The following is a 112,853-nucleotide window of genomic DNA, read 5'->3' as shown; positions in this document are numbered from 1 at the left end:
GGGCCAGATGAATCAAGCTCATAGCACTGCAACACAAATATCACCAGTCATACAAGACTGCAGGTCATTTTTTTTTTTTTTAATATCTTCATCGGGAAAAAATGTCTAGGTCATTCCCAAAAATACTTTTCAGAGGCCATGTTAAGTGCAAGTTGTTTGATGTGTGTTCAAACTGCTTTGATATTAAAATGTTATTTTTATTTGAGACTTCGAAGGCATAAATAACAAAGTGTCTTTACCTCTGCGGAGGGAGCGAGTGCTCAGTCGTGTCCAACTCTTTTGCGACCCCATGAACTGTGGCCGCCAAGCTTCTCTGTCCATGGGATTTCCCAGGCAAGAATACTATAGTGTGTTGCCATTTCCTTCTCCAGGGGACTTTCCCGATCGAGGGATCAAATTTGCATTTCCTACATTAGCAGGTGGGTTTTTACCACTGAGCCAGCTAGTGAGCTTTTTAAAAGAAGTGTGGCAGACCCCACATTCTTTCTGACACCCACGTTCCAGTCCCAGCAGGAATGCCAAGCTCACTCACAGGCACTGTCCTCACACCCAGGACTATCAACTAGCCGTGTCCAAGGTTTCCAGGAGAAATGTCTTCTAAAAGTGGATCTATTTAGAACACGCAACAAAAAGCTACTTTTGTCTCTCTTGGAGCATAATGAAGCCTTGGTTCTAGGCCTGGCAGTAACTCTAAGGCCCACTGTTCACACTGACATTAACATGAGCACAAATTAAAATGGTTAAAATATGTAGGTCAGAGAAGAAAATATGTAGATCAGAAGCTCAAAGATTTTAGAAACAAGAATTGGGGACCTCCCTGGTGGTCGAGTGGTTGAGACTTCGTCTTCCAACACAGGGACTGGTGGTTTGATTCCTGATCCAGGAGCTAAGATCCCAATGCCTTGGGGCCAAAAACCAAAACATAAAATGAAAGCAATATTGCAACAAATTCAATAAAGACTTTAAAGATGGTCCACACCAAAAAAAAAAAAAGGAAGAAAGAAAAAAGAAATAAAAAATTGCGTGGAAAATATCATACCTCGCATTCAAAGGAACCCAGCTGGCCACAAATGATAAAATACTTTCTTAGCAATTGGGAAGTTTCTCCCCGATGTTGGCTAAATACATTTTGTCTAATTTCCATCCGTATTTCCATGTTTCAGATGTTGGGTGAGTAGGTGTTTGCCCTGCTGTCAGAAAAGTAAAAAATCCAACTGCAATGCAGGAGCCTCAGGTTCAATCCCTGGGTTGGGAAGGTTCCCTAGAGAAGAAAATGGTTACCCACACCAGTATTCTTCCCCAGAGAATCCCACGGACAGAGGAGCCTGGTGGGCTACAGTCCGTGGGATAGCAAAGAGTCAGATATGACAGCGACCAACAGTTTCTCTTCTCACTTCCAGTGCTGTGTAGATGGTGCCATTCAGATAAAATTTATTTTCAGTAATAACTCTTTTCTACAAAAATCCCCAATTTGAATTCTAGGTAGTTGAGGAAGGAGCAGTAGTTTCTCTTGAACCCAGAGGGTCTCTACCGCCTTTAGCTCGTCAGGCAAAAGGAGCATTTTGGCTCGTTCTGCGGCCCTGTCATCCTCAGCTTCATCCATATTATAGCACTTGTCAGAAGGTCCTTCCTTCAGGAGGGGCTTCCCTGATGGCTAAGATGGTAAAGAATCTGCCTGCAATGCAGGAGACCCATGTTTGATCCCTGGGTCAGGAAGATCCCCCGGAAAAGGGAATGGCTACCCACTCCAGTATTCCTGCCTGGAGAATTCCGTGGACAGAGGAGCCTGGTGGGTTACAGTTCATGGGGTCTCCAAGAGTTGGACATGACTGAGCGACTTTCTATTCTATAATATTCAGGAGATGGATTATTTGGTCACTGTCTCCATCAGTTATCCTGGACTGAGGTGGGAAAGGAACCCTAAGAGGCAGAACCCTAAGAGGGAAATTTTAGACCATGCCATCCTGCTTTGTCAGATGTTGAATGAACTGTATGCCTCCCATCAGCCTTTTTAAAAGCGAATGAGTTGGCTGAGCAGGTCAAGGAAGGAGTATCTGCCAATCAGAAAGCATTAAACACTCTTCCAGATGTTCACGTGTTTCAAAGAAATGTGTTAAGTTGTGCAGTCACTAAGTCGTGTCCAGCCCTTTGCAACCCCATGGACTGCAGCACACCAGGCTTCACTGTCCTTCCCTATCTCTCGGAGTTTGCTCAAACTAGTGTCCATTGAGTCGGTGATGCCATCCAACCATCATCTTCTGTCGCCCCCTTCTCCTCCTGCCCTTAATTTATTGTATATTAAGGACTCATTTTCACTGATTAATAAGCACAGGAAGGGAAAAGATAAAAAAACGAGCTTCAGAGGCCATCAAGACAGTAACATTAATTTCCCTTGCCAGCAAAAATTTAAGACTCAGCAAGTATAGAACAAGCTGAGTCCTTCAGACAAGGAGTAAGTGATAAACCATCGACCTCAACCACGAGATGGCAGAGATGCAGATTGAATTAACTGATAGACACCATTTTTGCTGATCTTTTTATTTCTTTTCATGTCATTTTATTTTCTTCATGGGCAATTTGTAGGAGTGATGCTCCTGGTTTGAGAGCGGTGAGGGAGGACGAGTTCCATGCAAGGGCAGCAGCACAGAGTGAACAAAGCAAGCCTGATGGGTGACTCCAGGCTCCAGGGCATCTCAGCGGAGAACAGAAAGTGGCCCCCGGCAGTTGGGGGGCACAGTCCAGGTGCACCCACACCCATGGCGCCCAGCTTCTGGAATGTTCTGCCTCGGAATGCATATGCCCAAAGGAGAAAACCTGGCTTCAGCTGTAGTTTTAAGAGGCATTTGTGGGTGGGGGCAGGACACATTTTGCCTCAAGTGTGAGAAACAAGCTCCTCTTCCATCTCCTGCATTGGCAAGCGGGTTGTTTACCACTAGCAACACCCGGGAAGCCTGTGTGTGTGTGTCCTAATCTCCTCTTATCCAGAGTTGTATTGGATCAAGGCCCATTTTGATGACCTCATTTTAACTTCATTATTTCTAAAAAAACCTTATCTAAACACAGTCACCTTTTGAGGTCCTGGGGGTTAAGCCTTCAACTTAGAAACTTAAGGGTGGGGGAGGGGACACGATTCAGCCCATAAATCAGGCTCCATCTCTTGTTCCCAGTCAGCTCTATTCTGTGGCCCTGCGCTCTGTGGATTCCGCACCCATCCCATTCTTTCCTCTCTGCTGTTGAGCGGCCTCTAAGCGATCATAAACAGCAGCATCTCCACTAACTGGGATCTCCCTGCGGGGCACATGTAGCTGCCACCCCTCCCCCCGCCCCCAGCACGTACATTTGCAATTGGCAGATGTGATCATGTTCACACACGCACACACACACGAACATGAATACACACCTGTACCTGGCATCTGTGTGAGACCCTGGTTTTGAGAACACAGGTGCAACTCAGACCACCCCATCCCAGAACTTCTCCTGTATGTATCTGGCCCCACGCTCTGCTCCTCCAGCCCAGCCTCACCTCCCAAACCCCAGAGTTGTCGCCCTCACCTCCCACTAGACCCCAGCTCTTGGCTTGGACAGATCTGATGTCAGGGTGCTCAGTGCTGGTTAATCTGTTCTGTTGCACAAACGTGGCTCAGAGGCCAGGGTGGTGCCAGGCGTGGAGCCAAGGGGCAGTGATGTGGACAAGAATGTCCCAAGGAATCTGCCCCTGGAAGCTCAGAGCCGGGAGCTTGATACCATTTCAGGCTCTGATCGTGTCCCAGGGCTTCTCAGACGTCTGCTCTAACCTTGATGTCTGCCCAGAGGAGTAGGCAAAAGTGCCCCCACCTGCCAATGCAGGAGACCTAAGAAATGTGGATTTGATCCCTGGGTCGGGAAGATCCCCTGGAAGAGGGCATGGCAACCCACTCCCTTATTCTTGCCCGGGGAATCCCATGGACAGAGGAGCCTGGCGGGCTATCTATAGTCCACAGGGTCACACAGAGTTGGACACGACTGAAACAACTCAGCACACATGCACATGCCCCCGCTTTACTGAAGGGAAAACTGAGGTTCACGGAGGTTAACCAGCAACGCACGAAAGAGGAACGCGGGCCTGTCTGCCCTACGGCCTGGAGAAGGAAGACTTCAGCTAGGAGACTCTGCCCGGGCTGCGTCACTTGTCCCTCTCCTCCCCCCGCCCCACCCCCGCTACAGCCACCAGCATCCCGTCCTGTCTCCCTGTAGCAGTGGGCGGCCTGGGGAAATCCTCCCCCAACTCTGACAAACGAACTGACACACGGGCCCCAGGTCACGACCTCCCCTGATTTGTGGCATTAAGGACTCAGTTTCAAGGCCAGGGGTCCTTCAGCTCCAGAAAGCCCCCAAAGACCCTCCTGGGGTCAGAGCTCAACAGCTTTTGGGGAAAAACCAGCCACCCTGTACAGGCTGCGTCCCCACGTGCTGCCTGAGAGGGGCTGACGGGCAGAGGGCTGGCCCAGCGGCTGTTTGTCTGGGTGGAGCCTGTCGTCACACGGCTTATCTGCCTCCGGCGGGCCCCTCTGTGCCTCCCTAAGCCTCTGTGTTTGCTGTCACCTCACTGCTTCCAGCCCCTCTGCTTTGCCCCAGGGCCCTGCTGCCCTGCGCCCTGCTCCCAGAGGAAGCCGGAGTCAGCCGAGGCCACCGACCCACCACTAGAGCCATGGTAGGGCCAAATGGCACCGCCGGTCTGGTCAGTTTGGCCGGTCAGCCCCACCGGCTACATCCAGACTGAGCCCGTGAACCTGGCTTGGGGCAGGGGGGCAAAATTGGGCAGGTGTGGGGCTGAGGGGTGGCCACAGGGAAGCCTTCAAATGGGACTCGAGGCTCTGAGGAGCCGCTGGGGTGCTGGGGAAGGGATAGAAGAGGAAGGCCTGGGTTGCACTCCTGTATCTTTCCTGGGTGGCTCTGTGAGCTTGGGGAAGTTACTGCACCTCTCTGGGCCTCAGTTTCTGCTCCTGAAAATGGGCGTTGATATCATCCTTCCAGTGGTATCGCTGTAAGGCCTAAAAAGGTATGACGTGTGGAGGAACCCAGGCACACAGCAGGGGTCCCTCAAATGGGAATCCATTTCCCAGGGCTCCCTGCTTGGCCTCCAGGCCAGGAAAGGCTGCCATGGAGCCTCCCAGATGTGCCCCTTCCTGCAGGAGAAGACTGGGAAAGCTGAAGGCCAGTTTCCTTCCTTCTTGGGCCACCGGGCCAGCTCATGCAGCCCCTCCCCCATTGTCCTACTCAGCCCAGTGCACTTTGTATTACTGGGTCCTTCAGAGGGGTCACCACACCGGAGCAGGAACCCAAATACTGCTTTCTCCAGCGGCACCCCTGATCTCACCTCCCTGCTTCTCCTAAGAGTGCTGAGTTTTCTGCATGATCTGCCCAGCCCCCCAGCCACCTCCCTCCGCCATGAGCTGATGGAAGAAAATGGTAGCAGGAAGCCCCCACATGGCCACTTGGCTTCAGAACTTCTGACCTGTGTTTAGGCTTCCCAGGGGCGCAGAGGGGTGACGAGGGCAAACCCGGAGGCTGGCTCAGCACCTTGGCCGCAGCCTCCCGTCTCTACAATGTCAGGGCAGTGGAAGGATGGGGGTCAGGCAGTCTGAGACCACTCACTGGAGGTGACCCAGCTTTTGTCCTATCACATAGGTCCACGGGTACAAGGGGGTCAAATTCCAAAACTGGGCGAGGACCTATGGCTGTTGCCCGGAGATGTACTTTCAGCCCACATCCGTGGAGGAGATCAGAGAGGTGAGTATCTTGTCTCAGAACAGTGCCCGATGGTCCAGCCACCAGACCTCCAGTTCCATCCGGATCAGGAATGTGGCTCAGAAATGCCCCCAGAGAGGAGGCTGAGAGGAGGACTTCCCGGCTAAGACCCCCATCCCTACCCCGGAATTGCTAGTCGGGCAACAGCACCATGAGGTTGCCTCCAGCTGAACTCTACTTTCACGTGACCACCTGGGGTGTCCACCAGTGACTGCCCAATTGTTATTTCTGGCTGAGGTCTCTTCTCTGAGCTGCAAATTGGCATATGACTTCTTTCATCAGAGACATAGCAAACTTTGATGCCCCGAAGGATGTTTTTGATGTTTGTTTGCTTTCAACCTGTTCTATTGCGGTCTTCCTAACTCTGTACCAACCACCTGGTTGCTCAAACTAGAAGCCAGGAAGTAGGTCACTGTCCCTTCTTTACCCTTATCTGACTTCAGCAAGTCCTGGCTTGGAAGTTTCTAGAACCCACCTCCTTCTCTCCAACACTGGTGTCACAAAGCCCCGGCCACCACCCCTTCCCCACCTGCCACAGCCCAAAATAGCCTCACTGATCTCTGTCCGACTCTGTGACCCCATGGACTGTAGCCCACTAGGCTTCTCTGTCCAGGGGACTTTCCAGGCAAGAATACTAGCGTGGGTTGCCATGTCCTTCCCCAGGGGATCTTCCTGACCCAGGGATGGAACCCGCATCTCCTGCTCTGGCAGGTGGATTCTTTACTTTTTTTTTTTTTTTTTTGATTCTTTACTTTTGATCACAGGACAGACCAAGCATTTTCCTACCTCTGTATCTTAGCCCTTGCTATTCCCACTACCTGGAATGCCTGACCCTTCACTTTTCACAGGACCAACACCTTTGCATCCTTTAGCACTCAGGGTAAATCACCTCCTCAGAGACTTCCAGACCACTTCATCTGAGGATGTCCCCATCTTCTGCATCTCAGCTCCTTGCTTATTTCTTTCACTGCATTCAAAACCTGCAGCTGTTTCACTGACATGAACTTTTTCATGCTTTTTTCTCTCTCCCCCATAAGGATGTAAGGCCACATTTTTCCTGTTTTCCATTGCATCCTTAGCACACCTAGCCCTTTATTGGGCACACAGGAAGCACTTAATGGATATTTGTTGAATGAATAAGTGAATGAATGAATGAGTGAATGAATGGACAAGACCCAACCTCTGCTCTTGAAAGGCTTAACCCTAAGACAGTTTGCATAGGACTAACCCAGAGGATGCAGATGTTTCACTAGTATTAGCAGAGCACAAAGAGGGGAGAGATTCACACGTCTATGAGCCTGTGCATGCGTGTGTGTGAGGGCACTCAGAGGAGAGTGGTGGGAATGACATGGTCACCACTGGTGATCAGCACCACCTGCTTCATATCTGTGGTCTCACCTGTCCCCATCCATACCTGCGAGGTAGTGATTATTAGCCCATTTAACAGAAGGGCAAACTGAGTCTCAGAGAGGCTTTGGAATTTCCCCTTGTTATTAAATAGTATCAGAGCCAGATTTTAAATCCAGATTCGAAGCCTCCAATTTCTTTCTTTCTTTTCTCTTTTTTTTTTTTTTTTTTTGAAGCCCCCAATTTCTCAAGCAGAAGAATGAAGAAAAATGATCACTAAGTCAGCCCGGAGGATGAATAGGAGCTCAAAAGGGAGCTGGGGTAGGGCAGTGGGAGATGAGGGGAGGACAGGTGAAAAATGATCAGAGTCTTCAGTGCCTGGGGGTGGGAATGTTTGAGGAGCAGAGAGGGCAAAAGAGGAAGGCTAGGAGGTGGAGTGGCTTTGAATGGATCTGAGGGCCTTGAATGCCGAGAAAACAGGCTTCATACTGAGCTGAGGGCTGATGTCCTGTGTGCAAAGGTCGTTCTGAGCCGTGCTGGCCCGCACCCCGCTCACTTCCTGGCCCTTCTCTCTGGCACTTTCCCAGAGTGGCCTGCACTGCGGCCTCCAGCCAGGCAGTGCCTGGAGGACTGGGGGTGCAACGCCTGGGTGGCCCAGCTGCCTCGCAGAGAAAGGCCTGGACTGAGGCTGATGCAGGTGCTGCCTCCACAGGTGCTGGCCCTGGCCAGGCAGCAGAACAAGCGGGTGAAGGTGGTGGGCGGTGGCCACTCACCCTCAGACATCGCCTGCACTGACGGCTTCATGATCCACATGGGCAAGATGAACCACGTGCTCAAGGTACCCGGAGCTCTGGGCTCTCTGCCTCTGCCGCACCCCATGCCACTTCCCTGACTCCAGGGTGGGGGTGGAGGCTCCTTTTCCCTCATGCCTCATCCCCTCCTGGCCTTTGAGTCCCAAAGTGACTCCCACCCCATTCCCGGTCCACTTGTGATCATCCTCACTCCCCACAGGGCCTGCCCTGGACTCCTTCAAGCCTCACATCTGGTCTGTGTGCACCCTTGTGGCCACAGAGAGGATGTCCACAAGTCAGGCCCCCAAAGGTGGATTCATGACAAGTCCAGGATTTGCACTTGTTCTGCATATAGGGAAACTGAAGATCAGAGAGGGGGGGGGTGACTTGCCTAAGGTCACACAGCTGACCAGCGGCAGAGCTGGCCGCAGACTCGGGAGTCTGACACCAGCCCTGTGCTGGGATACATTCATTCAGGCGGCTCACACCCTCCCCTCCCCCACCCACAACCGGGCGCCTGCCAGGGATGGGGGAGCAGGCCGTGCAGGGCTCTTGTTCCCACCCGACAGGGCCAGCTCCTCTGAGCTGTCATTTTCACCTGGTACCCGCCCCTCCAGCTCTGCCAGCAGAGATTCTAGATTTCTCTGTACTATTTATTTCCTGATTTGCTCAGGCCAACCATCTCCACCCCGTAGAAAATGCTCTGGTCAAAACATCAGTCATGGCAGGAATTAACTCTGATTGCTAATTAGTGAGGACTGGGCTCTAGTAATTGATTTTGCCCAGGCTCTGTGCTCAGGGTCGGTGAAATGTGTGTTCTGAAGTCCACAGATGTGAATTCTTATCTCGTTTCCACTGCCGATGTTTGTGTGACCTTGGGCAAGTGACTTAGAGTCCCTGAACTTTAGTCTCCCTGCTGTGAAATGGAAAGACTGCTCCTCCCCTCTCTTCCCCACCACCCCCGGGCAGCCATGGGGGTCTCAGGGCATAGAACCACTCTCCCACGTGGCTGAGGAGACCTGGGCGCCAGTCCCAGCCCTATGGTGACCTTGAGTAAACCTCTTCTCTTCCCTGCCCCTTATTTCTTTCCCCTGTGACTAGAAGGGTTGCACAGGACAGTCCCTGAGCCCCAGCACTCTAGGGCTCTGCCTGCACCCCCTTTTGGCTGCCTGCAGCAGGAGGCAGCTTGGGCTGACTGTGGGCTGGGACAGACAGGCTCGTACTCACAGCCTTGCATGGCTGCAGGACGAGGGCTGGGTGACTGCCTAGCTCATCCTAGCCTGTGCCGGTCTCTTGCAGGTGGACACAGAGAAGAAGCAGGTGACCGTGGAGGCCGGCATCCTCCTGGCTGACCTGCACCCACAGCTGGACAAGCATGGCCTGGCTTTGTCCAAGTAAGAGCCACCTCGTCCATTCCCAGGGCGGGTGCCAGTGATGACCATCGCTCCCCACCCTGACCTCAGCCAGACACTCAAGGATCTGGCAGGGGCCAGAGAGGAGCACGTTTTAGGATGCACCTGTTTCTCTGGATCTCTGTCCCATCCCCACAGGGCACCCATCTCCCCATCCCCGGGTGTCCAGGGGTATGAGAATAGAAAGAAATTGTTTAGTTGCTAAGTCATGTCTGACTCTTTGCAAGCTAAACTGGGGACGAGATTCCTGGGCAGAAGATGGACCAGCTGCTCTGCTCTGAGGGGCCTCACACCACAACCCTGGGAGGTATTGTCCCAGGAAGCCTGACTGTGTCCCTCCTCCTCCCCCCAGCCTGGGAGCTGTGTCAGACGTGACCGCAGGTGGCGTCATCGGGTCTGGAACCCACAACACGGGGATCAAGCACGGCATCCTGGCCACACAAGTGAGTTCACTTGCTTCAGTGCTGACCACCAGGGAGAGGGTAGGATGGGTCAGGGCCCCTTCACCCTTGTCATCGGTGCTCCTGACAAGCAGGCATTCCAGGATGGTGTCGGCAGAGCTCTGTGGGGGCCTTGAACACACCTGGGTCTCTCTTCTGATGGAGACTCTGCGGGACCCTCCAGAAACATTGTCTCTCTGAACTTCATGAGTCCCCGGCAGACACAAGTGATGAAGCCACCCCCGTGTGTGTTGACACAGTTCCCCATCTCTGGGGAGCTTCCTGACCACCCTGGGGAAAAGGGCAAGCAGAGCAAAGGGTTCCATCTCCAGGGAAAGCTCTGAACTGGAAGCCAGGCAGGGTGAAGGGTCTTTCCAAATCAGCAAGTTGGGGAGGAGCCAAGAAGGAGCCGAGCACACGGGCCTGGGATCACACCTGACCTTCACCCAAAAGCTTTTAAGATTATTTTGATGTGGACCACTTTGCTTCCCTGGTGGCTCAGACGGTAAAGAGTCTACCTGCGGTGCAGAGGACCAGTGTTCAATCCCTGGGTCGGGAAGATCCCCTGGAGAAGGAAATGGCAACCCACTCAATACTCTTGCCTGGAAAATCCCATGGGTGGAGGAGCCTGGCAGGCTATAGTCCATGGGGTTGCAAAGAGTCTGACAAGACTGAATGACTTCACTTTCTTTTCTTTCACTTTTTACAATCTTTATTGAATTTGTTACAATATTGCTTCTTTTTTATGTTTTGGTTTTTGGTATGTGAGATCTTAGCTCCCCAGCCAAGGATAAAACCCCCTGCCCTCTGCAGTGGAAGGCAGAGTCTTAACCACTGGACTGCCAGGGAAGTTCCCACCCAAAGGTATTTCTTAAACTTCATGGGAATCCAGTATGGGGCACAGGTTTGGAACTCAGATGTGGGCCCAAAACCTGCCTCCCACATGCATTGGGTGTGCACATGTGTGCAGGTTGTTTAACTCATCTGGGCATCCCTGTTTTCAGCTGTTACCTCAAGAGAATCCTCCTCAACCTGCGGGGGATTGGGGGTTAATGAGACAGTGTGTATGAGCGCCTGAGGGCCCAATGACAGTTCACGACACTTGTGTCGGGAGCCACCCCTTCCACCTGCAATGCAGGAGTCCCTGGTTCGATTCCTGGGTCAGGAAGAGCCCCTTGAGAAGGGATAAGCTATCAACTCCCCACCCCTTCCACCTGCAATGCAGGAGACCTGGGTTCGATCCCTGGGTCGGGAAGATCCCCTGGAGGGGGGCATAGCACCCCACCCTAGTATTCTTACCTGGAGAATTCCATGGACAGAGGAGCCTGGTGGGCTGCAGTCCATGGGGTCACAAAGAGTCTTTCACTTTCACAAGGGACTTTCACTTTTACTTTCTTTCCCTTAGGAAGCCCAGGTGAGCAAGACAGGCCCTGGCATGTGGGGGTGAGAGCTCCTCTATTTAATTCTACACTTAACGCTGATGGCAGGGAGCAAGGGGAAGACACTGGCATCTTTAATATCTACTGTCCCCCAGGCACTTAGCTGAGTGCTTCACCTACTCTCTCTGAGATGGTTATGACCCTCATTTCACAAATGAGGGAACAGAGAGGTTAAGTCACACATCCAAGATCACACAGCTGGTGAGTCAGGGCCCGCCTTTATTATCGCTGGACCCCGCTGCTGTGTTTCACTGGCCAGCGCTCAGCTCAGCCCCAGATCTCCAACAAAGTCTATTTGTTTGTTTTTAATAAAGATCATCCTAACGCCCTCGCTCCCACAGCAGGCCACTGTGCCCCACTTCTGCCAGTTTCTCTTCTCTGGTTCTGGTCGCTGTTAATCAGAATTAGTTCAGCTTTATCTGTCCTCTCACCCTGGGCACCCTGCCGCCAACTGCACATGTCAAAGGCAATTTCTGTCCCAGTGAGCGGATAGCAGAGTGTGGACAGGGACTTCAGCAGGCAATGAAGAAGGGCTCCTCTGGAAACAGGGGCCAAGGGCAAGGAGAGTGATGTTCATCACCTGTCTCCAACTGGGCGGCCCACTCTGCAGAGCCCAGAGATTCCGCGTTTGGTAGGGTCAAGTAGGGGATTCTAGACCCTAAGGCAAGGGAGAGGTCCCCAAATGAGAAAATGGACTGGACTGGCTGAGATGGTGCTCAGGAGGGCAACGAGCAGACAGCCTGCAAGGGTCTCTGGTCCCCAGGGCTGCGTGTTGGGACAGCGGGGCCAGCTCCCCACCCACGGATGCAGGCACACCCTTTGCCTTTATGAGCCACTCACTTCCATCCAGGGCCTCGTGGCTCTTTGGAGCTGATCTCATCTTAGCTCTCTTCCAGGCAGAGGACAAGCTTGCTGAATCCTGACTTTGAAATCCACAGGATGAGCAAGGCAGCTGGGGGAGGGCAAGCCACTGGGGTGCCATGGAAATGCCTGTGATGGATGGGTCCCCTCCCTGCTGAGGGCTGATGCCACCCAGACACAGCCCCCTTACTCCATTTCTCCTCCTACCCTCCCCCAAGACTGAGGCTCCCTCAGGCTGGGATTGGAGACCTAGCTGGGAAAGCCACCAGGGCCAGATACATGGTGGGACTCATAGCCAGACACATCTGGGAATCGGAGACACTGGGCCTCACTTGCAAGGGCAAACAGGGAAGTGAGGGCTTTCCCGGAAGCCTGGGGTACTGAAGCGTGGTTCTTCTCCCACCGCCAGGTGGTGGCGCTGACCCTGCTGATGGCCGACGGGACCATTCTCGAGTGTTCCGAGTCCAGCAACGCAGAGGTGTTCCAGGCCGCGCGCGTGCACCTGGGCTGCCTCGGAGTCATCCTCACAGTCACATTGCAGTGTGTGCCCCAGTTCCACCTGCAGGAGACCACCTTCCCCTCAACCTTGAAAGAGGTACTGTCTCTCATTCGCCACTGCTCAGCCTCAAAGAAGAAATGGAGGACATTAATAAGTCATGCTCCTCTGAGCTCTGTAGGTCCCCAGAATGGGGCAGTGAGCTGACCTCACCAGCCCGTCTTTGACCCCAGAATACTGTGGCAGTATCCCTTTGTGAGCAGGTCAGGGGAGCTCAGAGGAGCTGGGTGATAAGGGGCAGAAAGGATGGCTTCTGATGGCAATGTTTTTTGAATGAATGAAAATCCGTGTTGGTTAGCTGGAAAAATGGATGATTGGATGGATGAATAAATGGATACATGGATGGATGACTAGATGGACAGATGATCAGATGGATGGATGAATGGATGATGGATGGATGCATGGACGGATGGATAGCATGCAATAGACCAGAAATGCCTGATAAGCATGGATCTATCCCTGGTAATTGCTAAGCTACAGGACTCAAATCTATGGTTCCAATTCCTCAGCATCTGAGCTCCTCCATAGTCACCTCACCATTCAATATGAGTAGACCCTCTGCACAGATGGAGTTGGCAGTGATGTGAACACTACTGGCCCCGCATAGTTATGGTGGAATTTGGGGTCAAACTGAACACTGGTAGTACCACCCCCAAGCTGTGACCTTGAGTCAGCCATTGAACCTTGCTGAGCCCCAGTTTCCTCATCCAAAAACAGTAAATCATGTTTACCTTAAAGTATTGAACCTGAGCATTAAATCAGATAACACTTGAAAAGTACCTAGTTCAGTACTCAAATATGCTCCTCAGGGTACCTAGGCAGTGAAAAATGGAAAATACTGTTATCTAGCATCTGGTCTAAAAAATCCTTACCATTGGAATTTCTAATACATTAAACCTCACGGCAAAGGTTTTAAATGCAGAAGGTCCTTTATGCAGAGGCATGGTGTTTGATGGGGCTTCCCTGGTGGCTCAGCGGTAAAGTATCTGCCTGCAACGCAGGAGACGCAGGAGTTGCAGATTCAGTCCTTGGGTTGGGGAGATCCCCTGGAGGAGGGCTTGGCAACCCACTCCAGTATTCTTGTCTGGAGGATCCCATGGACAGAGGACCCTGGTGGGCTAAAGTCGGTAAGGTTGCGAAGAATCGGAGCCAGCTGAAGCAACTGAGCACGCATGCACACATGGTGTTTGGTGGAACTTTAGCCCCAGAACTCTCCACTGGTGGCTGAAAAAGTGATTCCAGGGATGCTCTTGGGCATGGGTCCCCATTCCCTGAGATCTAATGCCTGATGATCTGAGGTGGAGTTGATGTAGTAATGACAGAAATAAAGAGCACAGTAAATGTAATGCACTTGAATCATCCTGAAACCATTACCCTGTCCTGGTCCATGGAAAATTTGTCTTCCATGAGACCAATCCCTGGTGCCAAAAATGTTGGGGACTGCTGGTCCAGGGGATGCGGCACTGATTCCTAGAGCATTGATGCTGAGCACATGTGGGCCAGTCTTGGCAAATGAGTTGCCTGATGCTTTGGCCCAAGAAAGGATTACAAGGACATTTCGTGGAATTGTTTGGCAGTGATACTGTGTGGCTAAGCCAGCGAGCTCCAAAAGGGTAGAACCAGTCCACTTGGAGTCACCCCAGACTCTGAGCCACCTCAAGAGCCTGCTTCAACTAGCCACATCCCCAGACCAGTGTTAAGGGGCTGATCTAAGCTTCTTGTTCACTCCAAGCAGGCCCTAGTTTCAAACATAGTCACATGCCAAGGATGAGGGCTTCTACACGTTGCATTTTAGGTCAGTGCATTTCCATGCAAAGCAGAGGTCAACACTCCCCTCAGCGACTGGCCGGGAGAGTAGATGTGGTCACCCACGGAGAGAGGGCTTGGGTGAGGAGAGAAGGAGCCTTAGTGCCGAGTGTCCAGGACAGAGCAGCCAGACGAGTCCAACGCTGTGAGGAGTTGGGGAGCAACACCAGGGTCTGGTCATCAGGAGATCACTGCTGACCTCAGAGAGCATGGTGTCCATGGAGCGGCGGGCAGGTTAAGGGGTCGGCATCTCAGGCAGAGAAGGGAGATGGGCAGAGATCACCTTCAACCAGAAAGGGACCACCTTCTGGCCTCTCACTTAGGTCAGAACTTGTTCATTTTTAAGCTGAATAATTTGACCCAGAGATAAAGAGATTGCTTCTTCTTTTGCCAGTAGGATTGGCCTCCGGGCTCCTACCAGGGCATTAGAAGCGAGTGGACAGACAGACAGACTCCACCCTCTTTCTGCTCCTCCTTTGACCTGGCAGAGATGGACTGACCACACCTAAGGCCTGGTTCTTGGAGTCTTATCTCAGGCTGTCCCCCAACCCCAACACACACACACACACACTCAATTACACAGCCATAAATGCACAGTATTTAGAGGGGCTCTGGGGAGGCAGGCAGCCCCAAGCCTGATTGTGCAGCTTCCTCTGTGTGACCTGGACCAAGCCCTTCAAACTTTTGGAGACTTTTTTTTTGAGCCTTTTTATTTTTTAAATTATTTATTTGTCTGCAACAGGTCTCAGTTGCAGCATGTGGGATCTAGTTCCCTGACCAGGGATCGAAACCAAGTCCCCTGGATTGGGAGCGTGGAGTCTCAGCCACTGGACCACCAGGGAAGTCCCTTCTTTGCCGTTTTAAAAGTAGGGTCAGATTAGATGAACCCTGAGGTCTTTTCCAGCACTGACGTTACTTGGATACAAAACTGTGCCCCGCCTCATCGCCCCACCCTGGAGACAGAGGGTCCTTCTCTCACCTGGAGCATCTGGGGATGTTGGGTCTTACCCCTGGGGAGGGGCGTGAATCCTGGTGTGGAGTCCCCCATCATTGCCCTGTGACCCCAGCCCCTCCCTCGAGGGCTCACAAGGCTGGATGCTGCGCCGCCTCCTCTTCTGTGAGTCAGCAGGTCCTCTGTGGATTCTCTCCCTCCCCTCTGCACAGCTCCAGCTGCTCTTCCGCCCGGAGCTGCATGGGTCTCCACCAGGCCCATCATCAGTGTCCATCACACCCGTGGACAAGCCTTCCCTGCCCAGTCTCTGGCCACAGACAGGGACTGTGCAGAGGGCGGGTGGCATTTACAACCCTATGATTTCCTCCCAGGGGCATGTGCTGTCCATGGCCCCGCATTCAATTCTCTTTTACCCTCTCCACTCAGAGCAGCCTTTAAAGGGCCCCTTCAAGGGGCTGGGAATGCTTGGGAGGAAAGATGCAGGTGGGAAGCTTAGTCCCAGGCTGCTCCCCTCGGAGGAGGGCAGTCCAGAGAGGAAGGAAAGAGGACCGATCAGAAAACTGTCCCCGGAGCAGCTTCTTCTCACTCTTGCTCCCCCTGAATGTTTTCCTTCCAAAAAGAAAAATGATGAGACCTCATTTCCAGGAGCAGGCAGGTGCCTGAGAACCAATGTATGCTTAGTCACTTAGTTGTGTCCGACTCTTTGCAGCCCCATGGACTGTAGCCCACCAGGCTCCTCTGTCCATGGGATTTCCCAGGCAAGAATACTGGAGTGGGTTGCCATTCGCTTCTCCAGGGAATCTTCCCTACCCAGGGATCGAACCCAGGTCTCCCACATTGACAGCAGATTTACTGTCTCAGCCACAAGGAAGAATTTATTAAACACCCACCCCTCTCTGAGGTTTTCCGTCTCCTGCCCACCCCCATGCTGTGTGTGGTCCATCTCAGACGCAGCTCCCTGCTTCCCAGGTCTGATTCTCTTATCTGCACCTCAACACAGCTTCTGAAGGCTGCTCAAAGCCATCTGAGGGGAAGGAAGAGTTGGAATCAGTGCTTCTGGGCAGAGGGGCCAAGAAAGGGGTGGCCTCCCTGGCTTCTTATGACAAGGTCTCAGCATTCCCAACTTTCTGCCGTCTAACTGGTATGAAATCACAGTCACCAAGAAGACTGGAGGATTTTGGAAATGGCTGTCAACCTCTGCCCTTTATGCCACGCAAACCATAATGAGATGTGAGAAGTACAGTCGCTGCCTGGATCACTGCCTCCCCCAACGCCACAGGAAGCAGGGGTGGTCCCTGGGACACACCGACCTCGCCAGCAGCATCCCAGTGCCCACCACTCTCCTGGGCGGCCAGCCACTGACGCCTGGGCAACCCCCGACCATGGGATAGGGAGCCCTCAGCTTCCGCTCACAGGCCTGGTGATCAGTCCTGTGAGTCAGTTCAGTAGCGGGGCTAATTTTGGAGGGGACGGAACCCTCTGGAACCCCTCCTGCCAATGACATGCCAAGGAAGACATTCCTCTGGGGCACACCCCCTTTGATGGTGCTCCCAGGAACCACCAGTCAGACTGAGGAAACATGATCCTGGGGACCCTCCTCCCCCAGATAGGACTGTCCGTAGGCCCTGAAGAGAGTCACAGTGGGATTGGTCCAGAGCAGGGGGCTCCATCTTTCAGTGACCATGCAATGCTCTGGTAGGGACCGCAGAGGGCACAGAACTGGAGTGTGTGTGCTGTCCGCCTCGAGGAGCTTAGAGTTTCACATGGGGGGAAAGATAGGCCTTGTCCCTCCAAGGAAGGAAGGAAAAGAAATGACAGATGCCAGGAGACAGGCACAACGTATGGTGTGAAAGTGGCTCTCATGACTCCATTCTGGGTGGGAACCTGGGCTCCCAGAAAGGGCACTGTTACTTTACTGCTAAGATTCTGGGCAACCGAGGATGGCCCTGGAGGCTGGGACAAGAGAGAAGGGGGGATCTTCCGCTCTCTCAGTCCCATCCTCCAGGCAGAGCTCCAGACCATATTCCCTATTCTCCCAGGAGAAAGGGTTCTGCCCAGAGGTGATGGGCCATGGGTCCATCACCCAGTCAGGGTGGAAGTGATAGTGACAGGGACCTGGTGTTTCTTGCTGAACTTTTCATGGGTCTACAGCCCAGCAGAAGAGGGCCTCCTCTTCAAATAAGGAATCATAGGGCCCTTTATTTTCTTGGACTCCAGAATCACTGTGGACAGTGACTGCAGCCATGAAATTAAAAGACATTTGCACCTTGGAAGAAAATCTATGACAAACCTAGACAGCATATTAAAAAACAGAGACATCACTTTGTGGACAAAGGTCCATATAGTGTTTTCCCAGTAGTCATGTATAGATGTGAGGGTTGAACCGTAAAGAAGGCTGAGTGCCAAAGAATTGATGCTGTCAAACTGTGATGCTGGAGAAGACTCTTCAGAGTCCCTTGGACTGCAAGGAGATCAAACCAGTCAATCCTACAGGAAATTAACCCTGAATATGCATTGGAAGAACTGAAGCTGAAGCTCAGATATTTTGGCAACCTGATGCGAAGCCGACTCATTAGAAAAGACTCATGCTGGTAAAGATGAAAGGCAGGAAGAAAAAGGGATGACAGAGGATGAGATGGTTGGATGGTATCACTGACTCAATGGACATGAGTTTGAGCAAACTCCAGGAGATGGTGAAGGACAGGGAACCCTGGTGTGCTGCAGTCCATGGGGTCTCAGAGTCAGATATCACTGAGCAACTGAACACCAAGAAAGAACCCTGCAGCATTTACTGTGTCCAAGTCCCTAGGCCAGCAGCTCTGGGGTGAGGATTTGGGAAACTGGCCCACAGGGAAGATCTGGTTCACTACCTGCTTTTATAAATAAAGTTTTATTGACACACCGCAGTGATCCTCATTCATGTATTGTCTGTGGCTGCTTCCATGCTACCACAGCAGAGGGGAGGAAACAGAGCGCGCAAAGCCTAATATATTTACTATCTGGCCCTTAACAGAAAACAATATGCTGATGTCTGCCCTCAAGGAGAAACCAAATGTGAATGAGATGCTTGATGAATTTCAGGACAAATGTATGCTTCAGTACCTGTAATATACTTCTGGGATGGATGTAATATAAATAAAAACCACTTAGAATGGAAGGAGACAGCCCTGGTGGGGGTAGGGGTGGGGTTAAATTGAGCATTTGAATTACAGCACATCTGAATTCAGATCTGACCCTTTCCACGTGGTCACTTGTGGGCAGTGGTAACAGTACTGGACAGTGTGTGTGGAAGAAGTCCTCTTCGTGCTAGACTGTTTGGGCTCGATTCCATTGGAAATGGAGTGCTGCTGGGGATTTTTGAGCTGTGTCTTGGGATGCTTCCCTGTAGATGTTGTCTGGAAAGATGAAAAATGGGGCAAATTATGAAGCTAGTGCAGAAGAGCCAGTGAGAGCTAAGAAGGGCCTGGGCTAAGCCACGTCAGCAGGAGCAGACTTTAGGGGAAGGCTGGAGAGTTATGAGCAGAGATGGAATAGTGTGACCCACAGCCTGGGCTGACATGTGGCAGGGGAGGTTCGGGATGGCAGCCAGGTCACTGGAAGGCAACAATGGTCCGCCCATTCCTGTATCTCCTGGGTCCCATCAAGCATCAGTTAACAAGGCAGGGGTCCTCCCCGAAGTGATGACCAGGATCCAGAATTCTAAAATTCCACTGCTCCCAGGTGCTCCAAATTGAAGTTTTAGGTGGGCTCATTCCTTAGTGTTTCACCTTGGTTTTTCCTTCCTTTTTGGTCAGATATGGAAATCACAGGCTGTTTTTGTTGTTGTCCAGTCGCTAAGCTGTGTCCAACTCTTTGTGATCCCATGGACTGCAGCGCACCAGGCTTCCCTGTCTTTCACTATCTCCCAGAGTCTGCTCAACTTCATGTTCACTGAGTCAGTGATGCCATCCAACCATTTCATCCCCCGCTGCCCCCTTCTCCTTTTGCCTTCAAAATCCCAGCAACAGAGTCTTTTCCAGTGAGTCAATTCTTGGCATCAAGTGGCCGAAGTATTGGAACTTCAATTTCCGCATCAGTCCTTCCAATGAGTATTCAGGGTTGATTCCCTTTCAGATTGACTGGTTTGATCTCCTTGCTGTGTTTACAGCTTGTAAACTACTTTCACATCCATGACCTCCCTTGGTTCTCACAACAGTCCTGGAAGGAAAGAAGGAAGGAAAGAAGAAAAGAAGGACAGAAAGCTATTTCTGTCTTGGTTCTACAGATGAAGAGATGCTGCTTCCTGAGACTCACAGCTGGGAACCTGGTGGGGAATAGGGCCGGATCCCCAGATGTGTGCCAGGATTGCTCACATTCAGAACCTAAACTCTCCACTGGGTACATGCCACAAGGCAGGCACTCTACTCAGGAGCTTCAGCATAGATTATCTCATTTCATTTGCACAACTGCCCATGTGTTGTTGGCGGCGGGGGCGGGGGCGGTGGGCAACCAAGTCTCCAGGTAGTAATATGGATCCAGCAAGGTTGTGCCGCTGGCAAGTCGCCAGGCCAGGACTTGAATCCAGAACTTACTCCAAAACCAGCACTCTCCCTCTCCCTCCCAGCTGCCTGTCAAACCCCAAATCTGCATCTCCTTTGGCTCAGAATTTGTCATGCGTCAGCCTGATGGGTGTCAGGGAGGCATGATTTGCTCTGTGACATCTCCACATGTACGGATGAGCTATTCAGAGCCAGACACTCCTGTTCATCTTATTAAAGCCCACTGCGGTGTCAGGGGTTGTGGGAACAAGTGATGATGACAGTGATGCTGACAGTGACAATGTAAGATAGTAGCAACAGCAGCTTACACCTATACGGAGCTTACTGTGCTACTCATTGTTCAGTTCAGTTCAGTCCCTCAGTCGTATCCGACTCTTTGCAACCCCATGAACCGCAGCACACCAGGCCTCCCTGTTCATCACCAACTCCCGGAGTCCACCCAAACCCATGTCCAAGTCAGGATAAACGAGAACTCATTTTTATCCTCTGCATAACTCAATGAAGTCAACCTATAACTGGATCATTTTAATGTCCATGGCATGCATGTGCTCAGTCATGTCCAACTCTTTGTGGTTCCATGGACGGTAGCCCACCAGGCTCCTCTGTCCATGGGATTCTCCAGGCAAGAATACTGGAGCGGGTTGCCATTCCCTTCGCTAGGGGATCTTCCCGACCCAGGGATCGAAACTGTTTCTCTTGCATCTCCTACATTGGCGATGGATTCATTACCACTTAATCTCCAGTATTTTATAAGACACATCCCATGCTCTTTGGCAATGTTAGGACCATTTGGGATATTTTCTTTCGATGGGGGACCCTGACTTCCAGCATCCCCACCATCATCCTGTGACCAACACAATCTCTACTCCTTCCTCAGGTTCTTGACAACCTGGACAGTCACCTGAAGAAATCTGAATACTTCCGCTTTCTCTGGTTCCCACACAGCGAGAACGTCAGTGTAATCTACCAGGACCACACCAACAAGGTAGCCGTGGGCATCTTCCCCACCACCCCTCACCCCCCACTGCCCAGCTCCCAGGGCACCTAAAGCCCATTACCATCCTGATGATCGGTGAGAGGTGAGAGGAAAAGCAAAGGGTGAGCATCCGTGAGCATGAAGAGAGGAGCACTAAATGCCAGAGGGTGGAAGGAAGAGGGAAGGTGGTCCCAGTAAGGGTCCGTGAGTCTGTAAGGAGGGATACAGGGGTAGGAGGTCAAAGGACAATGCAGATGTGGGAAGCAGAGATGGAGGTGTGGGCAGGACAGGCTAATGAGTCCTAAGCAGTCAGGACAGACCTCAGGAGCCAGCTAGTGCATCCCACCTTCCCTCCAGCACCCCATCCTTCCAACCCCCAGGGGAAGAAACCCATGGTTTTGTCTCCCCATCACCATGTCCTTGGCAAACAGGCTGCTACTCAGCAGAATAAAATAAAGCCAGCACTTAGGAAGATGTTGACCAGACAAGTCAGGTGAAGGCCAGAACACCTACTATGTGTATGCGGCTGGCATGGGGTTCATAAAGGGTGATTGCCAGACACCAGGCTCATCAGCTCTGCAGAGAAGAGACACAGGCACTTCTTGGTCTTGAGCAAAACGATCACATAAGCACGAAACAGAAGGGGACAGGTCATGGGGATCGGCAGTGCCACCAGGAATGAGGCTTTCAGTCATCCTGGCCAGCGGGTCCCCCCTCCCCCAGCACACACACACACAGCTTCTCCTGGGACACTCAGTTCCAGCTCGGAACTGACCACAGACTCTGCTTCCCAGCCGCCCTCCTCTTCAGCCAACTGGTTCTGGGACTACGCTATTGGATTCTACTTACTGGAGTTCCTACTCTGGATCAGGTAGGAATGCCACTGTATCTTTTCCCAGCACCTGCCATCTACTGCCGGGGATGTGGTCCATCAGAAGAACAACATCCCACCTTCAGACATGCAAACTGGGTCTGTCTGCACAGTCCAGAGCAGTGAATTCCGATCCTGGGGAGCTTGTTTTTAAAAATACCCATGTCCAGGTTGCACACCCTGGCTCATGGGTGATGTGAACCTTCATATTGTCCAGTTTCTTACCTCCTTCCCAGCCTGAAGTCTGTGCTCAGGCTCAAGCATCCAGACACGTAACTATGAGTGATGAGGAAGGCCTCATAGGTCCTTGAGCAGTGATACTATAAGACGTGGAATGGCATCTGATAAAAACTTCTGAAATGTTTCATACACATAAATAATATAGGCAACACATATGTAAAGTATGTTGCTGTTGTTGTCATTGTTCGGCCACTAAGTTGTGTCAGACTCTCTGAGAGCCCCTGGACTGTAGGCCAGCAGGCTCCTCTGTCCACGGGATTTCCCAGGCAAGAATACAGGAGTGGGTTGCCATTTCCTGCTCCAGGAGATCTTCTTGACCAGGGATTGAACCCACTTCCCTTGTGTCTCCTGCATTGACAGGCAGATTCTTTACCACCTGGGAAGCCCTTATGGCGTACAGACATATTTAAACGTATTGTCAAGTGTATCCATCTATTCTTTCATCTTGGAGACTTTGGTGTCTTATTAAAGACAGTGAGTCCAGCCTGGAGGCCACTGCTCCATCAGATGATGGATCAGCGGTGAGAGTGGAAAATGCCCAGCCAGACTTCTCTCCCCTTCCATCACAGCAGCCTGGCAGCTTTATGTGCCTGTGTCTGTGGAATCCAAGCCAGAAAGCATCCAAATAAATTGAGCTCTAAATCACAGTGGCCACATCCCGGGCCGGGACACATGCTCTGAGGGAGCTCCATGGCCTCTGAGCCCCGCCCATGTGGTTCTCACTTAGTGGCTTCTGGAAACCACATCCACTTGGCCTCACCCTTGCAGCTCTGGGCCGCTAGCTGGGCCATGTGCCCAAGGATGCAGCAGTGAAAGCTAAATAATGGATTGGGTCTTGGTGATGTGGCTTCCCTGGTGGCTCAGTGGTAAACAACCCGCCTGCCAATGCAGTAGATGCAGGTTCGATCCCTGGGTCAGGAAGATGCCCTGGAGGAGGAAATGGCGACCCCCTCCAGTATTCTTGCCTGAGAAATCCCATGGACAGAGAAGCCTGACGGGCTACAGTCCACAGGGTCATGGAGAGTCAGATGCCACTTAGGACGCATGCACTGTTGGTGAGAATGGAAACTGGGACAGCCACTATGGAAAACAGTATGAGGTTTCTCAAAAAGTTAAAAATATAGAATTTCACTTATGACCCAGCAATTCCATCTCTGACTATATGTCAGAAAAAACTGAAAGCACAATTTCAAAGAGATATTTGCACATTTGTGTTCACAACCTAAAAGTGAACATAACTAAAAAAAAAAAAGTGAACATAACTATCCAATTGATGACTAAACAAAATGGGACATATTAAAAAAAAATGGGACATATAGCTATGCAATGGAAAACTATACAGCCTTTAAAAAGGAAGGAAATTCTGACACAGGCTACAATGTGAATGAATCTTGAAGACATGATGATAACTGAAATAAGCCAGACACATAAAAGGACAAATATTGAGTGATTCCACTTATATGAGGCAGCCAGAGTAGTCAAATTCATAGAGATGAGAAGTATGGAAGGTTGGCAGAGAATAATGGAGGTTGCTGGAGGCTGGAGGGAGGGAGAAATGGGGAGTTAGTTTTTAGTGGAGACAGAGTTTCAGTTTTGCAAGATTCTGGAGATCCACTGCTCAGTGATGTGAATATACTTAACACTACTGAACTGCACACTTAAACACTGGTTAAGAGGGTAAATTTTATATTATGTGGTTTTTTCTTTTAAATCACAATTAAGATGAAACACTCTAACACTAAAAACAACCTAGTCATTAAAGAGGGAGAGAAGAATAAAATCTAGGCTAAAATCCATAATTGGAGCCCCGGTCAGCCACAGAGAGAGTGATGCAGGGGGACCTTCACATTCCCTGGAGGGATTTCCAGGCTGCAGATTAGCACGCGTGGCACAGGATGTGGAGAATGAAGCCCTGGTGTGTAAAGGACTCAGTGCACTGCCCGCAACACAGCCAGTACTTACCCACCCCTATGCCCTGCCCCCCAGCACCTTCTTGCCAGGCCTTGTGGGCTGGATCAATCGCTTTTTCTTCTGGCTCCTGTTTAACGGGAAGAAGGAAAACTGCAACCTCAGCCACAAGATCTTCACCTACGAGTGCCGCTTCAAGCAGCATGTCCAGGACTGGGCCATCCCCAGGTAAGGGCCAAGCGGGCCACCCTGTGGGTGGGTCAGCAACATATAGCTCCCTTTGGGTCCTGCTCACAGCCATCCTACCTGTTATTTCTGGGGGAAACGGGAGTTCTGAGTCCCGGTGCAGTGTCCCTGCACCATTGTCGCTCTCGGGAAACCAGCCATGGGGTCCACTCCACTCTCCCCACGGGCCCCTCTCCAGCTGTGAGGCTGGGAGAGCAGGTTTAGACTGAAACGTGGGGCTTTGTGGCCAGCATCTGGTTCTTCTGAAAGACTGTACTTGTGTTCAGGCCCTCCGTTAGCACAGCCCACCTGGCAGGCTGGGGGCCTCTTTATGGGGAGGGACCCCCTTGAGACGGAGGCTAGGTCTGTACCCGGCTCACTGCAGCTTCCTCTCTGAACTGCCCCTCTCTGTCTTTCTCCAGGAAAAGGGGGATCAGTGCTCAGGGCTTAGGGGATCCCTCTGTCAGTGTTCAGGGGCTGGGGCCACCAGACTCTCAGGGCTGGACTATTAGAAAAAGTAGGAATCTTGGCATCAGAGTGGCTTGATCCTGTCTGAAGAAGAGGAGGCCAGGGCCTGGGACAGCTGTGGCCAGAGAAGAGCCCGGAGGAGAGCCCCCAGTTGGGCGGGGGTCCTGGGGGCTGGGGCGGGAGCAGGAGGTAGCTCTCTGCTTCCGTGAAAAGGGCTTTAAGAGCAGAAGCCATGAGGAAGGGGCTTCCTGGGGGCCGTGCTGAGCCTCATGGGAAATCTCCGGAGGCCCCTTCCTCAGGTCTGGGTTCCATCCTCTCTCCCACCCCGGGCCGAGGGCAGAGAGAAGACCAAAGAGGCCCTGCTGGAGCTGAAGGCCATGCTGGAGGCGAACCCCAAGGTGGTGGCCCACTACCCCGTGGAAGTCCGCTTCACTCGCGGGGACGACATCCTGCTGAGCCCCTGCTTCCAGCGCGACAGCTGCTACATGAACATCATCATGTACAGGTGAATGGCTCGCTGGGGGCGGGGCGGGGCGGGGCTGCGGAAGCCGGTAGTGAAGGGGGCGGGGCTGCGGAAGCCGGTAGTGAAGGGGGCGGGGCTGTGGAAGCAGGTCCTCCGCTTCGAAGGGCCCCTCCCTCCTTCCCCAACTTTCAAGGCCAGTTCACATGCCACCTTCTCCAGGGAGACTTCCCTGGTCTTAGCAGCAGAAAATAGTCTTTCTCTCCTTCCAGTTCCAACAACTACCCTTTCTACCTTGTACTGTGTTAATACGGTCATTAATGTTAATTAATATGTAATATTATTGTTAATTATTTATGGTAACTATAATTGTTAATGTTATTATTAATATGTACTATTAATTAATATGTGATACGTAATGGGCTCCCCTGGTGGTAAAGAATCCACCTGCCAATGCAGGAATCACAGGTTCGATTCCCTGGGTCCAGAAGATTCCCCTGGGGGAGGGCATGACAACCCATTCCTGTATTCTTGCCTGGAAAATCCCATGGACGGAGGAGCCTGTTGGGCTATAGCCTGTGGGATCACAAAGAGTCAGACACAACTGAGTGACTGAGCATACAGCCAAATGTTAATGTTAATATGCAAAGCTACCCTTTGCAAAACTGATATTAAGGAATGACAAGTTTATGCTGTCTCATGTGCTGCCCTAGGCAATGACTCTGAGAGCCGGAAACATTGGGTTGAGAAGGACTGTGAGGCCAGGTTTCAGTTCAGCAGAAAAGAGTTATGCCTGGATGCGGTAACCCATCTAACCAGCTTCACCGGGCCATAGGCAGACGCCTTATGCTCATACTGTGTTATTATGTCCTGAATTGGTTGGGCAATGACCACCCATATGAGGCTTATGGACACACACAGTTTAAGAAACTCATCTTTTCTAAAACTTCCTGCTTAAGACACATCTTTCTTCCTTCCCATCCACCACTGATAATAGTCCTTCCCTGACTTTGTAAAAGACAAACAGACCACCTCTCACCCAGCCTGAATCTTACTATGCTTTATTTCTCCAGTCTGTAAAATACCCCCAAACTCAGGGGATCCCAAGGGACAATTTAAGAGGGCGCAGTCCTGGAGTGGGGTGGTCCGAAAGCCAGAAAAGAGAATTTCAGAAACCCACATCACACAGGAGGCAGCTTATTTCACACAGGGACAAACTTAGGGCCCGGCTCAGTCCTCAGGCTGTCTGTCCGTTTTGTCCCTGCCTGTGAATGCAAATTCAGAAGCAAGAAAATTCCCCTGGGGCTGCATCATAACATTTGAGTTTTTGCGAGTTCTGACTCTTCTCTGTCAGTAAGTCTGACTTTGCAGCAAGGACTGACCAACTAGGTTACATTGGCCGTGATTTCCATATATCAAATGAGGTGATTCTGATAGAAATATTTATATATCTATCTATATATTTGTTATAAAGCTTTTTGGTATATATCTTTTAAATAATCTTTACATTAAATTTTTTAAATTTACATTTTAAACTATTTAGATTTAAAATTCAAATCTTTAAATAAGTATATGTGCTATGCTTAGTCACTCAGTCATGTCCAACTCTTGCAACCCTATGGGCTGTAGCCCACCAGGCTCCTCTGTTCATGGGATTTTCCCTCTGTTCATGGGACTTCCCAGACAAAAATACTGGAGTGGGTTGCCATTTCCTCCTCCAGGGAATCTTCCCAACCTATGTCTCCTGCGTCTCCTGCATTGGCAGGTGGATTCTTTACCACTAAGCCACCAGGGAAGCCCAGATAAGTGTGTGTGTATATATATTTATACACACACACACACACACACACACACACAGAGGAAAACTGTATTAATTTAAAATTATTCACACTCATACACATGGGGTTGCAAAGTGTCGGACATGACTGAGCGACTGAACAACAAAAATATGGCAACGTTCAGTTGACAGTTAAAATATATGTAAGAGGTTGTGAGCTTTTTCAAAATCCTTCTGAGCAAAAGCTGCAGGCTGCCGAGTCACTGCCATCCCGCCCTGGGGACAAGTGCTGGGCGAGATGCCCGATAACCACGGGGGAGCCCACACAAGACGAGCGCGTGGCCTCACTTCCTCCTGCCCCCTCCGCAGGCCCTATGGTAAGGACGTGCCGCGGCTGGACTACTGGCTGGCCTACGAGACCATCATGAAGAAGGTGGGAGGCAGGCCCCACTGGGCCAAGGTAGGACGCATCTGTCCGAGCCTCCCCGTGGCTGGGAGCCGGGCAGCGACTGTGAGCCAGGACTTCCACCAGAGGGCGCCCCTCTTCACTAGGGCCCTGCCGGCCCAGGGCTCCAACCTCGCGGGAAACCCGCGAGCTCAGCAAGTCACAGGAAGGAGGACCTCCACTACCTTAGCCAGACCAGCTTCTCTGCATTCACGTTCCCTTCGAGCTTTTAGTGCTCACCTTTCATTTTATTTAATTCTCATAGAAACCTTATAAGCAGGATAAGGCAATGAGTCCATTCAGCAGACAGGAAACTAGGGGTCTCTCAGAGATGTTGGGACTTACTAATTAGCAGTAGAACTGGGCCAGAGCCCCCTCCACTGCCCGATGGCAAATGAAACGGGAACTTTAACGCTGCATTTTAACCGCTTCCTTCTCTACTTTCCAAGAACTTCCTCCCTCCTGTTTGGGTTCTGTACATTACCTGTGTATGTGCATGCATGCATGTTTGTGTGTGCACACACACCACACGTGGGTTTCTGCATGAGCCTATATGCATGTGTGCATGTGCATACATGCACACGTGGGTGTGGGTACACGCGTGTGTGCATGCATGTGTGTGTGTGCGTGCATATACCTGCACGCGTATGCTCTCTGTGTGCCTAGGGATGGGGGATCACACATGCACACACACCGACACAGGTTTGCAGCCCTGCTGAAATGCCAGCTCCAGGAAACAAAGCCTGTTGTCTCCGGTTGCTCCCTCAGGCCCACAACTGCACCCGGAAGGACTTTGAGAAAATGTACCCAGCCTTCAAGAGGTTCTGTGCCATCCGAGAAAAGCTGGACCCCACGGGGATGTTCCTGAACGCCTATCTGGAGAAGGTGTTCTACTGAAGCACAAACAGAAAACAAGCCTAGCCCACCTCATCCCACCTCCAGGCCCACCTCCCACAGGGTTGAAGGCTCGTCCCACTGTCCTGTTGGGGAACAGACATCTCCCCTGGGGCCCTCTGCCAGGACACCCACAGCTGCTCTGACCCACAGCAAGGAACCTGGGTCTGGGCATCCCCTAACTCCTTCATCCTCGCAGCACCCCGTGTAAGAAAGAGCACCAAATTCCTTTACCTCTCCAGCAGCATCCTCTTAGCCCAAGCCTGCGGTCACCACATCCCGTTCCCAGGAGACAGAGAAGCCCCCAAATGTTCTGCATGTCTAGGAGGACTCGGCCATTCTCACATTCCACCCGCCCTGCCCACCCTCCTAGGGAGGAGTCCCACCAGCATACGTTTAGACACAGAGGTCGTGTGTGCTATGCTCTGCTTCCTTTCACCCTCAAGGGTCTTTAAGATGCTCAGAGACATGTGCCCTGTCCTGGGACTGTCCTCTTCCAGGGGGTCCACTAGTCCGCCTGACCGCCCACAGCCCAACCTGCAGCATGTCTATTCCAGGGATGTTTGGAAAGGGGGACTTTCCTTGCCTTCTTTTTAATAAAGGCCAAGGGTTCATTTAGTCTCCGCTCCTTCCTCTCCATCTCCAAGGTAATCCTTTGGGAGCAGGAGGCTCCCTGATTCCCCAGCTTCCCTCCAGGGTCTTGGACTTGCCTGGAAAATGCTCTTCATATTCCTTTTGCAGTTTCAAGTGGCCTCTGACCTCCCACATGTTGTGGCTAGTCTTTCACAAAGCTTTTGTTGAATATCTACAAGGTGCCAAGTGCCTTGGGGGAATTAAAAGAACCTTAAGACAGGCTCCTGGATCAAGAAATGTATATTCTAATCATATATCTCATAAGAGGCTAATATGCAGAAGATACAAAGAATGCCTACAATTTATCAACACAAAAACAAACTAATCAAAAATGGGCAAAGGACTTGAATACACATTTCTTCAAAGAAAATATACAAATGGTCAATAAGCACATGAAAAGATGCTCCACATCACTAATCATTAGGGAAATGAAAATAAAATCACAATGAGATGTCACTTTACTTGCATTAGGATTACTCTTTTCAAAACAACAACAACAACAGAAAATAACAAGTGTTGTCAAGGTCATGGAGAAATTGGAATCTGTGTGCATTGCTGGTGAAACTGTAATAAAATGGTGCAGCTGCCAAGGAAAATAGTACAGAGGTTCCTCAAAAAACATAAAACATGATCCAGCAATTCCACTTCTGAGCATACACCCAGAACAACTGAAAGCAGGAACTCAAACTTGTTATTTTCTGTTATTTTCCTATATTCATAGCAGCATTGTTCACCATTGCCAAGAAGTAGAAGCAACCCACATGTCCACTGATGGACGGTTAGATAAATGAAATGTGGACTCATAGTCCACATACAGTGGAATAATAGACTTAAGAAGGAAGGAAATTTTGACATATCCTACAATTAATGAGCCTTGAAAGCTTTCTGCTAACTGAAATAAGCCAGTCACAAAAAGACAAATGCTGCATGATTCCACTTATGTGAGGTACCTAGAATATTCAGACTCACAGAAACAGAAGATAGAATAGTGGGTGCTGGGGGCTGGGAGGAAGGGAGGCTAGGGGATAGTTTTTAACTGGAACAGAGTTTCCAGTGGGAGAAGATGAAGAATTCTGGAGACTGGTGATGGCTTCACGATAAAGTGAGTGTCCCTGGGACTTCCCTGGCGTCCAGTGGCTAAGACTTTGCACTCAGCCCAGGGTGCCCAGGTTCAATCCACACCACACGCTGCAGTGAAGACCCGTTACAGCCATATAAATAAATAAATATTAAAAAATAAAGTGAATGTACTTAATGCCACTGAACTGCACACTGAAAAATGGTTAAAATGGTACATTCTATGTTATATATCTTTCTACATCAATAAAAGTAAAGCAATGTATATTCTAATTCAGGGAAACAAGACCAACATTGATAGGACATTAAATAGCCATGCCAGGGAGTGTGTGATGAAGTGTCAGAGAAATGGCACAACCATGGAGACCTGGTCAGTTCCCATGGACTCAACTTCCCCAGAGAGACTGGCTCACAATACGAGTCCATGGTTTCAAGAGCAAAAACTACACCTTAGGTAGGACAGGCCATGTGAATCACAGGGCCCAGCGCAAGACGGTGAAGAATTTCAAGAAGACGACTATACTTCAATTAAAAAACAGATTTCAAGAGGATGACAACAGAGCATTCAACCAGGCACAAGGGTCTTCTGGGACATTCCTGCTGGTCCAGTGGTTAAGACGCCACACGCCAATGCAGGGGCCATGGGTTGGATCCCTGGTTAGGGGACTAAGATCCCTACACGGTGCAACCAAAACTAAAATACACAATAAAAAAGCACTGGGACCCTCTAAGCACAGCACTGGCTGAGCTAACCCAGGAAACTAGCCCTGCTACCCACCACCAGGCATAGCCAGTAGGCACGTGTCACCTTACTGGACAACAGTCTGAATTGTTTCATAAAACACTAACCTAGGGGTTGTTCTGAAGGTATTTTGTGGAAGCACTGAGCATCTACAGTGAGTTAATTTAAAGGAAATTACCCTCAATAAGGTACTGATGCTGAAGCTCCAGTACTTTGGCTACCTGACGCAAAGAGCCAACTCATCGGAAAAGACCCTGATGCTAAAGATTGAAGGCAAAAGGAGAAGGGGGGCGGCAGAGGATGAGATGGTTGGATAGCATCACCAACTCAATGGACATGAATCTGAGCAAGCTCCAGTGAGATAGTGGAGTACAGGGGATCCTGGCGTGCTGCAGTCCATGGGGTCGGAAAGAGTCAGACACGACATAGCAACTGAACAATAACAATGTACATAGGCTTCATGCAACAGTAGAAAGGCCTTCAAAACAAAAGCTGACATTTCTAAGAGAAGAATAAATTCTATTTCAAGAGCTGCTGGCTGAGTTTCCAGCCTGTGGGGCTGCCTTACAACTGTCAGACTTGAGCCAGCTCCTTGACATCAGCCTAACATAAACATGTACACTGGTTCTATTTCTCTGGAGGACCTGACTGATACATAAGGAAAGAGATGGACTGGTGATGTTAATACAAAGAAAAGCGTGGTGGGCTAAACCCTGAGGCTCGGGAAAAGATGGAGGCCAAGGCCCTCCCTGTTGTACTGAGAAAACCAAGTCTCAGAGAGTTGAGGAAACTTGTTCAATGTCACACAGCAATTTAGGAAAGATAGTGCCCCTAAATATTTCAATCAAGGTACATCTCAAAACCCATATTTTCAATAGCTCGAATTCAATGTTTAAAATCTGTGAATTTTGTATTCTATTCCCTTATGTAATTGTGTTTTAAAGTTTTGAGTAATGTTTTATTTTTCAAAAATTTAGATGGCATTTCTGCCCTAGGCAGGAGTGCCATGTTTGCTGTGTGTTTTATGGCACCTTACATGAAACCCAGGACAAATGCAGGCTTTAAGGAACACCCAGTGCAATGGCTTAAGTCCAAAACCTGAGATTCAGTTAAACGTCAACTCCTGGAATGCTGAGGTCAAAGAATATTCTGGAAATAGACTTTCTAACTACCAGAGAACCCGAGGCCCCTTCCTAGATCAGGCTTTTGATGAATTATAATTTAGTCTTCCTTTGATTTGAGACCTTTTAAAGCCTGAAGGTCATCTTTTCCCCCCAAATTCTCATTGCAGAGTCCTTTTGAGACTGAGTGTATACTGAGGCCATAAATTGTGCTCCTGAAGCCACCACTGCTGCAGATCCACTTTTTCTCTCCTCCTTCGCCTCCTGCTGGCCATTGCTGGTCCAGATTCCCACTGGCTGGCTTCCCCTCTCTCCCAGTGCTGTCCTCAGGCCCAAGCCTCGGGTCATATTGTGCCTCAGTGGCAAACACTCTCCTCACCTCAGGGGACTCGGAAAATCATGGGCGCTGAGATTCAGAACCTGTGCTTCGAACAGTAAACAGTGATCGTCTGCAGCATCTTTGAAGTAGGCTGGAAGGATGAGGAAAAGGTCCTCCTGGGCCAGTGTGAAGCTCGGTCGCAGTACAGCATCAGGGCTGTTGGGTTGTGGGCGGCTCTCAAAGTCGAATTTGGGGTGAGCAGTCACCAGCCGAAGAGTAACATGCAAATTTCACCAAGTGGAGTGAGTGGACTGTGGGCAGCTTCTCCCCTCAGGTGGCCGCCTGGCCCCTGCACCCTACAGGTGCACAGCAGAGAAAAGGAGGGTTCCAGGTGAACTCTGAGGGTCCCAGAAGGATGCACCACCGATCAGAAAGCCTCCCTAAATGCAAAGATGTGGGACATTTAAAAACCAAGACGGATGCCCCCTCACTTCACTTGCAGGTGTCTCTGCACGGGGATAACCCCAAACGGGCCAAGTCAACCTGACCACCTGCAGGGGCTCGGACTGGAAGACAGACAAAGGAATGTGTGGGTCAGCTGGCGGGAGCCGGCAGTGCAGCAAAGCCCAGCATCTGCAGAGCCACAGCACAGCTCCGGTCCTTCTCAAGATCAGCAGCCACCGTCAGCCCTGGAACAGGGACTCATGGCGCCCCCTGGTGGCAGCTGTCGGGATCCTGCGCGGTGCAGGCTCAAGAGGAACAAAAGGCTTTCCTCAAGAGGAACCTAAAAGGCTTTCCAAGTTGCTCAGTGGTAAAGAGTCTGCCTGCCAATGCAGCAGGCTCAGGTTCTACCCCTGGGTTGGGGAGATCCCCTGGTGAAGGAAATGACAACGCATTCCAGATTCTTGCCTGGAGAATCCCAAGGACAGAGAAGCCTGGTGGGATACAATCCATGGGGTCGCAAAGAGTCGGACACAACTGGGCACACACGAAGGCAAGCAAGGCTGACCCTAAAGGCGTGAAACTGGCTAGTCTCAAACTCTGAAGCCACCAGAAGGGCCCCAGAAAAGGGAGGAAACCCTGGAGGATGGGGGCGGGGCAAGAGGGAACAGATTTCTCCCTGCAAAAGTAGGTTTCAAATTGAGAAGGGGTGGAGGACATCCCTGGTGATCCAGTGGTTAAGACTCCCTGCTCCTAATGCAGCGACCCCAGGCTCTATTCCTGATCAAGGAAATAGATCCTGCCTGCCGCAGTGAAATCCAGTCCAGTCAAATAAATAAAATAATAAAAAAATGAAAACAGAAGGCGGAGGGCTGGCGGGCAGCAAGGAGCGGCCTCGGATACCTCCCGCTCTGGCGGCGGATGCCACGGGCTAAGGCAAGGCCGGGCCGCGAACCATCCCCGGCCTCTCTCTACAACGCGGTCTGAGAGAGGCGGCGGGGTGGAGACCACGTATGCAGAGCGCATGCGCCTGGCCCCAGGTAGAGGAGAAATCAGTGGCAGAAGTTAATCCAAAGAAAGTTGAAAACGACTTCAAGTGCCCAACACCCTCTTGACTCAATATGGATGTGATCAGCACTGGAAAAAGATGCCAGCCTCAGATGCCACATAGAAAAGAACTGTTTACAAAAATCCCTCTGAGTACCACGACATGAAAGTCCGCCTAGAGTTTCAAGATTGTGGGATCGGACTGAATGCCGCACAATTCAACCAGCTGCTATTTCAGCCCTGAAGGTCCTCTTTGGTGAGGTTGATGCTGCGTTACCCTTGGACGTTCTGACCTATGAAGAGAAGACCCTGTCAGCCATCCTGAGGATATGCAGCAGTGGTCTTGTCAAATTGTGGAGCTCTCGGACCCTGTTAGGATCCTATAAAGGCAAGAACTGTGATTTCAGAGTGATTCAGGTTTCTCCACTTATTGCGTTATCTGGCAATAGTAGGGAACTACTACTGAATTGAGTAGTCTTCAATTTGAGAAAATATTCCTCTCTCAAAAGTACTTTCTGGTGCCAGCATAATGTGTGGAGACTGAAGCAGCCCCAAAGCTCCTGTCGATGGAATTTGAGAGTGCTGAAGATGCTCCCAGTAAAGTCCAGCCATCACCTTTGGTGGGGTTGGCTTCACAGGGGAGTCTGCCTGAGCCAAGCAGTACCGAACAGGCAGCCCTTAGAGCACGTGCACCTCAGAGTTGGAGACTGGGCTGAACTCGATAGGGCCTTCACACAGAGGGACGTGGCCACCTCAGAATTAACAGGGGATGTCAGTCCTTTGCACTTAGACGAAGATTTGCAAAACACACCAGATTTAGAAAGACAATTGTCCGTGGAGTTTTGATCAATGGACATATTTCAGCTTTCCTCGGTACTAAAATGCCAGGGCCAGGCTGTGTATTTCTTTCCCAGAAAATTAACTTTCCAGCCCCTGTCTATGTTAGGGAAGTTGTTTTAGCTTCTGCAAAAGTGAAAAAGCTGAAGCAGTTCACTGCCATTGTTGCAGTGTCATGTCCTGTACTAGAAAGTAAAAAGACTGTTATGGAAGGCTGGGTTAAAGTTATGGTTCCAGAAACACCCAAATCCTGAAATACATCTTTAAAGATGCAAGTTCAGGCATCAGTGTTTTTGGTATTGAAAGCCTCTGGGGAAAACAGGGATTGCTGTTCTTCAGCAAGGACGGGCTCATAGACCTCTACTGGGGGAGAGGAGCAGGTAAAGAGTTGTTCCAGTGTCCACTTATGCTTAACTCAGGCTTAAGTATGTTCATCATCTATCTAGGTTTTCAAAACTGAAAAAAAAAACAGGCAATTCCCTGGCAGTCAAGTGGTTAGGACTCCAGGCTTTCACTGCCAGGGCCATGGATCCAATCCCTAGTCAGGGAATTACGATCCCGCAAGCTGGGTCCCACAAGCCGTGTGGCCCAGCACACACGCGCACGCACACACACACACGAACAGAGGAAATCAGTGGTGATTTTAAGGTTGCACATTGTTAACCAGGCTCCCACAAGGAGCCTTAAAAAAAGGGAAAAAAAAAAACTCTGAAAAAAGTGTTAGGAAAGTTATCATTTAGCTTAATGTTCTACTTTTAGGATTTCAAACCTAATTAGATTTGCATTTAGATAACACAAACCTGCCTATATCTGTGTAGAATAAGAATTTGTTAAAGTCGCTGCATTTATAAGTAGCAAGCATTTAATTATTAAAGGCAATGATGGAAGATAGGTCACCTTTGAACACCTATCTTTTACCAGTAAATATTCTTAGATCCTGTTCTTCAGCAATTTCTGAGTCAGAATTTATTATAATTCATTACAGTTTATACCAAGATGGTGATTTTTTGACCCTTCAGTGTCACTTCCCCTTCAGATGGTTTTCCTGTCACTGGGGGAGGGCTTATGTACATCTTTGGACTCAGTTCTATAAGCTGAGTGTTCTATAAGCAGGAGTTCTATAAGCAGGAGTGCTGGAGATGACAGATACAAACAGGTAAGCACAAATCCCGGCCTCTACACAGTACTGCTGTTGTCCATTCTCATCTGGGAGCAAGGTTACAGGCTTCCTGATTTTGGAGCTACCTGGCCAAAAATTAAAGAAGAGAGAATTCTTTATTAAACAAAGAGTTCATTATTAACCTGGTAAATTTGTTCCATGTGGTCCAGCATTTACTTGCTTTCTTATTGACTGATTTGGCAGGTGTCAGTTCTATTAATAAATTCTGCAGACCTGAGTCCTCCAGTTGTCTTTAGATCTATATTCAACACTGATACTTCCTGGGTTTGCCAAGCCTTTCTGTCACAGTGAGAAAACACCAGGCAAATGCTCGGTCATGAGAGGACACTGGGGCAGGGGCCTCGGACCCCAGAGTCAGACTTGGGTTTGATCTCAATTCTGCATTTCTGCAAATAAATGGTTCTTATTGTGTCTATGCTTCCCAGGTGGCGATAGTGGTAAAGAACTCACCTGCTGACGCAGGAGACATAAGAGACACACGTTTAGTCCCTGAGTTGGGAAGATCCCCTGGAAGAGGAGGGCACAGCAACCCACTCCAGTACTCTTGCCTGAAGAATCCCATGGACAGGAGTCTGGCAGGCTACAGTCCATGGGACTGCAAAGGGTAGGACACGACCGAGCAACTGAGCACACACATTATGTCTACACCCACACTTGCAATGACCTCTCCCCAGTCCACTTCCTGTCTGAAGCTCTTGCTCAACTGAGGTTGCGACTCTGGGAATCTGTTTATGGTGGAGTTTCCATTCCTTCGGAGGCACACACAGGAAGCAATTTTATTCATTCTGACCTCTGTTCTCGTCGCTTGATAACAGCTAGAGCAGACTGTTTTACTGCCTGAGCATCTCACAGGTAATAAAAGGATGCGTGTACTTTGGAACGTCACTCTCCCGTGCAAAGCCAGGGGCCTTCTCTCCCCGTCAGAGGTGGAGGGGTGCGGGAGGCGGGGGGCGCACCGGCTGCCCTCCTCGCGTTCTGAGACCCGGAGCAGCGTGAGACCCGTCCTCCTCGCTCCGGGCCAAGCTCCTCTGAGGCGGGGGAGGGTCGTGCCTGGTCTGTTGACGCGGGCTGCTTCTGCCATTGATCTCTTCTCATCACGGACAAGTGAACGGTGTCCCTGGGTGGGCCTTAAACTTGGCCCCTGTGTCCTCCGTAGGCCCTGCCAGCAGCCCAAGTCTCCAGCCCCCTCAGGGGGACCAAAGGCTCTGTGACGTGTTGACCACTTTCCTCCAATCCTGTCACTGTGACTCCGTGACCGTGTAGCCCCGGGAGAGATGATGCCAGGAGCCTGGGGAGTCCTGAGCTGAGTGGCTGTCATCCCCATCCCCACCACTTGGTGGCGCTCTCTCGCCTTCTGCATCCTTTTGGGGGGCTTCTTGGCTCCCACCGCTCCCCTATTCCCTGCTACTTCACAGGGTGGTGCTGCAACCCGGTGTCTCCTTCTATAGCCTCTGTGGGCCGCAAGGAACTGCGGCGGGGTCTTCTCCCCTCTAGGCACTTCTCATATGAAAGCTGCCGCCACCACCCCCGGCAGCTTCTATGCTGTGGAGGAAAGAACCACTGCCCTGAGGGTAATTGTGGGGAACTGACGGGGATTACACAAAATAATTGGCCCAGGGATTAGAGAACTGTGGTTGGCCCAGGGTTCCTGGTAACAGTTGCCCAGGCTTGCGCATTGCACAACTCTGGTGTCATTTCACTTCATGGTCATCAGAGACAATATCTAATCATAGGTTTCTGGCAGAAGACAGTCAAGTGGCGATACAGAGGCTGACAGCAGGGTTCATGATTCCACCCCACCCCACTCCCACCCTCCGCACCAGGCAGAGGTCAAGCCCTCTCTTCTCAGAACATCAAGCCCTGCTACCTCTCTGCCACAAGGATCCTAGAAGCTAGAAACCAAGGGCCCATTATGCACAGATCCCCAGCTGGAAGATCCCCACCCTGTCTCATCCAATACCTTGGTGACTTCATCTCCTGCCTCAGGGCTCTCTGGGGCCTCGGAATGGGATTTCTAAGAGGGATGGAGGGACATCCAAGGACCCTCAAACCAGGTCACTGTGCAAAGAGGGAAACAGGAAGGGGAAAGAGGCATCCAATGAAACTCAGAGTCAGCTTCAGGCTCGCTCTCTCTCTCTTTTTTTTTTTTTTTTTTAGCTTTTATTGTTGTTCAGTTGCTCAGTCATGTCTACTTTCAAACCCCATGGACTGCAGCACGCCAGGCTTCCCCATCCTTCACTATCTCCCAGAGTTTGCCCAAACTCATGTCCATTGAATTGGTGATGCCATCCAACCATCTCATCCTCTGTCGCCCCCCTTCTCCTCATGCCCTCAATCTTTCCCAGCATCAGGGTCTTTTCCAATGAGTCGGCTCTTTGCATCAGGTGGTATTTTGGGCTACGCAGGGTCTTCATTGCTGCATGTGGGCTTTCTCTAGTTAGGGCAGGCAGTTGTGGTGCCTGGGTTTTTAATTGTGGTGGCTTCTCTTGCTGCAGAGCACAGGTTCTAGGCGCATGGGCTCAGTAGTTGTGATGCATAGGCTTAGCTGCCCCATGGCATGTGGGATCTTCCTGGACCAGGGATCAAACCCATGTTCCCCTCATTGGCAGGCAAATTCTTAACCACTGGACCACCAGGGAAGTCCTAGGCTCTGTCTTTAAGGGGCAAGTCTAGAATTTAAAGGGGGTTGCATAAAAAGAAGTAACAACTGGGTATAGTGACTTCCAACATCCAGCAGCATAGTGGAAAACAGAAAATAACTTGTGAAATGTAATAAGTGACATTAATATAATATATACTTTACAATTATGGTCATTTTAGCAAATGCCTTCTGAACCATACCCTAATTAATGTATATCTTTAAGTGAATCACACACACCTACCTTCCTCTGAATTTCCTTGATAGCAATACTAAAGTACTAGCTTCTGTGGACATAAGTTAATAGACCATTGTCATCTGTTGGCAAGGGTGCTTATAACTTAAGAGAGAAAAAGAATAGTAAACTAAGAATATTTTAAGCTTTTAATTTACATGTGGATTTTGTTACAGACCTGGGGTGCAGACAGATGGTTTTTATTTCCCTTTGATGTGTACTTGATGAACAGGATTCTTTAGAGAAGATTCATAAATGGAAAGGCTTCTTAATGTGGAGACAAGTATTGCGGTTAGCCAGTGCCACCTGCTGGCAATCTGGGGGTACTGCAGGACAGCTATATTTCAGAGTGAGGGGAGAAATTTTTTTAATTTATTTTTTAATTGAAGGATAATTGCTTTACACAATTTTGTTGTTTTTTGTCAAACCTCAACATGAATTAGCCATAGGTATACATACATCCCCTCCCTTTTGAAACTCCCTCCCATCTCCCTCCCCATCCCACCCCTCTAAGGTTGATACAGAGTCCCTGTTTGAGTTTCCTGAACCACACAGCAAATTCCCATTGGCTATGTATTTTACATATGGTAATGTAAGTCTCCATGTTACTCTTTCATACATCTCACCCTCTCCTGTTTAGGAGCTAAGTCGTGTTGGACTCTTTTGAGACCCCATGGGCTGCTGCTGCCAGGCTCCTCTGTCCCTGGCATTCTCCAGGCAAGAATACTGGAGTGGGTTACCATTTCCTCCTCTAGGGGATCTTCCCAACCCAGGGACTGAACTAACGTCTCCTGCATTGCAGGTGGATTTTCTACCACTGAGTCACCTGAGAAGCCCCGAGGGGTGAACAGTTATCAGGAAAAACCCAGGCAGAGGAGAAATTCTTAAGGTTGAGGGACAGATATAAAGGTTGTATAGAACACACAGTAAACAAGCAATGCCACAGTCAAGACGGTTTCACAGGGATTCTAAGCTCTCACACCTAAAAGAAAATTACCTCATTTTGTTTTCTGGGGAGGAGTACATTTTCCAGAAGAAAAATATTAATTATGTATCAAAATAACCAGTATGCCTTATGCACCATAATTTTCAATATATTCCTTCAGGAGATCACCCTCACCCCTATCATAGTATGTATCCACTTTAGAAGAAAATGGAAAAGGTTCATTTTTCAGAAACATGCTTTAGCTGGCTGCTGGGCATGTCTCTTCCTAAAAGCAAGAAATCCTTGAAATGGACCAACTTCATCATCCCCCTCCTTTTATTCTCAACTATATGAGACTATACCATCTTAGCCATTGGCGTTTCTTTTCTCTTTTTTTCCCACATCCAAATGAAGACATTCGGGGGTTAAAACAAACAAACAGAACAACCAACCTAAGGAGGACACACCAGGCCTTCCTGGTGGTCCAGTGGTTAAGACGCCACACTTCCAACGCCGGGAGTGTGGGTTGGATCCCTGGTCAGTGAACTAAAAGGGGTTTCCCTGGTGGCTCAGCGGTAAAGAACCCGCTTGCCAATGCAGGAGGTGTGGGTTTGATCCCTGGGTCAGGAAGATCCCCAGGAGAAGGGAATGGTTACTCACTTCAATATTCTTGCCTGGAGAATTCCGTGGACAGAGGAGCCTGGTGGGTCGTAATAGAAATCAATAGAGACTGAGCGACTAATCAACACCTACAGTGAACTAAGATCCCACATGCCTCAGGGCGAAGCCAAAAAAATTAAAAAAAAAAAAAAAAGAGGACACAGCAGAGCATTCAGCTTACAAGGCGGTTTACTGAGTTAGTGGCACGTGAGCAAGTTCTTCCGGTGATCAGCAAATGCAGGCATCAGTGCGTTTCAAGAGGAGTTCAGAGGAAAGAGAGGCTGGTGGGGTCAGAAGGGCCTAGAGCCCAGGGCCTGGTCACCTGGTGATGTGCAGAACTCTCTAGAGGGGCCTGAAGCTCATCTCAGGGGCAAGTGGGCGCAGATGCCCCCATACTTAGAAAAGCAACTTTCACGCCTCACTCCTCCCTGAAAAAGAAACAGAGGAGGGGAAGGTGAGGGCTGATAATCACTGAGAAGCAGCAACCAACACTTTGCTTCTCATCAACCCAGAAAGAACTTCCTCCAAAGAAAGAAGAAAATTCCTAGTAGCTTCCCAACTTCCTGTGTGGGCTCTGGCTATAGCTCCAGTGATGCCTCTGCCCTGTTTTTTGGACCCCCAGGGAGCTGTTCGCCCCAGAGGGACTGAGGTGGGGCAGGGGGGCATACACTCACAGGTTCTTCTGGTGGTATTGCTGCAGCGCTTTTTCCGCCACATTCTCCATAAAGTCAGGCCTGGAGACTTCCTGCGGGACCGTCACGGTGATGGGGAAGGAGTTGAAGAGCTTCACAACACTTTGGTGAGGCTGGACGGAGTGCTGGGGTCAGAGCTGTGGGAATTCACCTGGAAGGAGAAAAGGTAACAAGGGTTGAGGAAGACGGTCAACCCAGACTCAGCTGGAAACTCAAGTAAGGCTCCATTTGGATCCGTGGACCCCTTTGCTTTTCCCTAACCTGCACAACTATACAACTTGGTGAACAGAAATGCCCTAACTCAGAGACACTACTTTGTGGGGGTAAATGCCTTCCACGAAGGACCAGCCCCGGGGGAGCCCCACCAAGTAAAACTTGGTTTCCGAGATGCCATGTTTCCTTTGGGCAGCAACCAGCCAGGCAGTGAGAGAAAAGGAATCAGGGAGAGAAAAAGAAACGTTTCCCGGTACTAGAGAGATGCTGCTTATCACTGGAGAAGAACAGTGGGCCAATTCACGAGGCATCCCTACGTGGGACAGGACAGCTCTCCGGAAAGAGAGCTCTGCAGCCAGGCAGACAGGGTGATCACCCCTCAGGTAGGAGATGCTGGGTAAGCTGGTGAACCTCGCCATTTCCTCACCCGTAAAATAGGATCGTGACACTCCACCTCATCAGGCGATGAGGTCTCCGTGCACCGCTGTGCCTGAGTGTTTGCTTCCTGCAGCAGGACAAGTGCTCCATCGAAAGCAGACATGCCCCCGTGAACATCTTGATCCCGTTTCACCCCCGGGGAGGACCACGCAACCTCCAGACTGCACCGTGAGTGCAGCTGCCGGGTGTGGCCAGCACGGACTAACCGTGGAGACCTGATAGTCCTGGTCGTCGTTCTGTGTGAGGCTGGCCAGCTGGGACTCCCAGGTGGACTGCTCGTTCAGCTGCTTGAGCAGGGCCGACGTGTTAAGCATCTTCTGCTGGTAGGACTGGAGCAGCTGGTCCTATAGCCTGCGGAACTTCTCCACCAGCTGCAGGGACGCGTTCAGCTGCTGGCGCAGCAGCGTCTGAGTCGGGTTGTTGACAGAACAGTCTGCCCAGAGATGGAAAGAACACAAACAAATGGCAGAAATGTGAAGGGAGAGCTCAACAGGGATGAAGACAAATGGCAATCGGGTCACCCAGCCAGGACCTGAGGCAGAGCTACTCTGAGCGCCGTCTTTCCACCGTGCGTTCGCTGTCAGCCCAAGACAAAGCAGAGAGCTCACCCTGAGAGTGAATCAACACATAGTATCTTCATCAAAAAAGTCTTGCTCTGGGAGACAGTGTCAGCTGAACTAAATTATTTCAGTAACATCACTGATTTCTCTTTGGGTGCAAGACCCTGCCTCCCTGGAGATTGGCAAGGAGGGGCATTGTCCACACCTCAAGAAGCAAGGACTTCAGGGCTCCATGTGCAAAGACCAGGAGCTTGTCTCACTGCCCTCGTGCCCCCAGGAATCATTTCCAGAAATGGTGGACATTACCTGTAGCTGCCATTTATGTGGTACTGCTATGCCCCAGGCATCACTGAACACTCTGGATAGCGGTGATCTCTAATAGTCTGATGTACTCTGACGTCCAACAATGAAACTGAGGGGCACAGAGCTAAATCGTTTACCTAAAGTCATAGGATGAATGATTTGGGAGGTCAGAATGGTGAACTCAAGGCTTTAACTCTTAAACTTGGGCTCTTCCTATTGAGTCTGTGGCTCTGCAAAGTTCTCTAACTTTGCCTGTATCCACAGAGTTGGAAATTCTGGCCCCAAGAACCTGGCTAGCAGAAGAGCCAGCCAGGATCCTCGGACCACAAGCACACAGGAAGTGAGGGGGTCCAGGTTTGCCCATCTGCCCAGAGTGGCTGGCTGCCAAGCTCACCAGAGAGTAGGGAAGTTCATTGCTTTTGGTCCCCCCACACCCCCCCACTCCACCCACTGCAGGAGGTCAGGTAGACAAGGGTTGGAAACAACGCCCGCTCTCTTTAAAAACTACTGTTTTTTCTCCCTTAATTGTTGAAAAATATCCCCAAAAGAGCACATGAAACTCAAGCAAGTCAGGGAAAAGGAGTTATTTGCACGCTTCATCATGCTGGTTGTAATCATTTCTATTGGTTTAGGTTTAGTCACTAAGTCGTGTGAAACTCTTTTCAACCTCATGCCCACCAGGTTCCTCTGTCCATGGGATTCTCCAGGCAAGAACAGTGGAGTGAATTGCCATGCCCTTCTCCAGGGGATCTTCCTGACCCAGGAATAGAACCGGGGTCTCCTGCATTGCAGGCAGATTCTTTACCGACTGAGCTAGGAGGGAAGCCTTTTGATCATTTCTATTATATTAAAATAAAACATCAGGTAGGGCAAGACATAGGATTATGAACAATAAGCTGGGTTGAGAAATATGTACAATGACTAACCTTAGCTCTTCATGCCAGGGAGTCACTGAAAATAAGGACAGTCATTGAGAACCAGGATGGAAGCTAGAACCGCGGCTCTCTCCTGGGGCAGTGCTGTCCCCACGGGTATTTGACAAGGTCTGAAAACACTTTCGGTTGTCACAACTGGCAGGGTAGGGGGTAGGAAGTTACTGGAGGCCAGAGATGCTGTGAAATGCCTTACAGCGCCCAGGGCAGCCCCCACCACAACGAATGATCTGATCTAGGGACTTCCCTGGTGGCCCAGTGGTTGAGAATCTGCCTTGCAGTGCAGGGTCACGGGTCTGATCTCTGGTTGGGGAACTAGGATCCCACATTGCATGCTGCAACAACTGAACCCATCCACTGCAATACAAGACACAGTGAGGACCCCACATGCCACAGCGAAAACCCTAAGCAGCCAGATAAATAAATAGTTTTTAAAATAAATATTTAAAAAAAACGATGAAACCTATCATAAAAAAAAAAAAAAAAAAAGAACAATCTGGTCCAAAATGCCAGGAGAATGGAAATTGCAACAGTTCAGTCTGGAGGTCAGAGGCAGCACATGCTCCAAAGGTTGCAAGCACCTTGGATAAGATGTCATAAATAAAAAATTTTTAAAAAAGAAGTCATAAATCTTCCTTGGTGTATAAAAGAAAACCAGTGTTTCAGGAAGTTGTGATCAGTGACCGTTAAGATCAGTACCAGGGGAAAAAAATTAAAAAAAAAAAATCAGTACCAGGGGCACCAATCTGAGCTTGGGCATCAGTAGGTCTCTTCTTCTGGCCCTAAGGTGACTTTCTCACTGCGACGTACTGTGTGATTTACGGTTTTCTAGCTATGATATTTTATGGGCTATACCCAAGAGCCGCACTTGTGAACTCACCTCACTTCTTCATAGATCAGCCTCATATAGCACTTGTACTTTTGCAGTGTTTTCTAAAATTACAGCACTGAGATTAGGAATATTTAACTAGACTCTGAAGGCCCAGCCCAGGCACCCAAAAGAATCAAGTAAGAGCAAAGATCCACTCGGGGTGGGGTTCCCGGGGGGGGCGGGGATAATTAACTCTTTCCTTCCGAGCATAAACTTTTGTGAGCCAGGAAGGTGTGTCTCTGCTTTTATAGCTGCTACCTCCAAGTAGGAAGAATTCAGTTCCCCTGATAAAACAGAGAGTAACATCGGAAGAGAGCTATTTCCTTTGCCTCAGGGACCAACCAACCACAGGGAAGGTGGCCAGGAAGTGAAGGTACCACAAGGAGAGACCTGTATGTTCAGGGCAGAGAACACGGCAGCACTGCTGGGGAATGCATGCCAAACACCCCGCAGGAGGGGTGTCCTGAATCCTGAGCAGGTCACTGAACCTTCTCTAACTCAGCCTCCCCCTCTGTAAGACCAGTAGCCACCCCAGTTATCCTAGGGAGAAGAGTAAATGTGAAGTGTTTAGAAGCGTGTTCAGTAACAAACACACGGCAAGAGTTTAACAGAGTCCACACTGTCGAAGGGTTTCCTTGATGTCTCAGTGGCAAAGAATCTGCCTGCCGACGCAGGAGACTCAAATTCGATCCCTGGGTCGGGAAGATCCCTTGGAGTAGGAAATGGCAACCCACTGCAGTATTCTTGTCTTGGAAATCCCGTGGACAGAGGAGTCTGGCGGGCTATATAGTCCACAGGGTCGCAAAGAGTTGGACACAACTTAGCGACAAAACAACAGTAACAACAACATACTGTAAATTTTCATCATCTGCAGCCAAAAATGAGGATGTCTACTAGGTTTGGCCCTTGGGGACAGACTAACTGGAGGAAGTCACAGGATGACAGCTCTTTAGAAAGCCCAGCTGCCCCTCCTACAGTCAGTCTGTTAACCGTGAACTGATGCGATAAGTATTGGGTTGGCCATAAAGTTCTTCGGGTTTTTCCACAAGATGTTATGGAAAAACCTGAATAAACTTTTTGGCCAACCCAATACTTTGTATTCTGTCTCCCAACTTTGGGGACAACTCTGCATCTTAACCCTCGACCCCAGATGGGGATCCAGGCAGAACCGAGCAAAGGACCCCTCTCCCACCAACAGCCACAACTAGAAGGTAGCAGAGTTGGCATTTGAACTCCCACCCGCTTGACGCCCTAAAGGCAGCCCCAGTGAGGTGCTGGGAACCTGAGGACACAGGAGGCCAGGGGGTCTCCGATTCATTCACTCACTCACTCAGGGAGTTCCAAGATCTCCTGGCACTTCTCGCACTGGTCCTTCATCCACAGGCATCCCGTGGATTGTGGCGGATCTCCTTGCACACGGCGCAGTCACTGTTTTCTGGGGACACACAAGGGAAGTCACACAGAGCAACATGGGCCGCCCCATCTCTCTGAGCCCTTCCATACCACTGTCTGGCCCTTTGAGATGGTTCTGCAGGCAGAGCAGGTTGGCATCTGGCTGCCTGCCTGCAGAAAGACACAGGCTTGGGTCAGCAGTGGGACTCCCTGCAGTAGGACCAGGAGGTGGTTCCCGGGGCCCCCTGAGCTGGGTATGGCCTCCCTCTCACCACTCCACTCTCCCACCTCCACGTTTTCTGAGCTGTCCATACTTCTCTTTGGCATCATAACCTGTTTTGCTCTGCATTCTGTCTGGCTCACTTCTCTCCCCCTGGCCAAGCAGCAAGCCCCTTGAAGGCAGGAGTAAGATTCATATGGAACTTCCTTATAACACAGGGCGCCCCCCACCCCACCTTACGATATGCAGTAAATGCTTCTTCAAGTCAATTTGTTGTTTAGCGCTAAGTCATGTCTGACTCTTTTGTGACCCCATGGACTGTAGCCCGCCAGGCTTCCCTGTCCATGGGATTCTCCAGGCAAGAATACTGGAGTGGGTTGCCATTTCCTTATCCAGGGGATCTTCCTGACCCAGGGATTGAACCCATGTCTCCAGCATTGGGAGGTGGGCTCTTCACCACTGAGCCGCCAGGGAGGCCCATTCATGCCCACACCCTCCTGTATTTCCAATCCTTTACAAGCCAGACCCCGGTGCCAATCAAACTCTAGCATTTAGGAGATGGGGTTGGCCAACCAGTGTCTATTGATTCACTGAAAGAAGACACTGCTAAAAGTTTTGGCTTGTTCATTCAAAAGATACTCACTGTGTGCCCATTCTCTACCAGACCCTAAGGTTATAGCCACGAACAGCTTTCTTAACTGTACAGTTAAGTGATTATACAATTCACTGCCAATATAAGCATGGTGTCCATACAAAGCCACCTGAGTTCCAAGACAAAGGGTCTAGTTTTCAAGAGCAGTGGTCCGCAACCTTTTTGGTGCGAGGGATCAGTTTTGTGGAAGACAATTTTTTCCAAGGACCAAGGGGTGGGGGAGGGGGTTTCAGGATGATTCAAGAACATTACATTTATTGTGCACTTTATGTCTGTTATTATTATACCAGCTGCATCTCAGATCAACAGGCATTAGATCCTAGAGGTTGGGGATGCCTGCTCTAGAGGAAACAGTGTCATGCCCACCAGTTTTTGGAAGGAGCCTGGAAAACTCAAAAGAACACTGGTTCCAAGTCCTGTATGGCTAGATTTGACCAGCCTAAATCCTGGTTTGGATCTTCCCAAACCAGGGATCAAACCCGCATCTCCTGCATTGCAGGTGGATTCTTTACTGCTAAGGCACCAGGGAAGCCGGTGAACCTCTGGGCATGCTCCTACACTCTCCATCAAATGGGGATGGTAGCCCCCTCCCAAGGTTGCTAGGGAGGGTTCAGATGGCATAGGCCAAGTCCTGGGCACAGATATGAGTATCTAATGCTCCCTACCTCCACAATCCCTTAGCTCCTTAGCTATTTGTACTTTTCTTTAGCATCACAGCCCATCTGACTGGGTAAAGCATCCCATTGAACTGTGAGCTCTCACCCCCTCCTTCTCACCTCCTGAGAATTCCGTCATGGGGAAGTGGTAGGGAGTCCTGTGCAGGTGGGTGTCCATGGCCTGCTGGGCCTGGTGGATCATGTCGTAGAAGGGCTGAAACACATCATCAAAGTTTAGGGGTTCCAACACAGGGAAAGGCAATTTCCAGGCAAAGCGGGATTTGGGATTAAAGAAGAGTGACCCCCACTCGGGAATGAGCTGAAGGGGGAGTAGTACTGAGTGTCCTGGGGCCTCTGGGGAAAGAACCGGTCCTGGAAGAGCTCATCCATGATGTTGGAGGCCTGGTTGACGCTGTCCTCCATGACGTCCATCACATGGCTCTGCTGCCGGTCATTCTCCATCAGGGAGTCAATGCGATCACCATTTATCCAGAAGTAAAAGGGGCTCTGGTTCAGGAACTCCTCAAGCTGTGAGATGGAGGATAATCAGAGGTGCCTCCCCCTTGTCAAGACGAGCCAGGCCCGTCCCGGCTGCACCTGGGACATCTAGGAGTCACAGCAGGGGGTGGAAAGCCTGGCTGGGAATGGCTCCCCATCTCTGAAATGTCCAGGCCAGCCCCTTCCAATCTACTGACTCCGATGGGGAGGAGCAGGAAGACTTGAATGACCAAGAAAGTCACAAGATCCACCAGGTGGGACTAGTCTGCTGTCCTCTTTGACCCCCTCCCCAGTCAACCAAGTGCCAACTGACAGGACTCTGGGGAAGGGCAAAATTCATGAGTCCTAATTAAGCAAGGCCTGTAGGGGAGGGTAGATGGATATTGGAAAGTGAAGTTGCTCAGTCTTGTCCGACTCTTTGCAACCCCATGAAATGTAGCCTACCAGGTTCTTCTATCCATGGGATTTTCCAGGCAAGAATACTGGAGTGGGTTGCCATTTCCTTCTCCAGGAGATGTTCCCGACCCAGGGATTGAACCCAGGTCTCCCACACTGTAGGCAGACGCTTTACCGTCTGAGCCACCAGGGAAGTCCAGATGGATATTAACATACTAAAAATTCTTAATTCCTTTTGCTAAAGTGGACACAGGGCTCTGCCCTGCCATGGAGCCAATTGCTGCCTTATGCAGCTAAGAATTGCTGGATGAGGGTCTTCTAAGATGGCAAATACCTGACACAGGTGCTTTTCACCATCCCACATTACTGCACTCATAGCAGACATTACCAATCGATCACGACACTCTGGGCTCCAATGCAGCCAGAACTAATCTGTAGCAAATAGCATGTGAAATGAAGCTGTGAGACTGTGATTTATCATAAGAAATATATATATGGTCTGGTTCCTGACAAGGAGGTGTTAAATCTCTTGGAATTTCCCGTGATAAGAGCAATTAAGGTGTCTTTGTTTTGTTAGGGAAGTAACATTTTGAAAGTAACTAAAGATGGGGGCTGATTGCTGGGAGAGCCAACTACATGATTAAAGGGTTAGAACTTTCGGCCCCAGCCCCTGATTTCTAGGGAGGGGAGTGGGGCTGGAGAGTAAATCAATGACAAACGTCCAGTGATTTAATCAATCGTGCCTGTGTGACAAAGCCTCTATGAAATCCAAAAGGATGGGCTTGGGAAGCTTCTGGGTTGATGAAAACATGCACCAATGAGACACAAGAGACTGCTGGCTCAGGACATGAAGGCTCCCCACCCTTCCCCATCCCTATCTCTGGGCGTCTCTTCCATCTGGCTGTTCCTGACTTACATCCTTTTATTACTTTTTTTAATGGATGACCAATGGGTTACCCATTGGTGGCTTTTTTAAAAATGATTTTTACTTATTTTTGATTTTTAAAATGTATCTCTGGTTGTGTCAGGCCTCAGTTGTGTCACGCGGGATCTCTCACCATGGTACACAGGCTTAACTGCCCTGTGGCATGTGGGATCCCAGTTCCCCAACCAGGGTTCGCACTCATGTTCCCTGCACTGCAAGGCAGATACTTAACCACTGGGCCACTGGGGAAGTCACCCAAGTTATATCCTTTAATAATAAATTGATTATCTAGTATGTAAAATGTTTTTCCGGGTTCTGTGGGCTTCTTGAACAAATTAATTTAACCCAAGGGGGCAATCCACCTGCAATGTAGGAGATATGGGTTTGATGCCTGGGTCAGGAAGATCCCTGGGAGAAAGAAATGGCAACTCACTCCAGTATTCTTGCCTGGGAAATCCCATGGACGGAAGAGCCTGTCAGGCGACAGTCCATGGGGTTGGAAAGAGTTGGACACGACTTAGTGACTCAACAACAACAAAAGGAAGCGGTCATGGAGCTCTCTAACCTATAGCCAGCCGTCAGAAGCACAGGTGGCCACTCCTGATTGGCGGGTGAAGTCGGGGGTGGGCGTGGCGGGACGGATTTGTGGGACTGAGCCCTGAAGCTGTGGGTCTGATGCTGTCTCTAGGTAGATGGGGTCCGACTTGACTTGAACTGCAGGGCACCCGGCTGGTGTGGGAGAACCCCTTGGTAGGGAAATCCCCACACTTGGAACTCGGTGCAGAACCAAAGAAGCATATTCAAGTTCTCATCCCCCTGCCCGAGCCACGCTGCGCTGAAGGGGCGGGGCCGCTTGTCACCTGGTGGCCAACCAGTCTGAGCCGCTTCTGCACACACACGCAAAGAACTGCACGCAGGTCTGTTTCAGGCAGGGCTTACACTCGTCCCAGAGGGCGTCATGGTCTCATTGCACACCCCCTGGGACGCCTCCAGCTTGGTTTCGGAATCCCTGGTGTCATTCAGGGCGTCCTGGGGGATTACACAGGCTGGCTTAGCCACAGAAACCACGGGCTTCCCCTTCCCGAAGCAGGCATGGGTGCCCACCCCCAACTCTGCCCAACCTGGGCACTTGGGGTGCTTATTTCCATCCCGCTCTGGCTCACAAGTTCCCACATTTGCCACCAGGATGTCCCGTCTCGTCTGGTTTTAAGCATCCTCCCGTCTTCATCCTGCTCCTTAGTCCTTTCTGGCCACTAGAGCCCATCTAGACATTTTTCTCTGATGCTGCACCTACTGTCTTTACCCCAAGACTTCCCTCTTCTCACTAAATACCCCACTTTCCACTCTCAACTTCAGGAATTTAAATGTCATCTTTCAAAGCTTCCCTGAATCTTATTTTTCTATGGCAACCACAGTCCGTAGCATGCCAGTGGGAATAGGTAAGTTTCTGAAATCAAAATCATACCTGCTACCAAAAGTCTCTAACATGACCATGACATTTGATCCAGTAATTCTGCAAGAATCTATCCCAAGGAATTCCTGCAATCAAGGAAAAATCTGTATGCATGAAGATATTTGTTACAATATTCACTAATGGCAAAAAAAAAAAAAAAAAAAAACTGGAGTTAACTCAGATGTTCAAAACTAGGGGACAAGTTAAGGAAATAGTAGTATTACAAATGGTAGCTAGGACAGCATTACCAAGGATGTTTGTAACAAATGTTAAATATTATAATAAGCATTTCTCATGTTAAAAAATTCATGAGTTTGAGTACAGCCACTGTCCAAAAACTATAGAGGAGAAAAAGTAGTAAGAAATAGACTAAACGTAGGTATCCTTAGATACCTAAGGAATTGTCCTAAAGTAAAACGATTATGGAAAAACTTTTCTTCTGCTGCTTTTCTATATTAAAATCTTGAAAAATAGCTGTTTTACTCTTCAAAGAATTAAGTAGACCATCCATACCCCCAGATGAAGCTGCTCTAGGAATGTCTGACCAGGAGGAGCCAGGTGGAATCTTCTCCTGCTCCATGTCCCCTGTCCCCCTGGTCTGTGTCCACCGCCTCTTGCTCCCAAATGGGGAAGGCCACCACACCTCCTATGAGGTCAATTCACAGGCAATTCCTTTCTTTCCGGTTCCCATATTCCTCAACTGGAGTCTCTTTCCAAACATGATGTGCTTTATAGAACCTGGATTGCCAAATATCAAATTCCAGTGAGAAGCACAAATATTCCAGAACAGGACTTGCAACTTCTCCGTGGACTCTAGGAGGTTTCTCACAGCATGGCGGGAATTTCTACTCATGCCAAGAAAGGGCATTAAGTTTCAGAGAAAGTTAGAGCTGCACCCAGGCCAATATTGCTGCAAGTGGCTACCATGAAACTGTGCTACAAGCTATCAGGAAAAACATAAATGGATTCCCTGGTCAATTGGATTTGGAAAGCACTTGGGTTAAATGAAGTTACATGTGTTTCTTTACTGCAGAACTTCTCTAAGTCTTTACAATGATTTCACCCCACACATTAGGGACCAGAGGCCCCATCTCAGCATCTCTGTCATTAGGGGTAGGGTAGCAACAGGAGTAGAATTTGAGGATACCCTGACAAAGACTATAGATTTTTTAAATAAGCTGCGGTGCCCAGGTGGCGCTAGTGGTAAGAACATGCCTGCCAGTGCAAGAGACATTTAAGAGATATGGGTTTGATCCCTGGGTCAGAAAGATCCCCTGGAAGAGGAAATGGCCACCTGCTCCAGTGTTCTTGCCTGGAGACTCCCATGGACAGAGGAGCCTGGCGGGCTACGGTCCATGAGGTCTCAAAGAGTCAGACATGACTGAAGCTACCCAGCACAACACAAATAAGCAGTTTCCTGAATGACAGTGGTTTAGTTTTGTATGTTCACTGTTGGACTCAGGTGTCTCTTTACAAAGTAGACCAGAACTCAGACCTGAGCAATCCAGTGTGTGCCTGCTGTACCCCCAAAGGTATTACCCACACTAGATAAGCTTCCTGAAGGTAGGGTGCCATCCCCCTTCTAACCCTGACCGTGACAGACCCTACCCAAAGCCGACGTCGGAGCTTGCACACAATCGGGATTTAGAAAAATCTATTGAAATGAATCTGGCAGCAGGCTTGTAATGAAATCGGATCCAAAATCTCACCTCCTGAAGCTTTCAAAAGCAAATAAACCTTCCCTATTTGTTAACCACAGCCCCTGGCATCAGATGACACAGCCGGGAAGAAAGGTCGGCAGGTCACCATGGCAACCTGGCAGGACACCTGGAGGAGCAAGGGCCACTCCGTCCCTCCAGCAGAGAGGATCAAGGCGGGGCCACGGAGCTCTTCCTTACCTCTTCTTCGTCTTGGCTTCCTCCAGGGAGCTGTGCAGTAACTTGTGCTCTTCATTGGTTTGTTCTGTTTGGGTCTTTATCTGTTTCACCTCCGTGAGGGCATTTTTAATTTCTTTATTCACATACTTATTCCCCTCAGTGGACACTTCTGCAGGAAAAGGGCAGAGAGGTGGATAATGTGAATGGGTGGTGCTGGGAATACAATCCTGGAACCAGTTGAAAGGGTCAAAAAGACCAGTGGATCTAGGGGCTGCTGTGGCTGGGGTCCCCCTGGCAGGCAGCCTTCAGGGTCCCAGCTTCACTCTGACACAGGTTCCATTCCAGGTTCCATCTCCAGGGCGCACTGAAGGCCCAAGGCCTGAGAATCAATTACCCAGCTGCTCAGAAATGCAAACACTGGAGCAGACACACCCAGAGAAATAACCCAGTCTGGCTTACTTCACTCTGTATAATGGGCTCCAGTTTTATCCATCTCATTAGAACTGATTCAAATGCATTCTTTTTAATGGCTGAGTAATATTCCATTGTGTATATGTACCACAGCTTTCTTATCCATTTGTCTGCTGAAAGATAAACAGCAATACAGTATACTAACGCATATATATGGAATTTAGAAAGATGGTAACGATAACCCAATATGCAAGACAGAAAAAGAGACACAGATGTACAGAACAGACTTTCGGACTCTATGGGAGAAGGCGAGGGTGGGATGATCTGAGAGAACAGCATCGAAACATGTATATTACCAAGTGTGAAACAGATCGCCAGTTGGATGCATGAGACAAGTGCTCAGGGCTGGTGCACTGGGATGACCCAGGGGGATGGGATGGGGAGGGAGGTGGGAAGGGGGATCAGGATGGGGAACACTTGTAAATCCATGGCTGATTCGTGTCAATGTATGGCAAAAACCACTACAATATTGTAAAGTAATTAGCCTCCAACTAATAAAAATAAATGGAAAAAAAAAATAATAATAACCCAGTCTGCCCCTGGGGCTCTGGAGAAGCAGCCTAACCAACTGCAGAAAATGTTCAAGGAAAAAAAAAAATCCTGGAAGCACAATTTGATGTTTAAGCATCAAAATATAAAATAGTATCCTTTTGGATACAATCCTTTCTGGAATGCAGTTTAAGCAAACATCTGAACTTTGTCTTTGTTCCAATGCATGGTGTCAGGTGACGGAGACAGGAAGCTGACTTAATTACACCATCCCACAAGGAGACTGTGATCAGACACACCACATCCTTTGACAAATACGATGAGACAATGTTACCAAATTCTCTGGTGCTTATCCTGGGCCAAGCACTGGCTGCAGGCTCCATGTGCATTTTATTTAAGACTCTCAACACCGCCTTCACCTCATTGCACAAATGAGGAGGAAGAATCATAGTGAGATGAAGGTACTCACCCCCGGTTATACAGCTGGGAGGGCTAGGAGGGAGATAAGACTCCCACCCATCTCTGATCTCAGCATCTGGGTTTCTAACTACTACCCCAGAGAGTTGGTCACCTCCCAGGATAAGAGTGGAGCAGAGGGAAGACAGGTGTCAGGAAGGACCTAGCAGTAGAGGGGAACCAAAAGCTGGGCTCTAAAGGATGACAAACCCTCCTAATGAATGATATTTTCTCTTTCCTGAACCCAGAGCATTGGTTTTGTAGGTGGAAAGGTGGCAGACACAGGTAGAAAGCGTTATGGAAACTCAAGGGGGACATCCACAGAGGATCCAATGGTCCAGGTTTCATGGAGCTTCATGGGGGGTGGGGGGGCACGCTGGGCCAAGCTGACTGGGAAGAGAACAGCCAGATGAGATACAAGATCCAGAAAGGACTTGGGGTCCACTTGAAAGTGCCTGGAAGCCTACCTGACCACAAAGAGCCCGGACCAGCAACAGAGAGCTCAGACAGGGGCCCGGGCAGGGCAAACCAGACCTGATGCACAGGTCAGAGATGGGCTCTGACCCTTGGGGTCCTGACAGAAGGGCACACCTGGTCACTTACCCTGGAGCTCTTTGTCTGAGATTGCCCGGCCACTCTCCCAGCTGAGCAGCAGCCCCATCAACAGCAGTAGAGTCTTCATCTTGCCTCCTTCTCCAATTCTGGAATCCCGACACGCCTCTGTTTGGAGAGAATAGGGGACTGTCATGGTAACAGCCAGACAGCCCGCTGGTGTCCATCCCAGCCTGCTGCCTATGCCCTCAGCTCACATCACTGCCTTTTCATCCCAGGGACTTGACAAGAAAGGATCACTCTTGCCACTGGGCACCTTCAAAAGAAAGTGGAGGCAGCAGGGTACCAGGAAGAACCCCAGGAAAGCAGCCTAATACAGAAGAAATAAGGATCTGGAGTTGGAACCACTGGACTCGGGTCCAATCCACCCTCCCCCTGCTCCTCCTCCTCCCCTCCCCCTCCTCCTTCTCTTCCCATCATAGCTGACTATGCCTGAAAAAGGCACATAAGATATCTGCATACTATCTCAACAAACTCAACTCCGAAAACACCTCTCTTGGGTCACTCATCCAGCCTCTCCCATCCCCCTGAAGTGGGGACTGCAGCCCTGAGCACATCCAGTCCCCTGTTGTTGGCATCACCAATCAATCACAGCACCGTTCCCCAGCCAAGCCTCAACACCTCCCGAAAGTGCTTTTCAAGGGTCTGAAGCAGTGATAGCCTCAGACCCTCTGGGTCAATACAGGGGAATAAATCCATTTATCATCCCCAGCGTGAGACTTGAGGCAGGAGGCATGGATGGGAGAAGATTGAGGCGAGGGGGACAGTGGTCTTCAGGGAGCAGCAAGGCCTAAGGGACTGGTGGGTTAGGGGTACGGTGTGGGGGGGGGGGGGGCAAGGAGCCTCCCCAGAAGAAGTCCTGCTGGGAGGAGCGCTTCTGTGCTCCAACAAGTCCCTTTAACTAGGCTGGTCCCTCTATGCCCACAGCAGGGCATCTCCCAGGATCCTCCCACCATCTCTTGGCTGGCTGCCCTGAGCCCTGGACCAGCTGGTCTTACACAATGGATCCTTTCCCCAAAGCTGAAGTTGTTGCAAAACAAAAATCCCTCTCTTTGCCTTCCTGTCCCACCCCGCACCCTTCCTCCCCACAACTGCTCATCTGAACTCACCTGCTTCCCCTAACAAGAACGGGAAGGGGCTCTCCCCTTCCTGAAACGATGCACACCCTGAAGCCGTTCTCAGCTCCTCCACAGGTCCACTGGGACCCTTGGGAGAAAATGAATAAGGCAAGTCTCTCCTGAGACACAATTAGTAAGGCAGCTGGACTGCGGTCCCTGAGCAGCATGGGGGAGGAGAGCGGGTCACTGCCCTCCTCAGAGATGGTGGGTGGGTAGCTAAGCCAAGGTGCTATTTCAGGTCTGCCAGGTACTGCCCCTGCTGCTCACTGAGGCCTGAAACGCCTGGAACAGGGACAGAGGCTTTGTCATGGCAGAGAGAGAAAGCCAGAGAGAAACACCCCTCCGGCAGAGCACTCCTCCCCCATAAGTGAAGGCTTCGTAGAAATCCATACCCCAGCCTTTGAAATAGGCTGTGACTGGAAGACAGGGCATTGAGTCCTAAAGAAAAGAGATGCAGAGAAGCCAAAGGCAGGAGCACTGGATGAGGAGTCCGGAAACCCAGAGGTCAGTACAGGATCTCCCATCAGGAGCCTGGGGGCCATGGGAGTCATGGAGCTGAGAGCTGGGACAGAGACCTGTCTCCCACCCAATCAGCTCAGAGGTAAGGCAGAACCCAGAAACAGGCTGGGGCTCCCCAAGGCCTGCAACAAGCAGGGCAACCCCCGGATGAGAACACAGCCCCCCCCAACCCCCCAGCCCAGTGTTCTTTTCTTGACACCAAGTCACTGAAATCTGAGCCTCAGTTTCTCCATCTGTAAAATGGACATAATACAGATCTCAGAGATGTGAATGTGTTCTGTAAACACAAGGGTCTTATGTCATCATTGGAAATTCTGACTCCTTCAAAAATAGACGAAGGACCAATTGTGGGCACAGTACCTTTCGGGGAAGTGGGAGGAGGTGGCACGTAGAGAGAGGGACAGAGGAAAGGAAGCAGGCACACAGAGGCCACCTGTGGTCCCTCCCTGCTGCTAAAGTACCTGGGAATTAGCCGGGAGTCCTGTTATCACACCAGATTCTGATTCAGAGACTGCTGTGCTAACAAGCTTGCAGACGATATTGATACTGGCCCAGGGGCAGTATGAGAACAGCTGTGCCGCCAGATTGCCCTCCCTTTGCACTGACTCCCCTCCCCTCCCATCTCCAGACTAGGGCACCAGGCTGCCAACTGCTCTGATTAAACAAGCCTCTCAAAGGCCCTCCTTTCCCCAGAGGAAGCCATGGGGAAGACACTGTCATGCAGAATAAGCTGCAGGGTTTAAAGCCCAAAGCCCAAGCTCCTCTCTTACTCCCTCCCCAGATATAGCAAACTCAATCAAAAAGAAAAATGAAACAATTCACCTGTAATTCACACCCTCCAGAGGCAAACATTAGCATTGTGGTATCTTTCCTCTTTTCTGTGCATTTGCATACAACTGGATCCATTACATCCACTATCTTCAAATACACTCTAAAAGCACACTTTTGGGGCTGTGTAATAGTCCGTTAACTGGTGTACCTTATTTTGCATCCCACATGGCTGATCATTTACATTGTCTGTAATTTCTATTTTTATAATGAACTCTCAAAAGCATCCTGTTATAATATCTGTACTTACTCTCAAATTCCTAACCCCACTCTTAAATAGTAATAATCAGCTTCTTTTTTCAATAAGTCCAGAAATTCTGAAAGGTCAAGACTTGGGTTCTAATCCCAATTCTGATACCTGTTTTCTGTTTATCTTTGGAGATTTTTTTCTTTCTGTTTATCCTTCCAGATTTTCATCTATAAGATGTGACCGTTTGAATCAGATGTCTGAAATCTGAAGGAGGTTGTGTGACGCTTCTCTGATGTACTCTGGTGCGTTAGGAAGCAGCTCTGCCACTCCAGCAGCAGCATCAGTTCTCCAAATGTCAATTTCCCCGTCTTCACGAAAGGAGGTTCACTAACACTCATCGGTTTACCCCACAGAACTGTGATTGGAGTTCATGATCGAAGGGCTCCCGAGTCCCGGCCTCTGCGCCGACCCCAGCAATTTTCGGGCCCCAACTCTGTTCCCTGGCGATGGGGCTCCAGCCACCTCCCTTCCCTGGATCTTCCGACTCCACCCAAAGCGCCCCTTCTGACTACCAGCGACCACCCTCTCCTCGCCTGGCGGCCCCCCACCCCCACCCTTAAGCTCATCTTCTGGGTGGCGGGGCTCTGCGCAGGGGACTGGGAGAGAGGGGACGTCTCACCCGTCAGCGCCGCCCGCAGGCTCCTCCTGGCGACGCCGCGTGCAGTGCACGATGAGGCTCGCGTGTTTATAGCGCTCCGCTGCGCACACGCCCACTTTGGAACTGGCTCCAAACCTGCAGGACTTAGGCCCAAAGAATGCTGTAGACAGCACCGAGAGCTTTCCGGAAGCCGGCGCGGGAAGGGTGTGCGGAGATGCGGGGGGTGGGCATTTGGGGAGGTGGGTCCTGTGCAGTACCCGGCGGGGGGCATTGGGGGGCGCTTCGGCACCTCGAAAGGCTCGGGCGGAGACAGACGCTGGATGCGGGGTCGCACCCAGAGGGCTCAGAGCTGGGGCACGGCGCCTCAAGAGGGGAGAGCCTGAATTAACGTGCACCGGCGAGCGCCCAGCTCCGCAGGAGTGAAGGGATGCTCCGCGCCCGTCTGGTGCCTACACCCAAATGAAACCTCACAGTTCCGCTGTCCGATTGAACGTCAATTTTTCATATGTGCCACTCCTCTGGCTCCATTTAACAGCATCAGAAATATCGGGGGTGTGATGGAGAGGGATGTTGTGATGCAACACAGAAAGTATGAAATGATGGCTTCCCAAACCACTACAGTGACCTGGCGGTCCCTTGGCAGACCTGCTAGGCTGCAGGAAACAGAGACAGATTCTTAGGGATGAACAGAACATTCATTTGGAAAATTAGAAGCCCCCCCCGCCCCCAGCTCTTTGATTCCCAGACTTGAAGGAAGTATTGTCCCCATGCACTTGAGACCCAGCCAAACCAGGTGGGCGTCATGAACATGGGACCCTGCTGCCCCATGCGTTGTCTGATGAGCTACTGTCCAAGTCTTGAAATTCACAATAGTTTTTGAACAAGGGGCCTGCGTTTTCATCGTGCATGGACCCTCACAAACTATGCTGCTGGTCCTATTTGCAAAGGGACTCACTGATCACCAGCCTCAAGCTCCCTCTGCTGGCAGGAGGAAGCTTGCCAACAGACTCCCTGTGGCAGAGGGCTTTGATGGGGCAGAGGGGCGAGAGCAGTCATGGCACCCCCTAGCAAGGAGAGAACCAGCCCAGAAGCAGCACGGGCATAACCATGAATATGTCCTGGGGAAGAAACGATCGGCGCTCTGATCCAGGATGTTTGAACCCTAAGAGAAAGGTCTAGGGGCTCGAGAGGGTTTCTCGTGCTGGCTGGGGGGAGATGGGGGTGCAGGGCAGGTGTGGGCGGTATGGTCCACTCGCCAACTGAAAACCAGCAAGTTGAGGGGCTCAGAGGAGAGTTGAATGGCCAGGGGCTGAGTTTTCCTGCTCATAATTTTCAACATACAGCTTCAGATCCAGTCTCTGGTTGCTCAAGGTCCAGGGGCAACTAGAAACCCGCCTCCACCTTTTCAAGAAGGAGCACAGAGGGAGCTTCTAGGGATGTGAAACACAGGGGGAAAGTGGAGGTGGGGCATTGCATAGAATTCTGAAGCAGTCTCAGCTCTGTCCTGAGGCTCTGGGTGACCCTGGCCAGACCAAAGATTTAACCGTCACGTTCCACCCCGACGCCTTAGTTCTCAGTTTCTTCCTCCTGGACAGTAAGGAATCTGGAATGTATCATCTCTGAGGTCCTCTTCAACCTCACCAGGAGCAATGCCAAGTGTGAGAAGATCATTGGCCCAGAAGGAAAAGAAAAAAAAATCGAGCCAGAATTTGCAATAGTATTTCTCCCTTAGGGCTTCACTTTATCTTCCTGAAAAAGTCTAATTATCAGTAACAGCTACATTTTCTATGCAAATTGCCTCCTCTTTAGCATCCTATCAATGCCCAAGGCCAAAAGGATTCGTTCTGAGCATGCTCCTTGTAACTTTTCTGTTCTGTGACTCCCCCAGCATCCGATACAGGAGGCACAAATCTGTAATAATTATATTTTTGAAAAATCAGACTTTGGAGGACAAGACAAGGAGATCTGCCTTAGTCAACTGAAGTAGGGGAAGGGAGGAAAAGACGGGATTGGGAGAAAAGAATGTGATTCACAGCTTCAACTGTGGTCCTCTGGGAGGAATTACTTAATGACTCCAGCTATTAAGCTGACAAGGCTCAGAAGATAAAACTTGAAGGAAAAGAGTACACCATCAATGCATCACTGGATTTTAAATAGTCTAAGTAGATCATGGAGGCCAATTGGTGCAGCCCTCACCCCATAGTTGATTCTTTCTTTTTAACTTTTATTGACCTGTAGTAGATTTCCAATTTTGTGTTAGTTTCAGGTGTTCAGCAAAGTAAATCAGTTACACATATTCTTACATCCACTCTTTTACATTCTTTACCCATAGAGGTGAGAGTATTGAACGGAGTTCCCCGTGCTATGCAGTAGGTACTTGTTACCTAGTTTATATATAGTAGTGTGTATCTGTAAATCCCAATCTCCCAATTGATTCCTCCCCTCCCCTTAACCCCTGGCAACCATAAATTTGTTTTCTAGATCTATAATTCAATTTCTGTTTTGTAGATGCATTCATTTGTACCCTTTTAAAATTTGTTTTTAAGTCTTTATTGAACTTGTTACCACGTTGCTTCTGTTTTATGTTTTCGATTTTGGCCACAGGTCATATAGGATCTTAGTTCCCCGACCAGGGATCGAACTTCTACTCCCTGTTTTGGAAGGCAAAGTCTTAACCATTGGACTGCCAGGGAAATCCTCTTGTACCTTTTTCTTTTTTTTTTTTTTTAGATTCCACTACTTGATTCTCAACTCCCCACCAACCACCACCACCACTGCCACATTCCCATCAGGTAGTCATCCTGCCTTTGTTTGGATGCTCCCAATAACAGGGAGCTCACTACCCACATGCACAAAGTCATCTAGAAAACTGTCTATAGAACTTGGTGACGTCAGAGCCTGGCTCCTGCAAGGGACAGTCTCAAACCCAGGTCTGACCTCTGAAACCACACAGAGAAAACCCAATCCATCTCCCCACTGCTAGCCCTTCAGCTATTCAAAGGCATCTGGTCATTTCTCCCAGCATTTCCCCACGCTTGTCTCTGCCTGCTCTGTCATTGTTTGCAAATTCTTCCCCAACCCTTTGGCCTTCTGCAGGTTACCTCTCTTGAGCCCTGGGCCTGCCAATACTGGTGAGGACTGACCACAGGCCAGAGCAGGACCACTTGCTCCCTTGCCAGAACACTCGAGATAAGCTTTTATTTAGCTGCTGAGTGACTTCATTGATTCATAAAGAATTCATCATCTTTTTGGCAGACACTGTTGTTTAGTCATTTTTCTTCTATCACGGACTTAGGCGGTCAGGTTTGGGGTTTGGGGCTTGATGTTTTTTTCTTGGAGTGGGGGAACCATCAGGGAAGGGGCAAGGAGAAAGTAAAGAACTTTACTTTTATCTGTTCATCTCTTTCTGCTTTGCCCACTGTCTCTCCCTTGCTAGGTGGAGTCTTTTTTCTGCACCCCACCACCACCACCATGGTCCAGCTCTGTGCCAGCAGCGTGGCAGTTTAGCTACCGCTGATGGAGATGGAACAAGCTAGAAATGGATGAGAGCAGTAAATACTCCATGGCCTATAATTAAGAATCACTCTGCAGGCTCTAATTATAATTTGGGTGTATTTAGTCATAAAAAAAAATAATGGATAATAAAATCAGAAGTGATAAAATTAGCCTAGAGCTGATGCTGAGGCTTCCTGACTGCTGTTTCAGGGCTTCCCTAAGTCCAGAAACATTCACTCCATCCGCTGTGCTTCCCTCATTTTCCCAAATAGGATCTCTTTGGGAAAAGATCTGATGCTAGTCTCTCTTGAGTTGTTTTTCATGGACCTACAACTAGACAAATATTACTTAAACTGCCTTCACTGTTATTCTTTTATTGGTATAAGAGATTCTGAAATTGGGATTGTAAGGTAAAAGAATGTCATGTTAATGTAAATATAAACGGGCTGATGGTAGCAGCAACTCTCACTTTCTCCGAGAAAACCCAGTTCCCACAAGACCATCAGTCTGGATGTAGTTTTCCTTTTGCGTGTTTGCCACTCTGGTGGGTAAAACTGACATTTTACTCTCTTACTATCTTTGTTTATAGTTTTCAGATATTCATTTTAAAGTAAAACTTCCTTTTCTGTGACTTGCTTATTCATATTATTTGCTTGTTCTGTTGGGTTAGTCATCCTTTTTTTATTTTTTTTGGTCATCCTTTTTTAAATTCAAGTGTAGTTGGTTTACAGTGCACCCATTTTTCTACCAATGTAGATCCAAATCTTACTGGAGAAACAATGAAAACCCTTTTGCAAGGTGAATGGGGTTGAGGGGAAGTGGGATAAATTTGGGATTAAAGCCGAAGTCTTTCTCATTAGCACTGCTTGAGAACTGCCTGAAAGAGGAAATCCTAGAGATGGCCCTGTGGGCCCTAGACATCAGTCAGGGAGACAAGACAGGAAACAGCGAGAGGGAGATGTGGGTTCTGATGGAAACCCGGCAGGGCTGCCCCATCCTGATGAGTGGATCTTGGTATGGTGGACTCAGCAACGGTCCCCACTGGCCTCTTTCTAGCTCTTGGACACTCCAAGTCTTCACAAAACTCTTTGGGAGCAGCGGCAGTGCTAGACAAGTACAAGGTCTTAAGTTTCCAGGTATTTCTATGTAGGTATCCCCGCCCCCAACCACCTGACATGTCTCCAGAATCTACAATTTGCATTCCTCCACCAAGAGAAGGCCCAAGACAAAATGAAAAGCAGATGCCCCACATCCACACCCTCTGTTTCTGCACCCAGAACTTTCTACTGGATACACTGCTCAGACTTTAATGTCTACAGAGGGGTCCTGAAATAGCAGGGCCAAAACGTGAAGTTTCATCTGAAAATTGTGCCAAATAACTGCATGTTAGTCAGAGTAACTTATATAACATGCCAGAGTTTTGGGGGGTTTTAATGCTTTCAAAGTACTGCTCACCAGTGCTGAGACACTTACCTATTCCAGAGCACGAGACAGATGGTAGACTAGCTGCAACATGTGAGGGAGAGCACTTTTGCTTGGAGGACTTGTTGCCCTAACATTGGATCAGATCTGGAACCACTGGTATCTTCAAAAATCCCTTCTAAGCATTCATCACCCCACCAACAAATCAGATGCAAGAGCTGAGAGGTCACTCATAAATCTTGGTATATAGTTGGTATATGCAGGCCAAATGGAATAAATTCACCATAAATCTTGGAAGAAATGGTCCACTAGCAGCTTCTAGTTCTCCTATACCTATAGAGGCACGGCCAGATCCATGCAAGACCCACTTTGTCACCAAAGTTTGTGTTCACTGAATATTTAGTATCTCCCAAGCACTATGCTTACATCATTATCTCATGAAAGCCTTCCTACAACCCTGCAAGGTAAGTAACCACTGTTACCCTGTCTCACAGATGAGGAAACTCATCAAGATTAAGCCCTCACCCAGTTGGTGGAGCCAGCATTTGGACCCATGCATTCTTACTCAAGAGCTTTCATGCTTAGCCTCTAAGCTACACTGTCTCCCAGGAGATGGCACAGGGTCAGTGAAGACAGATGCCAAAATAAGCACCTCGTCCCCCACAACTGCCTCTGGAGAGAAAGAAATGGTTGCAACAGAACAGGGGAAATGGAGTTCATGTCAGAAGCAGAGGAGATGGGACCTCTGGAAGCTCTGAGCATAATAACTCTGAATGCAAGTGACTTTGATTGCTAAATTAAACTACAGGGTCTGCTGAGACTAAAGTACTTCAGCAATCATTTTTTACTTAAAGCAGTCTATAATATTTGAAGTTTCTTCCTGAAAAACAAACATTTGTTCTCAAGAAAACATGGTCCAAATGATTTCTGGGGAAATGAAACATTGGAAAAGACTTTACCAATTGATCTCAATGCAGAGATACTTTTAAAATAAAAACTCTAAGCTCAGGGTCTCAGCTCCCTGCAGACCACCAAACACACACACACACACATACACACAATATTCATCACATACACATACTACACAAACCATGCACTTACACCAAATGATACACACTCATCATCAAAAAAATACAACATAAATACACACACATGTACAATCCACATATACATAACACATATATACCCAACATGCAAACCACACACCCACCACATAAATACACATGTACTACAAGACACCCTTGCCACACAAATCACACACACACATGCATACACATCCCACATACTCCACACACTAGTTGTAAAGCAGCACCTGTGTTTGCAATTCCCTTTTTGCATCCATTTATGGTACTCTTGCCTGGAGAATCCCATGGACGGAGGAGCCTGGTAGGCTGCAGTCCACAGGGTCACAGAGGGTCGGACACGACTGAGCGACTTCACTATCAATTTTCACTTTCACACATTGGAGAAGGAAATGGCAACCCACTCCAGTGTTCTTGCCTGGAGAATCCCAGGGACGGCGGGGCCTGGTGGGCTGCCGTCTATGGGGTCGCACAGAGTCGGACACGGCTGAAGCAACGCAGCAGCAGCATGGTACCTTTCATTTCAGTTTGAAGAGTACAACTCTGTAGGGACAATTGTTTTAAATTTGAGAAGGCTTGAATTAAATAACAATTTTAATTAATTTTATAGTGAAAACTCCAGTTTACATTAGCAAAAAATAGGTACGGGGCTTCAAAAATCATGCTCTGAAGCTTATTGAGTCACTACAATTTTAAATTTTTGAATCTGCCATTAGAGGGGGAAAATACTTTGTAATCTGGCACATTCTTATAATGAGCCTCTTACTGTGACTCATGGCCATAGATGCCTTGTGAACATGCAAAAGAAAGTAACCAGACTAATATGTGAGGAGAATTTCAATGATGGGAGAGAGGCTGTTGGGGTGAAACAAGCCTTTCCCACCCTTCACTGACTTGGGGCTCCTTCAAGTGCCCACATCAGGCTAAAAAAAAAGTATTCTCACAGAGTCAAGAACTGCAGAACACACCAGTGGGAAAGATTTTTCAACTTGGCCCTGATACACTCCCTTTATCCACTGAACACTCTCTTAAACCTAACAGACTATCCTCTATTTCTTGTATTCTCCTAATTAAAAACCTAAGGCTAAACACAAGTGACCTCACTTGCCTTCAAGCTCAGCCCTGGGAGGGCAAATGATGGAGCGGGAAAAGAAAGTCACGGAAGTTAATTAACACGAGATGAGGCTGAGTGGGCTTCTCTGCAAGTGAGTTTCTCAAAAAGGAGGGGTGGAGTGAAGGGGGCGGGCAGAGCACAAGGCTGAGGAAAGTGGGTAATGCCCAAAACTGAGAAGTGTGCATCTAGTTCTCAATGTACCCTGTGCCAAATAAGCTTATACTACATCCATTTTGCGCACTGACTTAATGAGTTCAGTTTACATCGCAGTTTGGGGTTGTCTATGAGCATGTAATTATTCACTCTATTATTTATTACATTGTGTTTAAGTTTCAGGGGGCAAAGATTTTTTTTTTTACTGTTGAAGAAGATATCAGGAATGTGTTTTTATATAAATGTTGGTTACAATTCACCTTTAAGGAAGCTCTTGGAAATTTACTGTGAATCATTACAACACTGAACAATGTTTGAGCCATTCATTATCTCTCTTCATAAAAACCACTAATAAAATTTTCTGGGACTTCCTTGCCAGTCCAGTGGTTAAGACTTTGCTTTGCAATGCTGGGGGTGCGGGTTCGATCCCTGGTTGGGAAGCTAAGATCCCACAGGCCTCCCCAACATGTCTCATGGCCAAAAAACCAAAAACCACTAGTTAGAACTAATCAGACTATTCACTAAGGGGCTAGTTATGAAACAGAAGCAATACTGTAACGAATTCAACAAAGACTTTTTTTTTTTTTATAAAAAAGTCCACATCAAAAAAAATCTTTAAAAAAAGAAACATGAGTTTAAAATAATAACAATATAATTTTCTAAACAATGGTTCAAAGGTGCCAGAGATAATGATGAAACAAAGGCTTTATTGTGAGCTACAGGAAAAGAACTAACAGGATTTTTTTAGGATTAGAAAAGTTCTTATCTTCTCCTTGGGGCAGAAGCTGGAGAATACTTCAATCAAAGCAAATGCACTTGTCTTGGAGACTTTTCTTGAACCTTTAAAATCTAGCTAACAAGCACTTTACTGTTAAGCTGACTTCCGTTCTTAAAGGGAAAAATCCTATTTCTGTTCTTACAATTTTCCTTTTTCCTAAAAAAGATCTATGTGATTTTCTAACACCCCAGTAGACATAATTTGAAAATAACACATTTTCAAGGTACAGATAATTTCCATGTTCTGTAATCCATTATAGAGCATTAAACTTAGAGAACAATTTCTCTTCATTTAACAAGACTCATATATCCCTGAATAGAAAAACAGAAAATGAGAAATCAAACCTCTTACAAATATAGATATGTTTTAGGGTGAAGACAGGGATATCCAATATTACAACTATCATTTAACACTGCCTTGAATATTTTGACAAATGGGAGTGAGAAGAAGGCAATGAAAAATAAAAGTATTACTATCAGAGAGAGGAGAGAATTAACACATGACAGTCTGTCTAAAAACTTTGGAAAATCAATCAGAACTAATTAGAATTAATCAGACTTCACTAAGGAGCTAGTTATGAAACAAGTTACTAACTTTTTATTAGCAACAGATGAAAAAGATAAATCACACTCCTATTGCCAACAGAATATCTTTACATATAAAGAATAACCACTAGGAATAAAGTTAAGAAGAAATGTGGAGGATATAGATTGAAAGTTACAAAACTATATTGGAAGTCATCAAGGAAGATGTGAATCAGACTATTTCCAGGAATTGCAAGAGTTGTAAGACTGAAGTTTGCCAGGACATCTGAGACCCCATTCAAGACCAAAACCAGTGACTTAGTGATGCCCAGACCTAGAAAACTGGGCTTCCTGCAGGATTCTAGTCATCAGTCATTGGCTTGGACAGTGGGGAAGGCAGTGTGTCAAAGGTATCACCAGGGCCATCTGTCACCACATCTTAGTAGTAATCAGATTTCACACACACAAACATAATCAAGTGGAGCTGGACTATCTCCACAGAGTTCCAGATTCCCTGGGGTAGGACTATGTTCCTCTATATTAGTGGAAGTAATGCATTTATAAAGAAAGAGAAACCTATTTTCTCAATAGCTGAACAAAATGTAAACTACTTTCTTGCTTATTTAGAAGTCCAACAAGCCTGGGATAAGGAGAAAGAAGAGAAGCCAGGTTGATGGAGGCCCTTGCCATCTACATCACTTGGCTTTTCAGGTTGCCCTGAACATCAGAGTCCCACCAGCAGACAAGAGAAAATGAAGAAGGATGTTGTTTGTGAGCCAGATCGGATCGAGGTGCCCTTTACTTCTGCTCACGTCCCCTTGATACAACTCAGTCTCAAGGCCAACCTAACTGCAAGGAAGCCCAGGAAGGGGGCTCACGTTGCTTCCCCACCCCGACAAAAAGAACAGGTGATTGGGTTTATTCAATAGGCAAAGAAAGAACTTCCCTATTAACGTCTTCCTATAACGGGAGCTTGACCTTTAAACACTGAAGTTTTTAATTTTACACATATTTATGCATAATAATTTTCTTGTTTCAACAGAAAGATCAATAATGAAACATTTCCTATGGCTCAGGAGTTTGATGAATATAAGCTCTCTTCCTAGGACTGCCATCAGGAACTCTGAAAAACAACTGATACTTTCTCTCTATACTATCAATAAAACGCTCTAGATGACTCTTTTTTTTCAAACGGTTGGATCTTTTGAAATGTCTTTTTCTGAATTCTTCCTCCAAGCAGAATGGCACCTGTCATTTCTTGCTGCCCTCATCACACAGGCTTCTAGCAATTCATCTCCCCTCTAACTTCAACTAAGGGTTTATACTAAGGTAAAAAATTTGAGTGTGAAGTAAAAGCAAAAAGTTGGCTCAGACTAAGGTCCACTCCTGAGGAAAGACTGTGAATTTCTATCGCTTGGACCTGCTAGCACTGACTTTGGTCATCCAACTTTTTTTTTTTTTTCTTCCAAGTTTTTACTGCTTTCAGCAGTTGCAAAAAACCAATTACATTGCTTTAGGATACAATCCTTGAAAAGAAAACAAAATTATGCCTCAAAGAGAATCACTTTACAAATAGTTCTGTGAAGAAAATTAAATAAACATTTAAAAATTTTAAATAAAATTTAAAAATAACAAAGCTAGAATAATAGCTAACAAGAAAGAGATCTGAAATATATTGTTAGGTAGAAAAAACCAGCTGCAAAATGGGATTTATAGTGTAACCCCATATTTGTTAAAAAAAGAAAAAAAAAGAAAAAAGCATATTTTTGCATATGCCTAGAAAAAAAATCTTAAGGAATCAGGAGTCATCTTCCTAAGGTGTAGGACTGCTGAGACTTTTACTTTCAATGTTATCTACTTATGCGTTTGACTATTTTATAAGAAGCAGATTTTTCATAAGCATAAAAAACAATAACGGCGTTAAAATAAAATTCATGCTGGCTTTTCAAAGAATGAGCTCCTGGCAGACATTCATGATGGATAATCACTCCTCTATATACTGTCTGCTGCCACAATAAGGGGATTCTTAATGAACGCTAATTTTTTCTATAGACATGAAACAGAAACAAACTAGAGTTTTGAACTCAGAGTTGACCTCGTAGACAGGACAATTCCAGGAAAGTGCCGTTGACTTTCCCCTTGGAATACTTCTTCCTGGAAATCTGCTGGAAAGCATATCAAGCAGAGTTTCAAGAGCCCATCAAAGGAGCCTATACTAACCAGAGCCACAGTTCAACCCATACTAGAATCATGATGACAATGTACTCAGCAGGGAAAAACTCTGGATAACTACATGGTGTATAAAGGCTTTCCAGAATCTGCTTCACTTCTCTAACAAAGATACTGATTATTTAGTGTGTGAAACCAGCATGCACATAGTAGGTTTTTGCCCCTTGGTGTATACTAAGAGGACCCCAGAAAATACCTTCTGCTCAGCATTTTTTGCCTGTTCTGCAAAGTGAAAGTGAAAGTTGCTCAGTCATGTCCGACTCTTTGCAACCCCAAGGACTATATAGCCCATTGAATTCTCCAGGCTGGAATACTGGAGTGGGAAGTTATTCCCTTCTTCAGAGGATGTTCCCAACCCAGGGATAGAACCCAGGTCTCCCACACTGCAGGCAGATTCTTTACCGTCTGAGCCACCAGGGAAGCCCCTACCCTGCAAGAGACTCTATAAAATATGCACAAAGATTAAGGCATGAAGTCCAGTTTAAATGAAAATACATTTGCTAAAAAACTAATGTAACAGTTAACTATTGCCCCTAAAATACTGCTTAACAGATTGACCCAAAACAGAGAGGCATGCAACAAGAAGCCTTTATTCTCACATTCTTAAGTCTGCAGGTGGGATGGGACAGCTCAGCCTCATGCCGTGGGTGTGTGCTATGGGGGAGCAACTATGCCCCACCTGCCATCATTCTTCTGGGAAGAGTTTTCATATGTAGCCAGACTTAAAAAGAATACACTAAGGAAACAGGACAGAAGGAAAGGGGGGAAGTGGGGTCCAGAAATATATAGCATTCTGGACACTGTCCATGAGGGAGGAAGGGCTGGGGGAGGTGCCACAGTGGAGGTCTCCGGAAGAAAACAGAACAGAACACCCTCATGAGTGAAATTCACTAGTGAAAATTCAGGAGTGAAGAAAAACAAGACAAGACAGCAAGAAAACACAGCTCTATGAGTGTGAACAAAAGTCCCACAGAAAGACAAGTTTTAAGAAACCTGTACGTAGAAGTGAAAGTGTTCAAGCACACGGTGTTTCTCCATCTGAAACTGGCATTTTTATATGATCAACTTTGGTCTCTTACCTGTGGCTCATGATTCATAATCTGAAAGAGGTTGTAAATCACTATGAGAATCTCTCCGTAAGAATACTTTCTACACGAAAAACAAATGTCGAGGGGTGGGTGGAGGGGGAGGGGGATATACACATTTTTTGTAAACCAGGCAGGTCAGAAACTTGCTAGAATTTGAGCCTTGAACAAAGGGATAAAAAACCAAAAACGATACAAGTTCAGTCCTCCTCCTGGTTGCCCTGATGAGGCTGTCATGTAACTGCTTCCCAGGTTCTTAGAGTTGCTCCATAATCCTGACCCCACTGAAGACCCCCTCTTTCACATTCCTTCAACTCTGTGAACCATCCTTTGATCTGATCAATATATATGCTTTTTCTGCTTAAATGAATTTAAACTGATTTCAAATTTTTAATCAAATAATTGAAATCAAAGAATTGTACCAGGTATAGGTCCCTGTCCTGTGTTCCAGCCTCTGAGGAGACAAGGTAGAGAAGGAGAGAACACTAAAGATGCCTTGAAGTAAATAAAGAGGCATGCCATTATTCAAGAATCTAGGATCTAAAATCACTTCATGAACATCACCGTTACCATGGCAACTCTTCAATGTGCATTCACTGATTTTATAATATATTCACACTTTAATGTAAATCAAACTATATTGGCTCATTTGGCCTTGACTCCTTTTTAAATATAGATTGTTTTGTCTCATAAAATTCATCAGAGCCGACTCACCAAGTAAATTTGCTTTTTCCTCTAAAATACCTATTGAAATGACACTATAAAGGAAAGCCTTCCATGTTTTATCTCCCATCACCACCATCATTCTCTACATACATACATACACACACAACCATAGTATCCACTAGAGACCTAGCTCCTGTCATCAGAATCCATTCTGACAATCCAATATGGTTAATATACCTCCCTTTAAATGATAAATTAAAAACCATCAAAGACAAAAGCCTAATGATATTTTTTAAATAAAATCTGACAAGTTGGAGGGAAGGTTCATCTGGAAGAGTAACTGTATAAGAGCCAGTAACATATATACTGGCTGGCTGCAGCATTGCAGGTAGATTATTTATCATCTGAGCTGGTCTTCCCCAAATGTTCACCTTCCCATTAAGCAGATTGATTTAGCTTCTCTAACTTCTTTTTGTGACCTCTCCACTTCTCTCACTACTTGAACTCTTTGCCACAAAGGATATCTAAAACCAAAATCTTGACCATTCTCCTCCTGATATTCAGGTCTAATCTGCTCCTCCACTTCTCATGATACTTTATGTCTGAAGTCTGGTTTCCAGCCCACAAAGCACTCACACACGAGCTAATCTATAAACCTTATCACCCATTCCCACACCATCAAAAATGTCTCCTTGAGTCCAAGTCAACACTAAAAGTAGCCCTTAGGAACCAAGAGGATTCATTCCCAAAACTCAAGGATGGTTCAGTATTTGGAAACTTAATATGTTAATAATGTGCCACATCCACATAACACACGAGAGAGATCGTGGGACTTCAACGGCTGCTGAAAGACATTTGTAAATACAAAAAGGAAGTTGCTGTGTACAACAATTCTGAACAAAATGTAGTTGATATCTCTGCAAAAAGCGATTGTGGTTGTGGGCAAACAGAGAAGATCTACTCTTCTAAACCTAGTGATAGAGAAATCAGACCCAGAACATGAATTACCTTCATTTGTGTCATCCTAAGGCCCAAGTGAGCCTGTGAAATGCTTGGAATGCGGCCTTGCCGGATGTTTTTCAGTCTGTAGAGGCCTGAAGAACTGATATGACTTGTTAAAATTATTGGCCATTTTTGGCTTTACTAGCTATTAATATAAATAACTAAATATTGATTGCATTCCCTTGTGACCTATGACTTTTAATAAAAGTTGGTTTATCTCATATCCTCAAATACACATTCACAGTAGCTAATTAGATATATACACAACATAATGAAATTTAAGTTACTCACATCCTCATCATCCAGAGATTACCAATTAATATTTTAGTATATACTGTCTCAATGTGAGTTTAGGAATATAAGCATTCTTGGTGTTCAGAGAATTCCCTGGAGGTCCAGTGGTTGGGACTCTGTACTCTCACTGCTGAGGGTCCAGGTTCAATCCCTTGTTGGGGAACTAAAATCCCACAAGCTGAGTGGCCTCAAAAAGAAAACAAAAACAGCATTCTTGGTATTTATAAAGACTTAAGTTTGTCACCGCTGTTGAAACAAAACTTCTGTGTCCCAAACAACTCAATGGGATATCAGAGGCTACTAGACTAAAGAATTTTATTTTATTTTATTATTATTTTTTTTTAGTTCTACCACTTTATTGCTACCAACCCATCTCCCTCCACCCTCGTGCACACATACTCAGTCATGTAATCCCATGGACTGCAGCCCGCCAGGCTCCTCTGACCATGGACTTTTCCAGGCAAGAATACTGGAGTGGGTTGCCATTTCCTTCTCCAAGACTAAAGAATTTTAATAACTTCTTAAGTCAAGAGATTAAACATTTGTCTGCCTCCAAAATACAGGAGTATTACATGTTTTCCCATTAGTAACAGAGAGAATTTCTGTATGTGGTTTGGAAAAAGGCCCTACCAGATGGTTCAAAACAATCTAAGGGACATATACACAAACACACACACAGCAGCTGAGGGTCTAAGGGATACACACACACACACCCCCCCAGCTGAGAACCTCTACCCTAGGAAATCCAAACATTATTGATTTGTATAAAAAGTACATATGTGGAGAGGATCCAAAGCTTTCACCAAATTCTCAGAATTTGTGACTCCATCAAAGTTGCAGGAGCCTTGGTTTGTCAAGTTCTTTCCAGCTCTAATACTTTGGTATTATTTGAGGTTGGGGCACTTATTTTGCCTGCTTAAAAGACAGAAGTAATGAAAGAGCTGGAGGACAGAGAAGAAGCTAAGTTAATTTATCAGAAAGAGACTTTGAGGGAAACTAGCCTGTGAAAAATGCACACATCACTCTTCTCTGGATCATTCATCTCGCTTTGACGATGCTTCCTCTAATACTGAACCATCAGAGAATTAACGTCACTGTAAACATAATGCCACTTTATGGAGAGTCCTTAAAAAACTAGGAATAAAACTACGGTGTGTGTGAGCTCAGTCGCTCAGTTGTGTCTGATTCTTTGCAACACCATGGACTGGAGCCCGCCAGGCTCTTCTGTCCATGGGAGTCTCCAGGTTAGAACACTAGAGCGTGTTGCCATGCCCTCCTCCAGGGGATCTTTCCAAGTCAGGGATTGAACCGAGGTCTCCTGAATTGCATGTGGATTCTTTATTGTCTGAGCCACCAGGGAAGCCCAAAACTACCATATGACCCAACAATCCCACTACTGGGCATATGCCCTGAGAAAACCATAATTGAAAAAGACACCTGTACTCCAATGTCCACTGCAACACTATTTACAATAGCTAGGACATGGAAGCAATCTCGATGTCCATCAACAAACAAATGGATAAAGAAGCTGTGGTACATATACACAACAGAACATTGTTGCTGTCAGTCACTAAGTCATGTCCGACTCTTTGCAACCCCATGAACTGCAGAACACCAGGCTTCCCTGTCCTTTATTAGGTCCCTGAGTTTGTGTAAACTCATGCCCATTGAGTCAGTGATGTCATCCAACCATCTTATCCCCTGTCATCCCCTTCTCCCCTTGCCCTCAATCTTTCCCAGCATTAGGGTCTTTTCCAATGGAATATTACTCAGCCATAAAAAGGAACGCATTTGAGTCCATGCTAATGAGGTAGATGAAACTAGAACCTATTATACAGAATGAAATAAGTCACAAAGAGAAAAACAAATATATGAATGCATACATACGGAATCTAGAAAGATGGTACCAACAAACCTACCTGCAGGAGGAGGAAGATGGCAGCCACCTTAGTAGCACTCTCCGACATAAATCACAGCAGGATCCTCTATGGCCCACTTCCCAGAATACTGGAAGTAAAAGCAAAAATAAACAAATGGGACCTAATGAAATTTAAAAGCTTTTGCACAACAAAGGAAACTATAAGCAAGGTAAAAAGACAGCCTTCAGAATGGAGAAAATAATAGCAAATGAAGCAACAAAGGATTAATCTCAAAAATATACAAGCAACTCCTGTAGCTCAATTCCAGAAAAATAAATGACCCAATCAAAAAAATGGGCCCCCCCCAAAAAAAATGGGCCAAAGAACTAAACAGACATTTCTCCAAAGAAGCCATACAGATGGCTAACAAACACATGAAAAGATGCTCAACATCACTCATTATCAGAGAAATGCAAATCAAAACCACAAAGAGGTACCATTACCCACCAGTAAGGATAGCTGCTATCCAAAAGTCTACAAGCAATAAATGCTGGAGAGGGTGTGGAGAAAAGGGAACCCTCTTACACTCTTGGTGGGAATGCAAACTAGTACAGCCACTATGGAGAACAGTGTGGAGATTCCTTAAAAAACTGGAAATAGAACTGCCATATGACCCAGCAATCCCACTGCTGGGCATACACACCGAGGAAACCAGATCTGAAAGAGACACGTGCACCCCAATGTTCATCACAGCACTGTTTATAATAGCCAGGACATGGAAGCAACCTAGATGCCCATCAGCAGACGAATGGGTAAGGAAGCTGTGGTACATATACACCATGGAATATTACTCAGCCATTAAAAAGAATACATTTGAATCGGTTCTAATGAGATGGATGAAACTGGAGCCTATTATACAGAGTGAAGTAAGCCAGAAAGATAAAGACCAATACCGTACACTAACACATATATATGGAATTTAAAAAGATGGTAATGATAACCCCATATGCAAAACAGAAAAAGAGACACAGATGTACAGAACAGACTTTGGGACTCTGTGGGAGAAGGCGAGGGTGGGATGTTCTGAGAGAACAGCATTGAAACAAGTATACTATCAAGGGTGAAACAGATCTCCAGCCCAGGTTGGATGCATGAGACAAGTGCTCAGGGCTGGTGCACTGGGAAGACCCAGAGGGATGAGATGGGGAGGGAGGCGGGAGGGGGGATCGGGATGGGGAACACATGTAAATCCATGGCTGATTCATGTCAATGTATGGCAAAACCCACTACAATATTGTAAAGTAATTAGCCTCCAACTAATAAAAATAAATGAAAAAACAAACAAACAAACAAAAAAACCTACCTGCAGGGCAGCACAGGAGATGCAGACATGAAGAACAGACTTATGGACATGGGGAGGCAGGGGGGAGAGCATAGGATGAGTGGAGAGAGTAGCATGGAAACCTATACCCTACCATATGTAAAATAGATAGCCAGTAGGAATTTGCCGTATGACTTAGGAACTCAAACCAGGGCTCTGTGACAATCTAGATGGGTGGGATAGGGTAGGAGGTGGGAGGGAGGTTTAAGAGTGGGGGAATATATGTATACCTATGGCTGATTCATGTTGATGTATGGTAGAAACTTACACAATAGTGTAAAGCAATTATCCTTCAATTAGAAATAAATAAATAAATAAAAATAAAGACACTTTTCAAAGATATGCCCAGGAGAAGTGTGTGTTTCCAGTGCTGCTTCCAGGTATATATGTGATAGAAACAAGAAGTTACTAACCTTGGGATCAACTTAAGAAATGGGAGGAAATGAACTAGCATATTTTTCAGTGTATACCATGCACTTGACATGTCCAAGATCCCCATCTGATAAGTGCCAGAATCAGACCTCAACCCTGACTCTAGCCAATTTTAGTCTAGTTAACCCCAAAGCAAATGGCCTCCCCTATCAATCATGTGTGTTTTATATTCTTACCTGTACCGTGGTTTTCTGTCAAACTTCTATCTTAAATAGGAGATCAATTAAACACACATAAGCCTATTTTTAAAATCCCTCTATATTTTATTTTTTTTTATATTTTTTATATTTTATTTTAAAACACTGATTCTAAAATATAAAAGAATTACAGAAAAAAACAGAATAAAAATAAAAAAATTTTAAATAAAATAAAAACAGAAAGAAAAGCAAACATAAAGTATAGAAGAATTACATAAAACTTTGCCAAAAAGATTTGGAATATAGGACAAATTAAAAATTTACTGTTCAAAGACTGCCCTCTGGTGGCCAAAGATAATAAACCCTCTAAAAAAACAACACTTCATAGAGAAGATATGGAAGATCCCAAGAGCTTCAATTCCCTTTTGGTTAGCAAAGAATGATAATCTGTAACATTACATGAGAAAACAGTAACATGTTTATGTTCTGCTAATTATGACCCATGTGATATACTATGCTCACAGACTGGCAGCAGGATATCTATCAGAACATTTCCAAAAGCCAGATGCAGTCTCAACAGACCACACACTTGACCATTAAACCCAGCTGCAGCAGCAGTTGTTTCCTCTGTTTTTCAGAGTATGACACATGGTTTCATTCCTTCATCCCAGTTTTACTGGGATCCTATTAATTGCAGGTACACTGAATTTTATTGCGTACATAGCAGAGAACTAAAGAAATAGCATCTGTTCTAGAGAACCTCGTGTTCTGGTGAGAAACAAGGTCCCCACCCTCTTAGGCTGCACATCTGTGACCTACATGAGCCCCAGAGTCAGGGGTGGCTGTGAGTGAAAAACTTTCATTTGCAGAGGGCACCTTTTTTCATTCATGTGAGACATACACTAATAGCTTCTCAGGTGGGGTATTCAGATAGTGGTGCCTATTGGGACCTCTCTTCAAAATCTTGGGTCTCTTCTCTTATGCCTGACAAGCTGGAGGGATCACACTTTAGTATGTGACCTATTTCCTCCCCTTGTTCTGTCATGAATATTTTCCCCTTCATGGTTTCTTAAAAGCTAAAGTAAAGGTTTTTCCAGTCCCTAGTCACTAAGCAATCCTCTGAGTATTTGCTAACCTAGAGAATTTGTTAACAAGAATGGAAATGCTCTCAGTAGCAGATAAAAATCCAGCTGCTCTACTGACTTTTTAGGCCACTCCCAAAGCCCCTTCCTCTGCCCTGGCCCTGGCCTCCTACCCCAGAATACAACCAATGAAAGAGCAGCAGAAGCCAGTGGTCTACTGGGGAGCCAGCATATGGAAGTGACTTAGGACCCTGGCAACTCTAGTCAGTGTTAGGAGTACATCTTACAGCTTCTAGAAAAGTTTCTGCAAAAGGTTCTTGGCTAGTCACTATCCAACTTGAATATCATAGTTTTCCCTCCAATCAAGGCAAACAGTACAGGCCAGCAGTAGGAGCAGGGGGTTATGCTACTTTTGATCTGTGGCTGCCAGAAGCCCAGGACTGTGCCTCCTTTTCAGTCTCAGATCCCAAGACAATGGCATGGGGTGAAGGGAGCGATGAGTGTTGGGATGATGTGTGCAGCCCATGTGAGTGGTAAACATACACTGTTCTGTAAACTGCTCTTCCCTGTTCCACGTAAGTCTAGTGGGGCCATCAGTCCTACAGCCCTCCACCTCTCACGCCTCAAGATGGCCAGAGTGCATCATCCTCCTAAGAGATACAGTGATTAGTCCAGAGCCAAGTATGTGACCTAAGAAGAAGAGTCAGGGTCCTTTCTCCACTTTGGCAGAAATGTCAGGGACAAAGACTGTCCTCTCTCTCTGAGGCCCAGGGCTACTTTCGTTGCCCTCTGGAGAGAGTCAACACAGGAAAGCAGAACCAAGCAACGCAAAGTTCTAATGACGTCATTTAAACCCCTAGATTCGGCTATGCCCTGTGCTTCCCCATCAAGGGGCCAGAATCAGCATAAAGTGAGGCAGACGTGGACTTCTTTTAAAACTTCCTTTAGGGTCAAGGCAGGGATGTAAAGAATCTCTGTGCTGTAGAAAATTCATCTGCCATTTTGGTCTTGGAAAAAAAGAAGACCTTGGGGACACAGCAATAGGAGCTAAGTAGCCAGGGCCTGAAGCAAGCTGTAAGGCCCTCACACAGCACATGCTAAATTGCTTGTGATTATGGATGACTTTTTTTGCTTCCTGTATTTTTTTTTGTTTGTTTTCTTATTATGCACATGTCAGCTTCTAGAAATAAATGTTATTTTTAAAACCTTAAAAAATGAAAATTAAATTAAAAAGTTATAATACTTTAGGTATTACCCAGCCCAAGGCTCTGGTTTTAAATATGAGAAACCAAAACCAGAAGGGAAAAAGAAGTTACTCGAGAGAATATTCGTTAAGGCTTCACAGGTCAGATGCGGGTCAGAGTTTAGTAGAGAAAACTAGGATTGATGAGTGCTAGGCCATCGGAGTACCTGAGCCTTTCGCACTGATAATTGTTTAATCCTTACAGTCAACCTGGGATTACACTTTCCAGCTCAGTTTTCACAGATGATAAAATTCTGACCAGAGAAGTTAAATAACTACCCCAGCATCACACAGCTAATGTGGAACAGAGCTGAGCTTCCAATACAAGTCTAAATCCCTTTATTCCTGCTCTACCTTTGGATAAAGAAAATATTATGAGGTAAGACAAGAAGCGAGTGGGATTTAGCACTGAAGCCATTCCTTAGTCTTAAATAAGATGTCAGTAACTTGAGAGCATCTGGGAAGAGCCAGGAAGACTTCCAATACAGGCCAAGATCTGGTTTAAACTGCTAAATGAGCCCTTTAAACCTCCAGGTCCCAGCAGCCTTCTAAAAAATGACAAAGTTGAAATAGATGGTCTCAAAATAAATTTGCAAAATGGAACAGGGAAAAGGAATTGAGTAGTGAGTGGCCCAGAATCCTAGAACTCCTTTGCCATTGCCTGGAGCCCAGGTTGTTTCCTTCCCTGAGGTCTGGGTAGAAGGCAGCTGCCAACAGAGGAATTGGCAGCATTTGAGGATGTCACTGATTTGATGAGTCATTTGATAATTGCTTACACAATGCTCACTTATCAGCCCCTCCCTGAATTGAAAGCATCAGAACCCTAATCATTAGGAGACTCTAAGACCCAAAGCTCATTCCTTGGTGATAGCTTGTTTGCCTTAAAAAAAAAAAAAAAAAAACAGATTAAGATATGAATAATAGATTACTCCATTTCAGAGAGGCTAAAGGACTTTGACAGCCCTTTCCTCAGGTTGCGACTTAAATTGGTTTAAGGCCTATTCTTCACACTCTCATGTAAGACATTCACTTGCTCAGTTTCAGGTTCCAGTCCGGCTCTATCATATCTTACCTACCGTCTCATACAGCAACAGAACTCATCATAAGTGTGACTTCTTGACTGGTAAGGATCCATCCATATTCAACTGCTTTATTTTAACAAAGCTTCTGCCTTGCCTGGCTATGATAGAATCAAGATAAAAGAGAACATTCCTAAGGGAGAAAATACACGATCTGGCATCACAAATGTGACTTATATGCTTTTGGTCTATTTTTTTCATGCCAGTATGCCCTGTACCTTGAGAAGACTCCACCCAATTATAACACAATGATAAATCTGGGTTAAATAGGCAAAGAAAGGTAATTATATTTTATATAATATCAACAATATAAAAATTGAAGGAAAAAAAGACAAAATAAAAAAAGATTAAAAAAATATATATATATATCAACAATAGCCCACCTGGGGGAGGGAGTGACATGGGACTTATACACCTCAATATTTTGCATACTTTTTCTGGCCCTTACAAGTCATTATTTATATTTGTTCTTCTAAAAAAGCTATTATTCAAACTCACCGAGTAGCCTTGCTGAAAAGAGAATTCAGAGGTTGTCACCTCACTTCCAATTTTCCTTCATCATATCTCACATGTTATACTATCAGAGACGCAGTCTCTGGTGACTGCAGTTTACCAGATGTTCTCATCTTGATATCATACTGATATACTAACATTATTGATTAGGTAGAAAATCAAATTGTATGCTTCTGCAATATCTTTAAAGTTCACTGGGCACTTTGTCTGAAGCTTAGTTAGATGTTCCCTTCATTCTAAGTGCACTGGCCGGGGCCCCAGCAGAATCTCTGCCTTGGTTTTAACAGGACAAGCTGCTACAAGCTGTCCTGGGTCTTCAGTACAGTTTGTACTGTTAACAGACTGTACATAAGAAATACTGCCACTCACCGTCTTCACATACAATCAGGATGCAGCGGATCTATCTGTGCAGACGATCAGTACAGTTTTCCCTTGGACATTGATTAGGGTAAAGTACATTCAGTGCCTTTTAGACAGTTTATGATGAGCCTGGCAGCCAAGGTTTCCAAACCCCTCAGACCCACTGAGAATTTCCCTGTTTCCCAGGACTCCTGCAGCAGTGTGGTGGCTAAATTGAGCCAGCAGCTCCTGGGCCCCAATTCCATCTCTGGCCAGAGGCCCCCAGGACGTGCATGTACCAAAGGGCTGAGGGAGGAGCACTGACATCCAAGGGAGTATCCCAGAAACCTCCTAGAGATGGAGTCTGGCCCCTGGTCCTCCACAGCGATCCCAGATACCTCCTGAAATCCCAGACACACGGTGATGACCCTTTTCACCACTCCTAGGGAGTCTATGGAAGCACTTCAGGACTTATATAAACTATTAATTTATATAAAATGTGTATATATACATTATCCTGGGAGGGCCGCCACAGTGAAAGTGCAGAGTCTTAACCACTGAACCACCAGGGAACTCCCTATCATGTACATTTTTTTTAAATCTCATCTATGGAAGAGCTCTTTGGAAGTCTCCAAGTGGGTATTACTGGAACAGAAAAACACAATTAGGCCAGTTCTGTCACAAATGAGCCCTGAATCTCAGAAACCTAGCCATATCCAATGTATGTGATGGGCATCCAGACGCCGAGCTCCAAGAGATGTCCCTGAACTTGTAGAGACTCTTACTGATCATCCCAAGTATGGTCTGGTTCTCGAGGGGACTGTTTGACCCTGGATATCAAAGAGACAAACTCAGAAGAGGAAAAACATAAATGCTCTGAGTCTCCAGCTAGCTACATTCATCAAGGTTCCAAGCCAAGCCTCCAGGACTGGGCAGAAAGAGGGGAGTGAGAGCAAGTGAAGAGGAGCAGTCATCATCTCACCCTGGCCCCTAAGACCCGGGGCCACAGGGGCTCCCTCCAACCCCTCCAGAAAGGGAGGGCTGGTCGCTACCGCCAGTCACTCTCCCTCATGTAATGCCCAAGGATTTCCTGGATCCTGAAGTAATACTGACCCTGCAGAAGGACGCAAGGCCCACAACTGGCCCAGAAAGCCCACTGGAAAATGCAGTTTGTGTCCTGGCAGGGCACAGCCTAATCTGGAAGCTTCAGACGTGGAAGATATTTTGAAGCCAAGGGCTCTTTACACTCTGATTCTCAAACTTTAAATGTTGGTTAAGTAGTGCAGAGCCCTAGGCCCAGGGGACTGTGATCCAATACTTCTGGGGTAAAACTCAGATATTTACTTTTAAAAAAAGAAACTAGTAATTGTGATCTCAGGAGTCCATAGAAGGTATACAAACAGTTTCTCTGGGGTTAAAGGCTTCAGATGTAGAGACGGGGCTAGATCAAGTGAACCTCTTCCCCATCCCCACCACTCGCCTCAACAAAATAAAAGCAGAGGCTTCCAGTTACCTTCTCTGTGCCAGATATTATGCTAAGTCTTCTACATGGATTATTTTATTTAATCTTTATCACCCTGAAGTTCAAGGAAAGTAAGTCACTTGCCTAAGATCCCTCAGCTCTGAGTATCTGAGTCAGGTTTGGGACCCAGATCTGAATCCAGAGTCTGTTCTTAACCAACAAGCATTACAGTGCCTAATAACCCGATGACTCTGAAGGAAAAGCTATGAAGCCACATCCCTCCACAGCTGAGTCAGGACAGAAGGCCATGGGCCATAAGGTGAGGCAGCATCAGCACAGGAGAGGACAACTACACAGGCTCAAAGGCCCAGAGTGGAGCCAGACAGAAGGAACTAAGGAGAAGCTGGGCTGACAAGGTAAGGACTACACGCCCGGAGTGCAAGAGTAGCAGCGGACATAGATGAAGAATGCTGGACAAACAGGGCTTCAGAAGAACTGACCGGCCTCAGAGAAATCAACAGGAGTCACGGAAAGTTTCGATCAGCACAGGCCCAAGGCCGCTGCAGGCCTATGACACCTGCTGGTTAGTACTACATTTTACTGTTCAGTTGAGGGGGAATGTAATGAGTTCTGTGCACTAGAATCAAGACCCACCATGGAGCCCAGGATCTTCTATAGATACTTAGATCTTCATCCTTTAAAGGGGCATAACAATAGGGCCTACCCCAGAGTTACACACCGTGAGAAGATCTGGATAAAGGTACTTAGCATAATACCAGAAACAAAGAAATTGGACAAGCGTTACCTGCTGTAATCATTAATTACTACTAATTATAATTGTAAACCAAAAAACCACCATGGCATCTTGTTTATTTGTGAAAGAAACCCAGGTCAAATGTGGTCTCCATGGATTAAGGTTTTCCTCTCTTCAGAGAGAAGTTATTGTTAAGAAGATTTGGTGCGGGGAGGTGTGTGTGGGGGGGATGGGGGGGGCCACGGGTTTTTTTTTTTTTTTTTTTTTTTTACAAAGCAAAAAAGTCACATCACCAAATAGATCAATTGATCAAAAATAATGTTTTAGATTTCCCTTCACCTTTAGTTCTGATGTTACCCATAAATCAACTTAATCCAACTGTTCTATCCAAATTTGTTCTGAGGGAAAAGTGAAACCACGAGGTTCTACGCAACTTTTTCATTCAACAACTACTTTTTGTGCATCAGAACCGACTCTGTGACTACTAGCTGAACTCCTGATAGTTTTCAATTACCTAATCAGACAACAGATCCAAGCAGGCCAACCAAGAAGACTTGACCACTGAAATGGAACAAATATATTGCTGAGTATCTCCTTACCATCCAAGTGCTCCTGATATTAGAAGAAAATTCCATCCCTATACCTTGTCACCAGCCTGTTTGCTCAGAGTGAAGGAGAACTGATGAGACAGGCTTCCTGAGAAAGCAGCATTTGAATGATGGAAAGGAAAGAAGGGGACAGAAGAAACAAAATGTCCCCTATGGAAGAGGGAAAGAGAGAGATATTATAGACCAGATTAGGATCTGAGAACAATCAGTGCCTTCGGGGCAAACAAGAAATCATTATGTCTGCTCTGATAAAACGGCACCGCCTACCTCTGAGGAGAGAATAAATGTAAAGAACAGGACTTTATAAGCAGCTCTCTGCTTCCATATTCTGTGTTTGGTCAGTTTGAACAAGGCTTTGTTCCCCATTAGTCAGACCTGACGTGACTCCTGGAGATGGTGGGCCAGGCCTATCCCTGCCACCCTCACCAGAGAACACATCCACGACAAACCCAAATTCCTAATTCCATAACTATTTCAGGTCACGCCATATTGTGCACTCAGAAATACAACAAGCTTTGTAAAAAAAGAAAAAATGCATGTTTTAATTCAAGAAATGAAAGTTCACATGCAATCCAGAACAGGTGCCAGGAATCTGCTCTCAACAATCAGGCACACGTGCTACAGATGGTCAGGCTCCGCAGAATCACTTGGACCAGTGCTTCCTGAGGTGCTCCTTCAGCTGAGGGATGGAAGGCAGCAGCTGCCGGCACTCGTGACAACGGAGGGGCAGCTTCAGGAGGTCGGGCATCCCATCTCGGATGGTCACTCTGCCAGCCTCTTGCACCATCTCAACCACAGCTGCAAGGGAAAAATGTTCAGAGTCCAGCTACTCTGGAAAGCCAAGATACAAAAAAAAAAGGAAAACCTGATTCCAAATATGCCAAGTATCCTTAAATCAAGTAAACTGAGGGTTACACTCACTGTTGGGAAACTATGCTTGGTCAGATTCTAAATCTGAACAATGGGTTTTGTTTGTTTGACTTTTTGGCAGCACCACACAGCTTGTGAGATCTTAGTTCCCCAACCAGGGACTGAACCCGGGCCCTCAGCAATGAAAGCATGGAGTTCTAATCACTAGACCACCAGGGAGTTCCCTGAGCAACCTATTTCTGAGATAATTAACATTCCTTTAGGATACAGTCTAAGCAATCCATGTTACTATGTCAAAGGCTTATTATCACAGGGCTTTACCCCTAGTTAGCCCATGGTCATAATTAACATTCCAGCATACTTAAGTTCCACAGTATACACAATGGAAAATTCTTCCTTTCTACATATAGACAGGCTTCCCCTGTTAAATAGCCACTCTTGACAGAAGGCAGCCACCAAGCTCCTCCCAGCTGCTGGCAAAAGAAAGAAAAAACTGTTCAGAGCTTTCAGATCCATGAACTCCAATAATTCTCTGGACAACCTTTTAAGCCCCCCACTGAATTTTTTCTGACTCCGACATAACAGCATTCTACATCCCCCAAGAAGGCTGCTCACAGCAAAGTGGCAATCCTACTAAAATCCAAATAATCAAATTTCTGTTAATGGGGTTCTCTGTATAGGCAACACAAAGTTGTATGTGAGTTTTCGAAGCCAAGTTATTATTTAGGGAAACAACTGAATCAATTATAAGAACAGCTGAGAAACTAAAACAAATGTAAAAATTAAACAACACTGATAAAAAAAATAAATAAACAAACAACACTGTTTACCTTGTGATTCAAGGAAGTATTCGGTATTGAAAGAATTCCAGTGTTTTTTGTTTTTAAGGCAAGGAGAATCAAAATCCTGGCTGATCACATGGAGGTGTACATGGCTAGATGAGAGGAAACAAAGATTTACCATTAAAGCTAGCTTAATCAAAATGCCAAAAAGTAAAAGTATGAGTATGCAAAATATTGACAGTGTTTCCACTTAACTCCATTCATTCATCTATTCACTTAAGAATATTTACTGCTCATGAAGTACCTACCAGGGCCAAAAATTGTTCTAGCACTGGGAATTTAGCAGTGAACAAAATGGGAAAGGCCTATGTCCTTAGAGAAATTATGCTGTAATGAAGGGAGATAAATAATTAATAAGTCAACAAATAAACAAGGAAAATTCAAAATGTTACTGCAACAATGCTTAAAAAAAACAAAACAGGGAGATGGGACGGAGAGTGCCTAGGGGGTAGAAGCCGTCTCTTCAAGTAGCAAGGATGTTCATGGAAAACCTCTCCCAGGCAGAGATTTGAACTGAGAAAGCAAAGATCTGAAAGAGTTTCAGGAAGTGGACTGACCACGTGTGAAGGCCCTGGTAGGAAAAGGAGCTTGGTGCAACTGAGTGGCAGAAAGAAAAATAACGGCCGGAATGGCTGGAAACAAGGAGCAGGCACTAGGGAGGAACTGGATCATAAAGGGTCCTATAGGTTAGCAGAGGGTTTGAATTTTATTCTGATTACACTGGGGAACCACTGAAGGATTTTAAGCAGGGGAATGGTATTATCTGGGCTTCCTAGGTGGTGCTAGTAGTAAAGAACCCGCCTGCCAGTGGCAGGAGACATAAGAGATGTGGGTTGGACCCCTGGGTCAGAAAGATCCCCTGGAGGAGGACATGGCAACCCACTCCAGTATTCTTGCCTGGAGAATCCCATAGACAGAGGAGCCTGGCGGGTACAGTCCATGAGGTTGCATAGAGTCGACACAACGGAAGTGACTTGGCCCACACACATATGCTATTATCTGCTTGATACTTTAAAAGATTACTCTGGCTACTGTGTAGAGAAAGGACTATAGGAAGGGTAAGGATGGATATAGAGAGAAGTTAGGAGGCTGCCACAGCAGTCCAAACCAAAAATAATCATGTTTCAGACAGGAGCTATAAAGGTGGAGATGACAAGAAGCAATCCAGTTTTAAATATATTCTGGAACAGAACCAACAGGAACAATTAATGGATTACATGTGGGTTTGGGGAGGTGCCACTTGCTGGGATGAAGAAGCTTAAGGGAAAAACAGGTTTGAGGTAGAAAACCAACAGTTCTCTTTAGGACTTGTTAAACCAAGAAGGATGACTTTTTGTAAAGCTTTGACTCAGAATCAATAATATTTCACATTCCCCCAATAAATCATCAAAACCAAACAGTACCTTGTGGGAATTTAAAATGGTACAAGCAGTAACAAATAAACCTGGGGAACCACACTGAAGGAGGTCAGAAAGAAAATAACTAACCTAATTAAGTTTGGAAAACAGTATTTTGACTTGATTCTGTAAAGATAAAAAGAACGCTATACAAATACTGTACTCTAGTGATTAAATGTCTTTCTCACATGAGTGTGGATAAGCAATTCTGCAACTATTTTATGTTTATACTGGGAATGAATACATAAGTGAATTAACTGTAGCTAATGAGAGCCAAACTTCTCACTACTGGAGAAAGAAATCACAAAAAAGGAAAGGAGAAGACAACAATGAACCTGTGGAACAGGACTGTATCAGAAGTATCAGCATGAACTTACATTTTTCATACACATGCACAGGTGGGTAAACAGAGAAATAAGTAGAGAGGTGTATGTATCCGTGTGGGTTGAATTCATGCGTGTATTTCCTAGTTCCATCTGCTCAGAGAACCTAGAAGCAAAGACACTCTGGAACCAACCATTTCTCTCTATAGAAACTTCATGATCGAGTTTTGTTTTACGTCATTCTTCAATAAAAGGAACTATGGCTCTTTGGAGAAGTGGTTCATTCCAGAGCAAGAACAGGAAAAATATAAGATAAGCCTAGAATACCTTGTTACAAAAAGTAAGGGGACAGAAAAAAAAGGTGTGCTCAAAAAACGTTTGGGGCATGTCAAAGTGATACAGGAACCAACCTAAAGGAATTTCCAATGACCAAGGCTGGAACAATATGAGCAAGAAACTAGAGACAGATTAAATTAAAACCTATATAATAAAATAAATACCCATGAGTCCATACATGTATTGAATAAATATGTAATGGGGGAGAAAGGACAACTCTCCCACACAGAAAAATTCCGATTAATAAATTAGAAGGAATGAGGGAAACATAAAATTACCATGGAGTAAACACTACAACAATAACTGATGTAGGCAAGATCCACCAGTAGATGCTAAAATCACTGGGCAAAAGTCTGAGGAGAAAAAAATTTAGAAGAATAATCTTAGAACATCTCCCCCCAAGATACTGATCAATTGTAAGGGAAAAATAGCAACTTTGAGTAGAAAAACCTGGCAGACACCACCTTAATAAAGTGATCAAGGTGAACATCAGGAGCAACAACTGTCTCGATCGACATCATGCACTCCTTGATATGATGCACTAAGACACAGTATCATTTCTGGGGTATTTTGCCAAAAAAAAAAAAAAAAAACCCTCAATCTAATCATGGAAAAACATCAAACAAACTCTAATTGAGAACCATCCCATAAAACAACTAGCCAGTCCTCATCAAAAGTGTCAAGGTCGTGAAAACCAGAACAGGAGGAGGCACTGTCACAGATCAGGGAGACAACAAATAAATGCAATGTGGGATCCTGGAGCAGAAAAAAAATGGAAAGAATAATGGCTGAAATTTGAATAAGGTCTAGAGTTTAATTAGCGGTGATATTATGGAAGATCTTTGTTCTGCTTCATATTTTATTTATATTTTCTAAATTGAAAATATATTACTTTTACAATAGAAAAAATATTTACTTTGTTACTTTTTCCTTCCTAGGTTTAATTTATTAAAACTTCTGAAGAGTGATCATAAAAGGATATGTGTCTGACAACTTACTGCTCATTTTGCTTCCCACTCACACCAGTCGCAGCTCTTGCCTTTAGCAATCTCCTTAGCATCCATTATACGAACCACGACTGCTATGTGAAAAGGGTTCTGTGGTCAAGGGCTGTCATCATGAGGTACGCAGCATTAGGGGAATAGGATCATGCGTGACTTTCTGCCCTACAGTTGTGAATAAGGTTTTAACAATATTTAAAAATATTTTTTAAATGAGATACAACATATTTCCACCCTGGGACCTAGCAATTCCACTTCTAGGTATTTACACAAGAACAAAAAAATGAAGTATATCCATGATACATGCAACATGGATGATCTCAAAATCTATTACACTGACCCAAAAAAGCCAGACAGAAAAAGAGTAGACATTGTATGATTTCATTTATATGATGTTCTGGAACAGACAAAACTAATCTATGCTGAAAAAAATGAGAACAGCACTTGGAGGTTAAGGGGAGGATTAAAGAAAAAGGAGCACAAAAGAACTTCCTGGGAGATGATAAAAAAGTTCTGTGTTCTTTATCTTGATCACAGTCATAGTTACATGGCATATACATTTGTCAAGACTGATTAAACTACAGATCTTACTGTGCATTTTATTGGATGTAAGTTATGCCTTGATTTAAAACAAAGAGTATGGATGGGGAAAAAACATAGCACAAAAATTTCATGTGTTAAAGTGGCCAGTAACCTAAGTCACAATTATCCACCTAATAAAATGTAAAGAATGTTGGGTGATTAAATAAAACAAAAGAAATTGACACATGTTACAGTATGGATGAACCCTGATGACACTACCCTAAAGTGAAAAAAGCCAGCCACAAAACAACAGATACTATATAATTCCATTTACATGAGGTACCTGAAGTGAAAGTGAAGGGTAGTCAAGTTCATGGAAACAGAAAGTAGGATGGTGGTTGCCAGGGGCTGGGGGGAGATGAGGGGTAGATGAGGAAGATGAAAAAAAGTTCTAGAAATAGATGGTGGGGATGGTTGCACAACAATGTGAACGTACTTAATGCAACTGAATTGTTAAAATAAATTTTATATTATGTATATTTTACACCGCTCCCCCCAAGAAAAACACCCCAAAACAAAAACTCAGAAATTCCATTAGTCCACTTGTTGCTTAACTCAAAAGAATTGGAGATCTGCCCTGCTTGCATTCTTTGAAAATCAATCATTCCTTTCTGAATCCTTCCAGGTATGAGCCAAAAGATAACAGTCTCTACACTTTTTTCTCATTTTATCTTAAATCTGAGATCTAAGCTGTCATAAAAGAAGTCAGTGACATTTGTCCCCTTCAAAGCAATGGTCCCTAATCATTTAGAGGTTATTGATACGTCTGAAAAATCTGGTAAAAGTCACTTTATTACCTTCAGGTGACAGTTCTTCACCTGAAGTTGTAATAAAGCTGCTTCATGTGGTTTGTAAGTTAGGCTCTCAGAGTTTACATTTGAGAAGAACAAAGAACTGTATGTTATCAAATAATAAGCAGAAGTAGGAACTCAAGGCTTACAAGCAAGTCAGGCAAAAGCATGCAAGTTTCAGCCCACCTGCCTTGGAAACACCCCACCCAATCCCCTGAACCTCGGGGTGACCAGCACACTCAGCAGACCCAGGCTGAATTCATCTGTCCGCCGAGATGGAACCAGAACACACCGGCACTCCCCACAAGGTTTACCTCATGCTGGGAATGGCGTGGTAGCCCAAACGGAAGCGGAGTTTGCTGGACCCAGCAAAGTCAGCAATCACTTTTTCCCCGACAGTGTGCATGTGTCTGAGGAGCTCAAGATGTTCTCTGGTCACAGCCTTGAGACTGGGAATGGAGGCCCAAGGTAAGACCAGCCAGTGGTAGCGAGCCTTGGGGTATTTATCCTTTATCACCACCACCTGTTCATCTTTGTAAACCTAGCAGAGGGGCACAAGAGAAGGAAACAGACATCACCAGGACATCTTGTGCATGCTAGGTACTGTCAGGTTCACTAACGTACTTAATTCCTGCCACAATCCTGTGAAGAGGGTCTTAGGACCCCCATTTTGACAGATGAGAGCACAGAGACTCAGATGAGCTGAGTCATGCGCCAGGTCACACAGTCACCACGTGGGACGTCTAGAACGCCAACACGGGCCTAGTTGACTCCTGTCCGTGTTTTCGGTCACTATAACGCACAGAGCCCAGCAAAGAGGCACACTGCTGAACAGTTCCTGTGGAATTGATGCAAAGCCCCTGCAGGTCTCAATTCAAATCACTCTCCTCCACTCTAGCCCAGCAGACCACACTACTCACACACATGTTCCAAGAAGCCCTATCAGATCTTGCCCCCTGTCATCCCAGGCTGTAACTTAAGAACTCAGACCCCTCCTAGGATGATGTCTATTCATCCCAGGGCAGCCATAACTATAGTCACCATACAGTAACTGACACTCTGTTGAAAGGGACCACACTAAGTTTAACATAACGTCCCATAATAGTACCCAGAAGTTTAGGAAGAACAATGCAGAGAAGACACTCATTTGAAAAACTTAGCTTTCTCTCTAAAGAATTCCAGTTGTAACTTACTGACAATGAGAAAAACCACTTGATCTCACAAAATAGCCTAGTAAAACAAATCTCATTCAGAAGGACTGATCTCCTTTGATTTCATTTGTAGCTATGACCTCTGTGGAGTGATCATTTACAATGTGAAAAGTATTTTGATGCCAAAATTTTATTCTGACCTGCATTTTAGGGTCCTCCATAGAAATCTTCAAGCCTTGACTCCAGTGGCCCAAGGATTCCTAAAACAAACAAACAAAAAAAGACAGTGTAAATTGCAAACAAGATGGTTAAATTTGGCATTAGTTAACACTGGATGTCAGCAAAGATCAACCAAACTTGGAAGTAAGGTCAGTCTTTAAGAATTAAATTAATCCCTTTACCTCAATCTTTTCCTTTATAAACCATAAGCTATTCCCATTCTCTTCCCATATTCAGAGCTGCATGTCTAGACAAGAGGCTGGACACACCAGAGTGTGAATTGCATCTTCTTCCCCCTCTCCCACTTCATCTACAACCTAAGTTTCCACTTTGACATCAGGATGTGAATCACGGGATCTATGAAGAGTGTTGCAATGTTAACCTTGTACAGAGAGACAGATGACTGACCTATTTTAGTAGCTCAGTGTGAAGCACACTGCCATTATCACCCTACCTTCAAGTGGCTTACCTAAGGAATTCAAGAGAAAAGTACACAAAGGGATATTCATCCCAGTGACTGGTGACATAAACAAGTGACTCTCTCATCATAATAATCCCTCACGCATGTCTGGGCTTGACTGCGTACAAAACAAGCAATATTACATTTTATTTGCTCTCCATGCCACCTGCCCAGCATTCTTCCCTCACCTTTCTGGTGGAGGCATCCTTCTCCTTCTTTGGAGGCATACAGCACTGGCGAGGGCTGCTCCCAGGTTCCAGTCCTGGGCGGGGCTCAGCTTCCGGGGCAGCAGGCCTTTCTGCAGGATCGCTACTGCCTGACCTCCTTCTCTTCCTGTGAGTCTCCAGGCCAGGGCTCTTTGTCTCTTCCTCAAACTCTATAATATACGGATAAAGTTCATTCACCAGGTAGAGGACCTGGCCAGGCTGCAGCTTCACCTCCTGGTCCTTCCCAATTATGGCTGAGTCAATGCTGGTGGGATTGACCCCTACCTATGGAGTAATCAGAAAATGATTATAATAGCAGTAGTAATAAAACATCATTAGTAATACAGCTACTCCTATGTTCACCACTTACTACATGCCCAGTACTATGCTTAATATTCACTTCTGTTATTCTGTCACTTCCACACATGACCAAGGAGCCTTTAATGGCTGGCACAGACACTCTAAAGTCAACAGTGTAAGACAATCATCAAGTAGAACATGGAAATCCAAGATACAAACAGACATACCTGCTTTACCTTGACATAGCCTTTGTTACACTCTGCTTTCAACTGTACTGAAAGAGATTGAAAAAAGGTAAACCCAAATGCCATGAAGAACCAGCAACTTGTTCCTATTATCCCACCAAGACAATGAAGCCTCCCTCTAGGAAGCAATGTGACAAGGGTTTCCTCAAAGACCCATGAGCAAAATCATTCATTATTCAGGGGACTAGGGCTCCAGGTTCTTCCATACAGTACCCAACAGTGTGCATGCTCCCTCAAGCACTGCTAGTATCTCTATAAGGCAGAGTCACTGAATCTTCACAAGTCTCCCTAATTCAGAGCCCCTGACCCACTCGGGATTATAGGCTCTGAAATCAGGGAATGGAACCCAATTCCCTCACAAGCTCTTATAGCTCAGGATCAAATCAGACTTCTATTACATGACACGATCGGAACCCTTCAACAGAGAAAGAGGTAAAAGATACATTCCTGGGAAACTGAAGTTCAGCTGGCCTTGGGTAGGAGGAGTGCAGAGGACTGCTGGGACAGAACAGTCTGAGCATGTGTGGGAAGAAGTTAACACGAAACATTTGGGTTCAGATATGTGAACAAAAAAATTCTGGCAAGAGACAGGGAGCAAAGGAGAGACATCCTAGCTTCTCTCCAGGGAGGACAGGCAGCGGATGGGCTGACATACACACCCTTACAGCTGCTGTCATGACAACGGGGACAGAGAGCAAGAAGCAGTATCTTTTGCCCATTTATATTAACATGTGGGGAAAGCTAGAATCACTGCTGCAGACTCCAAGTCTCAAGAATCCCCGCCACGGGGAATGCACTGCAGGGGAGGCCTGAGAGCAGTGAGCACGTCTGAGAGTTTACAGGTTAAAAAAAAAAAAATGAGGCACACGGTAAAAATTCTTCCTAAGGACTTTCATTTCATTAAATTCCAGAAAAGACAGTCCAAGAGCCAGGTGCCATCATCTTTTAAAGACAGCTCCCTCTGTGTATAGCAAAGTGTAAAGGATGAAACCATCACTTCTCAGACATGGTTTCAACCTGGAAATCCCAGAATTCAGCTGTCTCCCTGCCCAATGAGGAACCTCCCTGGGCAAAGTGGAGCAAGGACTCAGCTCCACCACCCCATAGTACAGGATGGAACCTGCCTGCTCCCAACACTGAATATGAACCCACTTTCAGAGGGTGGAATCAGGAGTGCACAGAGCCCTGTCATCAGCCAAAAGAGCTCAGTTGCTGAGTTTTGATTTGGCACAGAAAAGGTTTTCATCAGTAGCATTCAGGGAAAGTGCATCTTTGATGATCACTATCTGAAGGAACCAAACACAGTAATCTCCACAATCCTGGGGCCAATTACCTTGCTGTCGAGAACACTTCTTGTCAGTGATCTTGGTCTCTGGGCTGCGCCCAACCATGACTGCTTCCAAATGTGGGAGTTTGATTCGCTGGAGCCGGTTGTCCTGTCTCACCAGCCAGCACACCCGCGTCATTACTCTGAGTGACAAAACACAAGAGAAGCCCTGGAAAAACTAGAACTTGTCCTCCCGGGCCACACCCAGCACCAGCACACATGCCATTTCCCGGCTGCTCATTCTCAAGGCAAGTGGCTTCACCTCCCTAGTCTGAATTTCCTCACCTATAAAATGTGATAATAACAGGATTCATGCAGGAGTCGTGAGGATTAAAGAAGATAAAGTGGGTAACATATTTACTTCTGTGCCTGAATCATGTTATGCAATCAAATATTTGTTATGTTTTTTGATATACTGTACATGCTGGACATTAAGCTACCTGCTGAGGATCAAAGAATGATGAAACACCGTCCCTATCCTTCAGGGGCCTAGAGTACAACAGGGCAGATTCATATACCAATTATTACAACATAATGCAATGCCTACTATAAGGGAGTAGCCATATGGCCTTAGCCCTGGGAAAGGAATGACTGACTCCTGTAGGGAGTGTCAAAAAAAAGGCTTCATGAGGAAGGTATATTTACACTTGGTTTTAAAGGACAAGCTTGCCTGACAGAGAACTGAGGACATAAGAACAGAGGATGTTCTCCACAGGCATCAAGGTTTCTAGTCCTTGTCATAACATACAGATGTTGGAACAATACATTGTACTGCCATCTGCCAGAAGATTGTCATAATAAATATACAAACCTACTATTTCTAAAGTGTGATTATAGCACCTTTATTCGATACACAACCTGCACTGACACTACACAGGTGCTGGTACTTTTGTAAAACAACTTTCATGATGACATAGAGTTATCAGTAGAAGAGAAAGAGAAGAAATGTGGGAGAGGGAAGAGGCCTGAACAAAGAGGATGAAGAGGAAAAAGCCAGGAAAAACTGTGAGGGTGACTTACTCCTGACTGCACTTCGGGAATAACAAGGGAGACAGCAACCAAATGCTTAATTTGGAAATACTCATTAACCAAAATGAAGAATACACAGAAAACATAATTTGGGGATAAAAGATAAGTGAAGAAAGGATGATTTCAGATTGAAACACAGTTAGATTAAGTTATCTATGGAAGATGCTAGAGTCACACTGGGATATACAGTATAAAGCTCAAAGAGGGGATGGGATGGGGGGGAATAATTTTTTTTTTTTGAGACTACAAAGTGTTTTATTTGGAGTCTTAGGAATTGCAATTCGGGAAACACAGTTTCAAGTAAACCTGAAAGTGTTTCAAGGAAGAGAGAGAATCAGAGGCTTATAAAGGCAAAGGTTGTTAAAGCTCTAAGAGTTATGACCAGCCCTGACACAAAACAGAAATATTTGTCTTTAATTGAATGTATATATTTGACAGGCATCAATACGTCATAGAATTTAGGGTAAGAGGATGAGATCACCTAGGGAGGCAGAGCATGGAACTGAGAGGGAGAAGACTAGATATTTGGGACGCTTCCCTCAGTTCCAGAAGCTTATCAATGCTCAAGCCTCTAATGTCCTCTCTCTGAGAAATGCCTCTTGCAGGCAAGGCAGCACTTAATCAGCCCCTCTCCACAAGCTTTGTATCCAAAGGGAAGGGAAAAGAAACCATATTTTTAAACATCAGAGTTTCATTACCATTTACAAAGATAGGATAACGCGAGTCAGAGTGAGCAAATGAGTGCTGAGGACATGCAGTAATCAGGGCAGGCTTCGGAAACTGTGCAGGAGAAAAGGCCAAGAGCCAAGGGGACTGATAAGGAAGAAAAGGAGTGGGAGTGGACATTCCATTTCAAAAAGCACTTGGACATTGAAATGGACATTTTCCATTTCAAAATCTGTGACCGTACAGATTTCAATAGTGACAAGCCATGGGTGAGGGGTGAGCAGCAGATCTTGGTTGGCTGACCCAGAGGAACTGCCCCAGAGAGTCACCAAAACAAGGCAAAGGTGTTGAAAGAACAGTAATAGGCCATGAAATTTAACAATCCACAGGAGACCACTGCCAGGGTCTGGGTTGCACAGCGAGTGAAATGACGCTGTGTGTAGGCAGGCTGGAGTGGAGAAATCTAGAGTCAGCTATCAGTCAGGAGGCTGTTAATGTAATGTGGGCCAGTGTTAGGTCTAAGAGGCAGCTCCTCTGTGAAGAAGCTCATGCAAGAGCATGAAGAGTCAGCTGTAAATCTAAAATCCTTGACCGAGGACGTCAAGTGATGGTGCTACAGGCAAGCCCCACTTTTAAATGCTATGTGCTCAAAGGGATCTGTTTGCACTTGATGGAAACTGATTAATGAGTAGTGAAGCACGTCTTCATTAAGCATTGGGAAACAAGTCATGTGGTGACTGACGACTCACAGGAATAATAAAAAGGAGGCTGGAGACAGAACAGCTGAAGAGCAAGGACAGGAAGGAATCCAATGGGCAGCTGAGAGCATGACTGATTTTTGCAGGATAAGAGGAACTCCCCCTCCTGCCCTACACACACACACACTCAGGTGCTTCAGTCTCCCAAAGGTTCTGACGTTATAATGCTCCCATTTACTACTCCTTGAGAGGCTGAAGCAGTGATGACACAATGCTTATGTAACTAACCTTAAGCAGTACCTTGGTCCATTTCAGCCTACAGTTCCAACTTCTAGGAATGAAGTATTTTAGAATATGGGGAGCACAGAAAGATGACTGTTTCTGAATTGTCAATATAACCCATCCAGTAAAACCCCATAAACTGCCAGCTCTATGACAGCAAAAGTCTCACTGTACTGTATGATGCAGGTATAATACTATAATACATCATACCTGCCTTCGAGAGGCTAAGTCTTGTGGAGGACAGAGATTTGTTACAGGACAACTGCAACAAAGGTGAAAGGTATAATGACTGGTCTATGAAAAGGGTTTTTGTGGGAGCACAAAGCTGGAATACCCAACCTAGCCTTGGAGAAAGGAGGTGTCAAGGAAGATTTCCTATAAGAGATGGGCCTAAAATGAGACTTATATATGAACTGGGTTAATTAGGTCAAAGTGGGCAGCCTAATTAGCTGAGGAGCAGGAAGTGGAGGAAGGAATCGAAGAGAAGATTCCAGTCAAAAGGAATAGGACAGTGCACACACATGAAGAAGCAGTTCACGGCTGCTGCAACCTTTTAAAGTATGAGATCCATACGAGGCTGGAGATGCAGGCAGGTCCAGATGAAGCAGAGCCCTGGGTGATGGGTTGAGAAGTTCAAACTTTAGAAGCTCGAATGGGTTTTGCAATTTAGTAAACAATAAATATTTGCTTAATGAGAGAAAAGATAGGATGAATGAAAGGACAGATCTTTAAATATTATTAAGCAGGACTTTGACTCAGATTTGTTTTCAAGGATCATTGGGAGGATGGTAGGTAGTGTAAAGAATAGTTATGCAGGGAATTGATCTAGAGGCAGGGAAACCAGTTAGAAGGCCATCATATTTCAGGTGAAAGAAGGTTCAAAGTAAGCCATTAATACAGACAAAAAAAGAACTGATTTGAGAAATACTTAGAGGATAAAATCAACAAGACAGTGACAGATGTGCTAAGAGTAAGTGCAGAGAAGACAATATTTGAACAGTCTGTGGGACTAGTAGGCGGAGGTGTCCAGCAGGGTAGCCAGAGGTGAGAATGAAACTCAGCAGAGGTCTAAGCTGACACTTTAATTGGGGAGCATACAGGAAGGAGTTAAAGCCATGCTAGTTGATGTGCTCATTCAAGCGGTGTGTACAGCATAAAAAGAACAGTGGGCCAAAGTCACAAGCCTTGGAAACACCCAACATTTTTGACAAGGAGGGAAGATTATCCACAGGAGAAATTACTGGTGAGGGAAGCACTCAGAAAAAAAAGCTAAAATGTAAGCTCTTCAAGGGAAGGAGGCACTTTGATGTGTTCATCTGTATATCACAATAAATGTTTGTTGAATAAATCAGCTTAGTGTTCTGTCTTGAAAAGCAAAGGAGTAAAAAGTATCACCATGTTTGAAAAGCAGCAAAAGTAATGATCGAAAGTGTTAGTCGCTCAGTGCTGTCCGACTCTTTGTGACCCTACTGTGACCCACCAGCCTCCTCTATCCATGGAATTCTCCAAGTAAGAATACTGAAATGGGTTGCCAATCCCTTCTCTGGGGGATCTTCCCAACCCACGGATTGAATCCTGGTCTCCTGCACTGCAGGCAGATTGCTGTAGTCCACAAGGCTCCTCTGCCCATGGAATCTCCAAACAAGAATACTGAAACGGTTTGTCATTCCCTTCTCCAGTGGATCTTCCCAACCAAGGGATCGAACCCTGGTCTCCTGCACTGCAGGCAGATTCTTTACCATCTGAGCCACCAGGGAAGTGTAATGATTAAAGAATGTATATTTGGTTTGATAATAAGTCACTAGTGACTACTGTATAAAATTTTAGGGGAATAATAGAACTGAAAGCCAGACCACAGAAGGGAATGAGAGGTGAGGAGTTGGATACAGAATTTAGAATACTCTTTAAAACGTCTGGATAAGAAGAGAGTTACTGCATGCGAGCTAAAGGAAGAAGGATCACCAGGAATTTTTTCTTTCTGGTTGGGGGATAAGGAGCAGGGATCTGAGTAACCTGATCTTGTTTATACATGACTGGGACATAGACAAGGGAAGAAAAGACAAATGAAAGCACGGTTTCATGGGGAAAATATAAACGAAAGGTCAGAAGTAAAGGTAAAGGAATTTGTTTTGATCAGGAGACAGCTCATCCTCTGATATTGAAAGAAAGGTATAGATAGGTGGTATGAACCTTGATGAGTGTAAGAAGAGAAAGCAAGGGTAGAAATTTGAGGGAAAGCACATCGGATAAACTCAATTTTCTCCCTAAAATAGTAGATAACAACTGGGCACTTGAGAAACAGCTGAAGACAATCAATGTAAATTTGTGAACAACATCCAGACCTCTGAAATCCAACTGCTCGCGTTCAAATCTTCCCTCCATCCCTACTCACTGTATAATTTGAGGCCAGTTATTTAAGCTAAGTCTTTATTTCTTCAGCTGGAAAACGATATTAATTATGGCTCTACACCACACTGTTGTCACAAGGGCTAAATTAAGATGTAAAAAGTTCAGCATCTGGCAAAAAACCAGCATTCAACACTATTACCACTCTCGTTAATAGTAAAGGTAGGATGAAAACATGATAAGGAAATGTTAAAAGATCATCCAACAACACTGCCTGCAATGAAGGTGACAGGACACAAATATTCTGTCTCCCTGAAGAGAGGAGTCCTGCCCCCAGTGTTCTAATGGCTCCCGATATGTTTCAAATTCTCAAAAGGCTCCAAACCTGGACCACATTAATTCCACATGGAAACTATAGCCTTGCTTTGTTGAACCGCTAACACTGGTCTGCACGAGAAAAGGCTTGATTCTTCTGGTCTTCCTACAAGGCCAGCTGTGGATGCTGTAAAGGGCCCTCAAGTTCCTCTCAAGGAGCGTTTCTGGAGAAAACAAAGTCCCTGCTGACAGGCTGCGAAGCCTCCTTGGGTCAGACAGTGCCCACTCTCTAATCTTTCTTCTGCTTGTGTTCCGAATAAGCTAGGTTCAGGTGTCAGGCGCACAGGAGAACCAACGCGAAGTGCAGTGAAGACCAATAAAAGCGCCGCCAGCCGCCGAAACACCGCAGGAGGGAAATGGGAAGCCCAGGGCCTTAGAGCCCGAGGGTGGAGCAACGCCTGCTAGGCTGCCGGGAAAGAGCCGTGAGAGTGTTATTCAGGGAACATTACTCTGGGGTAGCAGCGGACTCGACTGAGGCCCACACTCACGGCTCTCAACACGGCAGGCAGACGAGGTAGGCCGACAACCGCCTTACCTCCAGACGGCTGAGGCCGACAAGCTCACGTTACTCCTCCACTTCCGGCGCTGCAGGATGACGTTGCAAGACAAACTGGAGAGCAACTTGTGACGTTTCCAGTGCCTGTCGGAAGACTGACTGAGGATCTCGCCAGATGCCCGGATAGGGAAGTACCCGCCCCATTTGGTTCCGAACTGGGCCTCAGTCTAAGTTTGGTTCCTGGCAGTTAACCAAAAAACGACGAGTTCTCCCAGTTCCCCTCTATCCGAGAGCCGCTCCCCAATCACCTCTTAATCTCTGAATCGGGAGACACTTCAGGCAGCTATCCTCTCGGTGGCCGCTTCTAGGCAGCTATGCAGCATCTTGATTTTCCCTTCATAAGGAAAAGCTCACTACCTTTAAAGCCACCGTTTCCGCTGTAGACAGTACCTGCTTGTGGCATTGTTTTCCCGCACCCTTTCGAAGCTACAATCGGCTTTCTCCTTTTCTGGGAAAGGTCTGAAGGGGCCAGAGGTGGAGAAACCTGCTAAGATTTTTTAATGCTGTCTTCACTGAATGAACTAGCTGAGGCTGTCAGGGAGGAGAAAAGCAGGATGTTGGAATGAGATGTTTACTGATTTTTATGACAGTTCCAGGATGTTCCCTAAGAGTCATGAACTGCAAGAATTTGAAGGCATTCTGGCAGATGGAAAAATTGTATCTCTTTTTGAATATCGTTTCCTTACATAGAGATTTAGTGGTAGGAGGAGAAGGGGACGACAGAGGATGAGATGGCTGGATGGCATCACCAATCTTGCAAAACTCAGTGGACGTGAGTTTGATTCTGGGAGTTGGTGATGTACAGGGAGGCCTGGCATGCTGTGATTCATGGGGTCGCAGAGTCGGACACGACTGAGTGACTGAACTGGAGATGTCAGCTATCAAAAAGAATAGGAGGATCTTCAGGAAACAAGGGAGAGCTGCCCCTGTTAGCAGAAAAGATGCAGGTTTCTAGTAAGCGCACACCAGGAAGTGCGGGGGCACAGGGAGCAGCTAGCAGCTGCACAGGCCTCATGGCAGTGGAATGTGGTTCACACTGTCCCAGGTAAACAGAGGCTGTTTTGGTGACCTGACCAGTTTTGTTGTTCCCTCAGAATTAAGCACTTTCCAAGAGTCACAGTGGTAAAGAGTCTGCCCACCAGTGCAGAAGACGCAAGTCTGATCCCTCGTTGGGAAGATCCCCTGGAGAAGGAAATCGCAACCCACTCCAGTATTCTTGCCTGGAAAATCCCACGGACAGAGGAGCCTAGCGGGTTATAGTCCTTGGGGTAGAAAAGAGTTGGGCGTGACTGAGCACCACGCTCACACACAGAATTAAGCTTCTCTTAGCCTCTATAAATACCTGACCTGCCTATGTGTGTCTTGCATTCAAAATTGGACTGAATTATTCTAATTGGTCATTCAACATATATTGTGCAAAAATGTCCAGCCTATTAGGTCTAGCCCTTTCTCTATAGCATATCACTGACCCAGGAAATGCATGGCTTAAGGGTATGGGGGGGGGGGCATTTAAAATTTTCAAGAACTCCAGAATCAAAGATTTATCACAAACACATATATAGAAAATTAATATCGAATAAGCCTGCGGTATTATCTAATGCTGCGTGTGTGCTGGGCTTCCCAGGTGGCGCTAGTGATAAAGAACTGGCCTGCCAATGCAGGAGACGGTTGGATCCCTGGGTAGGGAAGAACCCTGGAGAAGGGCATGGCAACCCACTCCAGATTATCTAATGCAGTAGCCCTAAAAGTGTAATCATTGGATCAACAGCAGTAGCCTCAAAACACTTAGGAAATTATTAGAAATGCAAATTCTCAGTTCTCACACTAGGCTTACTGACTTAGAAACTGCTGGCAGGGCCCAGCAATATGTTCAACAAGTCCAGCAGGTTTTCCTAATAGGTGCTTAAATTTGAAATTCACTGATGGAAGGCAAAAGTGTCAAACCATCAGTTCAGTCGCTCAGTTGTGTCCGACTCTTTGCGACCTGCTACCCCATGGACTGCAGCATGCCATAACCCATGATAAATGCTTGAGGCTTCGGGGTTTTTTCTTTAATAAAATCTTTTTAATTTTTACTTGTGGCAAAATACAAATAACATAAAACTCACCCTTAACCACTTTTAAGTAGTGTACAGTTCAGTAGTGTTAAGAATATTCCTAGTCTGACCCTCGTGGTCCAGGGAATAAGACTCTGAGCTTGCAATGCGGGGAACGTGAGTTGCGAAATTAAGATTCCGTGAGTTGCATGCTGCAGCCAAAAAAAAAATTTTTTTAAAGAACATTCACAGTGTAATGAAATCTATTTCTAGAACTTTTTAATCTTGCAAAACCAGAATTCAAACAACTCCCTAGTTCCTCCTACCCCCGCCACTGGAAGCCACCATTCTGCTTTCAGTTTCCATGAGTCTGACTACTCCACATACCTCATATAAGTGAAATCATACAGTATTTGTCTTTTTGTGACTGGCTTACTTCTTAGCATAATGTTCTCAAAGTTAATTCACTTGTGTCAAAACTTCGTTTCAAGGCTAAAAACCATTCCATTGCATGCACACACTACGCTATTCCTCTGCTTCCACCTTTTGGCTATTAGGAATAATGCTGCTATGAACATGGTTATACAAATATCTCTTTGAGATCTTGCCTTTATTTCTTTTGGCTATATACCCAAAAGTGGTATTTCTGATTCATAATTCTGTTTTTAATATTTTAAGGAACCACCTGTTTTCCATAGTGGCTGCACCATTTTACATTCCCATGAACAGAGCACAAGCTTTCCAATTTCTCCACATTCTTGCCAATGCTTTTATTTTCTGATTTGGGTTTTTTGGATGTGAGGGGAGGTAATAACTCACTGTGGCTTTGATTTTGCATTTCTCTAGTGATTAGTGATGTTGAGCAACTTTCCATATGTTTGTTGGCCATTTGTATATCTTCTTTGGAGAAATGTCCGTTGAAGTCTTTTGCCCAATTTTTAATCATGTTATTTTGTGGTTGTTGCATTGTAGAAGTTCTTTTAATCTTCTGGATGTTATCAGATATATGACCTGGAAATATATTTTCCCATTTCATAGGTTGCCTTTTCACTCTTGTTAACTGTGCCCTGCACATAGGTTTTTCATTTTTATGTAGTCCAATCTATCTATTTTTACTCTTGCCATCTGTGTTTTTGGAATTATAGCAAAGAAATTATTGGAAACTTTTCCCCTGTGTGTTACAGTTTTAGGTCTTACATTTAGGTCTTTGATCCATTTTGAGTTCATTTTTAAAATTTGTTTATTTTTAATTGGGGGATAATCGCTTTAGAATGTTGGGTTGGTTTCTGCCATACATCAACATGCATGAACTGCAGGTTTACATATGTCCCCTCCCTTTTGAACCTCTCTCCCGCCCTTCTAGGCTGTCACAGAGCACAAGGTTGAGCTCCCTGTGTCATACAAATTCCCACTGGCGATCCATTTGACCCACGGTCCTGTAGACATGTTTCAACGCTACTCTCTCAATTTGTCCCACCCTCTCCGTCCACAAGTCTTTCAGACTTGTGTCCGCAAGTCTGTTCTCTACGTTTGCATCTCTGTTCCTGCCCTGCAAATAGGTTCATCAGTACCATCTTTATAGATTCCATATATATTCAGTAATATATAAGATTTGTCTTTCTGACTTACTTCACTGTATAACAGGCTCTATGTTCATCCACCTCACTAGAACTGACTCAACTGTGTTCCTTTTATGACTGAGTGGTACTCCATCACATACGTGCCCCACAGCTTCTCCAGCCACTCATCTGTGGTTCAGCATCCAGGTTGTTTCCATGTCCTGGCTATTGTAAACAGTGCTGCAATGAACACTGGGGCACATGTATCATTTAGAATGATTTTCTCAGGGTATACGCCCAGTAGTGGGATTGCATTCATTTTTCATGTCGTGTAAAGTAAGCATCCGATGTCACCCTTTTGCATTTGGATATCCAGTTTTCCCAGCACCATTTGTTGAAAACACTGTCTTTTCTCCATTAATTGGTCTTGGAATACTTGTTAAAAATTATCTGACCACGCATGTGATGGTTTATTTCTGGGTTTTCTATTGTATTCCATTGATCCAGTCTTGATTACTGCAGCTTTGTAATAACTTTTTAAATCAGGGGGTGTGAGACTTTCAACTTTCTTTCCCCCCATCCCAAGATTTGTTTTAGCTATTTCACTTGGCGGAGGGTAACTTTTTTCAACTCCAACAGTTAGACATTAGAAGATCTTGCATGAAAATCAGGATTCTTGGTCTCTTAGGAAAAAAAAATCAAATCAAGAAATGCAGCAAATTTGGGCAACAAATAGCTGGAATTGTGAGTGGCTGCAAAGTGCTCTCAAGTTACCATTGTCTCCACCCACTCATTTCTGTAACCCGTCTGGCCCCCTGAAGGCCCCTCTTTCTTTGAGACTCCTGGCCTAAGGGAAAGGCAGTTGGAGCCAGAGGACTTATCTGGGGAGGCTGCAGCAATCTAATTCAGAGATTTTCTCAAAAGGAAAAATACAGAGTTCTGAGAGGAAATATAGCTAGGAAAGTTTGTTTGTTCGATGCAGGAGAGAGGGTGTGGTGGGAGGGACTTTAGAAAAGTGTCAGGAATGTATTCTTGCCTGAAAAATCCCATGGACAGAGGAGCCTGGCTGGCTACAGTCCAAAGGGCCACAAAGAGTTGGACACAACTGAATTCACACACAGGAAAGACCTATCTAAGGAAAGAACAATTAAATTGAGTCCAGAAAGATAAAAATGAAACAGACAAGTGAAGACTTGGTAGAAGAATACAATGAGCCAGCCTGAGGAAAGAGCATGTACAAAAGCCCTACCGAAGGGCCTTTAGCATTCTTTCAGGCATGACAGAAGTCCAGTGGAGCTGAAGCGTAGACAGTAAAAGGAAAATGGTGAGATCTAAGCAGGGGTCGGATAGTAAACCATTTAGGAACTGTATGTGGGCTCATCCTATAGTCAATGAAAAAACCCTAGGAGTGACATCATTTGATTTTCATTTTATGAAAATCACGGTGGCTGCTGTGAGGAAGAATGGATTTGAGAGGAGGATGAGAAGAGAATGAGAGCAGTTAGTTTACTGATGTAGCACAAAGGAGGATGGCAGCCTGGACAAGAATATAGAAGTGGGATGATTTAAGAGTTATTTTGGAAGCAGCATCAACTGCACAAGACAAGGCACATTCTTCTCTAAAGCATCAAAAACTAGTGGGCCATAAGTGTAGTTGCATCTTTCATGTATCTAAAAATTTGTCACTGTGCATACCTGTGCCTACCTGCTGGCTTCCTCTGGCCCAAAAGCCTTCTCTGAACTGCATACAGGCCAGAAGGGAGGGGATTTACGCCCCTGGGAGTAGTAGTGAGAATGATGGAAAGAAGTGGAAGGGTAACTTGTTTCCACACCCGTGGGGTGAAACAACTTTGAAGCATATACTACTTGACTCCAAGAGGCTCGCCCGCCCTAGTTGTCTAGAGGGGTAAACTGCACCTTAGCCCGCCTGTCCTGCTGCCCTCCCAGCCCTGTCTCAGTTCTCCCTTCCCTACTGGTGCTTCCTGGGATCCCCTCCAAAACAAACTGCACTCAAATCCTTGCCTCAGTGTCGGCCTCTGAGGGAATCCAACCTAAACACTTCCTGAATATTTTCTAATGATATTTTATTAGAAATAAGTAATGAATACTTCTAATGATATTTTGTATTCTCTTTTTAGGTAAGTTAACAACTCCTACTGCTTTCCAATTTATTGGTGTTGTGGCATAAAGATAAAATTATGTATGCAGAGCATATTGGGGTCATCTTAAATTCTATGAGGAACTTGGTGGAAAAAAATATTTTTTTTGTAATTACATGGAATAATAATTTTAAATAGACTTGAGAAAATAGTATTGATTTTGGCTAAATATCCAAATAAAATATTTTTTTACTTTTATGAGGAACTTGACTGTGATTCTGTGAATATTACCTTTCTGACATTCATGGTGAAATAGCTATGTAATTTCTGATTAAGTTTATAATGATAATATTTTTAAATTCTTAGAGTCACACCTATAATTGGCACACCAGTAGAGAAGTTCTGTTCTATTCATCACAGTATAAACATGCTAATGTATCTGTAAACTATACCCTGCAATTTACTTTAAAACCTTCTACCTATAATTTATACTTTATTGTTTTCAACTCCTACTTTCTGTACTGGTTAACCTCTCCAACCCTGTGTTGATTTCATAGCTTAACTCTCTCAAGAATCTAACTTTCCAAGACTTTATGGCATCATCATTGTAATCCCAAGTACTAGCATTCATATGGTTCCTGTTAGAACTTTTATATCAATTCAGAAATTCTTTTGTGTAAACTGCAGATGTCCTGGTGGTCTCTTACTATTAGTATTAATGTCTCATACTAAGAAGAAAGTCACAGGAAGCCCTTCTAACTTACCCTGCTTACCTTCTACTATCTCTTCATTGCCAGCCTGGTACCAACAATCCTGAACTTCCTACCCTTCCACCACTCCTCCCCATCATTCTAGAGAGATGGATGAGATAGCCCTATGAAGCCCTGGCCTAACTGCTATACTCCACTGTGTTCCCAGATGCTCATGCTATTTTCTCTGGAATGTTATTTTCTCCCTAATTCACTTCAGCCTCCTCCAATCTGTCTGCATGTAACTAGAGAAAATATTTCAAAACACAGACCTAAACTCAGTATGTGTCTACTTTTAAATGAGATATTATCTCTCTCTCATAATCCTATCTACCACTTTTTCCTTACCTAGCCACATACCCAACACAAGGGCTTTCCTTCCATTTTTTTTAACCCACTCAGTCAAGGTTCTCTGATTGGAAGCTGAAAAACTAACTTAAAGATTGATAGGCCTGCCCTTGGTACCATTCCCAAACCATATGAATCCTGCACTATCTAGGCCCTCAACCTCACAATTACAGACGGTTAACAGTAACTCCAAACAGGAGGGCCTGGGCTCCTGACACAGTTAGATGAGTTCTTCCCACTGGTCAAGTAGGAGGGACATGGCTGTAGAAACCCACATAGACACCTGCATTCCACAGTCTCCAGGGTCTTGGCCTCTAGCTGGAGGAAATCAATGAAGCCTAGCCTTCCATAGCTTGGTACATTATTCATTCATCAACAAGTATTTTTTAGCACTTTTTACATATCAGGCATTGTTTTAGGTGTTGGGGCCTATACCACAGTGAACAAAACAAAGCTTCTGCTTTCAAAGAGCTTACAATCTAGTGGGGAGAGGCAGACCATAAAAAAGAAATACAGGTCACGTAGGGATAAACATTATGAAGAAAAAGCAGGATAGGGACTTCCCTGGTGGTTCAGTGGTTAAGATCTACCTTCCACTGCAGGGAACAAAGATACCGGATGCCACAGAGAAACTAAGCCTGTGTGATGAAACTAGAGAGTCCTTGCGTGCTGCAGTGAAAGACCCTGCAGGCCACAACTAACCCCCTCATGCTCCTGCTCAATTGCTTCAGTTGTGTCCGCTCTTAGCGACACTATGGGCTGTAAGCCCGCCAGGCTCCTGTCCATGGGATTCTCAAGGCAAGAATGCTAGAGTGGGTTGCCATGCCCTCTTCCAGGGGATCTTCCCAACCCAGGGACTGAACGCACATCTCCTGTGTTTCCTGCACTGTAGGCGCATTCTTTATGGCTGAGACACCAGGCACGCCCAAATAAGTTTTTTTAAAAAAAGAAAAAGCAGGATAGAAAATGGTGAGGATATTTTGTATATTGTGGAAGGCCCCCCACCTTTTTTTTAGCACAGATTTAAAAGAAGGAAGCCATGTGGATATCTAGGTGGGATGGGAAGCCATCAAGGGATTTTAATCAGAAGAGTGCTTTTTGAGCCCCGGTACCACCAATGACTTCCAGAGTGACAAATTTTTTTTTAATGTATGTATTTTTATTCATTTATTTTTATTAGTTGGAGGCTAATTACTTTATAATATTGTAGTGGGTTTTGTCATACATTGACATGAATCAGCCATGGATTTACATGTAAATGGTATGTATTTTTAAAAGTTCATTCTAATTATTTTGTGACACCAGGATATTAAAGAGAGGGAATGGTTTACAACCTGCAATTTCTTCATACCTCAATGTCTACATCCATTCAACAACCACTTGGAGTACCTCCTCTGTATTAGGCAGTGAGTTAGGTGTTAAAGACAGACAAGGCAACAAGCCAGACCCAGCCCCTCCGTTTAAGAGATTGTCAGTGTGGAGAGCTCAGCTCCAGCCCACATTCACCTTTCACTGACTTACCTTTGAGCTCTGTACTCTTAAAGGTAAGTCAGTGAAATTGACCTAGCTGCAGTTTCTCCCATTTTGTCTTTCTCACTATATTCAGACCGGATGCCCAGTGGCATTTTCCTGACCATGTTTTTTTCGCTCCTCTTGACAACAAATTTGGGCTTCCCAGATGGTGCTAGTAGTAAAGACCCCATCTGCCAATGCAGGAGACCTAAGAGATGCGGGTTTGATCCCTGGGTCAGAAAGATCACATGGATGAGAGCACGGCAACCCACTCCAGTATTCTTCCCTGGAGAATCCCATAGACAGAGGAGCCTGGCAGGCTACAGTCCATGGAGTCACAAAGAGTCAGATACCACTGAAGCAACTTAGCATGCATGCATACACAACTAATTTGTATGTCTACACTTTTACACTCTTCAGACAACCCTGGGACCCTCCTACCTTATCACTCTTCACTAATAAAGATCCAGCTCTGCGTATCAAAATAACACAGTTTAGATAAATTTACTCTTTCTTCTTTCACCATATTTTCAATGAGAGTAAAACATCTACTTATCATAGAATAACATTGGCCTAAATTATATGGCCTGTAACAGAAGTTTTTAACCACTCTCCAAATAGAGGAGATCTCACAGATAGGGGGTATAGCATATGTGATTGAGGAGGAAAAAAAGGACAAATAATTCTTTCAGAAAATAGAGATTTAGCCTTTGTCTCTATGGCAGTCTATCACTCTTCTAGGCCCTATTGATTCTTACGTCTCAGAATTCTTGCCCTTGTATAGTTCCCTCCCACACTGACTTTGGACTTGGACGTGGGACTAGCTTTAGCTGATGGGACATTAAGAAGCAGAATGTGAGCAGAGCCTTAATAAGTGTTTGCACATTGTGGCTTATCCTTTCGGGGTGCTCCTCTTCAGAACCCAGCTGCCATGCTGTGAGATCTCTCCCCAACTTAGCCATGGGGAGAGATCACATGAAGGAGCACAGGGGTCCTGATGAACAGCCCCAGCTAATCTCCCAGCCAGCAGACAGCACGTGACTGATCTAGCCTCAATGAACCCTCCAGCCCTGGTTGAGCAATCTCAGTAGTCAACACACAGAACAAACACGAGCTATCTCTGATAAATCTTGCTTTAAATGCAGAGTTTTGAGCAAATAAGTGACTGTTTCTATTTTAAGCCACCAGTTTGGTGGGGGGTGGAGGGCATTTTGTCATATAGCATTAGAAAACTAGAACATCTACTTTATAAAAATAAAAACAAAAGAGGCATTGTTCCTACTGTATATTGGAATTCTTAAGACTAAAATGCCTGAACCTTGGGTCAAGGCTTGAACCTTGGGTCAAGGGTCAACTTCCCTAATAAGAGAAATGCCGGTGCGCAGTTACACTGCTCTAATTGTTAGTTTAATGTCTGTACTCCCATTCATCTATTAGTTCTATGAGGAAAGGGATTATGTCTATCGTGGTCAACACTGTTTCAAGGACCTAGAAAAGACCCTAGCACATAATAAGCACTCAATATTTTAATAAATCAATATTATGCTGATGTACTAGTTATGTTAGTTCTGTTCAAATAGGACAGTATTACTTATTTTATTATTATTAGCAAACATTATTATATAATATTTACATACAGACACTGTTTTAAGCAATTTACAGGTATTAACTAATTGAGTCCTCACAATAACCCTATGAGCTAGGTACTATTACTATCCCTTTTTACAGATTAGGAAACTGAGGAACAAGAAGAATAAGTAACTTGCTTGCTGCAGGGCCAGGATTCAAACCCTCAGTTTCCAGAATCCATATTCTTTGCCACTTCACTCTCTCTCCCAGTTTCCTGTTCTAGGTCTGGCAGTGCCATTGCTATTGAAGCAAGAATAAAGTAAGGTTACACACCAGAAGATGAAGAATATCTTCACCATGATGAAGACACCATTGTGATTATACAGGTGAAAAGTTGCACACAGGGACACATTCCTGCCCTAAAACACCTTTACAACATGAATGACAAGAAGATGATGACATTCAGGAATGAGAGATGGTGACACACACCAGGAAGAGAGACCCTTATACAAGGCCCTACCCTAAGCCTCTAACTCTGCCAGCTAAAATGACTGAACCCCAACCTGGGAGCTCAATTCAATCCCAGTCACCCTACAGGGCTATAGGAAACCCTGATTCAGGAGCTGCGAGCTCTCCACTGAGTCCCTTTTAATGCCAGTGCTCCTGTGACTTGTTACTGGGTCTTCCTCATGCTCAGCACAGAGACCAATGGCAAAGGCCCACTGCAGTGCCGTTGTCAGCCCTGCCCCTGCTCTGAAGAACAGCCTGGGAGTGGGAGTCTGGATCTAGGCCAATAACGACGCGAAGGTCGCCAGCAATCTGACCTCCCAGTGTAATGAGTACAGTACTTTCTTAACCCAAAACGATCACTATCACCACCAGCAAGTGTGTACACCCACACACAAAGGCTCCAGCCAAACTGAAATGGCAATTTACCCCAACAGTAGAAGAACTATTTCATGACTACACTGCCTGATAGCTACAAAAGGACTGCAGAGTTGGGGAGCAAGATGTTAAGTCTTGGTGATGAGTGGGGCCTTTCAGAGGGAGTCTCTGAGCTTCATCTTCTGTACTTGACATTCACTCAACAGATACTTTTTGACACCTGCTATATGCCAGTAACTGTACTAGGTAGATGATCACTGAGAATGCTCTACCTCAGAAATAGCGCTTTAACTCACTGAATCACTTTTTGGTGTGCTTCCATCAGGCTGCAAGAGACACCCTTGTGAACTAGACACCCTCTCAGGGATGCTGTCAAGGACACTGCTCATCATCCAACACAATGTTCTCTTCATGAGCATCCTTGGGAGACAGCCCAATCTGGCCTCAATTCTGGGAAGTTTTACTTCTCCAGAGTAACGGGTTTGTTTTTTTATCTATGGACACCATGAATTGTGGGACCAAAGAGGCTGTCAGTTTAGAGACAAATTCATGGCCCAGTTGTAGCAAATGTGAAGGTCATTCCTATCTGTATTTTTAACTTTGTCCCTGGCTCTATTTTGTCATTTTTATTTCTTCACTCTTCCTGAAAACCATGTTTTTATTTATTCATTCTCTGCACTTTTTTTTTTGCACTTTTAATTTATGACATCATGTATTGTGTGTATGTGTGCAATTTTTTATTCTGGAGGCTTTTCTTGTATCCTTGGAATTGGCTATGAACCCTTTCTAAAAGAAGATATTGGCATCAATATTTATAATACATTATATACATCTATGTAAATGCTATGATAGAACTGTGTCTACAGGGTGATGCTGACAAACAGGAAGGCTTATAAATCATCAAGAGCATTAAAGAAGACTTTGCATAGGGGTCATTTCTGGAGTTTCTCTTTTGTATGGCTCTTTGGCTTGGTGAGGATATTGTAGAATTTATTCACCATGCAACAACTGCTAAACAAAATTAAGTTGTTACCTACTATAAGAGAACACTAAAAATCTTGCACAGTAAAGTTCGACATCATGTCATATCATTGGTTTATGGGGCACCACTGAAACTGTTCACAAGAGATCAAGGCTACTTCCACAAGTTTCTTCTCATCAATTTTTTTCTGACAAAAAGATCATGGGCAAAATAATTCATACTTATAATGCTTATATCAAAATTCACTTGCAGACAAAGAAATTAAGATGGAATATCAAACTCAAGTTAGAAGATATTTTATAGCAAAGTAAGGTGAAGAATTAAAATAGTTACCTAGAAGACATATATACACAAAATGTTATCAAATGAATTATTCAAATAAATGAGGACAAACAGGATTTAAGAACTTAAATTATCAAAGTCAATAGTCTCCATTTGGAAGGGATATTAAAAATAATTTATTTCAGTTACATACCTCTGCAGCAGTGTTCTTCCTTAATTCTTTATTCCATCTTGCAGGCAGACACCCAGAAAAAAGAGTTCTAGCAATATAAAAACTCATATTGACCAACTGCATAGAGGGGACCCTAGGAAATAGGTCAGGATCTCACAGATGAAGCATTTCGTAATTTAAAAGAAAACAGCAAAAAACATGTTTGTGCATGCATGCTTAGCCTTGTTCGATTCTTTGCAATCCCATAGACTCTAGCCCACCAGCCTCCTCTGTTCATGAGATTTCCCAGGCAAGAATACTGGAGTGGGTTGCCATTTCCTGCTTCAGGGAATCTTCCCAACCCAGGAAACAAACCTGGGTCTCTTGCAGCTCCTGCATTAGCAGGCAGATTCTTTACCACTCAGCCATTTGGGGAGCCCCAATAAACATGTTTACTGCATATCTTTTCATTCTTCAATAGCATGAAAAATTACAACCACCTTTTTCATTCAAGTTGGAAAAAAAAAGAACAAAAAAGTAAACCAGCTCTACTCCATGACCTCTTTCAACCATCTATAAGGCCTGGTGCTTTAAAGGGGATACTATTCTACCTTGCATTGGGGGAAATTGTTGACTTTTAATTTAGAATGACTAACGGTAAAAAATCTGCCTGCAATGCAGGAGACTTGGGTTCGATCCCTGGGTTGGGACTATCCCCTGGAGAAGGAAATGGCTACTCACTCCAGGATTCTTGCCTGGGAAATCCCAAGGACAGAGAAGCCTGGTGGGCTATAGTCCATGGGATCACAAAGAGTTGGACATGACTGAGCGACTAACACAAAGAGAAGACATTTCTATTTTTCCCTCCTCTTCCTTTCTGTTAGAATTTAAAAAAGAAAAAAAAAAACAACTTAAAAGCAAAATTATCTGAAAAATGCTCACTGCTGAGAGGAAAGCCTGCTCTGAACTCAGCAATTAGTCACCCTGACGTTTCCTGCAGGAGGGCAGCCTAGACAGGCAGAAGAATCACTATAGTGCTAGGCTGGATATTCCATGAAGGCAGGAACCATCTTTGCTTTTCCACATCTACCTGGTGCCTGGCTTAAAGCCTGGCACAATGCATATTCATGCATTCATTCATTCAATAAATATGTATTAAGTACCTAATCTGTACCAGGCAGCGTTCTATATGCCTGAAAAAAGTAAAGTGATAGTCGATTGCTGCTGGGCTGTGCTTAGTCGCTCAGCTACATCACAACCCTTTGTGACTCCATGGGCTATAGACTGCCAGGATTCTCTGTCCATGGAATTCTCCGGCAAGAATACTGGAGTGGGTAGCCATTCTTTTCTCCAAGGGATCTTCCCAACCCAGGAATCGAACCTGGGTTTCCCACACTGGAGGCAGATTCTTTACCATCTGAGCCACCAGGGAAGCCTGGGATACATCATGAAACAAACAGACAAAGATCTCTACCCAAAGGAAATCTCATTTCTATTGGGAAGGGGGTAGAGGAGGAACAGACAATAGGTAAGGAATCTGTTCTGAGTGTGAAGGTGAGTAAAAATTAAGTGGGATTGGGGACAAAGAGCTAAAGAGGAAGAGCAGACTGCGGTTTTGAATAGGGCACACATTGTAGACCTCACTGAGAAGGTGATATTTAAACAAAGCCTTAAGGGGGATGAGCTGCCAAGGCATGTTCAGGAAGTGGTAAGAAAACCAGTTTCAGAAGGAAGGCTGTGGGAGATGAAACTGGGAAGGAGATAGGAGGCTCACTAAGAAGGGTGCAGAGCTACATGATATGAATTTACAAAATTCAGAGTTTACAAAGAACTTTTTCTTATAGTCCTATTTAATTCTCACATTCCCAGTAAAGTTAGTTTCATCTCCATTTTATCAATAAGGAAACTATACTCAGAGAAACTTGGTAATTTTCCCAAGATCACACAGAGATACAACAAAAGAGTAAAATTTAATGCAAACTTTTAAAATTATACACCCTGTAGAGCAACCCATAGACTGTAGGTGCTCTGTAAATAAATTACAGAACAGGACACTAACAGCCTATTTTGAATTTTGTGTATTACTGGAAACAGAAAATATGTGGTTACAAATCTATTTCTATCATAAATGCCTTTCTTTTACTACAAACTTTTACAAACTTTTGCTTTCAGATTCAACCCATTTCTCTTAGAAACACAATAATACTTTGTGACTTGATTTTCATGAATAAAAATATTATTTCTTAATTATACAAGAAATGCATGGATTCTTTCTCTAAAAGGCTAACATCCCCAACCAACGACCACTTCCTACCTGATCCTCAACATCAGAGATACATAAGTACTATCAGTTCTAACTGTATTCTCCTGTTCTTTTTCTGTAGATACTTGTATATTAAATGCTACTATGTTTAAAACTGAACTCATGATTTTCCCCTCAAAGCTAACCTGGTTTCTCTGATTTCCTTGTCAGTGAATA

The 112,853-nt window shown here is 46.1% G+C and overlaps 2 protein-coding genes and 3 pseudogenes across 6 annotated transcripts; 3 read left to right on the top strand and 2 right to left on the bottom strand.

The window, feature by feature from the left end:
• The first annotated feature begins 3,833 nt into the window (after nt 1–3,833).
• On the top strand, nt 3,834–28,811 carry LOC133071448 (L-gulonolactone oxidase). Its single transcript, XM_061164036.1, has 12 exons — nt 3,834–4,690; nt 5,668–5,769; nt 7,847–7,972; nt 9,225–9,319; nt 9,690–9,780; nt 12,487–12,672; nt 20,807–20,914; nt 21,700–21,776; nt 24,003–24,152; nt 24,958–25,122; nt 27,224–27,314; nt 28,068–28,811. Exons 1-12 carry the CDS (start codon nt 4,688–4,690, stop codon nt 28,194–28,196), a joined length of 1,323 nt encoding a protein of 440 aa, XP_061020019.1. The 5' UTR covers nt 3,834–4,687; the 3' UTR covers nt 28,197–28,811.
• A 4,862-nt stretch (nt 28,812–33,673) lies between these two features.
• LOC133071447 (ribonuclease P protein subunit p14-like) lies at nt 33,674–34,044 on the top strand (annotated as a pseudogene).
• A 117-nt stretch (nt 34,045–34,161) lies between these two features.
• On the top strand, nt 34,162–34,664 carry LOC133071446 (hydroxyacyl-thioester dehydratase type 2, mitochondrial-like; annotated as a pseudogene).
• Nucleotides 34,665–38,738: 4,074 nt separating this feature from the next.
• LOC133071355 (clusterin-like) lies at nt 38,739–57,617 on the bottom strand (annotated as a pseudogene).
• A 25,097-nt stretch (nt 57,618–82,714) lies between these two features.
• Nucleotides 82,715–98,280, bottom strand: APTX (aprataxin). 5 transcript variants are annotated; one of them, XM_061163834.1, is made up of 8 exons: nt 98,182–98,280; nt 92,257–92,393; nt 90,906–90,952; nt 90,361–90,663; nt 89,694–89,753; nt 88,657–88,883; nt 83,901–84,004; nt 82,715–82,998 (listed from the first exon to the last, which is right to left on the bottom strand). In XM_061163834.1, exons 2-8 carry the CDS (start codon nt 92,387–92,389, stop codon nt 82,844–82,846), a joined length of 1,029 nt encoding a protein of 342 aa, XP_061019817.1. In that variant the 5' UTR covers nt 92,390–92,393; nt 98,182–98,280; the 3' UTR covers nt 82,715–82,843. The 5 variants fall into 5 exon arrangements, with proteins under 5 accessions (XP_061019817.1, XP_061019818.1, XP_061019816.1 ...); XM_061163835.1 differs by lacking the exon at nt 98,182–98,280 and adding an exon at nt 98,135–98,156; XM_061163833.1 differs by lacking the exon at nt 98,182–98,280 and adding an exon at nt 97,657–98,128.
• Nucleotides 98,281–112,853: the final 14,573 nt, after the last annotated feature.

This window comes from Dama dama, chromosome 16 (genome assembly GCF_033118175.1).
Source record: "Dama dama isolate Ldn47 chromosome 16, ASM3311817v1, whole genome shotgun sequence".
Taxonomy (NCBI): Eukaryota; Metazoa; Chordata; class Mammalia; order Artiodactyla; family Cervidae; genus Dama; species Dama dama.
The sequence above is the reverse complement of the archived record's forward strand: the minus strand, read 5'-3'. Positions and strand labels throughout refer to the sequence as shown.

What these genes read in the sequence shown, in the direction of transcription:
- APTX (XM_061163833.1), bottom strand. An exon ending in AGGATGCCTCCACCAGAAAG is followed by an intron (nt 89,754 to 90,360) that starts GTGAGGGAAGAA and finishes TGTTTGTTTTAG; the next exon opens with GAATCCTTGGGCCACTGGAG. An exon ending in ATACTTCCTTGAATCACAAG is followed by an intron (nt 82,999 to 83,900) that starts GTAAACAGTGTT and finishes TTTCCCTTGCAG; the next exon opens with CTGTGGTTGAGATGGTGCAA.
- LOC133071448 (XM_061164036.1), top strand. An exon ending in CATGGCCTGGCTTTGTCCAA is followed by an intron (nt 9,320 to 9,689) that starts GTAAGAGCCACC and finishes TCCTCCCCCCAG; the next exon opens with CCTGGGAGCTGTGTCAGACG. An exon ending in GCAGGCCCCACTGGGCCAAG is followed by an intron (nt 27,315 to 28,067) that starts GTAGGACGCATC and finishes TTGCTCCCTCAG; the next exon opens with GCCCACAACTGCACCCGGAA.